We start from the raw sequence: 144,179 nt of genomic DNA, 5'->3' as shown, positions 1-144,179 counted from the left end.
CTGTTGATCTGTATCTACATGCTTTGTTGTTGTTGTGTGCTCTTGCTGTATACTTTTGTATATTTTTCAATAAAAGCTTTCATTTAAAAAAAACTAACAAGTGTGCAATAATATATCCATTAAAGGTTGGCACAGCAGTTAAACATCAATGAGAGTGAGAACGATGTTGGCAGAGCAGGTAACCAACATCAGTGGCAGAGAGTAAGTGAGGAGGATTTGGTTATAGCAGTTAAACAACAACAGGAGCAAATTAACAGACAGTTTAAGTGAAACAGTTGAAACAACAGTTAGCAGGCCTCTGGCTGTCTGGCCCACCAAAAGGAGTGGGGGACATAGACAATTTAAAGTGTCTCATCTGTTCATGCACCATGTGTGGAAAACAAACATTTAGTTTGCAGACCCTTGAAAAAGAAAGACCATACACACCCTTTAAATTCAATGAGCAACATTTAAAGGGTAGAAAGAGGGAAGGAGCTTAACACTGGCTATTCCTGAAGCCGCTCCATCCAAGACACCATCTGACCTTCCCTACGTGAAGGAAAAAGCCTTTGAACACCACCCACAACACCTTGAAAATGTCAAAGCGAGTACAGTATGCTTGAGTGGGTTACCTTGCTCGGCATAAAAAACCTTCACGCTTGGCACATGTCAGAGCAGTGGATACTAGGATAGGTAGGGGCCAGAGGAGGGCTTCAGGGAAACTCCTGGGGGAGAGATCCTGAGCGCAACAGTTTGCAGGCCTCTAGCTTTTGGGCCACCAAAATGAGAGGGGGACATAGACATTTCAAAGTGTCTCTTCTGTTCCTGCAGCATATGTGCTTGGGAAGACCGTATGGAGGCGGGAACAAAATGCGAGGTCATTAAATTTGCAGACGACACCAAACTATACAGCAGGGTTGAAACAACGGAAGACTGCGAAAATCTCCAAAAGGATCTGACGACACTGGAAGAGTGGGCCAAAAAGTGGCAAATGAGCTTTAACATAGAGAAGTATAAGGTCATGCATGTAGGAAAAAAGAACCCGATGTTCAGCTACAAAATGGGGGGATCACTGCTGGGGGTAAGTAACCTTGAAAGAGACCTGGGAGTAATGGTGGACACAACACTGAAGGCATCGGCACAATGCGCCACAGCCTCAAGGAACATTAAGAAGGGCATCACGGCCAGGATGAAGGAAGTCATCCTGCCACTTTATCGTGCAATGGTGCGCCCACATCTGGAGTACTGTGTCCAGTATTGGTCACCACACCTCAAGAAAGACATGGCAGTACTCGAGGGAGTCCAGATAAGAGCAACTAAACTGATAAAGGGTATGGAAAACCTCTCATATACTGACAGGCTAAAAAAGCTGGGGCTATTCTCCCTTGAGAAGCGGAGACTTAGAGGAGACATGATAGAAACCTTCAAGATCCTGAAGGGCATAGAAAAAATGGACAGGGACAGATTTTTCAGATTATGGGGAAGCACAAGTACAAGGGGGCACTCAGAAAAATTGAAAGGGGACAGATTTAGAACAAACGCTAGGAAGTACTTTTTCACCCAGAGGGTGGTGGATATGTGGAATGCACTTCCAGAAGCTGTGATAGGCCAGATCAAGTTACATGGCTTCAAAGAAGGTTTGGATAGGTTCCTAGAGAACAAGGGAATTGAGGGGTACAGATAAGGATTGAGGATAGGGATAGGAGTAGAGATAGGTTATAAAAATAGTCAAGGACCACTGCTCAGGCAATGGGCCTGATGGGCCGCCGCGAGAGCGGACCGCTGGGCGCGATGGACCTCTGGTCTGACTCAGCGGAGGCAACTTCTTATGTTCTTATGTATGGACATGTCAAAGCAAAGTTCATATCACTGAGTGAACACAATTGTAGCATAGCAACAGGAAAACCTGAACTTCAACAACAAACTCTAAAGTTCCAGATTATGTGCTATACCACGGAGATATTGAAAGAGAGGTCTTTGTCCATATGTTGGCAGCAGCGTTGTTAGTCTTTGCGTCACTCTCACATACGTGCTCTTACTGCTGGGTGGTGCGCGGTTACCAGCCTGGAATCGAGCAAGCAGCTGTTCTGTGTGATCTTGCTCACGCTGTATATGTTCAAGGAGTTTAAATATGGTTAAATGGTGGCATGCAACAGAGGATTGAAATGCATGGTGCCAACCTTCAACTGAATTATTGGTCCGAGGCAGTCCATCTTCCACACGGGAGCGCATATTCCACAGAGGAATAGGAAAAGGTGGGACACGTCTCCCATTTGTCTGCAATCTACCGATGTAATTGTCTTCCCAATAGTCATACACCGGGGTCAGTTCATCTGGTCGACTCTTCTCCAAGGTCTGGAAACACTCAGCAACATCATCCACAGGAACAAAACTTAATGCTAACAGCATTTTGGTGAACAATCTTACTCTCTCCTCATCTCTATAGCTGGCGGTCAGTCCCTCATGTTGAATTCTGCGCCACAATGATTGACCCAGATGGAACAGGCAGCCAGAAACTGTAGCACTGGGAAATACTGTGTGGGCAGTTTGCAGACTTTCTCTCTCAAAGTCCATCAAGATAGTCAATGGTGCCAACGTGTTTCTGGTTTCTAGCAGTTTCCTCAACACACGTTCATAGTCCTCCTCCCTTTTACTGTTCAACAACACGTACACCATGGGAAGTGCACGATTGTCTACAAATGCATGGATGGTAAACACTTGGACAAACAAATGGGGGGGGCAACTTTGAATGTCCCATCCATGAACCAATGTCCATGTTGCTCCAACACCTCAAGATTAGATTGTGTAGTGAAAATGAAAATGCGTCTTTCATCATTTTCACCTGAATCCCACAACAGTAATTGTTCACCACGTGTGCTTCTTTGGAGCGGCTCAGGAATTTGTATCTCTCTTATGCACCTGGGATTACCCATTGCTAGATGGCCTGCATTTCTCTTTCTATTAATTGTTCTCTGCATGGAGGTGTATGCAGGCAATAATGTAGCTGCTTCTAAACTTGTACCAGCTGTTGTGCCATGAATGATCTGTCGTGGCTTTTCAACCGTAGCCACAGCTCTTTCATGTATCTCTCCCATCATTCGATCAGCTTCAATTCTGGCGTTGTCAGGTGCATGCACATGCGCCGTTATCTAGACAGAAGATCCATCGACGTGCCTCTTTCTTCTTCCGACACAGTCACGGCGCACACACCTCCAGGACGTGGATCCATCTGCCATCACTCAGTCACGACGATATCGATAGCCCTCATGAACCCAGTGCTCTCTTCCACGCTGTGAAGTTATTACTTCCATGTCTATGTCAAATCACTCCTGAAACCATATAATTAATAACATTATCCTATTTTGACTTGCAATTGATATACAATTCCCTATATCATGAGTGCACTACTCAAAAGAACATCATACCTGTAAGACTGGAAGTATATCGATGAAACCCTCAGGAACTGTAGTCGACCTTCGACCCTGAACCAGTACCTGCAAGAGTTATAACATGCATGTAAACTTCATGTTCGCCCCCCACCAACCTCCAGCACACAAAAAAACCTGCAAAGGTCAAATAGGTGTTAGGCCATACATATGTAGAGTTCAGCACTATGGCACAACACCATATACCTGCAAGGGTGTGATACCTGTCAGGAAAACACTGAAGATGTCTGTCCTCTGTTGATTGTGGTCTCTTGATTGTCCTCTGTTGATTGTAGTCACCTTCAATAGTAGATTATATAAGGTTATTACATACATAAGACATACAAATCCCTATACCTCTGTACTTACCTTGCCTCCAAGATTGAACTTCTAGACAAGACTAGGGTTTCAGCAAATTCATATCCCTCAGCACATGACTGCAAGACTAAAATTTATAAGGTTAGTACATAGATATAACAAACAGGACCCACTATGTCTGTACTTACCTTTGCAATCATACCTCTAATAGTGGAAATCTGGCTTGCCAACCATCATGGATTAAGAACGTCATTATACCTAAGCGCAGACAGAAGGAAGGCAGAGAGGCCCAAAACAAGGACCCACAACAATGGTATACAATCACCCTCACTACACACCCAAGGCTAAAAGTTTACACCAATAAGCCCTACCATCAGACTACTTATCCTATCCTATTGTTCCAATTTAGCAAAACCAAAAAATGAAGCTATGCATATACCTGTAAATGTGAATATCCTCTTATGTATGATACCTGCAAAAGAAAATGGTACCCAATGCCTTTATAAAACTATAAACCATGAGCACACTCTTTTTTTTTTTTTTTTTTTAAATCTTTATTCATTTTCAAGGACACATCATGTGTACAAGAATCAAAACATTAAAATGAAATACATCACATGTCAATCTGTCTATATTATCACATAATAGATATAAGTACCTCCCTTCCCACCCCACTTCCCCACTCTTACTTTTCCCAATATGAATGATAATAGTATAATAACGACCCCCCCTCCCAACTATAAGACGGTGTATCTTTAAATAGGAAATAGTGTGTATTCATTACAGTAAGATGTTAATGGCTCCCAAATTTTATTAAAATTATTACAACTTCCCTTTTTTATTGTTACTGTTCTTTCCATTTTGATAATGTGACATGATGAATTGCACCCGAAACTATATACTTGAGTCTACTATGATCTTTCAAATTATTACTTATATGTTGAATGGTGACTCCAGTGGTGATATTTTAATTTTTTTTTCTCATGGACTTACCAAATAATATTGTATCATTAGATAATGCAACACTCAAATTAAACATATTCAGATACTAGTGTTGCTGGCATAAGAGTTTTTACCTCATGCCAACATGTTTCTTTACATCTTTATTACTTTTCAATTCTATAACTCCATCCAATTATGCTTCCAATTAATATCAATCATCACATTATACATAATCTTAATACCATAACTCAACCTTCTCGTTCTTTTAACATGCGGGAAAACTAAGCGCAAGACGGGTGCAAAACCCGCAGGTCCTTAAAAATCCGAGGTCCGCGCCACTTTTCAGGTCCCTGCCACTTTTAGTCTCTGGCTCTGACAGAGCTGTATGAAAATTTAACTCTGATGGATCCTAATGCTTTTCCTTCCCCATGCTAGGATCCGTCAGAGTTAAATTCTCATACAGCTCTGTCAGAGCCAGAGACTAAAAGTGGCAGGGACCTGAAAAGTGGCGCGGACCTCGGATTTTTAAGGACCTGCGGGTTTAGATCCGGGAGGTCCGTGTTTTACGGTTAAGGGACAAAATAGCGCGAGACAACAGCGCGCCGACAACTGAGCACGGACAACTGAGCGCAAGGTTGATGGCGCGCCGAAGAAAAGCACTATTTTAAAGGGCTCCGATGGGGGTGGGGGGACATCGCGCTGCCGTTGTGGGTGGTTTGGGGGGTTGTAACCCCCCTCATTATACTTGAAACCAAACTTTTTGCCTGTTTTTAGGGAAAAAGTTCAGTTTTAAGTATAATGTGGGGGGTTACAACCCCCCAAACCTCCCATAACGGCAGCGCGATGTCCCCCCCACCCCCATCGGAGGCCTTTAAAATAGTGCTTTTCTTCGGCGCGCCGTCAACCTTGCGCTCAGTTGTCCATGCTCAGTTGTCGGCGTGCCGTTGTCTCGCGCGATTTTGTCTATCCCTTCCCATGCAAGAATGACTATTGATGCGCGCATGCGCGATGAGCATTCCATGATATATAAACTTATCCACATAAAAATATAAACATACCCAATATAAACAATTCATAGTGAATTTGGCTGATTTTTAAACTTCTATCCTCGCTTTTGTTGCGATTGTGTAGCATGCATCTGGTATCGCTTGCAAAGGCAGCGACATTTACAAACACAGTCAGCGTGCACGTGAGAAACGGAAATGTAAATATTAACATACCCTATATAAACTTCATAATCAATTGCGCTGAGTTTTATGATCATACCCTCGCTTTTCTTGCGCGTGAACCGGAAATATAAATATCAACATACCCAATATAAACAGTTCATAGTCAGTTCATAGACAATTGCGCGCACGCAAGACACAACCCTGATTTTTATAATCATACCCTCCCTTTTCTTGCGCATGAACCGGAAATATAAACATACCTGTAAATGAAGAAACGTGGAAGTACATTCGCGAGAAAAATTTGCGCAAGACAAATATTCGTTATCGATCAAGTACTAGCAAAACCAGATCTTTACCTATAACGGACTCGTCAGGCAGCGAAAGGAAGGCGGGCTGTTCAGAGGACATATATAATGTGGAAACGTAACCATAGTAACGAAAATGCATTCACGTGACTTGTATTTAAATGCTGTTCGGAGAATATATATCATGAGATAACGTAACCATGGTAACGAAAATGCATTCACGTGACTTATATTGAAAACGCAAAGAGTCAAGGGAATCATACTGAACATGCGTTGACGTGATCACGTGACACATGACGTGTTCACGTGCTGTACGTGCGCGTGTCCTTCGATGGGCAAGCGGCCTCTAGTGGTGCGCTGAATTGTCATTGCGCTGAGTTATCTTGCGCTAAATTGTCTTGCGCTGAGTTGTCGCTGCGCTCAATTGTATTGCGCTCAAATGTCTTACCCTCGGTTGTCTTTGCGCTTACTTGTCTTAATGCTCAATTGTCTTTGCGCTGAGTTGTCTGTGCGATTTTGTCGGCGCGCGATTGTCTTGCGCGCTTTTGACCTGTCACCGTCTCAGTGCATGAGAATGAAAAACAGACACACAGAAAGTCAGGAGCCCAGGGAGAGAGACAGACAGAAAGAAAGACAGAAAGACAGGGGGGCCGAAAGAAAGACAGACAGGGGGCCAGGGAGAGAGACAGACAGAAAAAAAGACAGACAGACAGGGGGGCCATTGAGAGAGACAGACGAAAGAAAGACAGACAGCGGGCAGGAAGAGAGACAGAAAGAAAGAAAGAAAGACAGACAGGGCCAGGGAGAGAGACAGACAGAATGAAAGACAGACAGGGGGCCAGAGAGAGAGACAGACAGAAAGAAAGACAGACAAACAGCGACAGTGAGCCAGGAAGAGAGACAGACAGCGGGCAGGGAGAGAGAGACAGACAGCGGACAGAGAGAGAGACAGAAAGACAGACAGACAGAAAGATAGACAGACAGACAGCAGGAGGGAGAGAGATAGAAAGAAAGGAAGAAAGAGACAGGGAGAGAGACAGAAAGAAAGACAGACAGACAGAAAGATAGACAGACAGACAGCAGGAGGGAGAGAGATAGAAAGAAAGGAAGAAAGAGACAGGGAGAGAGACAGAAAGAAAGACAGACAGACATATATTCTAGCACCCGTTAACATAACAGGCTTAAACACTAGTCTTTAATATTTCGCTCTTGCTCATTAGTCAGACGTCTGAGATTGAATTTCATCCACCACATTTTTCAAGTTAGGTGAATATTGCATGATGATCAGTCTCAGAGAATCCTGGAGATGTTCATCTGTCATGTTGAAACATCTGTCATTTTCAGATGGGAAAACGCAGATTCACACAAATAAGTTGAACCATAACAGGAGTGTACAGCTTCACTGCATCTTCTCAAGTTGGGAAATTTGTATTTAGGCATTAGCTTCCAAAATGATTCTTGGTCAGCACGGGTCTTGGGAAAAATTTCATTTTTAAGAGTTAATATTTCATTTTCAAGAGATGGCTTGTTCAATGAGTAATTTTTACTGATAGCAGCTGCAGTTTCTTCAATGTCCATATCTACTTTGAATGGGTATGACAAGTACTCCACAACTGTTCCAATTTTTTGGAAGTCACAGAATTTATTTTCAAATTCCTGGATAACAGAACAGATTTCTGTCACATACTTCGCATTCTGAAAAACAAAATTTGGATATTGTCCCAGATGGTCCTGCGTATTATGAAAATGATCAAAAGTGTTGTTTGCAAGGTCAGTCATCATTAGCTCAAATTTGCTCTTGTAGGATGAAACTGTACTCTTCATCTCACCAATGCATTTGTTTTTACCTTGTAGTTCAAGGTTCATATCACTTAGTTTGCCTTTAAAGTCAGCAAGAAATGCCAGATCACATAACCACTCCTCATCTTCCATCTTTGCTTGGTCATCTCCCCTCTCCTTCAAAAAACTTCTTATTTCATTCAGCAAATCACAAAATCTTTGCAGAAATTTGTGCAAAATGATTTCCGCTGCCCCTTCATCAAGAGTAAGATTGAAAAGCCTTCTTTGAAGTGATCTTCCACGATTTTGAAAGTGATGTCCATGACAGTCTTTGTATTGAGTCTCTTGCTTGCCAAAACTTGATGGTGAATGATGCAGTGGTAAGAAAGGAAATCTGGGAAGTCGTTATGTTGTTTACAGAGGGCTATGAAACCCTGTCATTGCTCTTGCTCCATCAGTAGTGATGGAAACAAGTCTATGCAATGGAAGATTACACTTTGTCACAAAAGAATGGAAAGAACTGAATATTTCCTGACTGGTAGTTCTCCCTTTTAAAGAAATCATTCCAAGTAGTTCTTCTTTAACACTGAAGTATTCAAAAACCATCCGGATAAAGACTAGTAACTGGGCTATGTCTCATGTCTGTAGATTCATCCAGTTGGAGTGAGAAAGCAACACAATTTGAGACATCCTCCAACTGCCTCCTCAATATACTTCTCCTAGTACTCTTCGCTATGACCAGTCTGGTCTCTAGAATAAGCTCTGTTATTGTCTACTGTAAACTATTTGTTGTCATGACTAGTCTGTTTTCAAAACGATTGTGAATGTTTACTTGTAATCCATTCTGAGCTTCTGGAAGAATGGGATAGAAATCAAAATAAATAAATAAATAAATAGTTCAGTTGTGTCTCCGCACATCTTTTCTATTTGCCGCACAACGGTGTTTCTTGACAATTGTACATCTTGAATAGCAGCTATGATCTCTTTCTTATTTATAAATCCATCAAAAAGATTATCAGTTGCTTCAAGAAAACAATCTTCAGTGAAAGGTTTGCATTTCTTTGTGATATGGTTGCACTGACTGAATGTGACCTTGGCTTTGCTATCAACTGTTACTAAGTAGCCAATTTTGATTTAAGTTTTTGAGCTTCAGTTTACAAATTTCACTTTTGGGTAGAAAATCAGCATCATACTTATTGCTTTGCAGAGCCTTATACTGATGTTCCAGATTACCCTTTTTGGGCAAGGATACTGGGGCGTTATAAATTAGACAACAACGCTTGTCTTTCACCATGATGGAAGAAGTAGTCCATTTCGCATTCATCATGAAAGTGGTAGGTTTTACTGTTCTTTGGAACATTCATCTTCATTATACTGGGGTAGCTGGATGTAAGAAGGCCAAATCTGCTAAGTTAGTATAAACACTGGCTGAATCTGGTCCAAAACTGTCACTGTCCCAAAGTACTAAAGATCAACAGGAACTGAAGACCTCTGGATGATGTGCAATACAAAGACGGAGATGCCAAAACCAAACATGCAATTCTAAAAGTAAAAATAAGAATTCATCATACTGGCACCAATAATCAAATACCACCAAACAAGTTAAAATACCACCACATGCGATTTAATAAATTCTGCACACAGTGTAGAATCAACGCAAAGGCTAGGCAAAATGAAATTGCAGTGGCAAGCAAAAGTCACAGTGGTTTGAACCAATTTGAAGGCAAGGCATAGGCAAGTTAGAACAAAATTGGTAAAGCCCGCCAAAATCACCAAATTCTTGACATTTTGTTGTGTCTGCCCGAAAACATTTAAATGAAAGTGAACTATAAAGCGACCAGCACACAACACAACTAATACGGTAAGTGTATTCAGGTAAAGCCCAGGTGAATGGATATCGCCCAGTATATAACACACTTCTAAGGGGTGTTGGGGTGGGGGCAGGAATGGGTGATTCTGAGAGGCAGGAGACCAGGTATGATGCCGGGCCTGTGGCATATCGCGGGCGCAGGCGGCGGCCCCCTGGGGTACCCAAAAACTATTGGCATGAAAACAACAAGCGCCCCAATACACCCACAGGCAAGATTCCCGCAGGCAGGGAAAAAAGACAGGCAAAGGATCAGCAGCGGAGGCAAGACCTTGGCAGATGACCTCCTAGCACGAGCTCTCTCCTAGTGATGGGGCGAGCTGCTGGAGAGGTGGAGCCAAGTAGGGATGGCAATCTACCGCTGACCCCTCCGTGATCTATGGGTAGATTGCAATCTACCTGTTGGACATGCCTGCTATACCCAATCCTCATCCACTACATATATAAGAAATACTTATAAACACAAGCATAGGACCCAGCTTTGTGGATACTTGAGCACCCCTAATTTTGAAAAAGCTCCTTGACTTTGTCCAGGGAGAGAGAATTTCCATTAGATTTAGCACACCATCTTTTTTTTTTTTTTTTTTGTAAAGAAATATTTACAGGCAGTGGCGTACCTAGGGTATGTGGCACCCGGGGCCCATCATTTTTTGACACCCCCCCCCATGTAAAAAAATATTTTTTGTAATGACCATGAAATGGAATAAATGGTCAGAATAGAAACAGGCAGTGAAAATTTTCTTATATTCCAAACATAACATAACATAAATTATGTCTGAATTGTCATGACATCAGAAGTACATATGGAGTAGTTGCAGGTGATGCTTGGGACAGTTCTGATTGTGTTAGTTCGGTTTTATGTGTTTTTTGAATAGAAGGGTTTTTATTTCTTTTTGAAGGTTTTGCAGTCTGTGGTCGATGTCAATTGATTGTAGGGTTGGGGGTCGAGTGTTGCAGCTCGAATGGCTAGGAGGTTGTCGAACAGTTTTTTTCTTTTGACGTTTTTGATTGGAGGGTGTGTGAATGGTGCGTGAGTTCTCCTATGTCTGTTTGAAGTGGATTGAATTATTTAGCTGAAGAAATTAGTTACCCCCTCATCCCACACACATTAATTCTCTTCCATTTTTGTTCCCATTTTAAAAAACACTGATAAGTTCCCAGAAAAAAAATACATTAAAATAAGAAGTGAAAACAAAGGCCCCTACAGATGAGAACATAACATAAGAATAGCCTAACTGGGTCAGACCAATGGTCCATCATGCCCAGTAGCCCATTCTCATGGTAGCCAATCCAGGACACTAATACCTGGTCAAAACCCAAAGAGTAGCAACATTCCATGCTACCGATCCAGGGCAAGCAGACACTTCCCCCATGTCTTAATAACAGATTATGGACTTTTCCTCCAGGAATTTGTCCAAATCTTTCTTAAAACCAGCTACACTATCTGCTTTTACCATAACTTCTGGCCACTTCATTTTTAAGTTTAGATCTTTCCTTTCAAACAGAGACCTTGCTAGATGTCAAATACAGCACAAGGTAACTTCACATGGACTTAGCTGTGCAGGAAATGTGAATCTCCTCATACACCCACCATATAGTGCAAAAATGTGCAAAGGTCTGTTTTTTTCTTTCGATCACTACATAGCCTAATGCCACACAAGCAGCGCTGTTACAAACATATTATGTAGGTCAATGCTAAGGATAACAAAGTTTCCTTCCTTGGACCAGAAGGAGATACTGATAAACCACTGGAAGAGATCCCAACACAACACCCAAAGACCCACTCAGTGTGTGAACCAATTGAGTGGAGTGGACTAACTGGGGGGTGGAAATGGGCCCGGAGTTTGCTCAGCAGAATTTCCCAGACCACCTCTTCCTCTCAACACATTGACACGCTGCCACCACCACCACTAGAAACACCTCACTGGGTAGGTCAGCTATGCTATAAACTTTATAAAACACATTATTATATTTTCTTATAAAGCACATATTTTAACTGACCTCTCTGACATCCTCAGCCTTTCCATTCACAAAAATAGAAGGAAGAAAAGTTCCCATTTCCTGCTGTTTCATGTCCCCGGCCTATACAATATTTTTTTTCTGCAGACCCTTCAAAAGTCTGACCAAATCCTCGTTTCACTTGCATTATAAAGTACTGAGGATGCCATCTCTCCCCAATCCCAGGTCCTAAAGTCTAAGACAGTAGCGCAAACTAATGCTGCCAGATTCAGGAAAAAAAATTTCGATTCGATTCAGCCTATTGAATTGGTTTTTCAATTCGATTTTCCTGCCCAGTTGGGTGATTTTTTTTCAAAACTCCTGGTGGGTTTTATAGCTTTTTCACCCCCTTTGGCTTCTCCTAACCACACTGGCGCTGTGGTGTAAATAAAATAAAGAAACAAAAAGGACTTTTCCTCTCTCTGTTAAATCCTAGCTCACGTTTGCAGTCCAACACCAGCTCTGTCAGGATACACATTTCAAATGTGACATTTTATAATCACAAAACAGAAATTAAAATTAATTTTTCTACCTTTTGTTGTCTGGTTATATTTCAAATCTTGTTGGTCCAAGGCTCTGGTTTTCTTCTGATAACTTGCTTGCCAGGGTCTCCATCTTTCTTCTTTCTGCGTGCTAACCATCCATCTGCCAACTCTGTCCTCCCTTTCCATTTCCCTTCCCTCCCCAGGAAGTCTGGTATCTTTCCTTTTTTTCATCTCCCTCCACAGATCCACCTTTTCTTAACTACCCTTTCATCCGGCATCTCTCCCTCCTTCCCCACCACCCCAGAGTCCACCATCTCTTCCTTTCTTTTCCCAATTACCCTCCTATCCAGTATCTCTATTCCTCCTCCACACCATCCCTTGTGTCCAATTTCTCTCCCTTTCAGTTCCTTCCCTCCCTAAATCTCATGGTCCATCATTTCTCTCCCTCTCCTCTATTTTCAGACCCATTATTTCTTCATCCCCCCCCCAAAGTTTGGCATATGCACGTCTCTTTGAACACCCCCTTCCCTCCGTGTACTTCTAAACCAGGGTCCCCCCCAAAGGCCTGTCCCCCCTTAAAGGTCTGCCTGTCCCCCCTTGAAGGCCTGCACCCCCCTTGAAGGCCTGTCCCACCCCCTTGTAGGCCTGTCCTTCCCCCTTGTAGGCCTGTCCTTCCCCCTTGTAGGCCTGTCCCCCCACCTTGAAGACTTGCCTGCCTGTCCCCCCCTTGAAGGCCTGTCCCCCCCCCTTGAAGGTCTGCACCCCCCCCAAAGGCCTGCACCCCCCTGAAGGCCTGTCCCCCCCCTTGAAGGCCTGTCCCACCCCCTTGTAGGCCTGTCCCCCCCCTTGTAGGCCCGCCTGCCTGTCCCCCCCTTGAAGGCCTGCACCCCCCCTGAAGGCCTGCACCCCCCTGAAGGCCTGTCCCACCCCCTTGTAGGCCTGCCCACCCCCTTGTAGACCTGTCCCCCCTTGAAGGCCTGCCTGCCCCCCCTTGAAGGCCTGTCCCTTCCCCTTGAAGGTCTGCACACCCCCCCCCCGAAGGCCTGTCCCCCCCCCTTGAAGGCCTGCCTGCCTGTCACCCCCCCTCCCCCTTGAATGCCTGCCTGCCTGCCCACCCGCCCCACCCTGAAGGACCGCTCGCCCCCCTGGCCTCCCCGCACCACCTATGAAGCAGCACTACCTATGCTCCCGGCCTTGCCGTTCAGTCCCCACCACCCCCGAAGGACCGCTCGCCCCACTGACCTTCCTGCACTACCTATGAAGCAGCCGCAGCAGGATCTCGACGTCAGCTATCCCTGCGCTGCTTAGGCACTGCTTCCTGCGCCGCGTTCCCGCCCCTCCTCTGATGTCAGAGGAGGGGCGGGACCGCGGCGCAGGAAGCAGCGCCCAAGCAGCTCAGAGATAGCTGACCTCGCGATCCTGCTGCTTGCTGCTTCACAGGTGGTGTAGGAAGGTCAGTGGGGCAAGCGGTCCTTCGGGGGTGTGGGGGGACTGAACGGCAAGGCCGGGAGCACCCCTTCAGGGCTGGCACCCGGGGCGGACCGCCCCTCCCGTCCCCCCCTTGGTACGCCACTGTTTACAGGCACAGGTAAACGGATGTTTTTCGATAAAGATGTAAGGAACCAGAACTGCTGCCATTCTCAGCACAGAACGCACTGCTTTGTGCTCTTGGTACAAGCTAAAGCATACAAGATCGCTTCCCTGTGTAATAGAAGTCTGAGTTTCTTAGTAGCAGGCCGGGGCCGGGAGGCTAAGTACAGTAGTACTTTATAAAGACGGATTTTTAGAGCAGAGTGTGCGCACTGTAAGAATTATGACGATTCAATTATTTAAGACTGGACATAAGGTTGTGTGACCAAGTGATTTTTATAAGGCGCTTTATTGAAAATATTAACAGAGGCTGATTTATTTGGGGCATAAGTCTTAGAGGACAAGAGTTTGTTTTCCTTGAGAACTTCTGTCTCCTAAATTCATGTCTCAGTAAATCTGCGAGCCTCTAAAGATGGCTCCTGGACCCAGCTTTTGTGTCATTTTTTTTTTTCTTTCTTTCTTTACAACCGGCTAACACAACCGTTCCTCTGGAAATTTTAGCACCTTAGAGAGGCTATGAATTTTTCAGAAAACTACATAACGTCTTTTATTAATGTAACTTTTAGACAAATAATTCTTGTCTCCTTCATAACCACGCCTGACTGTTCAGTCACAGATTTTCAGAATTTAGATCTAAGCTTAATATTTCTTTGAATTCCAGAATGCTAAAAGTGATTCCTGCAACGGGCACACAGAGTTATTCCTAATTTGTTGAGAGAGAGATGGGTGTTGGAATGGGTCGATTGTATAGGTCTGTATGATTCTCTTACGCTGCAGTGCATCATTGTTATCCAATAAATCTCCCTTAAGCAGATTGATGTAGTAGGTTAAAGCAGTCCTTCTGTCATATGATCATTAACAAAAATACCTTTATAAAATCTATTCATGGAAATAATTACGATTTCATTTAGAAAATTCAAAGCTTGCATTATGCTACATCAGAAAAGTACAACAGAGAACATACTGTATGAAAGAACACAGATTAAGGGATAATAACATATTCCTTCTTTAGGTAAAAAAAGCCAGCTTTTAAAGACAATACAGTATTAATTTGAATATATCATTTGATCCTAAGGATTAACGGAACATTAGGGAGTTGGCAAAATCAATTTCCTTCTTCCTCATTCCTATGTATTAGCTTCCTCCAGTTTACATCAGAGCTTGCCTGGTCTTTGATAAGAACATAAGAACATAAGATTTGCCGCTGCTGGGTCAGACCAGTGGTCCATCGTGCTTGATGATTAACAAAGAAAAAAATCACCCACTTAAATAACTAACAGCACAACTTTCTCCACAGCGTGAATAAGTGCTCAGGACCAGTAATATGGTAGAAAGATCACCAGCGGGGTTGCTACTCCATAAACTGTGCCTTTCACGTTCAATCACAGCACTTTAAATCACTTGTAAGGTCAAAAACTGATCCTAAAATTCCAAAAGTGTAACAATAATTTAACTCATCTTAAAGTAGGTGTCCAAATCCTACGGGTTCTGACGCGTTTCGCCAGACCAGGCTTCCTCCATTCTTTCTACCCTATTCCTCTACTCATAACTGTCTTCCCAAACTGCTATAATGTAGAATATGTAATTCCTTATAATGTATGTTGCCCTGAACTTGTTTAGGCATAGCATCACTCAGAAATACTAGATTAGATTAGACTTTTGGATAACTATGATCAGATTTTTGTTCAGCTTCTTCATTTGTGTTGAAGGTTTGTAGATAACACCTATGAGGATAGAAGTTCCATCTTTTAGGATAATCCATATTGCTTTCTTTTTTCCCCAGGCACCCTAATTTTAGCTGCTTTAACATTGGGTTTTCACATGTAGTGCTACTCCTCCATCTTTTTGATCAACTCTGTCCAATGTAAAAAGATTATAGTTTTGGATTGGTTATAAGTAAGGTGACCATATGTCCCATTTTGAATGGGACCGTCCCATTTTTGGATCCCCTGTCTCGTTGTCCCCACACACAGCTTCGGGACGCCGAAATGTCCCGTTTTCAGAGAGAGCGTCCCGAAGCTGTGCGCAGGGACAACGGGACAGGTGATCACTTCCCCTCCCTCCCTGCTGCACCAAAGCTAGCCTCTCTCCAGCGCCTGATTCAACCCTCCCCCCCAGTCCGCCACTGCTAACCAGCCCTCCTCCAGCGCCGATTCAAATCACCCCCCCAGGTCTGCCGCCGCCGCTGCTTGCCATCCAGAAGTCGTCTTCCCGACGTCAATTCTGACGTTATAGAGGAAGTTCCAGGCCAGCCAGGCAGCGATTGGCTGGCCCGGAATTTCCTCTCCGATGTCAGAATTGACATCGGGGGTGGGGGTGGGGGCAGGCGAAGAGAAGACTTGTAGGCCTGGCGCTTGTGCAGTGTAGTCGCTGCCCACACCTTGATGTTGCTGGGTCAGGGAAGCAGTGTGCGTGGGGGCAGGGGAAGCAGGCTGGCTTGGATTGTCGGGGGCAGGGAAAGCAGGGTGGATTGGCTTGTCGGGGGGCAGGGGAAGCAGGCTGCATCGGGGAAGCAGGGTGGCTTGGCTAGGGTGCATTGGGGGGCAGGGGAAGCAGGCTGCGTCGGGAAAGCAGGGTGGCTTGGCTAGGGTGCATTGGAGGGCAAGGGAAGCAGGCTGCATCGGGGAAGCAGGGTGGCTTAGCTTGGGTGCATCGGGGAAACAGGCTGGCTTGGCTTGTCGAGAGGCAGGGGAAGCAGGCTGCATCAGGGAAGTAAGGAGGCTTGGCTTGTGGGGGGCAGGGGAAGCAGGGTGGCTTGACTTGTCGGGGGGCATGGGAAGCAGGCTGTGTCAGGGAAGCAAGGTGGCTTGGGAGGGGGGGTGGGCAGGGAGACAGAAAGAGAAAGAAATGAAAGAGAGGATGCATAATCAGAAGGAAGTGCAACCAGAGAGTCATGAAATCACCAGATAAAGGTAGGAAAAATGATTTTATTTTAAATTTAGTGATCAAAATGTGTCACTTTTGAGAATTTATATCTGCTGTCTATATTTTGCACTATATTTAATGGAATCCAGAGGATTTGGGGGTCCTGTCCCATTTTGAGGAAAAAAATAAATGGTCACGTTAGTTATGAGGGAAATTCAATTTATCTACCTCAGTAGGAAAGAAAAGAGTTTTCGAAAAACTCTTGTTTTATTTTTCAATATAGTCCCCTGCAGTGTTCCCTCTAAGCGGGCGGGTGTTGTGAGCAAACTTTTTTCACTGTGAGCTAAAAATATCGGGCGCCAGCAAGTTATGAGCCAAATAAATATGTTGCTTTCTACCACAGAACTTCCTTACGTTTGTATGGAATCTATCCCCTTTCAACTTTAGAGAGTGCCCTCTCGTTCTCCCTGCCTTAGCTACTAAGTCTATTCCCTTCAGTACCTTGAATGTTTCTATCATGTCCCCTCTCAATCTCCTCTGCTCAAGGGAGAAGAGGCCCAGTTTCTCTAATCTTTCACTGTACGGCAACTCCTCCAGCCCCTTAACCATTTTAGTTGCTCTTCTCTGGATCCTTTCGAGTAGTACCGTGTCCTTCTTAAAGTACCAGTGCTGGACGCAGTACTCCAGGTGAGGGCGTACCATGGCCCGGTACAGCAGCATGATAACCTTCTCTGTCTCTTCAGTCCAGCATCTGCCCCTTCCATTCACTGTCTGTCTTTCCCTGCCATCTCTCCTCCTGCCCCCCCCCACCCCCCAATTTGGTCTAGCATCCATCATCTTCCTTCTGTTCCCCTCATGGTCTGGCATCTCTATCCTTCCCTCCCCCCTGTGGTTTTTAGCATATCTCTCTTCTCATTTCCTCCACTCAGATCTGATCATTCTCTGCTCTCTCTTCCCTTTTCTTCTCTGGTCTTCCTTCTCTATTTTCTGCCTCCATCTAAATTAAATTCTTTCTTACTATTTAGTCCCGTTTCCCTCTTTTCACTGTGTCTACACACAGCTTGTCACCCCTTTCCCTCACCCCTCCATTATCTTACTATTTTCTTCCCCCTTTATTTATCTCCTCCTTCCATCCAGTATGTGTTCTTTCCCCACTTCCATTCAGCATCTGCTCTCCCTTCTCAACTGACATCCATCTGCCTTCTGCTCTCTCTCCCTTCTTCTCACTTCCATCATCTGTCCCCTTCTCTCTCTCTCTCATCTCCTCCATTCCATCATCTGCCCCTTCTCTCTCTCTCTCTCTCTCCCCCCCCCCATCTTCCATCATCTGCCCCCCTTCCCCTCACCTTTGTGGGTCACTTTCTTTCCCCTGAGGGTGGCTCATGTCACAGGGGAAGCTTTGGCCAAGCAGAACCGCTTGATTGACAGTGGAACTTACTTGATTGATGTCGATGCTGGGGCCCGTTGCCGTTTGAAGGAAAAAAAAAAAGGTGGAAAAAAGGAACCTGTAAAGGCGAGAGGAAGGGAAACCTCCAGGACAGCTGCTTTTTGCCCTCCTTCAGCGGCCCAAGAGTTCAGACCAGCAGCGGCAGCTCTGTATGCTTTTAACTTCGGCACAGAGCTGCCCCTAATCAATAGTTTAGCGCGGTTTCATGAGGCAGCCTCGGGGCCTTTGATAGCCGGCCCGCTTCGATGATGCGATGTGGGCCGGCCTAGCAAAGGCCCCGAGGCTGCCTTATGAAACCGCGCTAAACTATTGATTAGGGGCAGCTCTGTGCCGAAGTTAAAAGCATACACAGCTGCCGCTGCTGGTCTGGAGGTGCGGAGACAAGGCAGGAGGCAAACGCGGTGGAAGGCAGGAGTCCCGGCGAAGGCAGGAGTCCCGGCACAGCGACTGCAACAGGAAGTTGCAAGTCAGCTGACGCCGGCCTTTCGTTGCGGCGGGGACCGAATCCTTCGCGGACCGGCAAGATTTTGTTTGCGGACCGGCGGTTGAAGAACTGTGCTCTACACTGTGTGCGCTGTGACGAGAAACTTGTGCGCTGCGAGGTAATATTTTGTGCGTCAGCGCACCCCAGCGCAGCTTAGCGGGAACATAGCATACACTTCAGGTTTCCTACAATGACTTTAAACCCTTTTGAAAAGAATTCTTTTATTTGACTTTCAGACCAGGACATTACAGCTTCCTTAACATCTTCATTGCTTGAAACCTACTGTCCATGTTGAGATTTCTTCAAAACTCAGAACAGGAAATAATCTGAGGGAGCAGATCAAAACTGTAGGTTGGATGTCTCAGCTGTTGGAACCCACATTCTTCGACTGTGATTGTTGCGACATGTGCACTGGCACATTGTCTTGAAGAAGCAGCACTCCTGTTATGAGTTTTCTTTGTCTTTTCTCCTTAATTGACTCCCGCAAAGCGATCATTGTGTTGGCGTAGCTCTCCCCAATTATGGTTGTCTTGAGTGGCATGAACTCCAGAAGCAAAAGCCCTTCATCCCAGAAGACAGTTGCCATGATTTAGCCTGCAGATTTTTTTGTCTTGAACTTTTTTGGGGTGGGGGATGACTTGTGCTTCTACTGCATTGACTTCATTTTGGATTTGGATCTCTGTGATAGACTCACTTCTCATGTCCAGTCACCAAATAAAAAAATTCACTTGGTATTCACAGAACATCTCCAAGTTCTCCTGATATCACTAGAGCCTCATGACCTTCTGACATGGCATCAGCATTCTTGGACTCCATCTTGCACTAACTTTGGACATGCCCAACTTTTCATGAATTATTTTCTAAATTGTACCTGCCAAGATACCCATTTCTTCAGCTATTCAGGAAACCTTAATTCATCTGTCTGACAAAATTAAATCCTCAAACTTTTTGCACATTTCTGTGGAAGTTGCTTCCACAAGTTGTCCAATGGATTCTCTACCCCACTTAAATTGCTTGCTCCAAAATTTTACTTTGTGGGATGATGGGGCAGACTCACCATAAACTGCAGTCATGCATTCATGGATCTCCTTTGGCTTTTTCCCTTCTTTGGTAAGAAATTCTATCACTGAACGGTGCTCCAAATCTAGCAGTTTCTTACTTGATTCTCATGAGAACTCTCCTGACATCCTGTCTCTTGGAATATTAGACTCGCACTGAGCCACAACTGTTAACCTTGAGACATGTCACAACATGCACAGACTTGTTTCTACATGCTTGCTACTTTCTTTCACCACATTCAGGTGGATAAATTATTGAACACCTCTCATATGTCTCGTTCATGGGCATCTGTGATAGCAGTAATATATGTCTGTCTGTAACATCAGATCCTGACCTTTTATGCTTAGACTTTGAGTGTTTGTATTCATTGCTTTCTAGCTATATTTTATTGGCTCTCTCAGCTTCTATATAGCTTTTTGCTTGGTCTCCCTACCTACTTTGTTGCTTATAGATAAATTGCTAAGATGGTTTATTTTATTATTTTCCTCACTGCTGCCACACTTTTGCTAGAAGTGATTTATTGAACTTACCTGCTTCCATTTGCCACCCCACCCTCTACTACTACTACTATTTATCATTTCTATAGAGATGAAAGGCATGTTACAATGTAATTTGTGCAAGCCACTGGAGCCTGCGAGCTCGGTCCCTGTTCCATCGCCACAAACCATCTCGCTTCTGTGCTCCTATTTTCCCCATTTCTAATATCTCCCCTATGTATCTATTGCCCCCCCCTGTGTCCATATACCATCCCCATGGCATGTCCCCTTTATGTCTCTGTCCCTATGCCCCATGCACATAATTTTCCCTCTTTCTGTTACCTTCCTGGGTCCAGATTTCCCCTATCTTCCTCTTCCATACCAGTGTGTCTCTTCTTTTCAACTCCATCTAGCTTCTTTCCTTCTTTCTTCCCCACCCCCCTGCTTCCAGCATCTGGCTCACCTGCCTGTCCTCCCCTTTCTTTCCTTCTGTGGGTTTTTCTTTCCCTCTTCATCCCCTTGGCCCAGAATCCTTTTCCCTTTCACTCCCTCCTTCCAGTGTGAGCTGGGAACACGCGCTATCGCGCGGTCCCCGCCCGCCCGCCGATCGATAGTAGCATTTAGCCAGCTCCCTCCCTTCACCTCACCTTAATTTGCAGGCTTTCTTTTTTGGCGACCTGCACGCTTTCAAAGAGCCGCGCACGCGCGGCTGCTCAGTGTTCAATCTTCTGCTCTACTGCAACTTCCTGTTTCCGGTTGCATCAGAGCAGATGATTGAACACTGAGCAGCCGCGCGGGTCACCGAAAAAGAAAGCCTGCAAACTAAGGAGAGGTGAAGGGAGGGAGCTGGCTAAACGCTACGATCGATCGGGCGGGCAGGGGCTGCGGGGACCGCGCGATCCTTGATGCCTCACTGCGGAGACAAGACCTTTCACCGCTCCATGAGGCGGTGAATGGCCTTGTCCCCGTCCCCGCAGCGACTGCTATTTTTATTTCCCCGTTTCGGCGGGTTACCCGTGGCTAAACGTGGCTATCCGCAGGTAACCGCCACCGTGTCATTCTCTAATACAGACTAACCGAGACACTAGGTAAAAAAAAAAAGGGCAGAACTACAATTCAATATTTTTAGGGTACAGAAGAGAACCATAAATAGAAAAAACATTAGGAGGGGGAAGGTGAAAACCTGGAAGGTAATATAAAATTTTTTGAACATAATTTATAGATTGAAGGCGTCTTTAAAAAGAAAGCTTTTTAAATTACTTTTAAAATGACTCAAATTATTTTCCTTTCTCAATTGCTGAGGTAAAGTGTTCCAAAATTGTGGGGCCATCACCGAGAACATATCTTGTCGTCAAGTTCCAATAATTTTCAGGGAGTTTTGGTTAGTAGACCGAAGGGAACGCGATGTACTATAAGGAATAAGTGCTTTATTGATAAATTGGGATTCGTTAGTATCAAGGGTTTTGAATACTAATAATAAAATTTTAAAAGTGATGCGGTGATTAATGGGAAGCCAGTGAGATTTGATCAGAAAAGGAGTAACGTGATCATATTTTTTACCATTATGAATAAGTTTAACAGCGGTGTTCTGGATGATTTGTAATCGTTTCTTTTCCTTTTGTGTAATATTTATTAATAATGAGTTACAATAATCAAGCTTGGCAGTAATTAAAGAATGAATTAGTATATTTAAAGATTTTGGCTCTAGGAACTTAGAGATTGATCGGATCATTCATAATCTGTAAAAGCAAGATTTTACGATGTTACTTATATGCTCATGGTAAGAAAATTTGTTATAGATGATGACACCAAATATTTTTAAGGATGATACAAGCTCCAGGTGAGTGTTATCAAGGGTAAAGGGGGCACTCAAGTTTATTCCCTGTTTCCATGGAAATAGTAGAGCTTTTGTTTTTTGTATGTTTAGGGCTAACATGTGGGAACTAAGCCATTGTTTAACCTTCTCTAATTTTGAATTGATCTCTAGTATTTCCTCTTTATTTTCTGGATTTAGAGGGTGGGAGAGTTGAATGTCGTTGGCGTAAGTGAAGGTGTAAAGCCTATAGACTGACATAAGGTCAATAGAGGGGACAAAAAGATATTGAACAAAAGTGGAGATAGGATAGATCCTTGTGGAATACCGTAATTAAGGATATAAGGTTTAGAGCGATTAGACAGAAAAGATCTGAACCAATCATGTATTTGATCACAGATACCTATAACCTTTAGTCTGTCGAGAAGTAGAACATGATCAAATGTTGCTGACAAATCTAGAGAAAAAAGAATTACAGAGTTATGGTGATCTAGATAATAGATTATGTTTGTAGTTAGACCAATCAGCGAATACTCTGTAGAATGGTTTTCCCTAAACCCTGTCTGGTTTGGATGTAGTGCATTAGTTGATTCGACAAAATCTGATAGTTGATCAAATACAATCCTTTCAGTTAGTTTTGCTAGGAATGGAATGTTGGCTATAGGACAATAATTTGAGGGGTCCTCGAGGCTGGATTTATAGTCTTTTATGATTGGCAGAATTGTGGCAGTTTTCCATGCAGAAGGTAATAGACCAGAGTTAAGGCTATTTAATATAAGGGAATGTATGAAAGGGCCGAAACATGAAAATATTTTTTTTAAAAGAAACGGAGGGATGGACTCTGAATGAAAGCCCTTTAGATTAACTCTTTGAAAAAGGCGCTCAATGTCAGCTAATGAAGGAAGATTAAAAGTAGAGCATTTGGCAAAGGGTAGTTGGCAGTCGGTAGGGGTACTAATAGGATCACTGGATGAAGTATGATCAAATTTATTCCGTATATCACAGATCTTTTTACAAAAGTAATCTGCGAGATCTTGGGCTGTTGGGCTGCTCTTAAGATTAATGTCTTGTTTTTGAGGGATAGGAGCAATAGATTGAGGAGTTTTTTGCTTTTAGAATTTTGATAGAATAGTAGTTTCTTTTAGCACAATTAATTTTAGTCTTATAATAAGATGCATGTTCTTTATAGAATTTTAAATTAACAGGTGATTTATTTTGACTCCATTTCCTCTTAAGAGATCTTAGTTTCTGGTTGACCATATGGGTTTATGTAGTACGAAATGTGGTAGAAGATAGGAAGGCGCTAGTCCCCCAGGCCTGCTTGAAACAAATACAGGCAAACTTAAACATTATTTGCGCCTCCATTGGCAACCAGTGTAACCTTCTGTAGTAGGGGGGCTAATGTGGTCGTTTTTCCTCAATCCGAATATCAAGCGAACTGCCATGTTCTGTACTATTCTTAATTTTTGTACTGTTTTCTTTGGATACCTACATAAATGATATTACAGTAGTCCAGTATTGATAGGACCAGAGACTGCACCAGTAATCTAAAGGATGTAGAGTCAAAGTATTTTTTAATGGTCCTTAATTTCCACAGTGCACAAAAGCATTTCTTCACCACTATATTTGTGTGGTCAACCATAGTTAGTTGTGTGTCTAGTGTGATTCCCAGTATTTTTATAGTTTTAGAAATTGGGTATTCGTGGCCATTTAGATGTAGCGATGTTCTGGTAATTTTGTCCTTTGGACTTGCAAAGAAGACTTTTGTCTTTTCTGTATTTAGTTTCAGTTTGTAGTTGATTGTCCATTGTTCAATTTCGGTCATTATAGGAGAGATGTGATCTAGAATTTCATTTGTTATGCTATTTAAGGGAATTAAGATAGAAATATCATCTGCATATATATAATAATTTAAATTTAACTTTTGTAATTGATGTCCTAAGAATGAGATGTAAATGTTGAATAGTGTAGGTGATAGAGGGGAGCCCTGGGGTACCCCTGAGCAGTGGCGAACCTAGCATATGTGACGCCCGGGGCCCATCATTTTTTGACCCCCCCCATCTATATGAAAAATATGAGTTTTAGTAACAATCCACATATCGCACAACAAGAGTGTACCTAGGAAAAGGCAGCATCTTAAACACTGCAGTGAGCACTAGAACACCAACACATACATTGTAAAACTAAACAAGCCAGATCCCGCACAGTCAATTGATCCTGGAGTCAATGCCAACTGAAAACTATGTTCTTTTCATACACACAGAACAAAGATACACCCTCGCCCAATATGGAATAATCACAAACTAAAAATAGAAATATGTAGACAAAAGTTAAACTGAACCGCCAAGAAACCAGACTCTGCATACAATGCAACACCACAAAAACAGTAACACATGTCCTCTAATACTGTGCAAAATATAAAGACAGTAGATATACATTTGAAAAAACTGATACATAACAATCACCACTTTACAAATTAACAAATAAAAATAAAACAAATAATGAAAAAATAAGAAAATATCATTTTATTGGACTAATCCCCGTAAGCTCGGTCCCCATCCCCGCCACCACCTGATTCCATCCACACAAGCCTTGAATTGTTTTATATTGAACTTATTATATTAAAGTATAAAAAGAAACAATATTCTGTACAATTGTCAATTTATACATCAGCATCTTCGCCCCACTCTCTCTTCCCCATTTCCCTTCAGCGTCCTCAGCCCACTTTCTTTCCACTTTCCTTCAGCGCATGCACATAAAAACAAGCAAGTAATTTTATATAATTTTCATTCTATTCATTCATAGAAATTAAAGTCTAAATAATGCCAGTCACATAACAAAACATGATTTTACAAAAATAATTCCCTGCACAGTCAAGCCTGCAAGGATTGCTAGATGTCTTTCTCTCCCCCTTATCTTTGTGGCCAAGTCAAAATGATCTACCAACAATAAAATTTTAAAAACACAAAGCACACAATATGCAGAGAAAATGTTAATTATCATTTATATTCCACAGGTTTTCAAAGAGGTCAAGGCAGATGACTTTATGCAATGTCATCTCAGTAACAACTATACAAAAATAGACAAATATACCCCCTCCCTTTTTACTAAACTGCAATAGTGGTTTTTAGTGTAGGGAGCTGCGCTGAATGCCCCACGCTGCTCTCGATGCTCATAGGCTCCCTGAGCTAAAAAACGCTATTGCGGTTTAGTAAAAGGGAGCCATAGTGCAAAATATAGACAGCATATATAAATTCTCAAAATGGACACATTTTGATCACTAAATTGAAAATAAAATCATTTTTCCTACCTTTGTTTGGTAATTTAATCAGTCTCTGGTTGCACTTTATTCTTCTGACTGTGCATCCAATATTTCTTCCCTTCTTTCAGCCTCCTGTATGCTTCTTCTCCTCCAGATCTCATTCCCTCCCCCAACTTTTTCTTTGTTTCATCCTGTCCCCTTCTTTTTTTTCTTTTTCCATGTCCCCTTTCTTTCTGTATGTCTGTCTTTCTCTCTCTCTCTCCGTGCTCCATTTCTTTCTTTCACCCTGCCCCCTTGTTTCTTTCTCTCTCCATACCCCCTTTCTTTCTCTATGTCTGTCTTTCTCTCTCTCTGTGCCCCATTTCTTTCTTTCTTTCACCCTGCCCCTTTCTTTCTTTCTCTCTCCATGCCCTCTTTCTTTCTTTATGTCTGTCTTTCTCTCTCTCTCCGTGCCCCATTTCTTTCTTTATTTTATCCTGCCCCCCTTTATTTCTCTATGTCTGTCTTTCTCTCTCTCCGTGCCCCATTTCTTTCTTTCGCCCTACCTCCTTCTTTCTTTCTCTCTCCATACCCCCTTTCTTTCTGTATGTGTCTTTCTCTCTCTCTCCGTGCCCCATTTCTTTCTTTCACCCTGCCCCTTCTTTCTTTCTCTCTCCATGGCCCCTTTCTTTCTCTATGTCTGTCTTTCTCTCTCTCCGTGCCCCATTTTTTTCTTTTTCTTTGTTTCACCCTGCCCCCTTTCTTTCTTTCTTTCTCTCTGCCCTCCCCCATGGCATCACCATTGGGAAACATGCTGCTGCCACCGCCGCCGGGGAAAGGCTGCCACTGCCGCCATCGGGAACAGGCCAGCGCTGAGTTATCCCTCTCTCTTTTCTTCCCCGGGAGGGCCGACCAACTTTCACCGCCCAATGTCAATTCTAACATCGGAGAGGACGTTCTGGGCCAGCCAGACAGCGATCGGGCGGCGAGAATTGGTCGGCCCTGCGGGGAAGAAAAGCAGGGAGGGAGAACTTGACGCTGGCTTGTTCCCGATGGCGGCAGTGGCCGCCTATTCCCCAGTGGGTGGCCAGTTGTGCACCTCCTTGGGGCGTGCACCCGGGGTGGACTGCTCCCCCAGCCCCCTTGGTACGCCACTGCCCCCGAGGGGTTTTTCCATGGTCTAGAGTAGTTCCCATCGCTGGCCACTCGGTATGATCGTTTTGTTAGGAAGTTCTGGAACCAGTTCTTAACTTTTCACGAAAGCCCCATTGCATCTAGGCATAATAGCATTATTTTGTGGTCTTCTAGATCAAAAGCACTACTAAGATCTAGTTGAAGAATCAGAGCACTTGTGCCTCTGCTGAAAAGACCATAAAGGCAATTAAGGATAGAAGATATAACTGTCTCAGTGCTGTAACCTTTTCTAAATCCTGATTGATGTTCACCATGAATGTTAAATTTGTCTAAATAGTTCACTAGTTCTAAGTTGACCAATCCTTCCTGTAGCTTAGTGAATAGGGGGATGCTCGCTATGGGCCTGTAATTGGATATCAGGGCTATTGAGTTTTTCTGATCTTTGGGGATAGGTGTGATTAGTATGTGTTCCATTTCCTCGTTCAGTATTCCTCTAGTAAGAGTAGTTGTTAACCAAGTAAATAGCTCCTTTTTAAAGTCGGGTGGTGCAACTTTCATGATCTTGGAGGGACCTTCGTCCAGTAAGCAGTTTGACTTGGCATATTTGTTGAACAATATTAGAAATTGATGCCAGTTTGGAAACTCGAAATGGTCCCAGTGCATGTCTGCTCTGGACTCCTGTTCGTGGGGTCCAAAATGGAATTCTGTGTTGGTTTTGGGTGAAGGTATAGTTGCTCTTAGGTCAGTAATTTTATTTTTAAATAAATTGGCTAGGGTTTGGGCAGATGGAATACACTCGTTGTCTTTTTTCAGGACTCGAGTAGTATCTGTTATCGTTTTTACTAGTTTAAACAGCTCTTTACTATTTATTTTTGAAGTACCTATTTTCTGTGCATAGTGTTTTGAGCGTTTTTCTTTGATCAAAGTTTTGTATTTTTTCATTTTTAGTTTCCAGTTTGTCTTGTCTTTTTCTTTGTTTGTTTTTTTCCAGATTCTCTCCAATTTTCTTAGTTCCTGTTTGAAAACTAGTAGTTCCGAATTGAACCACTCATTTAACACTCTTTCTTTTTGTAAATTTGGTATGGTACTAACTGGTCTAATACTTCCTTACTGAACTTTCCCCATCTTGTTGGGAAGTCCTATATTTCCTCCGTTTTGGGATATAATTCGTAATGAGCCCAGAATTCGGTTGGGTTTACAATACCATGGCTGGTAATTGGTTTTGTGTTTTTGCTTCTGTATTTTGGTTGGGATGACTTCTTTTGCCAGTGTAGGTTGAAATTGCCTATATAATGGTCTGACCAAATGCATTTTTCCCAGGCCCCTATACAGTATTTAATCTTTGGGTCGGGGGTTTCCTTTTCTGAAAAAGTAACTATATCTAGTTGATGCCCCTTTTCATGTGTTACTTCTATGTCTGGCATTGTGAAACCGAGTGATGTTAAGAAGGTGTCGATTTCAATCACTTCTGGTTTTCCCATTTGCTCTAAGTGTATATTTATGTCACCCAATAGCAGGTTGTATGACCAAGGCCCCCACGATGTACAATGACGATCAAGTTTTTCACTTTCGTTTCTGTCTTGCACTGCATAGGAGCTTTCACAGTTTGTTCAGCTGTTTACCGGTAAGTTTATAGTTCTTGATTTTCCATGTCACTTTGTTTTTTAGCTTTATCACAGCTTTGTCACAGTTTTGTGGATACAATTCCTCAGATAGTACTTATTGTTCTCCTACTCTTGTAGTTTACTCACTCATTTTTTTCTTAAATACTACCACTCACTCCTCACCTCAGAGCCGATTGTTTAATTAAATTATTTGCTGTTTCAGTTTTTTACTATGCATTTTTCACTAAGCACCCTTCATTTTGGTTTTTGAGTTTTAATTGTTAATGGATTACGCAGCCATGCACAGGCTAAATCCCCAAAGAGCAGTTCGCTCTATAGCAGTGGTCTCAAACTCAAAACCTTTGCAGGGCCGCATTTTGGATTTGTAGATACTTGGAGGGCCTCAGAAAAAAATAGTTAATGTCTTATTAAAAAGATTTATAAACTATAAAGAGATTTACCTCATGCAAAATTGCCATGTCTTATTAAAAAAATGGCAATTTTGCATGAGGTAAAACTCTTTATAGTTTATAAATCTTTCCTTTTGGCTAAGTCTTAATAATAATATTGTAATTTATAGCTAAATAGACATATGATCAAGAAACTGTTTTATTTTACTTTTGTGATTATGATAAACATACCGAGGGCCTCAAAATAGTACCTGGCGGGCTGCATGTGGCCCCGGGCCGCGAGTTTGAGACCACTGCTCTATAGCCATGTTTGGTTTCCCTTAATATGCCTTTATATATGCTTTCATTCATTTTGTAGCCATTATACTCTGCCCCTTATACATCACTTTCACGTATCCGTTTATCTCCAATAGCTTCACAAAGCATTTTTCCTTTGTTTAAACTCACATTTTCTTCTATACGCTCCTGGATATGCTAATATTTCTCCATTTTTTACACCCTCTCAATCTCGTCTTCACAATACCCTCTCTACCCATATATTTTTCATCTAATTCTCATGTTTGCTGACCATGGATTCATATTATTTTATTATTTCCTTAGCTGATTCCAGTTGTTATCCATCAGGTTTTTTGTATATGATACATTATAGGTATGTATTTTTTGCTTTCAAATCCATCTACTCACTTATTCTTTTTTGTCCAAATGATTTATCTCACTTATTTCATGCCCTATGGTCATATTTTATGCACATCTCACTTACCTCAAAACTCACTTTACTTTTATGATTCACATTATTGTTTTTATGTTACACTTTGAGAATTTCGCTCATTATTGTTTCATTTTACAGATCATTTGGATCACACACTGTGAGCTCCTTTTACTAAGATACGTTAGGGCATTAACGCCTGGAATAACACACGCTGAATTGCTGCACACGCTAGATCTTAACACCAGCATATTTCTAGCTGCTTAGCACGTGGTGTAGTGCATGGTAATATCCTGCATGCGCTAAAAACGCTAGCGCACCTTAGTAAAAGGAGCCCTGTATCCTTTCACTTCCTTTCACATCATTTCTTTGCAGTCACATCTCCTATATTTACTCATCATTGCTTTACCTGGATCACACATTTATTTATTTATTTTTTTAAACATGTTTCACATTATTTCCTTGCTATCACCAATCTCACTCATGCATAATTTCATTCATACATAATTAATTGTTTATATTAGGACCTCTGAGGAAGGAGTGTTTCTTCGAAACACGGACTGTGTCGGGTCCGGGTTCATCAAACCTTTTGGATACAAACTGTTTTATGATTATATTTATATTTTATTATTGCTTATTAAAGACTTGGCATTTTGTACATCATCACTGCAGTTTTTTCTTTTGTTTTTCGACTTGATATTTCACTGCAGTTTTGTTGGATTCTTTGTTTGTTGTTGCCAAATAAATAAATATAAACATCTATCATTCATTCACCCCTTCTCTCAAGGGGTAAGTCTTCAATTTTAAATAACCCAACATACTATATATATACTCAAGCACAATGAAAAAATATTAGTAAAAATGTTCAACACATGAAAAACGCTAGATTTATCTGTGTTGAAAGGAAAGTCTGTAATTTGCCCGACAGAGCTCTGTTTCGCTGTCTTCTTCAGGAGCCGAACACCCCCTGTTTCATGTCTTCCAAAACATTGCACATTCTGAGCGATGAAAAAAATCTGTTCAAAGAAAAGCATTGGAGATGAGTTGTCAACGGATTCACTCCCTCCATAGCCTAAGAATTTCATAGCATCAATGGCGACTGAGACGTAATGATGTCATCAGCAAACTTTATTAAACAAGACTATCAAAACACAACAAAAACATTCTGTTGAACATGAAATCTATATAAAACTTATGAAGATAGAAAATACACAGCCTTCCTGCAATCATGTTAAAAAAACACCGATCCACGTTCTCATTATGTCCCATTGGAGAAAAGGCTTTAAGATGAAAGATCCAGTAATTCTCTCTTATAAATAAACGTGAAGTCTTGTCACCATTGAATGTAGTGGGAATCTGTTCTATAACACACCACTGAAGTTGGGAAAAAGTATGATTTTGAGCAACATTATGAGCAACATAGGAGCTAAAATCTTCTGAGTATTTAAACAACTATGATGTTCTATTAGTCTTTTTCTGATGTTTCTCGACCTATACACTACATAAATCTGACCACATGGACATGTGATCACATATATTACTTAGATGGATGAGCAAGATGTGTTTGATCTAAGTCTATAAGTCTTGCCCATGGAGGGATGAATCCATTGATCCTCCACAAAGGTGGTGTCATATACTGCATGAAGAAAACCAAAACTTTTGCACAGGATCAGTTATTTTCTTGCTACTTGCCATCCATGCTGTTGCACACAAGCTGATACCTGAAAGGCTTCTCTGCCGCCGCAAAGTGGCGGCACGTTCAAGACTCCGCCCCCCTCTTACCGGTACATGTTCTTTAAATTGGGGCACTTTGCGGCGCACGCTGCAAAGGCGCGCGCTTAAGGAACAGGTCTTGCTCCTTAATGTGCTCCTTTGTGCGCTACTTCTGTGCGCTATGAAAAATCTAAGGACTCTAACACTAAAGTTCTTAGAGATTCTTTCCTTCCCTAAAATACTTCCTCTACGCTCACTCTATACACTGTTTTTCTTTTACTCATTTCTATTACTTGCTCTAAGCAATTGCTTAGTTCTTGTCTCCCGGGACCCCACTAACATTTCTATCCTAATACACTTTACTCACTCTATGGACAATCTTTCTTCTTCCTCTAAGGATAATTCCTCTTCCTTTATTCCGGTTGTTTGGGGTCACCGGCCAACAAAATTATATAATCATTTAGGCGCTACACGCCACTATGAACGTCTGGAAATTCCTTTATGTCCTCATCAGGTATATTCCTCTACATTAAATTCATCTTCCCTGGATTCTTCTACTTTAAATTCATCTTCCCTGGACTTAAAGACTAGTCATCTCAATATAGTTATAATAAATGTCCGTTCCATCAAATCTAAATACCATATACTTAAAGACCTCATTATTCAACATTCTTTTGATATTGTCACAGTCCTATCCCGAAGGTGCAGCTTGTGCCAGAACAGGCTTTTGCTAAACCTGGGTTAGCCATACAGAGAGCCAACCACGGGGATAGGATTGTGACCAAACATAGAGAGAAATCTATGTTGCCCTTGTTTCCTGATGGAATTGATCTCCAGGGAATAGAGGAAGGTGAGGAGAACAGCTTAGAACAGCCTAGGAGGAATTCTCCTCCCTCTGTGAGTTCTCAGCTGAAGGGAATAATTAAAAGCCCCAGGAAAGCTAGGCAAACTGTGCAGGCTGCCCCTCCCCCTCAGAGAGCAGGGCGTGTTCATCTTGACCATTTAGAGGCTGCTCTGAGAAGGAGAAAGGCAGTCTACTCTAAGCCAGCCCAGAGAGAGGTCTCTCCTGATTGTTCTCCTGAGTTCCAGGACGTAGAAATGATTGAAGCAGACACAGACCCTGTGGCCGGCCAGCCAGTCAGCAGTGCCAGAACCCATGGACGGTTTAGAGCCTACCAGACTGCCTGAAGATATCTTCATGGAAGAGAGTTAAGTGGCAGGGCTGGGTAGTGTGAAAGAGAACAGTATCTCTTTGCTGGTATATGGTTTAGGAAAGGTGTTCTGCTGGGAACTGAAAGGGACTTGTGCTGGCTTGTTTATTTAAAGAAGAAAAAAGGAAAAAAAATAAAAAGAACGTTTTTGTTTTCTGAACTAAAGGTTCTAGGGTTGCATGGACTGTGACTGTTGTAGTGTGCAGGAGGGAAGTAATCTGTGGGGAGAATCCACTTTCCATACTGTTTGGGTTTGTGGGGCCATTTGTGGCATTCTGTACTAACAGAAAGTTTAATTGTGGATTCACTTACTCCCCTCCCCCACCAGCTGCGATTGAACTGGTTGGGACCAAGCCTGCCTACTTCTAAGGCTTGGACACAGCACAGTAGTGCTTGTTAGCATTGGCTCTTCTTACTGGACTGACTTTAAAGCAGTAGTACTTTGGAATTGACCCTTTCCTTCTGAAGTCAATAGGATTGCAGAGGGTGTTTATGATACTGTTATATAATTACCTGATGAAGGTGAGAGCTGAGTTCTGACTTTGTTTTTTTCTATCAGCTCTATTTTTGTTTCCTGGACTTATGTTTTGTTTGGGAGCTGAGACTTATTAAAAGTCAACCCTGGACATCAAATCCCAATAAAGTGATCGATATTTGAAATGTAAACTGACTCTTTTTGATTTTGTGTTTCATGCCTGAGAGTGAATTTGGACCAGCAGGACTTCCTTCTTTACGGGAAGCACGCAGAGGGAGCGCTATCGTGAGCGGGGATAAGGGCCTAACGGAGTCATAGGAACCGGCCCCGCTACAATATTCTATGTCTAACTGAAACATGGCTTATGGAAGGTGAGGAAGCATATCTTTCTTATGCATGTCCCCCTGGTTTTTATTTTATTTTTCAGCATCGTTGCCATAAAAGAGGTGGAGGCTTGGCAACCATCTTTCATGATTCCTTATTGATAAAGTTGACTCTTCCTTAAACTCTCAGATCGAATATTTACAATTTTCACTTCAAACTAGGCCTAGAACAGATGTACTGTTACTGTATATACCACCACCTATTAACACTGAAACTCTTAATCATTTGCATTCTCTTCTCTTTGATTTTGGTTCCTCTACTTTAAACCCACTAATTTTGGGAGACTTCAACATTCATTTTGATGACCCCAATAACAACTACACTAAAACTATACTATCCCAAATTAACCACTTAGATCTATACCCTCTATTAACACTGCCAACTCATCAAGCAGGTCATACAATAGACATGGCCATAATACCTAGTTCATCAATCTCAAACTATTCTATAAAATCTTGTTTGCCAGTTCGATGGTCAGACCATTTTCTAATTTCTATTACATATTCTACTCCTCATAATACGTTTCACATTGAACATCGAACGCTAAGAATTAGGGACTTTAATAATCTCTCTCTTGATTTAATTAGTTCATCATTCAAACTTGACTTTTCTGATTCAAAAAACACTAATGTGGAAGACCTATTAACTCAATGGGTCTCTTCCATAAACTCTTTACTAGATGAGCTTGCTCCATTGCAAACTAAAATTATCTCTGCTCGAAGAATTCAGAATCCATGGTATACAGCCGAACTTGCTCTTATGAAAAAACAACTTAGATTGTTAGAACGCAAATGGAGGAAAAACAAAACACAGGCAAACACTCAACTATTTAAAGATCATTCTAAATCCTATAAACTAAAAATCAACCAAACAAAAGCAAAATTTTACTCTGAAAAAATTTTGAAAGCCAAAAATCAATCAGTTCTTTATGCCTTACTAAATTCAATAACTTCTTTAAAAAAGCAACAAACACAAACTTCTAATTCATTACCCACTGCTCAGGATCTTGTGGACTATTTCATTGAATAAATTAGGAACATTAGGAAATCTTTCATAATTAAACAGCAACCTACAATTGATCATGATCAATCTATTACAAGTCTATCATATTCTACATGTGCTCAATGTAATGTACCTAGTCTTAAAGAATTAGAATCTATAATTAAGTCTATCAATATTAAGGGTACTAAGGCAGATTCAGTTCCCCCCTTTATCCTAAAAAAATACTTTGAGATCTTCGGTCCTTTCATCTTAAAATTAGTAAACGAAAGTCTAACCCAAAGTACTATGCCAAAGATCTGGAAAAAAATCCATTATTCGACCCATTATTAAAGATCATAAGACTAGTTCAGAAGAACTATCCAACTATAGACCAATAGCAAATATTCCTTTTTTGGTAAAGTTGACAGTAAAGGTTGTCTTTAATCAAATCTCTGAATTTGTTGAAAAAACTAATGTTCTACATCCGAACCAAACAGGGTTCAGACATCATTATAATACCGAACATTCACTGATTGGTATGTCTACTTCAATACATTATTTTCTAGATCATCATCAATCGGTCTTACTTATTTCTATTGACCTTTCTGCGGCCTTTGACACTATTGATCATCAACTCCTATTAGACAGACTTTATTCCATTGGTATCACTGACCAAGTCTTCTCTTGGTTTGTATCTTATTTCTCAGATCGTACTTCTACTGTTTCTTTTAATGATTCAAACTCCAAAAGTTCACTAATCTCTCATGGTATTCCTCAAGGGTCTATCCTTTCCCCGCTACTTTTCAATATTTTTCTTGCCCCCTTGATGACTGTGTGCCAATCCATAGGTTTTCATGTATTCGCATACGCTGATGACATTCAGCTCCTACATCCTTTGGATCCCAGCAATTCTTTGGATATCATAGTAATTAATAATAAACTTGAACAAATTCATCAATGGTTAGATTCTAATAGGTTAGCTCTTAATATTGAAAAAACAAAGACGATGCTTTTCCCATGGAAAGAAACTCCTAAACTTATTGCTCCTATTTCTTTAAAAAATATTCCCTTGCAATCGGTTAGCACCATTAAAATTCTAGGAGTGATTTTTGATAATAAATTAACTTTTCATGATCATATTGGTAGTATTATCAAATCATCTTTTTATAGACTTCGTCAAATTCGATCCCTTTCGCAATACCTCTGCCCTAAATCACTCAACATTCTTATCCACTCCTTGATGATTTCCAAAATCGATTATTGTAACGCCCTTTTTAAAGGAATTGCACAAAGTGAAATTAGACGATTACAAATTATACAAAATACTTCCATTAAGCTTATAACAAAAACAAAGAAATTTGATCATGTAACACCACTTCTTAAGAATGCCCATTGGCTTCCGGTATCTCATAGAATAACTTATAAATTATGCTTACTTACCTTCAAATCATTACTCTTTAAAACTCCTGCATTTATTTTTAAATTACTAATTCCTTACTCCTCGAATAGAATATTACGGTCAAATGAGCAACATTTATTGACAATTCCTTCTCTCAAGATCATCAATACCAGAGAACAATTTATTTTTTCTGTTACGGCCCCTCAAGTCTGGAACTCTCTTCCTATCTATTTGAGAGAAAAACACAATCTCGATAAATTTAAGACTAATTTAAAAACATTCCTTTTTAAAGATGCTTTTGAGTGTTAGTTTTCACTCTTGGATTTATTAGTTGTGTTGATTTTGATTATGGAATTTTATATCCCCTACCTTGTGTTTTTTTCCCTGGCTATTCTATTTATAATACTTTGTAGTTCAATTCCCTTTTTCCCCTTTTTTCTTGTCTGTGAAGTTTGTTAATAGTCTTGTTTGATTTTAATGTCTATGTTAAATATTGTGTTACTCCTTAATATTGTAATTTTTAATGTTTATTATCTATGTTCATCGCTTTGAAGTGTGATTAAGCGATTAATCAAAAACTCTAATAAATTTGAAACCACAAGGGTCATGATGGCCCATGCGGTTTGAATGAGTCCCCATACTTTCTAAATGTTGTGCCATGTCCTATAGTCTGAGATTACCAAATGATCTGACAAGGTTTTTCCCCTGAGTATAAGCTACACAAGGCTTTTCCCCGAAATGCCTGATGTAGTTGTAGGACATACCAATGTTTGTAAATGCTTTTGGCAATGTGTGACGATTGAGTAGAATGAGTCAGAACACAAACTTGACCCTTCTTATCTTTCTGTGGGCGGTCAAGCAATGGTAAGTCTCGATTGGCATAAAGGGCTCAATGATATGCTTGGCGCACTACCTTTTTTAGATAACTTCTGGAATGAAATTTTCCTTGAAGCCGACTCTTTTAGATTTTCAGCAATTTTAGTTCTTTTTGTTTCCTGCCTTTGTGGTGATACTTACCTAATATGGACATCCCCGTGTGACAACACACTCTCTGTTTCTCGAGTGACCATGTGTCTCAGTTTGCAAACAGGCCATCATTATTGCAAGATAGTCCACATGATATAACCACTTCATCATTCATTCAACAGAAAGATCAATGGATGAATCTCCAAAGGACTCTTATTAGAGTGGAGCTTCACACGATGTCTTTGATTGAATATATCAAAAAACAGATGACACACATACCATTCCTTCCTTTTACCAACCGCCAACCCCCTCTCCCACAGAGCTCAAGCCCAGTCACCCAGCCCAGACCCTATGGAGGCAACAAGCCTGCGCAGGGAAACAGGCTGACAAGCGGCGGCCTCCATCAGACATCACCCTACCCCCCTTTCTGGCTAACATAAAGCAACAACCCCACAGGACAAACCCTCACCCCCCCCCCCCGTGTCCCTGAACAAACCACCCTATCCCACGAAGAGTCCCACATTGCAGGCTAACTACATGGCCGCCAAGCAGATCAGCAAAGTACCCATGTACCCCAAGGCCACCCCTCCAACCCCTCCCAGAGAGAAGGGAATAGCACTTTGAAAAACTCAACCAGGAGGGGTCCCTCAAAAGGCATGACCGAAACTCCTGGCCCAATACCTACCTTGATTCTCCTCCCCAACTGACCCCTCATCAGCTGGAATGAATCATGTAAAAAGGAGATAGGGGGCACAAGCTGGATGGAAAGGGGAGAGGGGCATAGAAAGAAGGCAGATACCATATGGAAGGGGGAGAGGGCAGACAGTGGATGGAAGGGGTAGATGCTGGATTGAAGAGACAGAGAGGGCAGACGCTGGAATGAAGAGAGTGAAAAGAAGATGAAAGCAGAAACCAGAGACGACAAAAAGTAGAAAAAAATAATTTTATTTCTATTTTGTGATCAGAATATATGAGATTTGAAATATGCATCCTGCTAGAGCTGGTATTAGACATAACTGGGGACTTGAAAGCCCAGGCAGTGCTTCTTTAGCTTCCAGCTGGCTTAGGGCTCTTTCTGACCAGGGGGCAGTTGCCCTAGTTGCACTTCCCTAACACTATTCCTGTCGTGTGACCGCGATATTCTGTTAGTATGATATTTCTGGGTAGCATTCTGTAATAATTTGGCTTATTCAGTTTTCTTAATAGTAGAGGGGAGACAGGGTTTGTTGATCCTTGCTCTGTATTATTTGTATTTATAAAATGACAATTGTACAGAATATTGTTTCTTTCTATACTTTAATAAAATACGTTCAATATAAAATCATAACTGAGGCTTGTGCTGATGGGATTAGATGGTTTGCAGGGACCGAGCTTGTGGGCAGAAACGTTTTTTTAAATTTCAGTCTTAGTAGTTTGCCGGTCCACAAAATAATTCTTTTATTTCCACCGGTCCATAGGTATAAAAAGGTTGAAGAACACTGGTAAAGAAAATTGAATAAATAAAAATAGGTATGGTTGACTTGGGCATTGCTAGGCATCCAAGTTAGGCACCAGTAAATTAGGCCAAATAAAACTTGGCCTAATATACTAGCCATGCCTAATATACTAGCAATGCCTAAGTCTGCTTAAGTGCCAATAGGCGGGAATCTATAAGTGGCACCTAGCAGATGATTGACAACCACGCTGAGTGGCACCTACAATGTAGGAGCACTTATGTACCGCTTATAGAATCTGGCCCTAAACTCCTAGGTACATCCTTGACGCATCCATGCCTCTCCCACATTGACCATGCCTCTCCCTAGAAGTACCACACAATAGAATTTGCACATGCAACTTCTAGAATAGTGACCAAGGGCAGTTGGGCACACACTTGCTAATTGGTACAAATTAGCACCAAGCCAATCATTAGCTCTTAACTCCAATTATCAGCCAGTTATTAAATTAAGTTGCACACACAACTGACCTTATTCTATAAATTGTATGTGCAGATTCCTTCATTTGGGTGCACAAGTTTATAAAATAAGGTGGATAATGTGGTGTGTGGGGGGGGAGGCAATAAGTGACATCAAAACACTTTTTTTCCTGTGATATTTTTGAAGGAGATTAGAAATAAAAGTGCTCATTATGAATTAGGTAAATGAACCTTGTAACCGCACTGTAGCCCAGGACCAGGGCTCTACAGCACTCCAAGTGGTTACCAACAAAATAGCACTAACGTGTGACCCGAAATGGAGTCACCCTGCAGGATCGGACTGCTATTAGATAGAAACTCCAAAATGAAAGAACAAAATAAAGTCCCAACAATTGAGGCTGCTAGAAAAATAGTTCAATTTACTTATTCCTTAGTTCAGGTAAGCAGTTAATCATATAGTTGTAAAGTTTGTCAGAATAGCAATCAATAATGAAGCAACAAACTTTCAAAACAGGTAAGCAAACAAAACAGCTCAAAAAAACAAGTTCAACAAGGTAGCTGAGTTTTCCAGCTCACCCTAGAGCTAGTGCAAGCCTGCTCCCAAGCAGCTTTCTCAATTCACACAGTCATAGTTCAGGAAACTGGCTTCAGAAATGCCTCACAGTTGAAAAGGAAAAAAAAATATATACAAAATAAAGCCTCTGGCAGCATTGTACTTGTGCCAGGTAAGGAGAGTGTCACAGGTTTTGCCAAAAACAAAAACCACTGCAAGGGCCTTCAAAATCCCACCCAAGGTGACAGCAAAACCTCTCCCCACACACACTTCTAACTTTTCAAAATACAAACAACCAAAATAGTCCAAACAGCAAACAGTCCAAAAATTCACACTCACTGCAGCTAGAAGCCCAGTCCACTTGCATGGGCTCAGGGTAATCAGTTTCACACACTGCACAAGCCTCTTGAAAGTCCATGGGTTCCCCATCCAGGAATGGCAAATCTTCAGCTTGACCAGCCTCTGTTAGCTCCATAGGCATGGGTCTATTGCTCCTGTTTGGCCCAGGTGGCTCATCAGGGAGGCAAGGTCTGAACTTCCTCCCTAGCCGGCCTCTCTGACTGATTTCAACTACCAGCTTACATACTCTAGGGGCGTGCCCTATTCTGGGTGAGTCAGCAGACCTGCCTGGGGCTCTTGGGCTCCCCCGGTGGCAACTCGTGCACAGATCTCCTAACTCCTCCTCAGACAATTCAGGCTCCCCCTGCTGGTCAAAGGCATTATTAACAGAATCATGGCCCTGGGAGATCTTGGAATTTCCCTTCTGGGTTTTCCCTTTTACTTTTCTCTCTGCCCTAACTGGGACCTTGGCAGGCCTTGTGTCTGACTGGTCACATACCCCCACCCTTAGTGAGTGGTTATCCTGGTATCGTTCTGCGTTTTCAGGGATACGAGACAGGATATCCACATTAGTGTTTAGATGACCTGATCGGTGAACTACCGTGAACCTAAAAGTTTGTAGGGCCAGGTACCATCTTGTCAGTCGAGCATTGTTGTTCCTCATGGTACCTAACCATTTCAGAGCCGCATGGTCATTGACTAAAGTAAACTGTCACTCTCCTAAGTAGTGTTCTAGAGTTTGCATCGCCCATTTTGCTGCTAGGCACTCTAAATCCACTGCTGCGTAGCTTCTTTCGTTGGGGTTGTCACGACCCTAGCCCTAAAGCTGGACTCGTGCCTAGCCGTGCTAGGACTAAGGTCACCCCTAAAATACAAAACACTAGTGGAAGAGGTAGGGTAGTGAGCAGTAAGAAAGAAATTACTGACTGCCCCTTTAAGTCTGAAAAAATCCAGTTGCAGGGAGTGGAGGTTGATAAGAGGAACAGCCTGGAACAGCCTCTGAGACATACCTCTCCCTCTGCTAGTCCCCAGCTGAAGGTGATAAGCAAGAATGCAGGCAAACCTAAGCAGGCAGGACAGATAACTCCTCCCCCTCTGAGAACAGGGCGGGGAAAGTTGTGCAATTTAGAGGCTGCCCTCAGAAGGAGAAAGGCAGTCTTTCCTGGGCCAGCTGGAGGAGAAGATCCTCCTGAGGGAATACTGGAGTCCCAAGATATAGAAATGACTGAAGCTGATACTGACCTTGGGACCAGCCAGCAGACAGTACCTGAACCCATGGACTGGACACAGACAGAAGGATTGCCTGAAGATTCCTGCATGGACTTGAGTTAAGTGGCAGTTCTGTATGAACTATAAGATAGCAGTGATAAGCTAATGGGATGCTGTTCAAAGGTAAACTGCCTTGGGAAAAGAAAGAGGCTAGTACTGCTATGTTCATTTGGAACAGAGAGAAGAAAAAAAAACGTTTGTTTTGTTCCAAACTTTAAGTGACTGAATACCTGAAGTTTATGAGCTATGTTTTGGCTGGGTTAAGGTACCTGAGGGAAGTAAGTAACTTTGGGGAGAATCCACTTACCATTTGGGTGGGTTAGTGGAGCCCTTTGTGGCATTCTGTTTTGCAGAAAAGTTTAAAAGGTGGATTCACTTACTCCCCTCCCCCCACATCAGCTTAGCTGAGCTGATTGGGAACAAGCCAGCAGAACTACAAGGCTTGAATATAGCACTAATAAGAGTGCTAGCTTTATGGTTGCCAGCCTATTGGAGTTTTATGGCAGCAGCATTTTTGTGCGAACGTTATTGTGACCAGCTAACAACAATGGCTTTTGGACTATGTAATATTTTCTTTACTTACCTGAGTTAAGGTGATAATGGAGCTCTGTTTTCTTGAGCTCTATTGAACTTTGTTTAGTGGCTGGACTTTCCTTATTAACGGTGGAGTCAGGACTAGCTGTACATAGACTCCCCCATGCCACAATAAAGTGCTTTATTTTTGAACTAGGATTTGAGTTTCTTTTGTGACAATTAGGGTTCCAGTATTGTCAAAGCTGTTCCAGCAGGACTTCCTACTTGAAGGAAGCACGCGAAGGTGGAGTTGAAGTGAGCAGAGTCCGGGGAATTCTGAAGCTACAGGTACCGGCTCCGCTACAGGGTGCAACTTCCTATTTAGGTACAGAAGTGGGTGTTCTATGCCCTGTTTTTCCTGACTAAGTATGGCCCCCTAGACCACAGCCAGATGCATCTGTTTGCAATATCAATTGTTTCATATAGTCGATTGCAGCTAACACAGGTTGTCTACACAAGCTGTCTTTAAGGGCCTGAAAAGCTTCTCTGCTATCTGTCCCCCACTGTAAGAGGTCTGGGGCATCTTTCTTCAATAGGTTAGTGAGCGGGGTCGCTCTGGTAGCAAAATCAGGAATAAACTGCCTGTAGTACCCCATTAATCCCAGGAAACCCCGTAACTGTTTTTTGGAATAAGGTTGTGGGTATTCTTGAATACATTTTATTTTATCCACCAAGGGTTTAATGTGCCCCCTCCCTACTGTATATCCCAAATATTTGACTTCTCGTTGCCCTAGGAAACATTTCTTGGGGTTAACTGTAAATCCGGCTTTCCTTAAAGATATCAATATCGCAGCCACCTGTTCAAGGTGCAGAGACCAAGAAGGAGAGTATATAACTATATCATCTAAATAGGCCTCTGCATATGCCTGATGCCCCCTCAATACCTCGTTTACTGCTCTTTGACAATTAGACGCTGCCCCATGCAGTCCGAATGGCAAGCGAGTAAACTGGTATAACCCATAGGGTGTGCTAAAAGCGATTTTTGGCTTAGCATTGTTAGTCAGCGGGATTTGCCAATAACCCTTGGTCAAATAGATGGTGATAAGGTATTGAGCCTGCCCCAAGCGGTCTAATAATTCATCCACGCGTGGCATCGGAAATGCGTCAAACTGCGAAACCTCGTTAACCTGATGGAGATCTATGCAGAAATGTGATGAACCATCAGCCTTTGGGCCTATAACAATAGGGCTACACCAGAGGCTTTGTGAGGGTTCGATTACCCCTAATGTAAGCATTTCTTGCATTAACTCGGTGACTAGTTTTTTCTTGTCTTCAGACAACCTATAGGGTCGTACCCTAATCACCTTGCCTGGGTCAGTTATGATATCATGAGTAACGCCCTTGGTACGCCCTGGAATAGATGAGAAGACATCAGAAAACCTCCCAACAAGAGCCTGTACCTGTTGGATCTGAGTGGATGATAAATCCGTCCCTATATTTACCTTCTCTACCCGTTCCCAATCTGCAACCTGGGGCCCCAAATTATCCTCCTGACACCTTTGTGCCATGAGAGCTAAGGCTTCCCTATCTTGCCAGGGTTTAAGCAGATTTATGTGGTAGGTTTGTATTCGGCCCTTCTCCTCCCTGACTTTGTAACTCACTGGCCCTACTTTCCCCACTATGGTTGCAGGGCCTTTCCAATGAGCTAAAAATTTATGTGGATCAGAAGGTACCAGAATTAGAACTCTGTCACCCACCATAAACTGACGCTCTTTTGCTTTACGGTCATAATAGACTTTTTGTTTCTTTTGGGCCCATTCAAGATTTTCCTTTCCCAGTTTAGCCACTCGAGCTAGTTTATGCCTTAGTTGAGACAGATAGGAGATAACATTCATGTCAGTCTCTTCAGGAGGGTCCCAACCCTCTTTGACTATGTCCAATAATCCCCTAGGAGCACGTCCATATAGCATTTCAAAGGGCCTCACTCCCAGCGAGTCTTGAACCCTTTCGCGGGCAGCGAAGAGAGCAAATGGGATAAACAAGTCCCAATCCTTAATGTTATCTCCCAATCCTTTTCTAAGCATATGTTTTAAGGTCTGGTTGAACCGTTCTACCATCCCATTCGCCTGAGGATGATAGGCAGAGGTCCTAATGTATCTAACTCCCAGATCTTCCCAGAATCCTTTCATCTCTCTAGATAGGAAATTGCTCCCTTGATCTGATAATACTTCCCGGGGAAAACCTATGGCGCAGAACAACCCCATTAACTCCTTCATGAGGATCTTAGAGGAGGTTCTGCATAACGGAAAGGCCCAGGGAAACCTGGTGGCTACATCCATCACCACAAAGATGAAGTTATGGCCTCTAGGGGTCCGTTCTAAAGGTCCTATGATATCCATAGCCAGTCTTTTAAGAGGTTCTTTGACAACAGGAATAGGAATCAAAGGAGCATGCGCTGGCTTACTAAGGGTCAACCTCTGACAGGTCGGGCAAGTTTTGCAAAAGTCTTCTATTTCTCGTCTTTGCCCTGGCCAGAAGAACCGGCGTAGTACCTGAATTTGAGTAGCTTGCACCCCTTTGTGACTAGCTAATGGGGAATCATGAGCAGCCTGTAAAATGGCTTTTCGGAACCCCTTAGGTACTACCAACTGTTCGCTTACTCCACTCGGGTTCTCCCCTTCGTTACTTTCCTTATAAAGAAGCCCCTTTTAATTCGGTACCCACTCTGTCCTGAGTGGAGACCTGTAGCTTGACTCCATAACTCTTGCAACGAAGGGTCGGTTCTATGTTCTTTAGCAAATGTGGGAAAAGTATTAACTATCTCCTGAGGCAGTCTTGGGAACTCTTGTGTCTGACCAGCCCTCCTAAGGAACTGAGCTCTCAGTTTATGCTGCCTTCGTTTCTGAGCCCTTGAAGCTCTTGCCTGTTTCTGAGTAGGTTTCTCTACCACTCCGTCCTGAAAGAGGAACACTTTTCCCAGTTCGGCCTCAGGACCTCCCGTAGATAAATCCTGAGACCGAGTATTTATAAGACCATGCTTGGTACCCAGATATTCGCCCAACCCCGGCCAGTCTTGTCCCAGGATTAGGTCAAATGGGGCCCCGGGGACCAAAGCTACGGATACCTGATACACCCTATCTTGATGTAGAATTGTGGTAGGCCTAAGTGAATAGTGCATACTATCGCCATGTATACATTTGATTATAACTCTCCCAGCGTTGGAGGGTCCTTTCTCCCCAGGGAACACCTTTTTCCAGAATCGTACAGACATCATGGACTGATCGGCCCCCGTGTCAATCAGTGCTATAGTTTCTTGTCCGCCTACAGACACTGGCGTAGTGCATGTAGACTTCAGGCCTTGCCCTGGAATACTTATTCTGGTCTCCCTAACTTCACCCCTGTTCCTCTGGCTGGATAGGTTTACTGCCCTACAAAATGTTTGTGTGTGCCCTGGTCTCCCACCTCTATAATCTTTTCTATTGCCTCCCAGAGTGTTAGGCCTGGGTGAAGGAGTAGGTGAATCTTTGTAAGGATGTTTCCTATTCCAACTCCCACTTGTATTCCCAGGGCTCTGCCTAGGCAGGTGTCCCTGCACCACCGTACCTGGATCTCCTCCTAAAAACTCTTGGTCTTCAGTAACTTCTAGGACTGACTCTGGCATCTGGGAACAACAAAAAAAATCAGCAGGAGCGTCACTGGGCGCCCTCTCATCCCAGTTTAAATATGTCAGCGAGTTAAGTCCTATCGGAGCTGGATATGCTACGTTCGGTATCTCTTGCCTTGCTGGTTGTGCAGTAGTCTGTTGAAGTATCTGTGCAAATACTTTTGCCTGCATTTGCATGATTGTCATTAGTTCAGCATACTGCCGCGTCATAGCGTCCTGGCTAACTTGCCAACGCGCCTCGTTGATCCTCAAAATTCCTTCCAGCTCCTTGGCCTGTCTCTGGTCCTCCTCGGCCAGCGCTGCCAGTAACTGGGTCTGCTCCATAGCAAAGACCTATAAAGCAAGCAAAAAGAAAAGGAACCCAAGTGTGGCCGTATAAAGAGAGTTCCGCTCTTTATATCCTCCCCCAGTCTCCAGTCCTCCCCAACCAGCACCACCTTATCCTCACCAGCTAACCCCTAGGTACTCTTACCATAGGCACTGGTGAGTCTTCGCATTCGTGCTGATTGGGTGCACCGCCCATGCTGTCTGCGGTCTGGAACTGGTTTCCGGCCTTGGTTCTCCCTCTGGGTCTTGGGTCCTCCCTGGTCCGCTCCCGAACTGGAACACAGCTCCTGCTCGAACCACGACTGGAACTGGACTGCCGCTTCTTTATCAATCTGTCCTCCTTCCGGTCTTGACTCGCCTTGGCTCCTCCCACAGATGGGTCACAGGAACAAACAGACAGTCTCTCCGGATCCAATAAACAAACACTTGTAATTCAAGAACAGATCAGTCTTTGTCTCAACAACAAAAAACAAAAAAATAGTCCAAAAGACAAAGTTCAAAACAAACTTTTTTTTTTTTTTCAACTTGCAGTTCCACAGTGTCCTGCAGGAGGTGCTATATCCCACTTCTGACACCACGTATGTAACCACACTGTAGCCCAGGACCAGGGCTCTACAGCACTCCAAGTGGTTACCAACAAAATGCTTGTCACGCTCCATATATGGTTACAAAAAATAAATAAATAAATGTTAGTCTTGCAACTTCTTGTATGAAAGTTTTTTTCTTTTTCTTTTTTTACGTGTTCAACAAGCAAACATCACTCTATGAGCTGTAAGTATTGTAATAACTTAGCTTCATAGCGGGTTAGGGGTCTCTACGTGGCCCCGTTTCGATTGCTTCTTCAGGAGACCCGACTCATAATTGCAATAGAAATCCTTGTTTGAAACTCATACACTTTTAAACTTCGTGATGTGACAACTTCGCCGAAGAACGCTGTCAGTGTATACAAATTTTCAACTGGGACCTTGGCAGGCCTTGTGTCTGACTGGTCACAACCTCAACAGAATATTGAATCGGTTGAACTGGTGTGCAATAACAAACTTGTAAGGTGCTAGCATTGGCTATTTTAAAGATTTAGGGGCTGATATTGAGACTACGAGAGGCAGCCCCAACTACCTCCTGCAGTCAGTAGCAATCCCAGATATTCAATGCCAGGGCCGTATCTGGTCACGTGCACTGAATATCCGGGTCAAAACTTGCTGCCTTGAACAAAGCAATATTCATTGACTGGCCAGCTAAGGTTAAAGGCTAAAATAGTCCTGCTTTTTAGGTGGGTCCATCCAGTGCAATGCCTTAGCCAGTCAGCTGATGAATATCGATGGTGACTGGCTATGTCATGTGAAATAGCAAGTCACAGGGCAAGCCAGGAGCTGGATATTCAGCAGGAGATAGCTGACTATCTCCCACTGCATTTCGGGGTTTAGTATTTCAGTATTAAGGTCATTCATATAGCATGATATGTACACTGAAAGTCATCACATAGAAAAAGGAGTTTATAATTAAGCTCACTATAGTCATCAAAATTTTTTTCCACATTTTGATGAATGAAGATAGATATATTTACTTAAAGTGTGTTGAAACTGTGATTTTGAAATAGTCTTCCTATATATTTTTGTTTGAATGTTTGAATCTGGCAAATGCCAGGTATTGCCATGGTAATAGGCTGTAAATTAGAAACTTGACCATTAAATATTGTATAAAGTAAATTGGCTCTAATGAAATTGCATTTGTATTTTATTGCAGGGATAAGTACATCTCGGAATAGAAAATATCTGACTTTCATTCTTGTTTTTCTGCCCTTTGTGTTTTGGTTAAGTTGGTAAGTTGATTTCTGTTTAACTTGTTTAGGGGACCTTTTACTAAAGTGCAGTAAGTTTTGTAGCTATTGTACATTTACTGCAATATGTAATGTGTGGTAACTGTAAAGCCTGTGTGGTAAATGCAGGGGGGAGTGCCCTGCATCTGCCCTGATAGCACAGATGGCCTGCACTATTGGTTCATCCTTGTAATGCAGTGGCTGTGTGTTAAAACATTATATAGCTGCTTGCTCCACCCATTCCCAATCCTCCTGCCCCTGAGGTCAGATCTCCTTCAATGGTGTCAAGTCCTCTCCCACATACACAAGCCTGCCCCCCGATCCCGGTCAAGGTGTGACATCCTCCAGTCACAGCCCAAACACCTGGATGAAGACCTGACACCTCCCCTTACTCTATCAATCAAGGCCCCACACTTCCCTCAAATCTGCCCCCCCTCCCCCAACACAAGTTCCTATCTGCCAACTCCAGTGCTGAAACTCTGGAACCTAGCGGGGCAACAGTAGTATAATGGGTACACCTCATGTCAAAATGATTGACAGCTGTCAAAGATAAGGATCGACCAATCAGCATTCACTTCTGGGTTAAGCCACGCCCATTCTCCACCCACACCACACCTACTCTATGCCCAATCCCTGCCCACTCTCCACCCAAACCCAGCCCACACCACGCCCACTTTGTGCCTTATCCCTGCCCATGCCCCACCCACATCACGCCCCCCCTCCCATCCACTCTCTGCCTATGCCCCACCCCCTCCCATAGGAATGAATGGTGGTGGCACCACCCATGCCCTACCCCATGCCCCATCACTGGAAATGCACTTTCTGATGACATCACCGGAAATGGGGGCGTTTTTGACCCCGGAAATACACTTTCTGATGATGTCAGCAGAAATGGGAGTGCCTGCCCTACCGGAAGTGCACATTCTGATGACATAGGCGGAAACATGGTAAATGAAGCGCTGGAAATGCACTTTTCTGATGAGATGGAAATGCATTTTCTGATGATGTTAGCGGAAACAGATTTAGTCGAACTCCCGGAAATGATGTGGCCAGAAAAAAGAGTGTCTTTATTTTAACAGCCTTTTAGTTAAAAGACAGGTTATAAGATCTCATGGTTAGAGCAATGAATAAGCCGATCACAAAAGAAAAAAAAGACATATACAGCTGCTTTCCTGTTTTTTTAAAACAGACCCTAGGTTTTATGTTTAAATCTGTATTTTATTAACAAGAAAAACCACACAGCAATGAATGCAACACAGCAGACAAGAATTATGATGATACAGAACCGGGATCCCCCCAAGAAGACTGGGCTCTGATGTACTCCCAGGGTACAATGCATCCCAACCCTCAACCCCCTCCCCCAACAGACTCCCTCCCCCTATTCAAAAAGTCAGACAAGTGGGGCAGGATATAACTGCAATCTGTTCAAAATGTGATTACGACTCCGGGGAGGCAACATGTCCAAATAGGGAGACCAGACACGAACAAAGTCTCTGCTCCTGTGACGAGAGGAGTAAGCCATGGCTGCCTTCCACCTCAAAAATTCATGTAATTTATTCCTCCAATATCAAAAGGAGGGAGGAACATCAGCCAACCAGTAATTCAATATACATTTTTTTTCTCTAGGATATGACACTTACTTAAAAACAATTTCTCAGCAGAGGTATAAACAGAAAATGTAGAGAAATGAGCAAACAACATATGAAATACAGAGAGAGGGACAGGAACTCGTAACAGACCCTGAAGAAAGGAAGCCAAAGCCCCCCAAAAGCCCTGAATACTTTCACAAGTCCAAAGGCCATGATAATAAGAATTCACCTTCGTGGTACAGGTAAGACAGTATTGGGTAGCGACACAACCCATATGGTAGGCCCGACTCTGAGAGGTATACGCTCTCAACAAGGTCCTGAAGTGGCATTCTCTGAGTTCAGCACTATGCACCAAAACTGGGATACGTTTAAGAGCGCGTAGCAAAAAATCTGCCCCAAGCTCCTTCCCCAAATCCCCCTGCCAGGCCGCCAACACAAAGGAAAATTCCCAAGGGGGCCCAAGGGCACCAAGCTGTTCTTGAAAATAGGAGACTGAGATCCAAGGCTCTGAATCCTCCTCCCCCTCCAAGAAGGCATGAAAATAAAGCCCAAAATCCAAGGAAAGGAAATCCCCCAGGGAGGGAGTGCACATAATGCCGCAACTAATAAGCAGCAAAAGCAAGGCCTGGAGAGGAAAGACCACGCTGCAACAACTCATCACAGGACAGGAGCTTCCCATCATCTCTCAGAACCTGATAGAGAAACTCAACGTCCCCAGCCCGCCAGCGCCAAAAGACTGAGGGGAGCAACCCCAGCAGAAAGGAAAGGTTACCTGTCAACCGCAGCAAAACAGTGACATGAGGATCCTGTCGCCAAAGTGGAAGTAAACGCTGCCACACCTCCCAAAGCGGGCGAAATAAAACACTATGTTTACTGGGAGCTGGCACCTCTGCCAACCTAGCATGAAGAAGAGAGAGGAGATGGGCAGGATAAAAGTAATCACGTTCCATAGAGGTGTCGGTATAGAGAGCTGTACCCAAGACCCAATCCCGAACATGCCGTAAAAGACACGCCTGATTATAAAGACCAATATCTGGCACGCCGAAGCCACCTTGGTCCCAAGAGCCCACCAGCAATTGCCACCGCAACTTAGGTTTCCAGCCCCCCTTCCCCCCAATAAAACTTTGAGAACAAAGAGTAAAAGGCCTGGATGTCTTTAACCAAAAGATACAGAGGCAATGTCTGCAAAACATAAAGCCACTTTGGAAACAAGACCATCTGAAAAAGCTATATGCGCCCCATCAGGGAGAGTGGGAGATCACGCCAAGAAGCCAGGACTGAGCTAGTAGTGGTGAGCAAATGAGCTACATTCAGTCGGTAAAGCTCCCGAGCGTCCATAGATAGCTGGATTCCCAAGTAGCGAAAAGATGTGTCGGCCCACTTCAGCAAAAAGGTCCCCCCCAGGACTGCCAAAGATGTTCAGTGGAGGCCAATGCCTCCAATTTCATCAGGTTCAAAGCAAATCCAGAAAAGTCCCCAAACTCTTGAACACTCTCTAAGAGAGTAGACAAGGATCAATGTGGGTCGGTCAAGAATACTAGGAGGTCATCAGCAAAGGCCGCAACCTTAAAATGAGTGGCGCCCAGTTGAAGGTCGCAGATGTCCTCATTAGATTGCAAACAACAAGGGTGAGAGAGGGCAGCCCTGGTGAGTGCCTCGACGAATCAGAAAGAGAGATGAAATCCGCGCCACAGGGTCACTATACAAGGCCTGGATAGCATTGAAGAAAAAGGGACCCATCCCATACGCATGCAACACAGCAAAGTGGAACCCCCACCGCACCCGGTCAAAAGCCTTTTCAGCGTCAAAACTAACAAGCAGGGATACCATCCATACCAGCCCTCTCCAAAGCCAACAGGATACGGCGAAGGTTCTTAGACACTGGCTGGTCACGCACAAAACCCACCTGCTGTTCTGACACCAGTGAAGGCAGCACCCGGGCCAGGCGATTTGCCTGCACCTTAGCCATGAGTTTTGTCTCAAAATTCAGCAAGGATATAGGTCTATAGGACTCTGGCAGGGCCGGATCCCTACCCGGCTTAGGAAGAACGATAATCTGAGCTAGATTCAAATAATGTGGCAAAAAGCCCTTGGCCACGCTCAAATTAAAGATCTCAGACAGCAATGGAGCAATCTCCGTGATAAGTAGCTTGTAAAATTCACCGCGGTAGCCGTCTGGCCCCGGAGACTTGCCCAACAGGCTAGCTCAGATCACCCATTCCACTTCCTCCGCAGTGATTGAGCGCTCCAACATAGCCGAGACAGGGCAGATCCAAGCTATCCAAATAGACCCTCCCATCGAGAAGGTCCGGGCCTGGTGAGGCATACAAATCAGCGAAAAAGTCCCGCAGAATACGACTAATATCCTCGGTCTTATGATGCAGCGCTCCCCACGGGTCCCGCAAAGCTGTGACACTCGCTGTCCCGCGGTAGGGCTGAGCTAAATGGGCCAACAGCCGACTACTCTTATATGCAAACCGAAAAAGCTGAAATTTATAGTAATCCCTGGATCGCTGAGCTCACCGATGCAACAGCTCATTTAATTCTTGCTGGGCCTCCAAAAGCTGTGTCTTGAGTTCCAAGGTAGCGCGACCGGTGAAGCGCCGACGCAGAACCTGAACCCTACATTCCAACGCGAAAATGGCCTTGTGACGCGTTTTTTACTCAAAGGCCATGATTTCCCCACGTAAACCAGCCTTCACAGTCTCCCAGTACATGACTGGATCCTCTCTATGTTCCTAATTAGTATGTTTAAAATCCCCCCACTTGGCTAATAAAAAATCATGAAATCTGAATTTCCGATACAAATGACAAGGGAATTTCCACTGGGTACCACCCCCCCAGGAGGGCCCCCAAAGCCAGTGCAGACCCACGCAAGCATGATCCAAAATTTCAATGGGGCCGAGTATCGTCTCCTGAACCGCCCGAAGCAAATCCCAGGAAATGAGAAGAAGATCAATTCACGAGAGCGACCCATGGGCCCTAGAAAGATGAGAATAGTCTCGCTCCACCAGGTGCAAAACCTTCTAAACGTCCAGTAGGTCCAAAGAAGAGGCCAAAAGCAGGGCCCCAGAATAAGCCTTAAGTGCCTCCCGTTCCTCAGAAGAAGAGCGATCCAGCCGCAGATCAGGGTCCTCATTAAAGTCCTCCCCTCGAGAATCAGAGGAACACTCCCAAGTTGCAACAAGAGATTACGCAACTTACATTACATTACATTAGAGATTTCTATTCCGCCATTACCTTGCGGTTCAAGGCTGATTACAAAAGAGATGTAAAACGTTGGGTTACAATGGAAGAACATTTGTCCTTTCCAGAGAGGTAAAGAGTAGGTTATGTAGAAAAACTTGGCAGGGGGGTTATTAGGAGCATAGATATTACAGAAGAGCAAGAGCTTATTGTTAAGAGAGAAAGAGGCAATAACATATCGCCCCTCAGGATCCCAAAGAACCCTATGAATTTGCAGATGAAGGCCTTTGCGAAAGAGAATCACCACTCCGCCCTTCCCTCCCAGAGCCGGGGCCTCCAAGTGTTCACCAACCCATTAAGTACAAAGCTTAGCATGCTCTGCAGAGGATAACCGGATCTCCTGCAGAAAAGCTATAGAGTTCTCCTACGATTCAACAATTGTAAAATTTTATCTCTTAATAGGAGAGTGAATTCCACCCACGTTCCAAGAAATCAGGTTATGTTCCAGGGAAAACAAAAAAAAAGGGAAAATAGCAGATACAAAATATCCCATAGCACCTGGCCAGAGGAGTGTCCCGCCACCACTCCTCAAGCCTCAGCCAACATCCAGAAAAGCTCCCACCTGTCAAAACCAAGGAAAACCCCTCCCTCAACAAAGCCTCCCCGAACCCGCCCTACTCCCCCATCAAACTCCCCCCTGCCCCCCCAACCTGAACCATGCCCCATATCACACTCCAAAAGGTGCCACTTCCAGAAAGCAGGGTACGCCCGCTACAGGCTCCCCATGGAGCGCCCCAAGCCGAAATTGCACACCTGCCCTAACACCCCAAAAGAACTGAAATACCCCCAAGACCAGGGGATAGAAAAGAGCCAAGAAATCACAGGCCTCGAGCAAAGGTAAGACTGCCAAGGCCGCAAGGCAAGGAGGCCGCCAAACCTCAATTCCTAACATACAATCCTGAAACACACCAACCATGCAACAGCCATACCCAAAGGACCAGCCAGACCAAAAAGACCCCCCCCCAAACTCAGACATCCTTTCATACTCAGGCACACAACAAGCAGAACCCATAGCTTCCCCCACTATGCCATACGTGTGACCCCCCCCCCTTCACAGACATTATTGATGTCGGGGGAAGGCTTATGCACGCAGCTGCACGCGCCTGACCCTTTTGGAGTTGCGGCAGCAGCAGGGGTGTGTGTGTTAAATGGATTCAGCTAGCAGCAGCTGCGGGCAGCGGGTGAGTGGGGGGAGGCCGGATTGGTGGCAGGTCGGCTTGGGGGAAGGCAGGCAGGCTTTGGGGGGAGGAAGGGAGGCCATGACTGGACCTACAGCCGCACAGCATTTCTTCTGCTGCCATCAGACTGCTGCACGATTTAAAAAAAAAAAAAAGAGAGAGATCAAGTGTAGGCAGCCTGAGAGGAGAGCTGAGGGGAAGGAGGCAAGGAATGAAAAAGTACTGAATGAAGGATTGGAATGAGAAAGGAGAAAGGGAGAGAAATATAGGTTTGGAAAGAGGATAAAGAATATTTGGAGAGAGGGATGGAGTGAGCAGAGAAAAAGGTCTGGTGGGAAAAAGGGAAAGAAAGAGAACAGTGAAGAGGAGAAGTAGAGAAGCAAGAAGGGGAAAAGAAGTAAATAAGAAAATGGGTACATGCGGGAAGGGCATGGTGGGATAGCCTGGGCAGGGGGGTGCAGGCTTACAAGGGGGGCAGACCTTCAGGGATGGTGGCACAGGCCTTCAGGAGGGGCCCTGGTGTAAAATTACACGGAGGGAGGGGGGTTCAAAGAGACATGCACGTGCCAGACTTTGGGGGAAGAAATAATGGGTCTAAAAACAGAGGAGTGGGAGAGAGATGGTGGACAATGGGATTTCTTGTGGCTACAGTGTCTCTCCCCCGCATCCTTTTTGCAGGGTTAGGGAAGATTGGTCTTTTTCCTGTTTGGGTTTCTTCCCCCTTTTTTGAGTTTTTGCGATATCACATATATACACTACATAATTTCTAAGAAAGGACCTAAAGTGCCTTATGAGATGATCAAAAGAAGGCCACTATAGAGGAGAGGACATGGAGGTAACTGACTTCATATTTACATTTGTTCTAGGTACACTTATGGTGGTAACAGCTGGACTCCATCAATCCCATTTTCCTGCAGATTGTACCAGTAAGTATGCTGTCTGATCTATTTGCTTAGGGCCTGATTTTATATTTCATGCCCACAAAATGGCACAGACTAGTATAGCGCTAAAGCAAGATTCTATATAATTACATGCAAGTTATAGAATTTCATTTAGTACCAGTTATGTGTCATAGCTTTTAGGTGCACCCACAGTCTACCCCTAACCCTGTGTATCTCAAACTGTGTGCTCCTGAGATCCCAAGTGTGCCACGGAACACTGAGGACTAAGAGAGGCACTTGCCAGCTGACTTCCCTATGCAGTACAGCGCCAGCGCTGCCCGATTCGCCAAAGGCCCGTATGTTTCCCCCTTCTCTCTAGCGTCCTCCGGCTTCCCCCGGCCTCCCGGTCTCATCTTTAAAGCTAATTACAGCAGCCTGCAGAGGATTGCCGGTAGGTAAAATGATTTTATTTTCAATATAATGATTGAAATGTGTCAGTTTTGAGAATTTATATCTGCTGTGTATATTGTGTGTATATGAAAAATGACTGGAAAAAATTGCATTACAATTAATAAAGGGGATGGGATCTGGGACAAAGCTTGGGTGGGCCTAGGGAGGTCTGTGGTTGGGGTACTCAGTTGATATTTGTTAGACTTAGGGGGTACTTAGCTTGAAGTAGTTGAGAAACACTGCTGTAGGCAATCAGCTGGCGCCAGTGCCTCTCCTTTTCTCTGGCCCTCTTCCCTGCTGCTGGCACCCCCTACTGGCATCTCAGGGCCCATATGGAGAACCTCTGGCCATGGTTGAACCAGAGCATCCAGGCCCTCGGCCTGACCGTCTCTGCGATGACTGAAGAAGCGGGGTACTTTGGTGTTGACATTTGTGGCCATCAAGTCCATGAGGGGCAGACCCCAAGACTGCACTATCAACTGAAAAGCCACCTGGCTTAAACGCCACTCTCTGGGGTCTAGTACGTGATGACTTAGGAAGTCCACTTGAACATTCTCCACTCTGGCTATGTGAGATATGGATATTTCTTGAAGATGTGACTCCGCCCAGAGTCGCCTCCTGTGCCACCAAAGTGTTCCTGGTGCCCCCCCTGATGATTGACATAGGCCATCGCCGTGGCATTGTCTGACAGAACCCTGACTGACTTGCCCATCAGAAAGGACTGGAAGGCTATCAGCGCCAGATGGATGGCTCTGGTCTCCGAGACATTGATCAACCAAGAAGCCTCTTCTGTGGACCAGGTGCCCTGAGCTGAGTGACCTAGACACTGAGCTCCCCAACCAAGAAGACTGGCATCCATGAGCAGCACCGACCACTGCGGTTGGTCCAGACACGCCCCTTGTACAAGATGGGGGGGTCTGGAGCCACCAACGAGGACTGCCCCAAGCTAAGCCCGGAAGCGGAACAGGGTGATCCAGACTGTGCCTCTGAGGCGACCACCTCCAAAGAAGAGCATACTGAAGAGGACACATGTAGGCCCATGACCATCTCACATCATCAAGTAAGGCTGCCATCGACCACAAGACTTGGAGGAAATCCTGCGCCTGAAGACACCGGGACGCCATAAGCAGGCGAATCTGAGATTGCAATTTGTTTACTCAGGCCTCTGGAAGGAAGACCTTCCACAAGGAGGTATCTAACAAGACCCCTAGATATTCCAGGCGCTGAGATGGGGACAGCTGGCTCTTGGCTACCCAGCCCAGTGACTGCAGAAAGTCTGCCACTCGAGCCGTGACCCGAGTGCTCTCCTGGAACGACTTGGCATGAATCAACCAGTCGTCCAGGTAGGAATGAACAAGAATGCCCTATTTTTGCAATGCTGCCACGATGACCACCATCACCTTGGTGAACGTCCGCGAAGCCATGGCCAGACCAAAGGGAAGAGCACAGAACTGATAATGTTGCCCCAAGATCGCAAAGCATAGGAAGCGATGATGGGAGGCCTGAATAGGAATGTGCAAATAGGCCTCAGTCAGATCTAGAGAGGTCAGAAACTCCCTTGGCTGAACCGCCAGAATCACCGACTGCAGAGTTTCCATGCAAAGGACAGCATGTAAAGAGCCCTGTTGACCCCCTTCAAATCCAGGATGGGTCAAAAGGTCCCTTCTTTCTTTGGCACCACAAAGTAAATCATATACCAGCCTGTGCCCCACTCCTGCGGGGGAAGTGGAACCACCGCACGGAGATCCAACATGTGCTGAAGGGTCTGGAGAAAAGCCTGCTGCTTCCACACCATCTGCGAGGGAGAAGCGAGAAAACGGTCTGGCAAGGACCGGGTGAACTCCAGAGCATAGCTGTCCCGGATCAATTCCAGAACCCACTGATCGGATGTGATTTCTGCCCACTTTGTAGCAAAATCCCGCAGCCGGGCGCCCACCAGAACCAAGATGGGCACCTGCAAAGAGTCATTGGGCAGGATGGGCAGCAGGGGACCCAGCGGGGGTGCTACCTGCACCCCGGCGGGCCCCACGAAAGGACTGCATGCGCTGGAAAAACCTGCCTCTAGAGAATCCAGAAGATGGAACAGAGGCAGCCCCTCTACCAGAGCGGAAGCGGCAGAAATCCTGCCCACGAGCAGCGCCACCGTGAGCCAATGGCCGAGGCCTATCCTCAGGCAAACAAGGCACTTTGGAGCCAGTGAGAGTCCAAACCAGCCTGTCCAGGTCCTCACCAAATAAGAAATACCCTTTAAAAGGGAACTTTGTCAACTTAGCCTTGGATGCCGCATCCGCCCAGTAAGCACAAAGCCACAAGGTATGGTGTGCTGCCACTCCAAGAGCCAAAAACTTGGCAGAAGCTCGCAAGAGGTCATACCCGCCACAATCGCCGCCTGGACCGACAGAGCCTTCATATCAAAACTATGTTTAAGGAGGGACTCCAACTTACGTTCCTCTGGGTCCTTCAAGGCCGCACCACCCTCAACAGGCACAGTATACCTCTTAGAAATGGCCAAGACCACCGCATCCACCACGGGTGACTTCAAAGTGTCCCTGTCCCCCTCAGGAATGGGATACAGGCGGGCCATGGAGCACGCAAACCGAAAAGGAGCTTCCGGCACCTGCCACTGAGCGAGCATAACATCACAAATATTCTGATGCTTAGGAAAAGAGTGGGAAACAGAGTGAATCCCCTTATGCAAAGGGTCCACCATATGCGGGGGCTCCAACACGGGGCCCTCAAAGTGCAAAATCGAGGAGACCTGCATAATTAACTCCTGAAGCTTGTGACAAACCCACGGCCAGCTTTGTCCCTGTGATTAATAAAAGTAGAACATGGGCCTTGGCCAGGAGAGCTGACCAGGTTAAAGGTAATGATATAGAAATGGCTGATTACCCCTCAAACAGTGAAATAGAGCAGGAAGGGTATGAGCCTATGGATATTCAGCAGAATGTGCCATACCAGAATAAATGTACCAGAAAGCCTGTTAGTACTTTTACTGAGAACAGGAGACCTAGGAGAAACCAGCGTTATTTCCCTAGGGATTTTCAGCCCAACTCCCCTCCTCCTAGGAGAAAGGGGTGGGACTATGACACATGTAAAAGCATAGCTCTGAATCACAGTAGAGGAGACAGGGAGAACGGAGAGACAGAAGCAGGGGAATCAAGGCAAAGGCACCAGCAGCAGTACAAGCAGGAAGGTGAGGGGAGGAGTCTCTCTCAATCTCACAGCAGTGAGGACGTGGATATGGCTGAGAACTTGCCTAGCCAGAGCCCAGCTGCTAAGAGCCTGGAAGGAGCTGAGGCTATGGACACTGCTGAATTGCCTCTACCCCAGCTTTACCCCAGAAGGAATGGAGGTTAGCTCCTAAGCTAAAGGGAAGAAAAAGCAGTTACTTACTGTAACAGTTGTTATCCAGGGACAGCAGGCAGCTATTCTCACATGTGGGTGACGTCATCCACAGAGCCCAGATGCGGACAGCCTCGCAAGCAGACTTGCTTGGAGAAACGTAGAAGTTTCAAGTCTGCCGCACCGCACATGCGTGAGTGCCTTCCCGCCCAGCACAGGGCGAGTCTCCTCAGTTCAGATAGCTAGCAGAAAAGCCAACCAGGGGAGGTGGGTGGGTTGTGACAATAGCTGCCTGCTGTCCCTAGATAATAACTGTTACGGTAAGTAACTGTGCTTTATCCCAGGACAAGCAGGTAGCCTATTCTCACATGTGGGTGACCTCCAAGCTAACCATAATGGGATGGTGGGAGGGTTGGCAACTTAGGAGAATAAATTTTGTAATACTCTCTGGCCAAAACATCCAGGCAATAATGAGAAGTGAATGTATGAACCGAGGACCAAGTGGCAGCTTTACAAATTTCCTCAATAGGAGTGGATCTGAGGAAAGCTACTGAAGCCGCCATTGCTCTGACTTTGTGGGCTGTGACTCGACTCTGTAGATGCAGTCCAGCCTGGGCATAGCAGAAAGAGATACAAGCAGCCATCTAGTTGGAGATGGTACGCTTAGAAATTGGATGCCCCAACTTGTTTGGATCGAAGGAGACAAAAAGTTGAGGAGCAGTTCTGTGTGGTTTGGTGTATTCCAAGTAGAAGGCCAAAGCACATTTACAGTCTAGAGTATGAAGAGCTGATTCTCCAGGGTGAGAATGAGGCTTTGGAAAAAACACTGGAAGAACAATGGATTGGTTGAGATGAAATTCTGAAACCACTTTAGATAAGAATTTAGGATGAGTACAAAGGCCCACCTTGTCATGATGAAACACAGTGAAAGGTGGATCACCAACTAAAGCTTGCAGCTCACTTACTCTTCAAGCAGATGGGAGGGCAATGAGAAACACTACTTTCCAAGTGAGATATTTCAGATGAGCCATAGACATTGGTTCAAATGGAGGCTTCATTAACTGAGCAAGAACAATATTGAGATCCCAAACCACTGGAGGAGGTTTGACATTGAAAAGTCCTTTCATGAATTTGGAAACCACCGGATGATCAATATGCTGATGGAAAGCAGCAGTTGCACTGAGATGGACTCAGATAGATGTAGACTTAAGGCCAGAGGTGGATAAGTGCAAAAGATAATCCAGAACAGAAGATAAGGAGGAATGCTGAGGCTCCTTATCATGAAAGATGCACCACATAGAAAGTCTAGTCCATTTTTGGTGGTAACATTGTCTAGTGGCAGGCTTTCTAAAAGCCTCTAAAATGTCTCTTACAGGTTGAGAAAACTGAAGAGGAGTTATGTTGAAAGGTACCAAGCTGTCAGGTGAAGAGACTGCAGGTTGTGATGAAGTAGAGATCCTTGACTCTGTGTAAGCAGAGACAGAAAAACTGGTAGAAGGTATGGCTCCCTGCTGCTGAGTTGAAGTAAAAGGGAGTACCAAGGTTGTCTTGGCCAACAGAATCATGGTGGCATGATCGTTCTTCAACTTGACAAGAGTCTTGAGAATGAGAGGGAATGGAGGGAATGCATACAGGAAGTGATTCGTCCATTCAAGTAGAAAAGCATCTGCCTCGAGGCAATGAGGAGAATAGATCCTGGAGCAGAACTGAGGCAGTTTGTGGTTGTGGGGAGATGCAAAGAGATCTATCTGAGGAGTTCCCCACTGTGAAAAAATGTGATGAAGAGGCGAGGAATTGAGTGTCCATTCGTGAGGTTGCAGAAGACGACTCAATTTGTCTGCCAAACAGTTTTTCACTTCTTGGATGTAGACAGCTTTTAGGAAGATGTTGTGGAGGATTGTCCAGTCTCAAACCTTCAGAGCTTATCCCGTTCCTCCCTGTTTGTTGACATAGAACATGGCGACTTGGTTGTCCGTTCAAATGAGGACTACCTGGTCGTGAAGAAGGCCTTGAAAAGCTTTGAGAGCATTGAATATCGCTCTGAGTTCCAACGGATTGATGTGACACAGATGATCCGTACTGATCCAGTGGCCTTGAGAACGGAGACCGTTGAGGTGAGCCCCCCAAGCGTAGGTCAAGGAATCTGTCATGAGAACTATCTAATGAGGGGGTGTGTGAAACAGCAAACCTCTGGAGAGATTGGAAGAGAGCATCCAGCAGCGGAGAGACTGTCTCAACAAAGGAGTGACTGTAAATGTGTCAAGACAGTGGATTGCAAGCCTGCATCCACTGAGATGCCAGGGTCCACTGAGGAATTCTGAGGTGAATTCTGGTAAAAGGAGTCACGTATACTGTGGAGGCCATGTGACCTAGTAGTACCATCATGTGACTTGCTGAGTGAAGAGCGGGAAGACACTTTGTGACAGAGCTGAAGAAGAGCATCCAGACATATTTGAGGAAGGAATGCTCTGAGTTGATAGTGTCCAGAACAGCTCCGATGAACTGTAGATTCTGAGAGGGCTGAAGTTGGGATTTGGGAAAGTTGATTTTGAATCCCAAGCTTTGTAGGAACCATGTAGTCCGTTGGGTCACTACAATAACCCCCTGAGATGTTGAATCTTTGATAATCCAGTAGTCTAGATAGGGAAATACCTGAAGACCATGGTTCCTTAGAGCTGCTGCTACCACTACGAGGCACTTGGTGAACACTCTGGGAGATGATGCCAGGCCAAAGGGTAGCACTCTCAATTGAAAATGCAGATTCCCCACCTGAAATCTGAGGTACTGACGGGAGGCCAGATGAATGAGGATGCGAGTGTAAGCCTCCTTGAGATCTAGAGAACATAACCAGGGACAGCATACAAAATTTTTTTTTGACTAAAAATTGTTGAGAGCCCTGAGACCCAGAATGGGTCGCAGATCACCCGTCTTCTTCGGAACTAGGAAGTAACGGGAGTAAAACCCCCTACTCTATTGTTCCAAAGAAACTTCCTCGATGGCATGGAGATGAAGCAGAGCTTGAGCTTCCTGAAGAAGAAGGGCGGTCTGGGATGGATTGGAAGGATACTCTCTTGGCGGAAGCTCTGGTGGAATCTGAGAGAAATGAAGAGAGTATCCTTCCCTGATTATTGACAGCACCAAGAGGTTGGATATAATGGTCTCTCATTGGTGGTAAATATGATGGAGACGACCTCCTATGGGGGGAAGGGAGGACAGAGGCAGAACGATGGAGGTTATGCTCTGTTTGAGACAGTCAAAAAGGCTGTGCAGCCTTAGGTGCAGCAGAAGGCTGAGGTTTCTGTTGCTTCTGCTGCTGCTGTTTCTTGGGGGGTGATCGATTGTAAGGAGCCACCCTTGGAGGATAACGCCTCTGGAAGGATGGAAGAGGTCGAGAAGGTTTTGCAGGAGCTGGCTTTGGTTTTGGTCTGACAATTGAAGCAAAAGATTTCTTATGCTTAGACAATTTCTTGATGGCGGCCTCTATAGATTCATCAAAGAGGTCATTTCCCTCATAAGGAATGTTAGCCAGACGGTCCTGAAGATTAGGGTCCATATCAATGGTGCGAAGCCAGGCCAGGTGACGCATTGCTACTGCTTCTAGCCCTATTCATTCACCAGCGGCACTGCCCGTTTCCAGGCATAGGGTGAACTCTCCTCGATCTCAACCGAGACCCTCTTCCAGGCAGCATTCCAGTGACCCTGGAAGAAAGTTCAAAAGCATCGTAAAATGACTGGAGAAGATGTAAGCGGAGTTGTGCGAAGGTAGTAGAGAGCTCCAGAAACTCTACATGTCTATGCTCATCCAAGTTCTTCATAAAACTTGGAAGATGGTCAATCAAGAACTTCAAATAAGTTGTGAAGATGAAATTGTAATTGAGGACTCTAAAGGCCATCATGGAATTCTGATAAAGGCAACAGCCAAACTTGTCCATGGTCTTGCCCTCTCTTCCAGGAGGTACTGTGGCATAGACTCTGGAAGGATGGCATAGACTCTTTAATGAAGATTCCACAAGAAGGGATTGGTGAGATAACTGTGAATTCTCAAATTGCTTCTGCTGTTGCTGTTGCTTCTGCTATGGAAGATGGTCAATCAAGAACTTCAAATAAGTTGTGAAGATGAAATTGTAATTGAGGACTCTAAAGGCCATCATGGAATTCTGATAAAGGCAACAGCCAAACTTGTCCATGGTCTTGCCCTCTCTTCCAGGAGGTACTGTGGCATAGACTCTGGAAGGATGGCATAGACTCTTTAATGAAGATTCCACAAGAAGGGATTGGTGAGATAACTGTGAATTCTCAAATCCCTTGCAATTTAGTATACCTCGATTCCAATTTACTTGGAACAACTGGTATAGCATAAGGAGTCTCTAGATTTCTTTTGAAAGTTTGAGACAAAAGTCTATTAAGAGGAAGCTTGAGTGACTCTGCAGGAGGCTTAGGCAGATGCATGTCCTCTAAATACTCCTTAGAATATTTAGAACCAGCATCCAATTTAATTTCCAGGTCGTCAGCCATTTGACAAAGAAAGGAGGAAAAAGATAATTGATCTGCCAGAGCCCGGCCTCAAGAATGACTCAATGACCTCGAGGCATCTCGAATGGAGAAGGATGGCGAAGCCGCTCTAGAGTACTGGTAACCCAAAGAATATACAGACTTGGAGGAGGCATTGGAATCAACTGAGTCCTCGGGGTCTGGAAGTGGAGACCTTGATCGAGGGGTTGGAAACCTCAAAGAGCTGGAAGGTCTGGATTGAGGCCTGGATGAGGAAAGCTTTTCTGCAGAAGAAGACCTGGACGAGGAAGGCTTTTCTGCGGAAGAAGACCTGCGCCTCGATGGATCCCTCGATGAGGGCCTCGATCTATGACGAGAATGCTGCCTGGAAGAGGGTCTCGGTTGAGATCGAGGAGAGTTCACCCTATGCCTGGAAACGGGCAGTGCCGCTGGTGAATGAATAGGGCTAGAAGCTGTAGATCAAAACTCAGTAGTTTGGATCGAGGAATCTTGAAACACTCCCAAAGACTCAGCTCCTTGTATGGAGTGTGAGGATTCCTGTCGAGACACTCGCAAAGACTTGACTCCTTGCATAGTGTGTGTAGACTCAGCTCGAGGCACAGGCAGGGACTCGACCTCGCGGGAGACTGCTGATTGCCCAGGCTGGACTGCAGGAAACAAGAGTCGAGGCAGGAATGTATTTGGTCAGTAATTGAACAAATTTCTGCTCTAACATGGTCTGGAGAGAAGCCTGCAATTGTGGATCCAAGTCTGAAACTGGACCACTTGCTGAAGCTATAGGCTCCGAGGTGGCAATAGAAGCATGCTTTGACTTGGACTGATGCTTGGAGAGCTTGAGGACCACTGCAGGAACCTTCTGCTTAGGTATCTAACCTGAGGGAAGCTCAGGGGAAGATAAAGTAGGTGTACTCGAGGCCAAAGATGATCCAAATGAGGAAGGTCTGATGAGACTCGAGGTCGGAGTCGTGGAAGCAGGAGGACCCCTGGTTGAAGTCTGGACCAAATCAGGACCCGAGTCGAAGGTGTAGCTGAAGAGTCCATCCTGAACAGCTTTTCCACTTGAACCCGATGACGTTTAAGGGCTCGAGGTTGAAGAGTAGCACAGCGCAGGCATGACTTCGGACTAGAGAATGACACGGTGAAAAAATTGGTCCCCGTCACCGCCCCGTCCCCGTCTCACCATCCTCTGCACCGCCCCGTCACCGCCATTCCATTCACCGCCCCGTCACCGCCACTGCCATCCCATTCACCGCCCCGTCACCGCCACTGCAACCCCATTCACCGCCCCGTCACCGTCACCGTCGCATACATAAAAGCCTCAAACGGGTACGATTTTATATAATTTTCTTTATTTACGTTTAAAGGAAACATTCTGTAAAACTTTAAAACTTAGTTAAATATTAGTTAATAACTATACAAAAACAAAACACGCAGAGAAAAAATTAATTAATATAAATTCTCAAAACTGACACATTTTGATCACTAAATTTAAAATAGTTATTTTTCATACAATTTTTCAATCACTAATCTTCCACCACCCCTTAGGTACAATTATTCCAAGGAACCCCAATGGCCAAAATTAGAACCCATGAAGGGACACAGAGCGTAGAAGTCTGCTTGGTGTTCTCTTTAAGTCTCAACTACTGGAGTTGCCATTGAAGCATATTCTAATCTGTCTTGCCATACATGAGACACACACTGTAGAAATCTGCCTGACTTTGTTCTAATGTTCCAACTGCTGAAATTGCTGTTGAAGCCCTATCTAACACATCCTAATCTGTCTTACCACACATGGAACAAAGACCATAGAAGTCTGTTCAACACTGGCCTTACTGTAGTTCCTCACAGCCAGATAGATTCCTATTTATATAGACTGTCTCAGAAAATATATACAGAGCTGAATTCATCAGGACAAAAAGAAACCTGTTGGTTCATACTATGAAGTCTGTTCAACACTGGCCTTACTGTAGTTCCTCACAGCCAGAGTCGCTGTATAAGCAGTGCTGCAAGTCTCCCCTCCCCCCAGCGATCACGGCAGGAGGGCACCCAACCCCTCCTGTAGACCCCCCCAACGGCCCTCCCGACAATCGCAGCAGAAGGGTACCCAACCCCTCCTGCCGGTCCTCCCAATGGCCTCCCCTAAGATCGCCGGCAGGAGGGTACCCAACCCCTCCTGCTGGACCCCCCCCCAACGAACCCTCCCACCCCGGAACCCCCTTAGTCTTACTTTCCAAGTTGGACCGGACAGCTCCTCGCTCGTCTGGCCAGCAGGCCTGCCTCCGTCCAAATGAGGCGGGCCCGCCCCAACCCTGCCCAACCCACAGGATCCTAGGGCCTGATTGGTCTAGGCACCTAAAGCCACTCCCGCTATAGGAGGGGCCTTAGGTGCTTGGGCCAATCAGGCCCTAGGATCCTGTGGGTTAGGCAGGGGAGGGGAGGGGCGGGCCCGCCTCATTTGGACGGAGGCAGGCCTGCTGGCCAGACGAGCGAGGAGCTGTCCGGTCCAACTTGGAAAGTAAGACTAAGGGGGTTCCGGGGTGGGAGGGTTCGTTGGGGGGGGGTCCAGCAGGAGGGGTTGGGTACCCTCCTGCCGGCGATCTTAGGGGAGGCCATTGGGAGGACCGGCAGGAGGGGTTGGGTACCCTTCTGCTGCGATTGTCGGGAGGGGTTGATCTGACAAATGAGGAGCACGGTGAAACACAGGTAAATAGCGGTTCCTAGAAGGGGGTACATTGGCCCGCGGGGACAAACCTGTTCACCGTTTCTGCGGTCGGTGAATGGCCTTGTCCCCGTCACCGCAGCGACTTCTATTTTTCTTCCCCGTTTTCGGCGGTGACCCGCGGCTTAAATGCGGTGGCCGCGGGTAAACCGTCACCGTGTCATTCTCTACTTCGGACTATGGTCAGGTCCGAGATAACTTAAGACACCAGTGGTGTGGGTCCATGAGGGAAATCACACGCTGGCACTGGCTACACTTCTTGAAGCCCATTACTGGCCAGTACACAGAAGGGAAGATAGTCGCTGCGAAGTCGAAGCCCATAGCCTGCGGGCGAGCGCCCTGCCCCCACCAGTCAGTCGACGAAAAAAAAAAGTCTTTTTTTTTTTAAAACAGAAAATAAAGAAATTACAGCGATTCGCAAAATAGCTAACACAAACCGCGGTGAAGAGAAGGCATGAAGCAACGAAGTTTCACGAAGAGCGTCAAAGACTGACTTCTCGGCTCCACGGAAAACTGAGAACTGAGGAGACTCACCTTGTGCTGGGCAGGAAGGCACTCGCGCATGCGCGGTGCGGCATACTCGAAACTTCTACGTTTCTCCAAGCAAGTCACCCACATGTGAGAATAGGCTGCCTGCTTGTCCTGGGATAATAACCTGTCTCAACAAACTGTGTTTGTGTGCAAGCAGAGACCAAGTGACTCTAATTAAGAAGAGAAGGAAAAGCCTATCCATTTTCTCCTTGGCTGGCTTAATGTTATGTTTGAGAAGCTGTAAATTTAAACCTGTGAAGTTTCTGTGATAAAGCCTCTGCAGCTATAGTAACTTATCTAAAGCACGCTGCTGTGCTCCGTCTACAGAAAAGCTCAGCTGTTGCTGATAAGCCCTATTGAACACCAGAGCTCTGGGAGCCAGAGCTCAGAGCTGGACACTATACCTGGCAAGGTTAGCTGGGGACTTGTGGCTTTATCTCCAAAATTTTGCTACTATATTTGCCTTTCATGTTTTGGCATTTTCTTTTCTTGTATGGAATTTATTTTCATGGCATTTCTATTTACCTGAACCCTGGTGAAGAGGACAACTATGTGAACTATTTTTATTTTTGCCTGATTTATGAATATCATGATTGTGGCTGATGGTGTTTAGTCCACTTATCAAATAAAGCATAGAATTGAGAATTTAACAGTACCTGAACTGTGTCTCCCCTTTATTGGTAAACCTTTTTGTGTGGCCTGGGCAGACTAGGCAGGGGCCTAGGTCTGTTTTACCTGAAAGGCCTTCCTCTTTCCTGAGGAAGCCATGCCAACAGGTTAGAGTAAAACACGGCTATACCGCCTGCAGGCCTGAGCAGGGGATAGCTGTGTGACAAGCTCTTCCTGCTGAAAAATATGCAGACACATCTTCGCCAGCTGGGGGGTGCTCGAACCCTTCGCTGGCGGAATCCGACTCCCCAAGAGAATCCTGGAAATCTCCCCAAGGGTCCAGGTCCTCCTCAATCACATCCTGCTCCTCTGGGAAAAAAACCTCATCCCACGAGACCCTAGGGCAGTGAGACGAGAGAGGAGTAGAGGGAGCAAAACCGTCACTGTGTGAGGCCACGCCAGGGAAAACATAGAGGGAACCCCCCTGCCCCTCCCCCCCGAGGGAACCCCCCGGCCCCCCTTCCCCGAGACCCCTGGAGTGGACATGGAACCTCCTGCCCATCAGCACATAAGCCTTACAAAGTGCTATCAGAAAGTCAGGTGGAAAACCCCCGGCGGCCCCAAGGGACTCCCTGCCACAACAGGGGACCCTGCCATGCCTTGCCCCTGTAGTTCCAGAACAGGGGGAAGGTTACCTGAGGTTCTTGGGATGAAGGAGGAGGTTCCCACCAAAAACGGAGCTCCTGCGGCCTGCCGCGTCTGAAAAGCCTGGGACTTTCTTACTGCTGAGGTCGAGGAACCGACCGATATGAAAAGGGAATCCCCAGCCAGTTCAGCAGCAATGGAATCCTTTTCTCCCTGAATGTTGGGGGCTGGGGAACCCTCCGCATCGGCGATGGGGGAAGCCTGGGCTTCCCCGCGCTCCGAGTCCAACTCGCAAGGGACCTTAGGTGGGGTGCCCTGGCTGCCGGCATCCACTGCCGATGAGTCCTACCCACCGCTCTGGCCTGCATAATGATTGTACAGGCCAGCTGCGAGTATCTCGCATCTGGAGCACAATGAGCACTTTTTCCCTTTAAAAGTGCTCATTATGCCGGAAAAGCACCCTAGCTGCCCCTAGAAAAATATGGGGAGGTGGAGGAAGGTGGGGGGAGGGACCTAGCATGAGACCTGCCTGGTTTAACACCCCCGAGGTCAGACGGATCCCCAAACAGGACCCGCCCAAGCGCTATCCAGCACAAAAGGGGAACCAGGAGTCCAAACACAAAAGTCCAACAGGGCTAAGAGGGGAGCCAAAATTAGCCTTCCACTTTGCTACCAGAGATGAGGAAAACTGGATTAGTATAGGGCAGTGTTCTTCAACTGTCGGTCCGCAGAAAATTCCTGCCGGTCCGCGCAGGGCTGGCGAGATCGGATTGGGGCCATCAGCGTCTGGGCTGCAACGGCGATGGGCGACATCAGCTCCCCCAGCACTTAAGATCAGCAATGGGCTTCCCCCTCCCATGACGGCATTCAAGTTCGGCAATGGGCCTCCTCTTCACCGGGCATCAACAGCACTTCAGATCAGCAACACGGTGCTCAGCCCAAAGCTTCCCCTCTGTTTCCGCCCAGGCAGTTCAAGTCAGAGGGAAACTTTGGACTGAGCACCACGTTGCCAATCTGAAGTGCTGTTGATGCCCGGGGAAGAAGAGGCCTGTTGCCAATCTTGAGTGCCGTGGGGGGGAGGGGCATTACCAATCTTGAGTGTCATCGCTTGGAGGGGGCGGCGTTGCCTATCTTGTTGCCAAAATCGGAAAGAAAGGTGAGAGGAAGGGAGAGAGATGGGCCTGTGGTGGATGGAGAGATTGAGAGAAGGGACAGATGATGGAACTGGGAGGAAAGAGAGAGAAGGGGCAGATGATGGAAGTGCGGAGAAGGGGCAGAATGGAAGTGGGGAGAAGGGGGAGGGCAGATGATGGCAGTAGGGAGAAGAGAGAGCAAATGTTGAATGGAAGTGGAGAAAGAGAACACATACTGGATGGAAAGAGGGATAAAGAAAAAGGACATAAGCTGGATGGGGGAAGAAGATAGAGTTAGTGAGATAGTGGAGAGGTGAAGGAAAGGGGTGGCATGCTGTGGGTAGACACAGTGAACAGAGGGAAACTGAGGACTGCATAGTAAGAAAGAATGTAATATAGACGAAGGCAGAAAATAAAGAAGGAAGACCAGAGAAGAAAAGGGAAGAGAGAGAGATGCCAGGGAACGGGGAAGGAGACAGAGATATTAGATCTGAGTGGAGGAAATGAGAAGAGAGAGATGCTAAAAACCACAGGGGGGGAGGGAAAGAGAGATGAAAGGAGAAAGATGCCCATGAGGGAACAGAGGGAAGATGATGGATGCCAGACCAAAAGGGGGGTCTAGAGGAGAAATGGCAGGGGGAGACAGACAGTTTCTGGAAGGGGCAGACAGTGGATGGAATGGGCAGATGCTGGATTGAAGAGACAGGGCAGACGCTGGAAGGAAAAGAGTGAAAAGAAGATGAAAGCAGAAACCAGAGAGAACAAAAGGTAGAAAAAAATCATTTTATTTATTTTTTGTCATTAGAATATATCAGATTTGAAATATATATCCTGCTAGAGAATGACACGGGGAAAAAATCTGTCCCCGTCACCGCCCCACCATCCTCTGCACCGCCCCGTCACCGCCCCGTCACTATCACCACCATCCCTTTCACCGCCCCTGCCATCCCATTCACTGCCCCGTCACCGTCCCCGCAGCATCCATATAAGCCTTAGTACTCTAATATTTTGCTTATTCCGTTCTTATAAATCAAAGTTCCTGCTGCTGAACTAGAGAAAGAGATGTTCAGCTGGCAAGGCTTTGTTTATAAATTTTTATCAACACAACTAATATACCACCATAATGTTTCCGACAGAGGACAAGTATGCAATAAATGTATTTTGCTGTTTCAATGCCAGTGCTCAGCAGAACAACAGACACCAATATGGACATTCATCTTATGGACTGGGTGATATACATTCCAAATGTAGTACTTTTTTTAATATATAAAAATAGGCAAAATTAGTTGCTGTTTTATCATTATATTTTCTTGCCATTGATGCCACACATGATTTTAAAATGATAAACCAGTTCTGCTAAAGAGGGGAGAATACCCACAACGAAACAGTAAAGTCAAAAGAGGTACGGGGTAGGGATGGGGTGTTCACGCATGCAGCAGGGGTGGGGTGGATAAGAGGGCGGAGGAGGGACATCACCAATCCGGGCATCTCTCACCCTCGCTACGCCACTGCTTGGAAGGGTAGTGGGGGAATCAGTCGGTAGGTGGGTGGGAGAGAGGTGTCAGAGAGAGAGAGAGAGAGAGAGAGAGAGAGAGAGAGAGGAATTGGTGTTTGCTCTGTTGGTTCAGCTAATCGCAGCAAGGGAATCCCCAATCACTTGAGCTGGCAGGATTTCCCAAAGCCACGGTTTTGGGGAATCCTGCTGGCTCAGCTGATCAGGGATTCCTCTGCCATGATCTGCTGATTGCAGACTGTGGACTGTTGTAGGCAAAGATAGGTGCCAGAAATGTAGGCCAGAGGTTTCTGGACCTACCGTATATTTCTGGCGCCTTTCTTTGTGTGAATTGTGTCTATGTAGGCACTTGAGATGCTATTCTCTAACTGGCACTATTGTGTGATTGACACACGATCTGCAGCTGCTTTTAAGGCAGCTGCCAACATGGGTGCTGGTTAGAGAATCTAGGGGTTAATGTGTAATTAAACTCTGGAATTCATTGCCAATGAATGTGGTGAAAGCAGTTAGCTTAACAGGGTTTAAAATAGTGTGGATAATTTCCTTAAAAAAGTCCATAAACCAATATTTAGATGGACTTTGGGAAATCCACTGCTTATTACTAGGATAAACAGCATACAATCTACTTTACTCTTTTGGGATCTATTTTACTCTTTTGGGACCTGAGGTAGCCACTGTTGGAAACAGGATACTGGGCTTGATGGACCTGTTCCGTATGGCAACTCATGTTATTTTACCATTAACTATTTTAGCACAGGTCTCATTTTATGCAATGTGACCTAGTTTCCAATGACTGGGGTTAATAGTTAAATAAAGTGTAGTTACTTACCTGTAACGTAGGTTCTCCGTGGACAGCAGGATAGTCAGCCACATGTGGGTGTTGTCCCAACAGCTCCCAAATTGCGGATAAGCTCTCCAATAGCTCAGAGAGATTTTTTTTTTTTTTTTTTTCTCTAAGCACGTGCAGTGCCCGGGCCCCACTGAGCATGCCCGAGCCCTACCCATTTCCCCCTGCTTCCCACTAATCCCCAGGATGTTCCTAGCTGTGGCAGGGTTGGCCGTATGGGGAGGCGGGTGGGTTGTGTGGCTGACTATCCTGCTGTCCACGGAGAACCTACGTTACAGGTAAGTAACTACACTTTCTCCTAGGACAAGCAGGATGAGTCAGCCATATGTGGGTGACTCCCTAGCCGAGGGATGTACCGACTGGACCTGCGCCTTAGCGCTCTGTGCATCCCTCGCCTGGCTGTGGAGGCCGAGCTGGGCAGGGTAATCAGGCGAAGCAGGTGAAGTTGTGGAAACAAGGTTTTAGATAAAGTGCTGTGTTAACTGAGCAATAATACTCACAGAACAGTGAACTGGTCAATGACAATCAATGAACAGTGGGAAACCAACTGGTCAACAGTGACAATTCGTACTTGCATATGAGAATTCATACTTGCCTATTCCACATTCAGTCTAGACAGGAGTGCTGGAAGACCTACTTAACTCACAGAACAGCGAAACTGGTCAATGACAATCAATGAACAGTGAGAAACCAACTGGTCAACAGTGACAATTCGTACTTGCATGTGAGAATTCATACTTGCCTATTCCACGTTCAGTCTAGGCAGGAGTGCTGGAAGACCTACTTAATCAATATCTATAACACCCTACTTGATCAGTGTTTGTCGATATTTATAACACCCTACTTGATCAGTGTTTGTCAAGGCTGTGCTAGTGGTTGCTGTCCCTCCCGGGAGGGAAGAGCCACTTCCAAGACTGCTCGGCCGAATGCATTTGGAGCGTGGAATGCTATGTCGAGGCAGTAGTGCTTGGTGAAGGTGTGCATGGAGGACCAAGAGGCTGCATCGCAGATGTCCCCTATTGGTGTGTGGTGCAGATGAGCCGTTGTGGTGGCTATGGCTCTGCGCTGGTGGGCGTGGGCTCCCCCTGCAGTTGACGCTGCGCTTTTCTATAGGGGAAGGGGATGCACTTTTATATCCAGCGCGAGTGCCTGCGTTTGTGGCCGGAAGTCCTGGTCTGTTTTGGTCGTAGGAGACGAACAATTGAGGCTTGTCTAATCTGCTGCATAGTCAGGGCCCACACACAGTCCAGGAGGTGTTGCTGAGGTGGCAGTGTGCCTCCCTGTGGGAAGATGTAGAGTGCCGGGAGGCACGCTGAGCCACCTTCGGCAAGAATCGGGGGTGGGTTCTGGGTACCACCCTGTTCTCATGGAGGAGTGTGTCGGCCGACACGATGGTCAGGGTTTTCCGGGCCAGGAATACGCGATCTGCCTCCCCCAAGGGTTTGAAAGGGTCAAGGTGAGCTGATGCGGCACCAAGTTGAGGTCCCATCCGGGCGGTGGTGGTCTGACCGGTGGGTGCCGATTGGACAGTCCCTTCATGAAATTTTGTGATTACTGGATGCCTTGACACTGGTTTGTTGTCTAGGCCAGCGTGGTATGCCGCGATTGCACTTAGGTGGACCTTGATGGAAGTGGGTTTTAGGTCCCACTGAGATAAGCTCAGTATGTACTGCAGGATGTCCGGTATGGGGCAGTTGTAGGGGTCTCGCTGCGTGTCTGTGCACCGGTAGCGGAACCTTCTCCCTTTCAACCCATAGCGTTTTCTGGTTGAAGGTCTTCTGGCTGCCATAAGTGTGTGCTCCACGTCTTGTGGTAGGTTCATCCTCTCATCATCCATGCGGTCAGGGCTAAGGAACGCAGGTCATGGTGGAGGGTAAGGTTCCTGCATTGTGTTATGAGAACTGCACTGATCGGGAGAGGGGGGGAGGTGGGTGAACCGCTATCCCTTGCTGGAACGGGAACCATGGTTGCAGGGGCCCGGACAGGGCAATCATGATCACCGTTGCCCTGTCCTGAAGGATCTTCTGCAGGACTTAGGGTATGGCGGGTAGGCGTATAAGAGTCCGTGGTTCCAACTCACAGACAGACCGTCGGGGCTGAGACGGTGATGGGTTGATCTCTTTGCGCAGAAGGTCAAGTATTTTGAGTTCGGTTCGGTTGCAAACAGGTCGATGCTCGGTGTGCCCCAGGTGCTGAAGATCTTCTTCGTCGCCGCTGGGTTGAGACACCACTTATCGGGATCCAGCTGGTGGCTGAGGCTTTCTGCCAGGTCGTTCTGCTCCCCCCAGGAGGTAAGTTGCCTGGATGGGGCATTGAATGGAGTTGGTGAACTCCCACATGTGGCAAGCTTCCTTGCATAGTGAGGCTGACCCTGTCCCTCCCTGCTTGTTGATATTGTGCATGGCCACCTGGTTTTCTGTTTGGGTGAGGACTGCCCTGCCTGTCACCCATTGTTTGAAGGTTTTGAGGGCATTCCCTATGGCCCTGAGCTCCAGTAGGTAGATATGGAGTGAGGAGCGAGAAGGTGTGTCTCCCCTCCATGTTTGGAGGCATCCATGGTGGCCACCAGCTGGTGAGGTGGTGGTCTGGTTTCCCTTTCGCTAAGTTATCTCGGGCTGTTCACCAGTGAAGCGTCTTGTGTATGGGCTGGCGAATGGGTATCTGGGTGGTCAGAGGTTGGGTACACTGGTCCCAGTGACGTCTGAGGTGCCCTTTCAGGGATCTCATGTGTAGTCTGGTGTGCTGGACAACAAAGACCGCAGCCGAAACACAGGGGGGAGTGTGCTGACGATGAGCTGCTGGCAGGAATGCACTGGGCCAGGGATGTCAAGGCGTCGATCTGGTAGTCCCTTAGGACGGCCTTGGTCTGTGTGGTGTCGATGACTGCCCAGGTGAACGATATCTCCTGGGTGGGTATCAGGTGGGATTTCATGTAGTTGATGAGGAACCCCAATTCTTGGAGGAGGGTTATGGTGGTTGTCGGGGCTGCCAGCTGTCGAGATAAGATAGGACGCGCACCCCTTGAAGGCGAGGATGTGCCACTGCCACGCACTTTGTGAACGCTCTTGGAGCCGTTGAGAGTCCAAGGGGTAGGACCTTGTACTGGAGACGTCTGTCTTGGCTTTAGAAGCAACGATGCCTCCTGAGGGCTGGGTGCATGGCACGTGAGTGTATGCACCATGTAAGTCCAGGGATACTAGCCAATACTCTGGCTGTAACCGGGCCAAGACTGTACCCAGAGAGTGCATCTGGACCTTGTGTATGCACCTGTTGAGCTTGCAGAGATCCAGGATCGAGCGTTGTCCTTGTCCATGGTGACGCGGGGGTTCCTGGAGTAGAAAACCCCTTAGTGATCTCCTCTGTTCGTCATCGCCTCTATTGATTCTGCTGAAGCAGGTCCTCTCCTTGCTGCAGGAAAATTGGGTCATCAGTAGTCCATGTCGATAACATTCCCCCTGGACTAGAACAAGCATGAAAAGACTGTATCAACTGCATAAGAAAACAGTCTGGCACTGCATAACAATTAGCTTATATATGTATTGGAGAAAGTAGAGAACCTTGTTTGGGTTATCAGAGCCTTTTAGCCTTTCAAAACTTTGTCCTTAGAGCATTATAGTATTCTTCATTGATCATTTTTCCTTTTAAATTCAAAACAAATTCAACCTATCTTGTGTCCCAGCATGAATTCATGTTTCACTCAATTGGCTGTTTCAAGGGAATTAACCCTCCAACTTCCATTTGCAAAAATATCCAATGTTGTTTCTTCTATGAGCAATATTTATATTATGAGGAACAACATTGGGTATTTTTGCTGAATTGTGTGACACCATTTGGGCTGAACATGAAGATTGAAAATGCCTGGTTAGCCCTAGACAGATGATTTGAACAGCCAGGAGCTTGTCCTGGCCATTTAAATCATTTTGAATATCTAGTCCAATGATAACAGAATTAGGGTGATTATAGAAACATAGAACTTTGTTGATCACTAAAAACAGAGGAACCAAAGAAGTGATACACTAGGTGAGACTAAGGGTCTATCAAGCCCAGCATCCTGTCTTTGACATTGGCCAGTCTTGGTCTTTGGAACTGCTCATTGTGTCAGAAGCAATAGGGATTAAGTGACTTGCCCAGGGTCACAAGGAGTGTAGCTCTAACCACTGGATTTAGAAGTTGGCTTCTTTTGGGATCTTTAACTCATCGTCGCTAGGACTCGAATCTGAGTCCGTGGCACCTAACACACAATGGAATTAGTATGGCAAGGTAATGAAGTATTTATGCATTACAGATCTATGAAAGGTCCAGCCGCCCCCACCCTCCCTCCACCTCACCTTATATTCCGAGTTTGCCGGCTTCCTTTTTCCTGAGCCGCACGCGTTCAAAAAGCCGTGCACGCGCAGCTGCGCGAGTCAATCAAACTTCTCCTCTCCTGCAACTTCCTGTTTCCGGTTGCGTCAGAGGAGAAGATTGATTGACTCGCGCAGCCGCGCGTGCACGGCTTTTTTGAACGCGTGCGGCTCGGGAAAAAGGAAGCCGGCAAACTCGAAATATAAGGTGAGGTGGAGGGAGGGAGCTGGCTAAACGCTATGGGCGGGCGGGCGGTGGCTGCGGGGACCGCGCGATCCTTGATACCTCACTGCGGAGACAAGACCATTCACCGTTCCACAGGGTGGTGAATGGCCTTGTCCCTGTCCCCGCAGCGACTGCTATTTTTCTTTCCCCGTTCCGGCGGGTTACCCACGGCTAAACGCAGGAGCCGTGGGTAAACCGCCACCGTGTCATTCTCTATATCCTGCTAGAGACATAACGGGACTGCAAAGCCCAGGCAGTGCTTTTTTAGCTTCCAGCTGGCTTAGGGCTCTCTCTGACAAGGGAGCACTCCCCGAACACTATTCCTGTCATGTGTGACTTCAGTATACTTTTAGAATGATATTTCTATGTAGCATTCTGTAATAATTTGGCTTGTTCAGTTTTCTTGAAAGTAGAGGGGATATATGTGAAGGGGAGGGAAGACAGAGGTTTTGTTGGTCCTTGCTCTGTATATTTGTATTTATAGAATGACAATTGTACAGAATATTGTTTCTTTTTATACTTTAATAAAATACGTTAAATATAAAATCATAACTGAGGCTTGTGCGGATGGGATCAGATGGTTTGCGGGGACCGAGCTTGCGGAGACAGGGCAGAAATGGGTTTTTTAAATTGAAGTCTTAGTAGTTTGCCAGTCCACAAAATAATTATTTTATTTCTGCCGGTCCACAGGTGTAAAAAAGAACACTGGTATAGGGGATGCCGTTCTTATATATAAGTTTGATCTCGGTCTCCATCTGCTGGTAGCAGTGAGGTATATAACCCATCCGTAAGGAACTATACCGGTCTATCAAGCGATACAGAAATGGGTTTTGGGGAAGTTGACTAGATGCAGATTTTTTGCCCATAACATATTTTCCATGATTTCAAATAGAGTATGAATAATATGTGAGTCCTTAATAGTTGACAAAGTAACTGCTTATAAAATTGTAATTTGAGATTCAGTTGTTACAACAGGTTTCTCCAAAACTTTCAAAGTTTTTAATTTATATACTACTTCTTTAGAAAACTTCACGTTCTGAGTCACCACAGACTTCAATAACCCCTCCACTCTAGTATTAATCATCCACAAATCTTTGAGGGAAATATCCTGTGCAACTAAAACCTCCTGAAAGTATAAGGTTTTGGCATCTCCTCAAAAACTAATAGAGGAGATGCATGTTGGCACAGGAGACCCAGACGGAGGAGTAATGGATCCATTTATCAGATCCCGACCTTGGGATATATTTGGAGGTGGAGGTGGAGTACGCTCTAAAGGGCTGAGTGATGCCCTTGATAAAGCATCTACGCTCACAATTTGTCCAGAGACACTAGATGGTAGAAGGTGCCTGTCCATGGGGCCAGCTGATACAGGCTTCAAAACTTTGACCTTCACTTTTCTTTTCCCCATTAAAAGAGGTAAAATCTTCACTTATCTTAAGTATAATGACTCTCCGTATCTCCTGTGTCTCCAAGGGGCTGCGGGCCACGTCCAGTAGCCGTGTGCCACAGTGGCGGCTTTCTTTTCACCCTCAGGTAAAAGTCCCCGATGACGTAGGGGCATCTGTCTCAGTAGGTGCCTGCAGAGAATCGGCACCCTCTGTAGATGTTATGCAGAGCACTGAACTTCTCAGCAGGTAAGAAACAGCTCCTCACAATGCACCTCACTCAGGTAACTCACCGCTGATAGACAGTGGCGGCTTGCTTTTCATCCTCAGGTGAAAGTCCCCAATGACGTAGGGGCGTCTGTCTCCATGGGTGCCCGAAGAGAATCAGCACCCGAAATCGCCTCCTCTGTAGATGTTATGCAGAGCACTGAACTTCTCAGCGGGTAAGAAACAGCCCCTCACAATGCACCTCACTCAGGTAACTCTCCCTCAAGGCTTCTGCTGTTAAGGCAGAGCTTGCAGGAATGGGGCAGGGACAGAACTCATGGGGATATGACAGGGAAATTGAGATCCCACGGGGACAGGGACAATTTTGTACCCGTGTCATTCTTTAAAGTACCTCGGCCCTTTCCTTACAGTTGTCAAAGGTTTCCCTAATTAAACTTTGCCTGTCTCCTAATCACTGCAGGTTAATCCTTGGTAATGGGTCACAGATAATAGTTCTATGAATCTCACTCCTTGGTGTTAATCTTAAACAAAGTCTGGAACTCCATCTCAGGAATCTCTGGATAGGGATTTTGTTTTTTTTTCTGGCACAAAGACCAGAACCCAGGTGTGGGGTTTATACCTCCATCTCCCATAAGTAATCAATTTATAAAGTGGATTTTATACAATATAATTCTTGTGTTAATCAGACTGGCATTTTGATCTATGAAATTTTGTCTGTCCGTTTTTGTTGATGACGTATGTGTGGCTCTAGAATAGACTGTCAGAAAATGTGCTATAGAGAAGGGGGGGCAGAAAAGGAAAGGGGATGGGACTTGTATACTACTTTTTTGTGGATACACATTCAAAGCAGTTTACGTATATACAGGTACTCATTTTGTAGGAGGGAAAATCTACATGTTTTCTCTGCTTGAGGGGGTGGGATTGTGCAGTGTGCTTTCTCATGTTTTGGTGCTCGGCCTATTTGCATACTTTTGCTTGCAGCACTGGGGAGCAAACTTTTTGTATTTGCACATGACTCTAATGTAAGATAACTGCATCAGCCTCCTGATATGAATATGGGCATACTCCCAATTTTGTGCACAATTTAATTGAATGAGAAAATTGGCACCAATAAGTAGGATCTTAACAATCAATTATGGCCACTAATTGGAATTAATTAAAATGTATGTGTGTAGTTTTAGGCACGGTTCCAAACAATGGAGCGTGGCTATGGGAGAGTCATGGGCGTGCCTGTAATTTATGTGCACGGATGTAGAATAAGTGTGTGTGTGTGTGGGGATTCCTGCCTAATTTAGGTGCAAGGATTTACACCACATTTCACACTGTGGTACAAGCGTTAATTTTGAGTAGGGTAGACTACTGTAATGCATTGTACCTGGGGGTTGCAAAAGTGAAGATGAGGGTGTTGCAGCTGCTTATTAACTCTGCAGCAAGGTTAATTACTGGTTTGCCCAGAATGGCATGCATAACACTAGTTTTAAAGCAGCTACACTGGTTGCCAAGAGAACAATATAAAATTTTGTCGACAGTACACCAGATACTGTACCTACCATTTTGCAAGGATTTTTCAAAATTTAAGTTTCAAGAAACTGTTGAAAACGCAATTATAATAATAATAATAACAGTTTATATACCGCAGGACCGTGAAGTTTTATGCGGTTTACAATGATTAAAAAGTGTTACAAATTGAGTAGAGTTAACAAAGTTAAAAGCTAGTGATTAACAGCTCTAGAAATCAGTTATGGTGGAATAAGATTGTACAGATCAGTTACTTCAGGAACAGATATATTTTTAGGTGTCTCTTAAATCCCCATAAGTATTAGTGAGCATAAGTAATTGTTCCAGATCTTTACCCCATAATGCTGCCTGACATGAGAAAAGATTTTGATGATGTTTTTAAAATTTACATTCATAAATGCTTTCATGTGAGGAGATAATGTGGAATTTTAAATACCTGCAAATGTTTTAATGTGATAAATATTTTGAATTGTGTGAGGTGGCTTTGAAGAGCTAAGTGTTTTTTTCTTCTTTTCATTGAACATGTAACGTTCAATTTTTATGTATGCTTTTTATGTAAAAGAACAAAAAAGGATCCAACTGGGACTGCAGTGGAAGCAGAACAACACACGAAAACTGCAGACAAAATGTACAAGATGCAGGCTATGTACAAGATGCAGGCTATGTTTATTATCCAGTTTTATCGCACGCACTGGATTAGCGCGCTAGCCGGAAATCTATCGCCTGCTCAAAAGGAGACGGTAGCGGCTAGCACGTATGGCAAGTTAGCACACGCTATTCCTAGCGCGGCTTTGTAAAAGGAGCCCTAAATGTGGTTAATAATACCACCTTACAACAAACCAAAGGACCCGACACGGTCCGTGTTTCAGTTAACACGCCTTCTTCCAGGGTCCAGGGTTGATAAGGTTTCGAATTAAACCGCAATTCAAATAGATAATAAGCATAAACCTGTACAAACCTGGGGTACCATATTTTCACGCATATAACGCGCGCGTTATACACGATTTTACAAACCGTGCATAACCTTGCGTGAGTGCGTTTTACAACTTTTTTTTTACATAGTTCCCCCCCCCGATGTCCGATTCACCCCCCCCCCCCGCAGGGCCGCTTGCACCCCCACCCCGAAAGACCGCTCGCACGCACTCCCACCCGCACCTGCACCCCCACCCTGAAGGACCGCTCGTACCCCCACAGCCTCCCGACCCCCCCCCTCCATCATGTAGAAGCTCCTACCGGTGTCCTGCTGCTTCCTCTTGGCGGTCCCGGCCCTTCTGTGAGCCCTGCGCCTGCGTTGCTTCGTCTTCCAGCGGTCCCACCCTTTCTCTGACGTCAGAGAAAGGGCGGGACTGCCGGAAGAGGAAGCAGCGCAGGCGCAGGGCTCACAGAAGGGCCAGGACCGCCAAGAGGAAGCAGCAGGACACCGGTAGGAGCTTCTACATGATGGGGGGGGTCGGGAGGCTGTGGGGGTGCGAGCGGTCCTTCAGGGTGGGGGTGCGGGTGCGGGTGGGAGTGCGTGCGAGCGATCCTTCGGGGTGGGGGTGCGGGTGCGTGCGAGCGGTCCTTCGGGGTGGGGGTGCGAGCGATCCTGCGGGGGGGGGGTGAATCGGACGTTGGGGGGGGCATCAGGCTTTCAGGGTGGGGAGAGGAGAGTCGGGGCTGGCGCAAGGAGAGTCGGGGTGGCCAGAGGAGAGTCGGGGCGGACGAAAGGAGAATCGGGCGGCGACGGGAGAGTCGGGGCAGCATGCGCGGTATACGGGTGTGCGCGGTATAAAAAATTTTTTTTACATATATTTTGGTTTCCCGCGCGCTATATCCGTGTGCGCGTTTTACAAGGGTGCGCGTTATCTACGTGAAAATACGGTAATCGCTAGCTGGTGATCTCAGCATAAACTTGCAACAGAGCAAGTTTATGCTGAAGAAGGCGTATTAACCGAAACACGGACTATGTCGGGTCCTTTGGTTTGTTCTAAGGTGGTATTATTAACCGCATTTAATATTTGATATACTAAACATAGCCTGCATCTTGTACATTTTGTCTGCAGTTTTCTCTTGTTTTTTTGTGCTTTTTATGTAAACCATGAAGGTATTATACGGTATATAAATTTTTAAAATAAAGTTAGGCAAAATTCCCAATGCCAAGAGCTATTCTATAAACGACACCTAATTGTGAGCACCATTTATAGAATAACACTAAGCACAATTTTTTTGGGCACTGATTTTTTAGAATCTAGTCCTTGATCTCAGAGTTATTTAGTTTCAGCAAGCCCATCACAACTCAGTGCTTGTTCAGCATGGAGAAAAGCAGTACTTCTGACAGTGAGGGCATGTTATCCTCATGGAAGGGGAGACCAGATATTTAAAATTTGTCTTTACAAGGCTAAATACCTGCATAGCCATAGAAATACATATGATATAAAGTAACATACTAACATTGTGGGATAGGATCCTGGCTAGGCCTAGTTGCTTTGCTGAATCCCAGTCCCAAAGTTTAAATAAAGGTAGTGGAACACAGTTCTCAGTGCCTCCCAAGAATTGCACACTGAGATTTCCTGGTTGATCAAAACAAAACACTTTAATGAAAAACAAAACTCCAAACACAATTTCAGAATTGGCACGAGCAAAAAGGACAGGCTTCCAGGAATTCAATTAATTCCTCTTAGGAAGCAAAATAAATCCCACTTTAGCACAAGCCGTGCTTTCAAAGTCAGTGCAGTCCATCAACAAAAAAGGTCCTTAACTTTTTCTTCTGGCCTTACTCATGGCCATTTTTATCTATGGACACAGATGTTGTGCCCTGGGAGGGGCCTTAGGCATCTGAGTCAATCAGGACCTTAGGCCCCTCCCCGTGCATCCCAGGATGCACAGGGAAGGGGAAGGCCCACCATTTTGCAGTGGCAGGCCTGAGGAGAAGGAGGGACAGGGCATTCCTCCTGCTATCATGCAAATTTACAGGTACCTGGAAGTGGGGGTTTGTGGTGGTGGTGGTGGGGGGGGGGGGGTTTCAGGGGGAATCTGGTGGCAGGAGGGAGTGGGCATCCCTCCTGCCAAATTTATTTTGTAGAAAGGAGAGCGGGCGAAGGGAGGAGGTCAGTTCGGGAGGGGGGGTTGTGGTGTGCAGGAGGGAGTGGGTATTCTTCCTGCCAATTTTGTTTGGTGTGTGTGTGTGTGGTGGGGGGATTTCCACATTGGCAGGATGGAGTGGGCATCCCTCCTGCCTCCATTCTGTTTCCGGAATGGGTAATCGGGCGGGAGGGGGGGGGGCATGGGCATGTTTAATGTGGCAGATATTATGCATGTGTAACACACACATACCATCTGTGCCATTAAAAAAGAAAAAAGCCCTAACAGCTGAGTGGCAGGAGGCTGCTTTGGGGCTTCCCCTGCCACTCAGCTGTTCAGGCATCCCCAAACTTCTTAGATCCCATAGAACATCCCCCATCTCAAGGATCTGTTAAATACATACTTTAGAGAATCTGCCAGAACCTCTCAGAAGTTTCTCAATATCCTAGAATGTAACTTATCCAGATTCATGCCTTTGTCCACCTTCTTATGGGCCTGTTTTACAAAGTCGCACTAGCGGCTGCTGCATGGCAACAGCCACGAAGCCCTTTAAATCTCTATGGGCTTTGGGGCCATTACCACGCAGAAGCCACTAGTGCGGCTTTGTAAAACAGGCCCTATATGTGCCTTTGTCAATCTTTTGCTGACTTTCTTTTTTTCTTTTTAATCTTTATTCATTTTAAAGCCAAAAATAAGTGCAACATATTATACAGACATTTTACACTTAAATTCAATCAAAATTATATTCTATGGCAAATACATATATCATCCCCCCCCCCTTTCCTACATATCCAACAATTGCACTCAAATTAAAAGTATCTTCCCACCCCACTCCCTGGACATGTATGATCAAAGGGCAAAATCAACAGTCACTCCTTACAGAATTTTGTCAATGGCTCCCAAATATCCATAAACTTTCTATAATGTCCCCGCTGTATAGCAATCATAAGTTCCATTTTAAACATGTGGCATAGAGATTCCCACCAGAAAGTATAATTTAACCGATCCCAACTTTTCCAGTTTCTCATAATAAGTTGTATGGCAACCCCTGTCATAATAAAGAGAAGTTTATTATTCTGGGAAGATATTTGGCTTTTAGTCCTCATTAACATGCCAAATAGCACGGTTTTGTATGGACAATGCCACTGGATTTTCCAACATTTTAATCACTTGCTTCAACTGCAACCACCTATAATTTTGAGACTTAGCAATATCAAATGTTTGTTGCAGTCATGAAAAGTCAAGCAGCTTTCCATCTGATACTGCATCATACAGAGTACGTATTCCTGCCTTCATCCAATGCTTTCAGAGGATCTTAAACCCACCAATTTGAATCTTGGCGTTCAGCCAAACAGACTGACAGGTGGATTTTTAAATCGGAATAGGTGTTAAATTATTAATAAATTTTAATGTCTGCCATGTGTCTAATAAAATTATATTGTCTTTATACAGCTTAGGTAATTTGATACTTGAGATGTGACCCATCTCAATGGAGACAGGAGTTGCCATTCCAACCATAATCAATCTAGAAGATTTTCTATGAGCTCGGGGAGGATCCAATACATACCTTGACGCATTATATAGGCTTGATGGTACCTATAAAAATTGGGAAAATTTACCCCACCCCCCACCCCCACCGCAATTGGTTTTTGTAAATATACTAAAACAATTCTCGCAGCTTTCCCCAGCCAAACAAAATTAGTGAGAATACTATTTAACTTCTTGTAAAAGGACCCCTGAAAAAACACTGGCAACATACCCATTTGGTAGCAAACCACAGACAAAATCATCATCTTAACCATTTGTACTCTCCCCCATCAAGACAGATGTAAAAGGTTCCATTGCTCACACATTTCTGTGACCTTTAGCAATAAAAATTTTTCATTTATTTTCATTGTCTCTTCCAGCGTTTTATGAATCCAAATACCTAAATATTTTATATCCTCTTTCTTCCAAAGGAAGGGGAATGAATCAAATAATCCTTTTGGACAATGTACATTTAGCGGAAGAACCTCCGATTTACTCCAATTTATTTTATACCCTGAAAATTTCTCAAATCTATCAATCAAATCCAGTAAATGTGGAATGGTAGTTTCAGGATTCCTCAAATGAAGCAAAATATCATCTGCATACGCAGAGAATTTATATTCCCAACCTGCATAAGGAATACCCTGAATCTCTTTTGCCTGTTGAATAGCTAATAGCAAGGGTTCCAAAACAATATCAAACAGTAAAGGAGATAATGGACACCCTTGTCTAACTCCCATGTCCAGAAAGAAACGTTCAGAAAAAGTATTAGCTACTATAATAAAACTCTATGAGTGCATGCGCACTCTTACCTACGTGATCCGTGATCCCTGATCCGTGATCTGTAGGTCCATGGCTGGCAGGAGTGCGCATGTGTGCTTACAACTACCCCACACTTGCGGACCTCCAGATATTTCCTCCACATATTTATTGTTAAAAAAGATACATTGGAGCCGGAGGGAAGCGCGGACCTCCAGATATATACATCAGAGCCGGAGGGAAGGGGGGGAGGCAAAAAGCTCAGCAGCAGAGATGCCATCATTACATTACATTACATTAGTGATTTCTATTCCGCTTGTGCCTTGCGGTTCTAAGCGGATTACAAATTAGAAGATATCTGGACATTACCGAGAGAATTATATAACAGTGATTCTTGTACATTACATAATATAGTTGAGAAGTTACATATAAAGATTCAAGTAGTTATAGGATACAGTGGAGAAAAACAATATGTTCGGGCAATAGAAGAAGATTACCTAGCATTGATTTTTTTTTTTTTGGAAGGTGAGGTTTGAGGGAATGACTGATGTGCTATTCGCAGGGGAGAAAGCATATACGAGTGGGAGGAGATTAGTGAGTGAGGACGTGTGTTTTGAATAGGACTGTTTTGATTTCTTTTCGAAACACTTTGATGTCTGTTGTTTTGATCATCAGTTTGGTGATGGTGGGGTCAATTTTCGCTGCCTGTGTTGCCAGAAGGCTGTTGTAAAGTTTCTTACGTCTGGTACCATTATGAGGGGGAAAGGTGAATAGGTTCTGAGTTCTCCTTGGTTAGGGTGAGCGGTAGCGGTGAAGGCGGTTGCTTAGGTAGCTGGGGGCAGTGCCATGAGTTACTTTAAATAGTAGACAATAGAATTTGAATTGAGTTCTTGCTTTTATTGGAAGCCAGTGAGAGTCAACATCACCTCTTTATTTACAGCTCTGAGCCAGTGAAGACTCTCCCCAAAGCCCTGGTGGAGAGTCGGGCGCTGCCCCCGCACAGGACTGGCGAGCTGAAGGTGTTCCGGGCGGCGGGCGGCGGGGGCTAGAACCTGCGCAAGCAAAAATCCCTCTCCAACTTCTCCTTCCTCAACAACCCTGAAAAGATGCCCCGCCGCACCTCTGTGGTCCTTGACCCGGCCCCGCTCTCGCGCTCCCTTTCGCACTCTATTAAATTTATATCAGGCTTAACTGACTAAAGGTTGTATTACAGGTACTATGGCAGAATCTTTAACTATAGTTTTGCCAAAGCCAAATAAAGATCCTACGTTGGTTTCAAATTACAGGCCTATTTCTGTGATTAATGTAGATGGAAAACTTCTGGCTAAGTTTTTGGCTTTATGCTTGGCCAAAGCTCTCCCTTATAATATTGGTATGCACCAAACGTTGTTCGTTGCTCAATGACATTCTTCAAACAGCACCAGACTGGCTTTCCACATGTTAAATTTAACAAAAGCCATGGAAGATCAGGCCTTCTCTGTATCCTTGGATGCAGAGAAGGCCTATGATCATGTGGAGTGGACCTTCATGTATTATTGAGTATTTTGTGAATGCTACCTGTTTTCCCCTTATTTTTCTAGCCATTTCTTTGGAGAGCAATATACAGTATTTCCTTTTCCTCTTACTTTTATTTACTTTCCTTACCTAAAAATCTGTTGTTCTTTTTTAAAGCCCTTTTCAGTTTAGTTCACAGTTTTCGACTTCCCTTATCTCCCAATTTGCAAGTTCCTCTTCAGGTACTCCTCCATTTTGCTGAAATCAGCATGCTTGCAGCCTAGGACTTTGAATTAAGTGTGATTGGATTGGATTCTGCCTTAGCTTGTATATCAAACCACACCATGCAATGATCACTGCTGCCCAAGAAGGCACCCATCCAGACATTAGACACATTTTCACCATCCATGAGTACTAGATTCAGCACTGATGCCTCCCTAATGAGTTCTGCCACTATTGTCCTAAGCAAAGTCCTTGGTAAGGCATCTGCACTCTCATTCTCTCTAAATTTGCAGATTGGATATTCCAATGCACTTCCGGGACCTAAGGCTTTCCTCTTCCAGAAACAGTGTCTTTCACTGCATCGGCCCTAGGGAGTGGAACAGCCTTCCAGGATACATTCGCTAACAGCAAAATTTACAGAACTTTAGGAAAATGCTGAAAAGACACCTGTTCTGTAAGATGAAATATAGGGTCTGAGTTAGGCTGAGGGGGAAGGAGTGATGCCTTGTGCGCTGAGTGCTGGTCATAGAGGTGTTTGACGATCCGGTCTCTTTTATCTGGCATAATGATGTCTGTCATTGAGGCATCTTGTATGCCTTATGTAATTTTATATTCTGATGTATGTTAGGGTTTCGCCAGTTTTTGCCTTAAATGATATTCGTTGTTGATGCGACGTGTATGTCAGATGTAATTTGATTTTATATGTAAGTATGGAATTTGTTATAGTGTGTAAAAATCTCCTCCCAGGCTGACTCTATTGGTTAATGTTATTGATAAATTATCTCTTGGATAATGGTTATTTTTCTGTGAGTATGGGACACATAGCTCTTACCCCTTTATTGAAAGGCACTGACTTGAATCCAACAGAACCGTCAAATTACTGATATTCCATTATTAACAAAGATGATTGAGAGTATTATTTCCAAAGAACTATCCAACTAATTAGATAAATTCTCCATTCTTTTACCATCTCAACATGGTTTTTGTCCCAATTTCAGAACTGAAACTCTACTAGTTTCTCTGATTTCTAGATTCAAACAATTTTTATTGAGGCATACAATATCAAAAATCAATATAAGAGTATCACATTATGTATAATACAATAACAATGCATCAAATAATATAAAATAAGAAGCATAAATACCCTCCACCTCCCCACCCAAAACCCTCCCTCCCCCCCAATGGTATTCTCTAATTCACCTCACTAGGACACATCAATACACTCTAGGAAACCCATCTTAAGACTGCACTATGGCCCTTAGCATGTAAGGTTTGTAAGTAAGGTTCCCATATATTCATAAACATCAACTTTCGCTTCGCAGGCCTTCCAGCATCTCAAAGTTTACTATCTCAGAATTGTTATGCCATTTTACTACAATTTGACCTTTTTGCTGCTTTTGATGTGGTTAGCCATGATATCTTAACATAAGAACATAAGAACATAAGCAGTGCCTCTGCCGGGTCAGACCACAGGTCCATCCTGCCCAGCAGTCCGCTCCCGCGGTGGCCAAAAACAGGTCAAGGCCTGTCTGAATCATCAGAAGGGGCTCCCCTGCTACCTTGGTTTCCCATTTAAGTTCTGCCCTCCTATCGAAGTCATAGCCCTCCGGTCTTGCACATGCACGACCAGGTTGGTTTACTCAGTACCCCACGATCCCTCTATCCCTCAGGAATCCATCCAATCCCTGCTTGAATCCCTGTACCGTACTCTGCCTGATCACTTCCTCCGGTAGCACATTCCAAGTGTCCACTACCCTTTGGGTGAAAAAGAACTTCCTTGCATTTGTTTTGAACCTCTCTCCCTTCAGTTTCTCAGAATGCCCCCTCGTATTTGCAGTCCCCTTCAGTCTGAAGAATCTGTCCCTATCCACCCTCTCTATCATCTTGATTCAATTACTCTAAATATAGGATTAGAAGAAAAAGTTCTAAGCTGGTTTAAAGGATTTCTAACATTACGCTCTTATGTGGTAAACTTTGAAGGAAAGACATCTGCTGCATGGTGTCCAGCAGATGCAGTCCAGCAGACGCAGTCATCACAAGACCTAACTGCACTTCAGTACGGTTGCCGACTCTCCTCCGGAAGAAGTATAGCACTGATGTACAGGTTCCATTGTAGAGTAGGGCGGGAGGTTCTGGAACTGGCTGGCTGTGCACCTGGGATGATCCGCTTCCCCCCTTCCTGGTACGCCACTGCCTCCAGCAGTGATGGCAGCAGCACTATTGGAGGGAGGTTTGTTGGTCGGGGGCCCGGGGTGACGATGCTGCTGCTGGTGAATCCAGCGAGGGTAAGCCGAAACGGCCCTAAAGCACTGCACTGGTGGGCCCCCCTGACCATTTCAGGCCCTTGGCTCGTGCCTACTGGGCCTATCCTTTATTCCAGCCCTGACAATATGGTCTATTTTACCCTGCTCTTATGCGAGTGAGTTTTCGAACTAGAACAACAAATTTCACAAATCCCACAGTGTTACAAGACTTTTTACACAACCACTTTGGCAATATGACTGTGAACTGATTATCGATTGGCTAATTGTTTTGGGCTTATTTTTGCCTAATGACTGTTAAGATATGTGTTTATCAAATACGGGCTTCTTATGAGTATTTATAATACGCACATTTTAAAGGGTTTTTTCTTATGGCTGTCTTCTACAGTTTGTGTCCCAAAAAATGGCAAAGATGGATCAGGATGAATCATGTATATTTTATGCCACATTTATATTGTATGCTATGAGTGCGGGTGCTCTGTTTCTCAGTGGAAGAGGGGAAGACATCTTAAAGTTGAGTTTAGCAAGTAAAATATTGCTAGTTAGAAATACTGTTGGATTGTTGGTTTAATTGTGAATTGGTATAAATGAGACTATTGGGCAAATTGGATAAACTGTGCAGGTCTTTATCTGGGAAGGAGAAGTGGCCTAGTGGTTAGAGCTAGAGCCTCAGCACCCTGTGGCTGTGGATTCAAGCCCAGCACTACTCCCTTTGACACTGGGCAAGTCATTCAATCCTTCATTGCCCCAGGTACATTAGGTAGGCTGTGAGCCCTCCAGGACACATAGGGAAAATGCTTGAGTACCTGAACGTAAGAAACTGCTTAGACAATCTCTATTGATAGGCAGTATATAAATAAATAATAATAATAATCATTTACTAAGGTATTATGAATTGATTATTGTGGTTTTGCTGAGGATTTGCAGTCATTTCTACATAACCTGATTATCAACATGTATTTTTTGTCCACAGTCACCAGGTTAGGAAAGATGGCAATTACCTGGATCACCTACTGGAGATAAGACTCCCAAGGTAGAAGATATCTAACTAATCATGAGACATTCTGGAGTCAGTCTGTGAATTACTATTTTCTTGTTTCTGATCAATAGTTTATCGGTTGTATCTCTAGACATAAATATTTAAATGAGCAAAATGGAGGCTAGTTAGATATAGAGGGAGGTCTCCAAGAAAATCTAGTGTGTCCTCAAAGGGCATAGTTAAAAAGTATATGATATTTGACAATTAAGTTCATTAACTTGCCACGTGCGCTTACATTGGCAGCACGCCAGTGACTCACAGCTATGTGTGTGTCGATGTGTGGTGGTGTCTTGCTGGGTGGCATTCATTATTGTTGCTGCATGTTTTTGTGTGCCGTCACAAAATGGTGGAGCTTCAATTAGAGCAATGAACAAACGTTAAATTTCCTGTTAAACTTGACAAGAGTGGAAGTGAAATCAGGGACATGTTAGTTCAACTTTATGGGGATAATGCCATGAAGAAAATGTCAGTGTACAAATGGATTAAACGTTTTTCTGAGGGGGGAGAAAGGATCATTGATAAAGAGGTCATCAGGGCAGCCAGTAACGAGCAGAACCGACGAAGACATAGCAGACATTTGTCCAATTGTGCGCCAAAATCGTTGGCTGACTGTGAGAAGCATAGCAGATCAAGTAAACATTGGTAGAGAAACAGTTAGGAAAATCTTAACTGAAATTCTTGGCATGAGAAAGCTGTGTGCAAAAATGGTCCTTCATGGCTCTTGCATCAAGACAATGCACCACTGTCAGAGACAGGATGCTGGGTTTAATGGATCTTGGTCCGATTCAGCATAACTAAACTTATGTATGTTCTTAGGTTTTATTCAAGCAGCCCTCTCCCAATTTCCCTCCTTAACTTATCAGGTCTGGTGATGGATGGAACCTATACTCAAATCTTTAGGTTCTTTTGTCAGTCAGTCATTATTATTATTATTTAATGTTATTTTGTAAACTGCTTACTGGTAATATAATATATAAGATTTAAAATAATTTATAGAATTAGTTTGGCAATTGTACAGTGGTCTAAATCAGGCTACAGATGTATCATGTGCATTCTTTCACATTGAAACAACATATTTTCTCAACCAGCTGCTTTTCAGAAATTATTTCCATCTAATTGCCTTTCTCCTTTTCAGAATGAATTATTCCCAGCCACAGACCATGAACCCACTGTAAGTAACATAAAGCTTTGGGCTCCTTTCACGAAGGTGCGCTAGTGTTTTTAGTGCACGCTGCATTGTTGCTAACCCCACGCTACGCGCCAAAAACTAACACCAGCATTAGCGTCTAGTGCACGCTAAGTGCACGCTAAAACCGCTAGCACAGCTTAGTACAAGGAGCCCTTTATTTCTATCTCGCAAACACCTTACACTTCTATGCAGTTCACATAAGAGAAAACTGTGCATTTACAGAGAAGTACATTCAGTATTTAAATAATACAGGTTAACATTCGATCAATCATTCCCCCAAAACTGTCTATACAAAAAGGTTTTCAAGTTTCCTATAATGTTGAGAAGCCTAGGAAACAAGTATCAGGGGGGGCAAGCTTTCCTTCCAACTTTGAGCCTGATAAGATAACATTTTTTCCATATATTTCATTTTCAAACAGTCAACCCTTTATTGTAGGAAATACAAAAAAAAAGTGGGATTTTGGGAAGAACGTGTTAAAACATTAAAAGAAAATTGTTCAGTCAAATAGCTAGATAATAAACTATTAGGTGCTTTATAATAAAAACAACCGAATTTAAAAATTGTCTTGGCTTTTATAGAAGCCAGTGCAATTTTAAAAGATAAGATGTGACATGATCAGTTTTGTTTTGGGTTTTTTTTTTTGTTTAAAAATTAATCGAAAAAAACCCAAATAAACATTCCCCCAAGCCCGACTCAAACCCATGCTCACCAAGCACACACATAACAACAGGCGCACCCCCCTGTCTCGGCACTGCCTTGTGGCGGGGACTTTCCTTGTATTTCTTGTTCATGGATCCTTCTCGAATCCCTAATGTCTCAGGTTTAGTTTGCATTTACCAGCTGTTTATGTATCCCTTGTGTTATCTGCTTGTAGATTATGGCACTGTTGCCGCCTGAGTGTGTGTGCTGCTTCACTGTTAATAAACATATGTTTAAAAAAAATAAAAAAACACAAAAAACTCAAAAAGCATCTTGAAAACCACAAAAAAAAAAAAAAAAAAATTAATCGAACTGCTGCATTCTGGATTAACTGCAATGTTTAAAAGTACTTTTGAACCATTAAAATAAACAATATTACAGTAGTCTAATATAGGAAAAACCAAAGATTGAACTAACGATTGAAAAGCATAATCATGGAGCCAAGCCCTTAATGAGTGCCACTTCTACAGTATATAAAAAATCTTCTTGACTAAAACATGAACCTGTGTTTTCTTAGTCTAATTTCTGTCTACATGGACTCCTAGTATTTCTATAGTAGAAAGAATAGGATAATGTAGACCTAATAATAATACATTTTCCTCTTTATGTTTAGTTGGAGTAGCAAAAAAAGACTTGTTTTTTTCTTATTTAGCTTCAAAAATTCTTTCATCCGTTCTACAACTGCCAAAATCACATTGGTGATTTCTGCACACTGTCTAGATCAGGGGTGCCAAACTCAATCACATTAAGGGGCTGAAATCCGAAACACATGCTAAGTTGTGGGCCAGACCCCACCCAATCTCCGCCCCAGACCCCACCCCCATAATAATACTAATTATAATCCATTTTTTTCCATTAATTTTTCATATATACACAAACCATATAATCTTATTAACACATAATGGTAATGGTTAACCACAAAATTAAACTACTTTTACTAAGGTGCACTAGCGTTTTTAGCGCACGCTAACCCTGCGCTAAGCGCCAAAAACTAACGCAGCTCAATGCTGGCATTAGCACCTAGCGCGTGCAGCAATTTAAAACACCCTAAGATTCAAAATTCTACATGCAGTACAACCCCCAGAGAAAAAGAAACAAATGTATTTCTTCCTGAACAGTGCAAAAGATAGACAGCAGATTAAAATGCTCAAAATGGACACAATTCAAACACTAACTTGAAAATCAAATCATTCCCCCAATCTTTGTTGTCTCCCTCCCTCCATGCTGTGTCTCCCTCTGGCGGGTGTCTAACCTTCTGGCCAGCTCCAACCTGTCCGTTTTATGCAGCCCGCAGCCCCCCAGTGTTACATTGTGGTACCGTTAACACAGGTTATTTTATTGGTATCTGGAAGTTTCATCCCCCACTTTTCTCCCCCAACATTCATTGCTGTACTAAATTGCACTATCACTGACCCATTACTAACCCAGCATTGATCTCTCATTTTGCAAATGTTTGTTCATCTGAACATGCCATTTTGACCCATTCATAATAAGGCCACAATGACATTTTATTTTTTTATCAAAAAGTAAAAACTATATAGTAAACACAAACCAAGTAAAACAACACACAAATTAAAATGAGCCAGCACTAAAAAAAATCATAAGTCAAAAATATATAGTAAAAATTAAAATAAAAATCAAAGAAAACACCAGAAAGCATGTCACAACAAACTAAACATGACGCTAAAGGATAATTCCCTTGGCTCTTTCCTCCCTATCCACAGTGTGAGCAAGAGCTTACTCGATTCACATAAATGAACTGCTGCTAGATGCCATTGATATTGATCTCCTGGAACTCCTGGAGGACAACAAGTTCATCAATGGTTTGAGGCATCCTTGGCATGCTCCCAAGTCATCTTGCTGATCGAATCATTCTCTTGAATGAATCTTCTCTTGGTAGAAGCACTCCAACATTGGCATGGGCACCTGAAACAACTTTTGTATCTTCTGTGGTGTCTCCTGTGTTGTCTTTACCCTGGTGGTTACTTCATTGATGAGTCGAGCTGCTTCGGGTCTTGCTGCCTATGTTACATGGATGTGGGGATTGACGACATTCACAACGTTGCCATCGATTCCTCTGATCCAAACACGCCCCAATAGCATATTCAAATGAAGATTCACTTTCAAATGGGAGGTTAATGCTGGGTCAAGTGCATAAACCTCCCATTTGAAAGTGAATCTTCATTCGATTATACCAGTGTAGTCTGTGAACAAAGATTTATGATTTTTTTTAGTGTTGGCTCATTTTGATTTGTGCGCTTCTCTTGTTGTTTTGACTTTTTACTTGATTGTTTTTTGTTAACTATGTATTTTTTTACTTTTACAGGTTTTTTTTTACTTGATTTTAGACTTTTTGATTGAAAATAAAATTTCATTGTGGCTTTATTATGAATGGGTCAAATTTGCTGCAATATAGCAAAAGATTTGAAATGCATACAATGAAAAAAAGCTGTGTAGTCATAAAAATTTACTTGAGTGGCATATTCAAATGAGCAAGGACAACAAAAGTGGTAATGATAATGCTTAATGATTATGATATTGTAGTTTAGTACTGCAGTGAATGTTGGGGGGGGGGGGTGAAAGATCCCGGGAGCGAAATGGGGGGGGGGGTGAAAATTCCAGGGCAAGTCATGAAATCTTTCGCAGTTATGAGAAATTTAAGACAAGTACGAAAATTCTTCGAAAGACCACAATTCCAGCTCATAGTTCAAACCTTTATACTAGGCCTACTGAATTACTGCAATATCCTTTACCTCCCCTACCCTGCAACAATGACTAAACAACTACAAACAATCCAAAATATAGTTCTGAGACTCATCTATTCACTGAAGAAACATGACCATATTACAGAGGCATACATCGACTTACACTGGCTACCAATTCAAGAAAGAATACTATTTAAATTCTACTGCATGCTATTTAAATCTTTAAACGGAGACAGCCCAATCTACCTAAACAACCACCTCTACCAAACAACGTCACCCAGACATAGAAAAACACACACCCTCCAATCAAAGAAGTCAAACGGAAAAAATTGTATGACGGCCTTCTAGCAACACAAGCAGCAAAACTAGATAACCAAATCTCCAACCTACTGATAGCCACCCCCGAATACAAGATATTCAGAAAAGAAATAAAAATGATACTCTTCAAGAAATCACTGAAACACTCTTAACATCTCAATTACCTTCCATCCTCCCGTCTTCACCCCGCCCCACAGATACTACCTGTTCTTCTCCTCAACTTCTCTTGAATTCACCAATGATCTTCTATTGTAACCCACCATTTATAACTCTTTTATAATCCGCCTTCAACCGCAAGGTAATGGCGGAATAGAAATCTCTAATGTAATGTAATGTTATTTTAGCACAAGAGGATCTCACTGCATAAAATAACCCATCTTAAAGGTAGGCCATGTTGATAACTCCCCTCACGAATCACTTTAAAATAATTTTGTTATTCTCTACAGTGTAATTTTATATATACTATAAAGGGATCATTGCTGTTGTTTAATAATAAGTAATTGCTGTACTACAATGAGGCTGAAGATTAAATATCTCTGTGCCTCCAGGAGAACAGATGTTCTTGTCATGACACCATGGTTTGCGCCAATAGTTTGGGATGGAACATTCAACATTAATCTCTTGAACCAGCAATTCAAGCTAAGAGATGTCAAAATTGGACTGACAGTATTTGCCATTAAAAAGTAAGTCCTCCAGAAAATCAAAATATATACCAGCACTGTTAGTTCTGTGTGGCATGGACGGAACAATGGGAGTCAGCAACACAAGAGAAAGTTGAAGAGACCAGAGTAAGAGGATCCAAAGGGAACAAAAAAGATGGATCCTTTACCAACAGGTTCTGCCTTTTCTGTTCCATCTTTGGCACATTGCACTCCATTGTATTCTTATGTTTGCAGTTCTTTGTGGCAGTCTAAGGGCAAATTTTGCAATGAGGGTCATGTGGCATGCAGTGATAGCTCTGGCCTCATCTGAAAATCTGAGGTTTCAGAGTCCCTTTGTCATTCTCAGTTGTAAACAGAAAATAAGTAGCTGTAGATGTGAAAATTAATTATAGAAAAGCATCTAGATTGTGAATGTGTATTGTCGATAATACTATACTCCTGGCCAAGGTATCAGAAGTATCACAGAAATAAATGCAGTCAAAGTTACTGTAGTTCTTAATTTATCTAAACAAGTGCAAACCTTTGCTGTCTATTCTGTACAGCAACTGGATGAGAACCCCTGAATCTAGGGTTCAAATCTAGCTGATATACCTTGTGACTGTGGACAACTCATTCACTCATCTTCCATTGCTGCAGGTACAAACTGGGCCAATGCTATAAAGTAAATAATGCTAAACCTGCACAAAGCCTGAGCCCTAGCACACAATTTTGTGGGCAAAAAAGCATATTTCAAACAGTTGTAATAAGGCTAGTTTACTGTGTTGTGAGAGAGGAAGGGAATGGAGACTTGTATACCGCTTTTTTGTGGCTTTAGCATTTCAAAGCTGACATTTAAAGCACTGGGCACTGGAGGATTAAGGGCCAGATTCTCAAAACTTTAACGCGGTCACTAAACTGGTTTCCAGACAATTTAGCCTTCATGCATTTTAGCAGCAGATTATCCAAAACAGCTTATCCAGGCTTTCTAGCAGTCTCCAACACTACCGTGCAAAAGGGCTCTTTAATATTGAAATGAGTACTATGGTGGATTCTTAAAAATTGCCAAGCCATTCTCCAAGAGCGGCGTCGGCTTATGGTGACAAAAATCAGTGACTGGTCCAGGGGTGCTGGTACAGTGATGGCACTGTTTTAAAAAAAACCCACAGCAGTGGTAGAGATGCCCACTCTCTCCTGCAACCAAGTAACCCCCCCATTCTCTCCCGCTACCAAGCAACACCCCCCCCCGTGCTTCCGATAACGGCACCCTCTTCCCCTTACCTTGATTTAGATGGCTGACCAGAGGGATGCCTACTCCCTCCGGTCAACAGGCCCGCCTTTTTAAAATGGGCCTTCCCCTCCCTGGTGCATCCTGGGATGCACTGAAGAGGGGCCTGAGGCTCTGATTGGCCGAGGCTGTCTGGGCCAATCACAATCTTTGGTCCCTCCCCAAATGCATTGATGAGGAGCCTAAGGCTCTGATTGGCCTAGACCAGGGGTGTCAAAGTCCCTCCTCAAGGTCCGCAATCCGGTCAGGTTTTCAGCATTTCCCCAATGAATATTGTGAAAAATTTAGCTCTCCTCCTAGCTTCATCACAGGATTAACTAGGAAGAGCAGTAAGCCCCTATGCAGGAGAGCTGACAAGGTTGGCTCTGCTGAGTATGATAGCGCTGACCTCCCTTGCACTGATGGCGCCAACAGCACCGAGATTGATGAGACAGACATTGACTGCCAGGGAGAGTTCAGGCCAGCTGCAGGTCACTCTTCCAAACCTGCCGTTAGATCACATAAGACCTCAGGAGGCAGGAAACTACATCTCCCAGAAGGACAGAGAACTAGCAGGAAGCTGTCATGTGAGCAGACACAGCTGCAGAGGGAGCTTTCTCCCTTCCCCCTCTTCAGAGCAGGGAGGGGTGGCTTGGAGCCTGTTAAAATGAGGCAGCTGAGACCCAGAGGGGGGGGAGGAGCAGAAAGGCTGGGAACGTGAGCCTGAGAGGCAGCACAACACAGCTCCCCAGCTGAATGCTGAAGAGCTGGGACGAGACTGTGAGATGGTGGACATGTCAGAGCTGTCTGAACCCACCAGTGAGAAACAGTTGGAAATCTGGGAACCCATGGATATTGGTATGCCAAGTATTCCTAATGAGAGATTGGAAGCTATGGACACAAGCTGGAAGTGTTATGATATTTTTGGTTCTTACCTGTTTTGTGAAAGCTTTGGGACTGAATTTATTTTGTGAGCAGAATTGTCTAACTTTCAAGAGCTAGGCTCTGAAGAATTCTTTCACACTGTGTGTTGCCTTAAACTGCTTGAACATTTGCAAACTACGGAGCCTTTTGCTCTCCTCTCTCCACACAGATGGAGGCTAATTATCTGGTGATAAGCTACTGCAGGGAACATCAGCCATGGAGGAGCTCTGTTTGGTATAAGTTCCCTAGCTGCAGTCAATCTGTATCAGAGTTCCAACTTTAGCAGTTTACTTTTGGATTTTGAAGAGTTTTATTTTCATGCAACAAGAACCTTGTGTATTTTTCTCTACTGCTCCTTCATATGAAGAGTATTGCTGAACTTGTCTTTACCCTTTTAAAGCTGGTGAAGAGGACTGAATTGCAGAGACTGAAGTCCAGCCACAATTCTGGTTTTGTGTTTTTTTTTTCTCTTTTGATTTTTGAAATAAGAACCATTCTAATGTTTGTGAAGCCAGTGTGGCCAGGTTGGCCCAGCATTGTATGTTTTGGTTTCTGAAAGAATGTGGGAAAGTATTACAGCATACTGATAATATCAGAGCAACCTGACTCAGGGTCAGGAATAAAAGTTTATCCTTATTTTTGACCTTTCTGGATGTGTGTGATTTTCCTTGCCTGCTTTTACTGTGGTCATTTACCTGATGTTTTCACCCTAGGCCGGTGCCTAGGGAGCCTGAAGGATTCCCTAGTTGGAGGGAACGCGCTGGGAGAAGTATTAGTCGCTGTGAGCCAGGCTCGCTGCGCTTGTCAGGAGCCCGGGTTGCGACAATATGCATGAGATCTATTTGCATGCACTGCTTTCATTGTATGCTAATAGATCTCATGCATATTCATTGGGGAAATCCTGAAAACCCAACTGGATTGCGGCCCTCGAGGAGGGACTTTGACACCCTGGCCTAGACGAAACAACCTGGGCCAGAGCCTCAGGCTCCTCCCCAGTGCATCCCAGGATGCACAAGGGAGGGGAAGGCCCATTTTGAAGATGCGGGCCAGCTGGACGGATGGAGTAGGCATCTCTCCAGTCAGCCATCTAAATCAAGGTAAGGGGGAGCAGGAGAAAATGGGCATCACTCCTGCTGCTGGGGGAAAGGGGGCGCTTGGCGGCAGGAGAGAGTGGACATCTCTCCTGTTGCAGGTGTGTGTGTTTGCGGTGGGAGAGAATGGGCATCTCTCCTGCTGCAAGGGGGGATATTGGTTGGCAGCGGGAGAGATTGGACATCTCTCCCCGCTGTTGTTGTGTTCTTGGTTTTGTTCTTTTATTCTGTGCATGTGCCCATCGCTATCACCAGCGATGGGCATATGCAAATTTAGCAAATCTTCGCTAGTCTCTGCCAACCTCATTTGCATGAGTAACTTTTTTGAGAAGACTCGCTCTTTTAATATCACTACCAGAACAGTTGTGATAGCAGCCCGTTGTTTTTTTAACTTGGTTTTTTGAGAACCTATGCTAAGTGACTTGCCCAGAGTCATAAGGAACAGCACTGGGATTTGATCTCCCAACCTCTGGGTGCAGAGGTAGCAACTCTACCAGTGAGCCACCTCAATGGGAATTGAACAGTGATCTGGAAACAGTTTCTATGTTATTTTGATTGTATTTTCACTTATATTGTTTTTATGTGTAATTATGTAAGTTTATTTTGGGAAAAGCAGAACATATGCAAATAGCCCATAACCAATAATTAACTGTTCAGTGCAGATGCAAAGAAGTGTACAGAAGAGTGAAAAGCTGAACACAACACTGGGACCCTAATATCAAATCAGAGGAGAAGTAGAAGACCTGCAATTTTTTTCTGGCTTTGGGACAGAGGTTGATCTGAGGTCAAGTGCTGCACTTCACCTTAGATCACTAATTCCCACTGAAGGCTGAAGATCTACCCGATCCCTGACTCCACAAGTGACTCCCACTGAGCCCCCCCCCAATACCTAAAACAAAAATTTAATGGTGATCTAGTGGACCTGTTCTCTCCACCAACCCTAGATCCCCCCTACCCCCCTACACTCTAAATAAAATCCACAGATGCATTACATGAGTCTATCAAACAAAGGAAATTTAGTCTTATTTGCACATTTGTCAAATATGGCAAAAATTCCCTTATTTGGCAGACTGACCCTGTGTCCTGCATTTTAGGATGCATTGCACAGGCTCAAGTGCAGCCATTTTGCAAGGCTGAGGTGCATAGGCAGGAGTGAGTAGACATCGTTACCCCTTTCCACCTTCAAAGTGCATGAGAGGAGTCTGGGGGAGTTGGGATTCACTAGGCAATGAAGATAACTCACTAATGAAGTCCCTAATTGGCTGAGGTGCCTCAGGCCCTCCTAAGGGAGGAGCCCAAGGTGCCTGAGCCAATCAGGGCCTTAGGCCTTGCCCTGTGCATCACATAATGCACCAGGGCGGGGCCTAATGCCTCAGAATCGTCACGGGAGGCATTTTAGCAGGAGGGATTAAGCACCCCTCCTGCTCTGTTTAAAGTACCGGGGGAGTGAAACGGGGAGGAGGCATCCAGTGGGTGGCAGGAAGGAGTCAGCATCCATCCTGCCATTTGTATTTTGGAGGGTGGGTGGGGGAGTCGGAAGACATTGGAGCAGGAAAGATTGAGCACCCTTCCTGCTCCATTAAAGGTACGGGGAGGGGGGGACCGGGGGGGGAAGGGGCATCCCTTGGGTGGAAGGAGGGAGTCGGCATCCCTCCTGCCATAGGCGGCAATGGCAGCGGGCATCAGTACGTGGGGAGATGCATTGGCACGCGGATTAAAACCACAGGCTGGCAATATGGTTTTTGCAGAATATATAAAAAAGGAAGAATTCCTTTTTTATATATTCTGCAAAAGCACATTGCCAGCCCGTGGTTTTAAAGGGCAGAAGAGGGCAGGAGAGTCGGTAAGGAAGTGAAGCAACTGGTCCTCAGCAATCGCTTCATTTCGGATCAGCCAGCACAATCAGTGTTCCTTCTTGTGTTTAGTGAATTGCGTCCTTTCTACTTTGCATGCCATTTCCCCTCATTTGCATGCGTGAATCGGATCGGGTCGAGGTTGATCGGCCAGGAGGTTAGTGAATCAGGTCGGAGGAAAATCTGGTTGCAAAGTGGTCGGGACACGATCAGTGTCCTTAGTAAATCTAGCCCATTAATCCCCTCATTGCCCCAGGAACACTAGATAGAGCCCACCAGGACAGATAGGGAAATATGATAAAGTATCTGAATATAAACCACTTAGGAAAAAAATGGTATATAAATAAAATTAAATAAAGAAATATCTCATCAAAGGATAGACATCAATGTGAAAAGTCCCCCAAAAATGCCTACTTTATAAGAGCAACTTAGGCCCCTATGTGCTCTTCTACAATGGCCTCCAGTGATGCAGAAAAAGTGGAAATTTACACCTGCTCTGAGTAAATCTTTGCAGTACACATGTATTTTGTAAAACATGCACATATGTCACAACACCATCTATACTAGATTGCTATAAGTGCCAATGTATGGAATCTGTATAAATACACAGAGGGGCAAAATCAAAAAAAGCGTCTAAGTCCCCTTTTGGCCTAAGTCCCTAAACGTTCAACCCAGAAGCAGGGAAAGTGTCCATAACCAAAACAAATGTCCATGTTTTGATTATGGCCTTCCTCTGCCTAAACGCCCAATCTCCACTACGTCTAAAAGTACCCCCACAGCACGTCTACACTTTTTAGCCATAATGAAACAAAAAACGCCTAAGCCAAAAACGTCCAACAGAAGGGCTTTTAGGCAAAGGAGAAGCCAGTCCTTTGCCAAAAAGCTGGATTCTATAACCGGTGTCTGTCAAAAACAATACCGGTTACAGAATCCCCCCCCCCCACAACAGGCAGGAGGGTGTCCAAGCCCTCCTACCATGTCAAACTGCGACCCCCCCCCCCTCCTGACAACATCGGGGCAAGAGGGAGCCCAAGCCCTCTTGCCCCGCCGACTCCCCGACTCCATCGGGGCAAGAGGGAGCCCAAGCACTCTTGCCCCAGCCAACCGCAGCACCCCCGACATATCGGGGCAAGAGGGAGCCCAAGCCCTCTTGCCCCGCCGATCCTGCCCCCCCCCGACTCGTTTGGCCCAGAAGGGAGCCCAAGCCCTCCTGACCCAGCCGATCTTGCCCCCCGACTCGTTTGGGCCAGGAGGGAGCCCAAGCCCTCCTGGCCCAGCCAATCCTCTACCCCCACCCCCCACTACATTACGGGCAGGAGGGATCCCAGGCCCTCCTGCCCTCGACGAACCCCCTTCCCCCCAACGTCCGCCCCCCCAGAACCTCCGATCGGCCCCCCTCCCAGCTGACCCGCGACCCCCCCGGCCGACCCCATGACCCCGCCACCCCCCACCCCCCTTCCCCGTATCTTTAGGTAAGTTGGCCGGACAGACGGGTGCCAAACCCGTCCGTCCGTCCGGCAGTCCTCCGACGAATGGGGCCGGATTGGCCCAGCCTAACCAAAGCCCCGCCTACTGGTGGGGCCTAAGGCGCCTGGGCCAATCAGAATAGGCCCGGGAGCCTTAGGTCCCTCCTGTGGGCGGGGCCTTAGGCACATGGCCAGGGTTGGGCCCGATATGTCGGGAGTGCCGTGGTTGGCTGGGGCAAGAGGGCTTGAGCTCCCTCTTGCCCCGAAGTTGTGTGTGTGTGGGGGGAGAGTGATGCATTGCAGCAGGAGAGATGCCTCATCTCCACAACCGCGATGCCATCTCTCTTCGGGTCACGGCAGTTCGGGTAGAAGAGTGATGGCATCACAGTAGGGGAGATGAGGCATCTCTCCTGCCGCGATGGTTAGGTTGCTGGGCCGCTGAACTGATGGCGCCAACAGCCATCAGCTCAGCGGCCCGTTTTTCGGCACTTAGACCTGGTTTTATTTTGTCTAAGTGAAAAAGGTCTAAGTGCCGACTAAACTGTATTGGTTATACCTGTTGTACGCCTAGGTGTAGGTCGGCCCACTGCCCGCCCTTTCCCCTCCTCTAAACACACCTCTTTTCTCTCTGTGCGTTTAGAGGCAGGGGAAAGGCCTAAGTTGGTTTTAGATACATCTAAAAACCAGCTTTGGTTATGGGTACTTGGACGATCAGGCTTTTTGATCGTCCAAGTAGCCACTTAGGACACTTTTTAGACGGTTTTTTAAAATTATTATTACCCCCATTGTCTTTTCATTGCATGTACTTATAAAATTGCACAACTGAATACACATCTAAGAGCTCTCTTCCATGTATAAAACCTACTTTCCATATGCTTGTTATCCATCTCTCACTAGCTATTGCTTGGATACCATGAGACACACAGCTTTTACATTCAATACTCCATAATGCTAAAACTCACATCAATTAAGAGAAAAACTGAACTGTGTTTGTTTTAAGGCAGTTTTAAACCTTGGATTAAGCCTGTATCACTACTCTTTCGCTATCCTTTTTTGTATTGTAATTTATTTTACTTTTCTTATCAGTTTTTAGTTGTAAGCCAGTTTGGCATGTCCTGCTGGAGGTTGAAAGATAGTAAGTATATCAAGAGCTCAAATAAACTAAATTTTAAAATTATCCCCTAAATGTTCATTTTAACTCTATTTATTTCAGAGCTTTTTTTTTTCAGCAAGCACCTTTTTCCTGCATTTCAAAAATGTCCTATCTACTCCATTACATTTTTCATTCAAAATCTCCCATAAAAGGGCAAAACTTTTCCTTCTAACTCTTCAACAATGTTGCTCACAAATATAGGGGTCCTTTTACTAAGGTGTGCTAACAAATTTAGTGCGCGCTAAATGCTAAGGCACCCATTACATTCTATGGGCACCTTAGCATTTGGCACGCGCTAATCTTTAGCGCGTGCTAAATCGATCAGTGCACGCTAAATCAGTTAGCGCGCCTTAGTATAAGGACTCCATATTGAATAGAAAATGGGCCCCAGCACCAATCCTTGAAGCACTCCACTATTCACCTTTCTTTTTTCTGAGTAAACTCCATTAACCACCACCCTCCGATGACTGTCAGTCAACCAGTTTCTAATCCAGTTCACCACTTTGGGTCCTAACTTCAGCCTGTCAAGTTATTCAAGATCCTCCTATGAGAAACTATGTCCAATGTGTTGGTAAAAGTGCTCTACTACAAAGAAATCAATCATAGTCATTTGGCTTAATTTACTTTTGGTAAAACCAGGTTGTCTAGTATCTTTTAACCCATTGAATTACAGGATCCTACAGCAGTGCTTCCATTACTTTCCCAATCATTGAAGTAAGGCTTACTGGCCTGTAGTTTCCCACTTCTGTGAAGAGGGACTTTGGCCTAGATTCACTAATCTTACCGATCATGTCCCGACCATTTTGCGACCTCGACCCGATTCACTAACCTTCCTCCCGATCCGATTCGCACACTATCCGAGGGGAAATGGCATGCAAAAGTAGGAAGGCAGCGATTCACAAAAAAAAAATCAGAAATACCGACTTGGCTGGCCTATCAAAAAAGAAGCAACTGCTGGGAACCAGTCGCTCACATACTTTCCGACTGTCCTACTCTCTTCCACCTTTCGAGCCCATATAATATATTCATAGTTATTTAACGACCAATATGGAATAGGAAGGAGAAAGATAACGAGAAATCTCCACCACCAACAACCCAAAGCAAGGACAGCCTGGAAGAAACGATAAGGAAAAGCCTTACGAGCCTGTGGTTTTAACCAGCAGTTTTAACCCGAGGGTTAAAAGTATTTTAAGGGAAACATTTTTATTCTTTATTTTACTTTGCGAGGGCAACTGGAGGACAGGTAATAAAAAGGCGTGTTTTTGCAGGCGGGAACCAGGCAGGGCTGTTTGGGTCTCAGAAGGGGCTCACGCAGAGAAAGGGCACAAGAGCAAGTCCTTGGGCGTGTTCTGTCCCAAAGCAACCCCTCCCTTCCTTTGTCGCTTGAGCAGCCTCGGGACTGTGCAGTGAGCAAGCGCATACGAAGACCATCTGCAGTTGCTGTGGGACATGCCTCCGATTGCTTTAAATTGCATAAAGAGGCTTGGTGAATCAGTCGCCCGGGAAGACTCGGCCACGGATTGGCTGCGGATCAGATTGCTAAGGTAAGTTTAGTGAATCTAGGACTATGTCTGCTCTTCTCCAATCCCAAAGAACCTTCTCCAAAGGTTTATTAAACAAATTTTTAAGAGGATCCTGTAAGGATTAGCCCCCCCAATGTAAGGTTTTGCAGGGGTAATGTTGAAGCAAATAACCCCCAATGACATAATGTGGCAGCCTTACACTCCACTTGGTCCCAGATTCGATACCCTCACAGAAGATTCAGTGGAAAGTGAAATTACTGATAATGACAGCTAAGAGTGATTGCATAAAGAATATATATTGTGCAGATATAGGCTTAATATTACAGAAAGGCAATGTTACAGAGTTACCAACTGACTCTGAACAAACCAAACTAATAACATTGGGACTCATACATGAGCCTTTCAAAATACATTCACTTCTCAATAATAAATCATAACATCGTTTAGTTGGGCAAATATTGGCCGCAGCTTTATTTCATATTATTGCAAACATTAATTTTCAAAACTTTTATAAACATAACCAAACTCCACATTTAACCATTTAAGATTTACTTCCAAGAGCAGCTCGGTATCGACACTAGCTCCACTAATCCAAACTTTCGTTTAACTCCCGGTGACTTACGGTGTCGTCAAGCCACTTCAACTTGTGTCGGTGTCGCCCACAAGGACATATTTACAATTCACCAACATAGGTCTTCCAATTCAATTTGCCTCTAATAAAGGCTCTACCCTTAGGCCCCCCCCAAGCTTACTAGGTGCGACCGACACCCCCCCTCACCCATCTTTACCCCTTTCGCATTCCATCCCAGCGGTGGGAGGGAGGGAAACTCAAATCCCTATACTCTCCTCCCTTGCTCTGTTATCCGTGACTCTTATTCTTTGCCCGCCAATTTCTTTCTTTCCTTCTCTATCGAAACTCCACCCCTTTTCCTTTCTTTCCCCAATCCCCTAACACTTCTCACCCTCCAATCAATTAATTCCCTTGTTACTAACCCCTTAACTCCTTATACCTTTCCCCCACTCCCAAAGTTCAAACCCTCTTTGCTACTTTACATTGCAGGCTTTGATGTCGCCCACTGTTAGAGTGGCCACCCAGATTAACTGCGTGGCCTTTTAACATTGGGACTCATACATCGGCCTTTCAAAATACATTCACTTCTTAATAATAAATCATAACATCGTTTAGTTGGGCAAATATTGGCCGCAGCTTTATTTCATATTATTGCAAACATTAATTTTCAAAACTTTTATAAGCATAACCAAACTCCACATTTAACCATTTAAGATTTACTTCCAAGAGCAGCTCGGTATCGACACTAGCTCCCTTATCCAAACTTTTGTTTAACTCCCGGTGACTTACAGTGTCATCAAGCCACCTCAACTCGTGGCGGTGTCGCCCACGAGGACATATTTCCAATTCACCATCATAGGTCTTCCAATTCAATTTGCCTCTAATAATGGCTCAACCCTTAGGCCACTAGCAGTGACAGAACTTCTTGTCACTGCTCCCCCATGACTGCAGCCAACTAGCCCACTAAACAATGTTGTAACAGATCCTGAATCTCGCTGAGAAAAATATTAACCCCAATTAAAGATAAATGCACCCCATTCGGGCGAAATAAGCCCGGGCAATCCACAGAAATGAGGTCATGGACCAGACCCCCCATCATAGCTACAAATTTAGAAACTTCTGCATTCACTCGCCTGCGAAGATGCTCAATCGCAGCAGGCTTCCATGCTCCCTTCCAGCAATGACGAGGAAGAATGTGCGACCAAACAATACACACTGCTGGGAAGGAGCATGCAACAGTCAGTAAATCTTGTTTTATCTGCCGAATTAATGCCCCTCCAGTTTAGGAGCATAAATCGTTACCCCCTGAGCAAGGGACATTGACGCCATTTGTGAAAGCTTCAGGTTTGAAAATAATTCTACATGCAAAATGACACCAGCGCAAGGTTTTAAAATTATAACCAAGATTTATTGAATTATTGGTTCTATTTTTCCATTATTAGATCAAAAGAACAGCATAATTGCTTACGTTGCGCTCATGGGAGATCATCATCGTGGCCAAAGGCTGGCCTTCTCACAATGGTCTCGTTTTTCTATCTCATTACATTCTATTATATAACTTTTGGTTTAGTGACATCATCAAGTTTGACGACCAATAACATTTCTATGGGTGGTCTTAAAGTTTAGACAAAGAAACATTCCTCCATGTTTAAAAGTTATACAAAGTTTTCAGAAAATTACTTTTGATTTCTGAATTAACATTATAACATTCAAGAGAATCTATAATTATTAACATGGTGCTGAGAAATTCTCAGCCCTAAAGGAAAAAACTCTTCCTAAGCTGACAGGTTCAAATTGCACAGCCTTACACAGAAACCTTACTCTGGAGGAAGGGGGGGTAAATCCCCCTCTCCTCTCCCTGAAGCGTGGGCTTCCAATGCCCCCCTTCTTCCTATTCTTGAGACTGACTCTAATTACTTCCAGATGTTGCCTCAGGATTTTCCTTAGTGTTTCTTCAGGTTTAAACTATATAAAATATTGGAAATTAAGTACACACCATTTTTTCACGTATCTTTCATACATCATTCATTCGTTCGGGGCCCCTTTCACACACAACACAATATATTACATTCATACTTAATACACGTTATATCTCAGTTTGGAATATGGAATCTAATATGCTCTTCCTAACTGGCCTAAGCACATCTGTAATCAATTAGAACCACGAGGCTAAAGGCGGGAAGCTGAACAAAGAACCAGAGAGGACAAAGAACAGCAGGGAACCAAGATGGAGTTCTTAATATCTCTATGCATGTATGTTACGCTTTACCTAATTTCCTCTATGATCTGGCTCAATAGCAAAGTACATAAAGAGAATATTATTATTCTTTTTCTTAATATTTATCTATAGTGTGTTTTTCTGGCCTTGGCTACATCTATATTCAGATTTTTATTCACCTGTTTTTCCGTACGCTTCTATTTGGGCGCGGTCCTTAACTAACACAGATGTTTGTCTAACTAGAATTACCCAGAATCATACGAAAAACTGGCCTTTTGTAGAAAAACTTCACAAAAATACTGCACTATCATGCTCCTGACATCCATTCCAATATCGTCCCATAAACAGCACGCTGGCCACGAGCCACGAGCCACGACTCACCCCCAAATGCACTAATATAAGCACTGGAGACGAGAAACGATGAGCTTAATGCAAGGTAGGCAACAGCTGCTCCCAAATCATTCCTCAAATTGTAAGCCAGCGAATTCGGATGCCAGCCTCTGCCAAGCCCAGATTTTAGCCCCATCTGGATTCACGAGCATGCTTATGGGCCCAAAACACGTGAGAGTGTCCACAAAGCCATATGCATATATCTTTAGACAAAGGTAGAATTGGTCGAGGATCTGCAAAAAACAAACTAAAAAACATCAGATTCTATTATGATTCCCTAAGTGGTATGTGTACATCGCCCTGCATTAAATTTAAAACATGCTGGTGGCAAATTTCCCCCTTTGCCACTAACACCTCTCCCTGCTCCAACTTCTGCCCCGACACCTGCCGCTGGCGGAGCCCAACGAGCACCTCCAATTCCCGTCCCCCCGTGAATGTTTCCACCCCCAAACTGTCCCCCCAAAGATCCAGGGGCCTGAAAGGACACCCCCCCGGGAAGGGATCATCTCTGCCAACCACAGATCCACATCACACACTCCCCAACAATCCGCTTTATCACGCACCATACTATTCCGAAACTGCTCATCATAATTAAGCCAAAACCATCCCCCATACGTCCTATAAGCCCGCAATATGAGATCTGCATAGCGCAATAACCCTGAATACAATTCCGGACGAGCATCACCTAAAACACTAGCAAAAACATTAAATCCAAGTAACCAATTAAATATAATCTTTGCTACCCGTCCCCCTTTTTTTTTCCGTCTTCTTTACTACTATCTTTATTCTGCATCCCTGTATTCTCGCATGCTAAAAGAATAAAGAAATCAATAAACTTGCCCCGAAAAATCTTGCGTTTCCACTTTGGAGAAATATGACAATCCAAAGGGGCAATAGCACACAATGTATGACCCTTCCTAGATAATCCCGGCGCACCACCCTCACTCGGACGACACCCACCGACACTCCTCTGCACAGGACTAATTAACACTTCCGAAGAAGAAGAGGAAGAAGACTGTGAGGACCCCAACGAGTCAGTAGACTCCCATACCGACAACGGATCCATCCCAACCAAACGCCAATGACGCTTCTCAGAATCTATGCGTTTAACAATATGTCTCAAGCGTTTCAAAAATTTTTTATCCTGTAAACTTTTTCGGAGTGCCTTTTTCTCGGAATGTGGTAAACCCAAGGACTGTTCCTCTCTTGATGATTCCCCCTCCTCACCTTCCCGAACCTCCCCTAAGGGAGTAAGTAATGAATGCACCAACTCACCAGAAGTCCGCGGTATCGCTGCAGCACTGGTACCGGCCACTTCACCTCCTGTATTCCCCAAACTGACATTGGAGGGTCCTGGAACTGGAGCCACAACACACATCGGAGTTTCAGCCACCTGCCCCCCGGTAGCCACTGCCGCCAGGATATCCTTCCGGACTGCTTGCCTGGCTGGTCCTGTGCCTTGACCACCAACCTTGTGTCTGTTGCTTCCTAGGAGCCTGCTGTTGCCTATGAGGCTGCTGCTTACCGGCGCTCAATGTAACCTTGCTACCAGCCCCTGCCTTATCCTTTTTTCCCCCTTTCATGCTCTGCTTACCCTAGCACCAGTGTTCCATGCCCCCCCTATACCTCCCCCCCACAGAACTAATTATCTCAATAGCCCCTAAACCACCACACACCCCCACTGGAAGCTACTCCACACTCACACTGCCGTTCAAACAAAACTGCCTCTCAATTCCCTAACAAACTCACAATATCCCCAACACACACCTCTCACCCTGCCACTGCAAACCCCACTAACGCTGCTACCAAGGACCTGCCCCCTCCCCTCAGGAAACCACATGCCACAGCGTAATGCCCGCTTCACCGCCCTACCCGATGAAAAACTCACCCCCAACTCTCACAAACCACAATCCCCACCACCTAGTCCATTTGTTGTTGGGTTTTTGTTTTTTATTTATTTATTTTTTTTAACACACACACAACTTGCCTAAATTCTCCACTGTCTTACTCCTGCAGTCCCATATCCGAAAGCCACTGGACTTCGCTTTGCCACCACAAAGGTGTCTACGAAGCAGCACCACAGACCACAGCTTATGTTTTATTTCGGGGTTTTTTTTTTTAAACTTCCATCGTCCCAAACTGAACTAGCGTCATCGACGCCGACAAGGAAGCCGATGCTCAGCCCTCACAGCTCACTCGCCGGACACCCAGTTACTAGCGGCCCCGAGAATTACCTCAAGCCGCCTGCTATACAACAGACTCGAGATGCTGGCAAGTAAAAAGGGACCATAAAAGATCGACACACCACTCCAATTGCGCCCCGACCACTTACCCTACTGGGCCCAACCGTCACAGAAGAGTAAATTGCAATAGCTGCACCAAGACTGCCGCTGCCAACCGCACCTACCTATCAAGTAAGGCCCGAAACCGAAGGAAAACCCCCAATTAAATAATGTCCCCAACCCACCCGAATACTGATAAATTTTTCTTTAATTAAGCAAACTCAAATTCCTATACTCTCCTCCCTTGCTCTGTTACCCGTGACTCTTATTCTTTGCCCACCAATTTCTTTCTTTCCTTCTCTATCGAAACTCCACCCCTTTTCCTTTCTTTCCCCAATCCCCTAACTCCTCTCACCCTCCAATCAATTCATTCCCTTGTTACTAACCCCTTAACTCCTTATACCTTTCCCCCATCCCCAAAGTTCAAACCCTCTTTGCTAATTTACATTGCAGGCTTTGATGTCGCCCACTGTTAGTGGCCACCCAGATTAACTGCGTGGCCTTTTTATACTCAAGACCTCAAACACCCAAAACATTACTTCTGTTGTTTTTCGTGTTCTTGCTGGGGTGACGTGTTCATCATCGGTCTTGTGCAAGGTTTTCTAGTTAATAAACTAAATATTTTTATATACTTAATTGTGGTGGAAAATTCTTATACAGAAGAGCACTTAATTTAAAGCCTGACGGCTAACCAGCCGTTTCACTAGTAAGTTTTCTCAGGGGCTATTGCTCTGCTCCAACATTCTTTTGTCCTGCATTAAAAATTAACTATTTTAGTAATTTATAAGAAGTGACCATCCCAACCACCCTAATGTACAATATTGCCACTTTTAAACAATCTTTTTCTGCAATCGAAATCGATCATTCTTCTTTTTATCTTAAAAATTATACAGAGGAAATTCCATCTGATCGCTTTTGGCATACATTTCGTCAGTCTCTGAATCTCAAGTTTCAAGATTATGTTAAAGGATGAGTAAATGTAAATGCCTGCTAGACCCTTTTCCATCTTATCTATTCATTAACATATCCTCTCAAGCTATTAAGTGGTTGACTGCCTTACTTAATTTCTCTTTAGAAACAGGTCACTTTTCACATTCTATGGGCCAAATAACACTTTCCCCGCTTCTAAAAAAAGAAGATCTAGATCCTACTGCCTCTTCCAATTATCATCCAATTGCTAATATACCCCTACTGACAAAAATATTAGAATCTATTGTAGCTAGTCAACTTACCAATTATCTTGACAAATTGCCCCTTCAGCCATTTCAACATGGCTTCCGCTCCAATTTTAGTACTGAAACTTTGCTGATTTCTCTTCTCTCTAAAATTCAACAAATCCAATCCCAAAATAAATATTCCATCCTACTTCAGTTTGACTTATCTGCCGCATTTGATGTTCGTCATCATGATATTCTTCTTTAGTTGCTTTCTGACATTGGTCTTCACCAAATCGTTTTCGATTGGTTTTCTAAATTTGTTAGATACCGTTCCTATCCAATACATTTTAAAGGTAATACATCTACCTCCTGGCAATCTTCCTGTGGAGTCCCTCAGGGCTCCCCACTTTCACCAATATTATTTAATCTCTACATAGTTACTCTTAATAGCTTCGAACTGTCCATACATGAAACTTTACTTACATATACAGATGACATCTTTATTTTGATAGAGATAGAGCCGGATATTACTGACTTAGCCTCTAAAGTAAATCTTAGCATTTCCAAAATTCAAATGTGGGCCCAATCCGTTCAGATGAAACTTAATGCGTCTATAACAAAATTACTGTGGCTAGGCCCTAAACTTGATTGTCTTCCTAGCATTGATATCTGGTTCTCTCCTGCAAATTGAGTTTTCGGCTAAGATCCTGGGAATTCTTTTTGACTCCTCGCTTTCTTTTCAGGACCAGGATCAGCTCTGTGATTAAGAAATGTTTTTTCAATCTACGCATGTTGAGAAAAGTTAGACATCTTTTTCATCAACGCCACTTTTCCATTTTGGTTCAATCTATTATTCTATCTCATCTCGATTATTGTAATGCCCTTTACCTCTTGTAGCGTGGCCGGTCCTCAAGGCTCGCAGTAACCGGCCCACGCTTACAATATTCTCCCCAGCGTGCTTCCCCAAGATGGAGGAAGTCCCTGTTGTGCAAAACTTATCCTATGTGTATAACAGAATGGCCTCACACAGATAAGTAAGGAATAACAAAAAATCAAATTTATTGTTCAACTCACAAGAAAAATGCATCAAAAGAAAATGTATTCCAAAAGGTCTTTGGCAAAAACATACAACATAATATGATAGTAACCAGCCTGGTCTGGATATCTGTCTCAAAGTTCTTTATCAATGTCCCAGGTGTAACAGAATCTCTTGATAGTACTTGACTCTCCCAGAGTCTTATTGGAAAATAGGCAAATTATGTATGGTACACTGCACTGTGCAGCGATGCCTCATTAAATGCAGTAACAAAAGATTGGCAGATTTGTCAAAGGGTTCCTTGTTATCAAAGGAAAAGAAACCTGCAAACTATTCACCATGGTACTGTGTAAATCTTGTACCAAGCTTCCAGGATATTCACACCTTCTGAAAGGAACTTGCTGAAGTTCTTTTCCAATAGCAGCCCTCTTGGTAAGCAAGGCAAAAAAAAACTTCTCATACAAGAAAACCCTTGGCTAGCATACATTTCATTAGGTAGCAGACTTCAGGAAAATCCTTATGCTCAATAGAAATGGAAACATCCAAAAAAAAAAAACCTAACACAAAAAGCAATTCCAAACTAATTGGTTTCCATTTCTTCAAATAGTCCCACCTCTGGTAAAGTGCTACAATCCATAGCTTCACCTTCAGGATTTATCAGGGTTGTATCATCTGGTTCTGTGTCCAGCATTTCAATGTCCCTTGTCTCAGGGGGACTTGGAGGCTCCTTCCACCTGAGAGCTTCTCCTCTGTCTTCCTTCCTCTTGGTCAGCCAGCTCTCTAAATGCTGCCAAGCTGCTGTACCACGCCCAGCCCTACTCCGGGGCTGAACTTCCTTCAGCTGTGGTTGCCTTTTCCCCTGCTTAGCCAGCTTTCCACAAAATGGAGGATTTAAAGGGGCCCTACCAGTTTTCACCAGGCTGTGTTCTGCATTAGGTTTAAACACAGCCTGTGCTTCCTGTTCTTGTTCTTGCCTAACAGGGACAACATGGTTAGCCCGGACTAGTTTCAGGGGGTGTTTTTTATCATTCTTCCCTGGCACAAGGCCGGCATTGGACTCGGGCTTGTGACACTCTGTATCACAAAAACCTGTCTCTCCAGACTACAATTGGTCCAGAATACTGCTGCCAGGCTGATTTTTGGGAAGTGTAACTTTGATCATGTGATTACACTGCTCTTCAATCTTCACTGGCTCCTGGTGTATTTTAGAGTCCAGTTCAAGTGTGCCTGTGTTGTTTTTAAAAATTCTTTTTGGTATTCCCTTAGTCCCTTTATCTTGGAATCTTTATAGATTCTCTTTTGCAAGAAGTGATCAACAACTCAAGCTTTCCTGCCCATCTAGTAAAGGTATAAAAATCTCCAAGATTTTTGGCCTCTCTCTGTCCTTCAAGTTCACACAACTTTGGAATGATCTTCCACTTTTCCTGAGAAGTTCTGGTTCCCTTTCTTCTTTTCATAAGGCTTTGAAAACTATTCTGTTTATTAAACACTTTGGTAATTAATCCTGTTTGAGATCCATTCACTTAATCTAACCATTGGAAACCGAGTCAAGCTCTCTTAGATTGAAGTCTTGGTATACAAAACCAAGTATTAGATTAGATTAGATTAGTACTAAATTAATGTTAATATGTTACCATGTATTTCTTATATGATTAAAAAAACCACTACTAATTGTGACACTAATCTAATTTAACTACTATTAATTAATATACATTAAATTCATAGGTATGTTATAATTATACAGTCTTATTCTACAAGAATTAATTCTTGTTACATTGAATACAGGTAAGAAAATCTCAACACAATAATACTTTTACAACAATCATCATACTGATAAACCCCTTCTTAGACCACAATAATAGGGGGTGGCCAAAACATAAATTAGAGAGAAATTTAGAGGAATACTACAAAGAAGAAAGGCATAATGTATCAAGCGCCCATTACTATTATCATCCCTTAATCCTTGATGATATGCTTAACATCTAGAAATTCCTTCAGATGGTTAGGAGAGAAAAAAACATATTTAACATCTAAGTACCTAACCATGCATTTGCAGGGATACACCAATAAAAATGTTGCTCCAATATTTATAGTCTGTTGTCGCATTGAAAGAAATTATTTCCTCCGTTCTTGTGTAGTCTTAGCTACATCAGGATATATCCATATTTTCCGTCCCCCAAATAATTTTTGGGATTTTTTGAAAAACAATTTCATAATCATATTCACATCCTGTTCAAAGACAAATGATACTAGTAGCGTTGCTCTGTCCATTTCAGATGTTATCGTTTGTTCCAATAAAGCCGTCACATTTGCGAAATCTATCACATTTGTCTCTCCTTCTCTTACTTTCCCAATCTCATTTCCAGTTACCTTTCCATTTTCATTAGGCATCTTTTTATTTGGTAGGTAATAAATTTTGTTAATTGGAGGAATACAGTTAGAAGAAATTTCCAAATTCTCAATGAAGTATCTTTTCAACAAGTCAATAGGTAACACGCCTGAAGTTTGAGGAAAATTTAGAAAGCGGAGGTTCAAATGCCTATTAAAATTTTCTAATTGTTCTAATTTCTTATGAATAGTGGAGCTATCTTTAATTGAAGCCAATTTAAATTGTTGCAAATGTTGTATATCCACCTGCATTTGCTTGACTTGGCCTGTATACTCTAACTTCATAGATTCAACTGACCCAGTCAATGATTCCAGTTTTTCATTTAATTTTGTTACCTCTTCAGTTGATTTTTCAATTTTCCCTTCCATCCGCTGCAGCAATTGCCAGATGCTATTCATGGAGACCTCCGTCTGGGAGAGAGAAAGATCCCCTCTCTCTGCTGTTGTTTCCATCTGCCGTTCTGCCGACAACGCTGTGCCCTCGCCGGGAGACCCCACGCTTTCACTTCCGGGAGCGTGTGTCTCTCGCCACAGCGTTTCGGCTGTTGCCGGACACGGAGGCGTCATGGGAGCCGAAGGAGACAACGATATTTCAGTGCCCGGTGTGAGCGCCGGAGAAGGCGCGAAGAAACGATCCATCGTCTGCTGAATTGGGGTGGACGTCAGGGCCGACGAGGCAGAGACCCTAAGCACCCCTTTCCTCTTAGAATGAGGCATCAGTATAAGGTATGAGTGAGAATGCAGGCTAGGAGCTTGTTAACAGCGTCTCTCGCAGCTTCTCTACATCGCCGCCATCTTGCCACCCCCCCTCAATTAAATTCATAGGTATGTTAATACTCACATTCATGTGAGCCCTCATTGATTAGCTATCTCAATGAATTTATATGATCAAATCGATAACCAATGAGACTATCTGTTATAAATACGAATAATAAAAAAAATTTAAATATTAAAATTAATTAATATTCACATTCATATGGTGACCTCATTAATTAACTATCTACCAATGACCTAAAATTTTTTTCTCTAATATTGAAATAAATTTGTATTCACTTTCACATGATGACCTCATTCATGTACTGATGATAAATTGATTTCATACTAGTCAGTTGTATTTTCAATGTTTAAAAAAGAACCTATGGTATAACCAATGGTTTCTGGAGTTATTTAATTGATAGTTCATTGGTAGATTTTAAATATTCATTTGAATTAACTGTCTGTGACATCAGACATTTACTCTGTTTAATGACAACAACAACTTGTGCCATGGTTGACATGATTCATTTGTCAAGACTGACTTGGGAAATTGTTCTTCTTTAAGACTAGCTTAATAAGATATTAATTACTTAGGGCTCCTTTTACGAAGGCGCGATAGGGCCTTAACGTGCAAAATAGTGCATGCTAAAATGTTGTGCGCACTAGCCGCTACCGCCTCTTCTTGAGCAGGCAGTAGTTTTTCAGCTAGCATGCGCTATAGCATGTGCTAATCCGGTGCGTGTGCTAAAAATGCTAGCACACCTTCATAAAAGGAACCCTTAGTAAAACTCAAAGTATGCCAAATGCAAATTATATATCAATTTGGCGTTAGAGGAAGTCATATGAGTTTTTACACGCTAACAGCGGAACCCAATAACATTCCGTTTTAAAACAACCATTGACAATAACATTCAAAATCATGAAAAGTAATGAAAAACAGCGGGACTTGGGGCTCCATTTACGAAGCTGCGTTAGCAGTTTAACACGCGTAATAGTGTGTGCTAATTCGCTGGCCGCACTAGCCACTACCACCTCTTGAGCAGGTGGTAGTTTTTCAGCTAGCGCGGGGGTTAGGGCGAGCTAAAAAGGTGCGTGCGATAAAGCCGCTAACACGGCTTCATAAAAGGAGCTCTTGGTGTCTTACTACTTAGAGCTCCTTTTACTAAGGTGCGCTAGCGTTTTTAGCGCATGCTAACCACGTGCTAAATGAAAAATACTACCGCAAGCTCTATGGAGGTGTTAGCGTTTAGCTAAAACCACTAGAATACCTTAGTAAAAGGAGCCCTTAGACGTTAGAAATGCTCGTGTGCTCCTCTCACATCATTGCAACTGCGAGCTAACATCAGAGCCCAAAATGGCGTCCTGTTATCAACAGGACGCTGACGTTAATCAATCAATGGAAAATAGCAAGGCTTGAGGTTTTGATGCAAAGACCCAATGGTAAAAATTGACAGCACACCCCATGGTACGTAAAGGGGGGCCAATGAAAACCCACTATTAAAAGAAAACACTGGGGAATACTAGCTGACAAATGTGATCAAATCATTCCATTTGAAACGTAGACTGACATGCAAAACAGCCAATAAACTGGTTAGTTTGACGGGTTCTTAGATAATAGATCATCTTGATTTGTCGCTGGACAATATGCACGTATAATGAAATATAGAAGTATTTACCGTGGTTACTCTCACTTTTTTTTATAGATTTCAAGCTCTTCTTCTACTTCAACCTGATTGCTTTTCTTGCAAGACTTTTTTCAGACTCTAGTTCAGCATCTGGGGAGGGGCCTAAGGCTCTGATTGACTCAGATGCATAAGGCCCCACCCATAGGAAGGCCCTTAAACAATCAGAGCCTCAGACTCCTCCCAAGTGCATCCCAGGATGCACCAAAGAGGGGAAGACCTGCCATTTTGAAGTGGTGGGCCAGCAGGCCAGAGGCAGTAGGCATCCCTCCAGCCAGCCATCTGAAAATAAGGTAAGAGGGAGAGGGAGAGGGAGAGGGTGGGGGTTGTCGGAGGCGTGGGTAGGGGTTATGTGGTGCAGGAAAATGTGGGTAACTCTCCTGCTGCCAAGGAAAGTTGGGGGGTGTTAGTTGGTGGAAGGAGAGATTGGGCATCTCTCCCGCTGCTGAGGGGAGTTGGGGGTGTTGGTTGGTGGTGGGAGACACTGGGCATCTCTCACACTATTGGGGGGGTGTCGGTTGGGCAGGAAAGATAGGGCATCTCTTCCGCTGCTGGGGTGGTGTGTCAGTTGGCAGCAGGAGACATCAGGCATCTCTCCTACTGCCAAAGGGGGCTATAATACCTGTGCTCAAGAAGCGTGCTTTTACTACTACCACTAAAAAATAAAATAGATGACAGTTTATGATTCTTCATGTAATTTATAATTTTTTTCATTAGCCACAGTCAAAACAAACGCCACAAGATGCATTTTTAACAGTGCTGTCACTGTACTGGCACCCCCGGACCAGTAGCTGATTTTTGTCGCCAAAAGCAGACGCCACTTTTGGAGAATGGCTCGGTGAATTTTAGGAATCCACTGGAGTGCTCATTTCATTATTGAAGAGCCCATTTCCATGGCAGTGTCAGAGACTGCTAGAAAGCTTGCTAAAGACCGAGATAAGCCATTTTGAAAATCTGCCGCTAAAATGCTAGTAGGCTAAACTGTCTGGAAACCGGTTTAGCAACCTCGTTAAACTTTTAAGAATCTGGGTCTAAGGGATTTTAAAATAAAGATTAGCAAATGTTATCTGCAGCAGGTCTCCTAGGAATATAATGGGTCCTGTGGCAGATAGCGTAAGCTAACCTTTAGTAAAAGACTCCCTAAATGAGCACATGACTAAAGGAATTATTTCCTTGACAGCTGATTAACCAATCTTAAAAATGTATTTGATTAAGTAACCATTACTGGTAGATATCTATATTAAGAATTGGAGAGATGGTGCAAGGCCAAATTCGTTGCATTTGTGAATAAATTGAGAAGTAATCTTGATGGAAGAAACAACTCATCCTCCAGGACCTCTCTGCTGCCTTCAACGCCATCACAGTATTTTTTTTTAGAATTACTGGGAGATATCAGTGTTGTATGTATAACACACAGTTGGTTTTGGAGACCATAAAGGATCAAGGGTTGGTGAGGTGTTTTCTAGAGACTGGATATAGGAATCAGGTGAACAAAAGGTATGCTATTATCTCCATTGTTTTACTCTTTATATCTAACTGTTAGCTATGTTAATTAGGTATTTGGGGCTGGATTTCTGTTTATATACAGATGAGATTGAGATTTATTGTATTTTGGGTACTCATTGCCTAGTAAATTTAAAGAAAACCAACTGCTTCAGGTGATCAGTGATTGGTTATGTTGTAACATATTAAAACTGAATGTATGTAAGGCAGACGTTCTGTGGTTTTGGAAAAAAAAACTTTGCCTGCACCTGAACAGGGCTTGCCTTACCACTAAGAGAGCTAGGCAACTGACTAGGGTACCACAAGTTTAGATGAGGCAGCTGAGGTACCCAAAAAGCACATCAATTCATGCAGTGCAGTGTAGCAGTGAAGAAGCCAGAAAACAAGTATGTCTCAGCAGGGCAGGCTGCACCATGTCATCCCCCCCTCCTGCAGTTATGATCCTCTCTTGAGCTGTGTTTTACTTCTATCTCAATTTCTCACTCAGTAGCCCCCCTTCCCTCTAAGCTTGTCCTGCCTACCTGCTACACAGGCCTCCACCTATAGCCTCCCTGTACCCATCCACCATATTTTATTGTAATGCAAAAGGAAAGACAATTTCCAGCAAATTTACACTAACTTGAATTTTATCATTGTACATTATTCTTCATTGTAGGTTTCTAATGCTATAAACCTGTTTTATTTCAGGTATGTAGTCTTCCTCCAACTCTTTCTAGAAACAGCTGAAAGGTACTTTATGGTTGGACATAAAGTAAACTACTATATCATGACAGACCGACCTGAGGCTGTCCCCAAAGTGACACTTGGAGAAGGAAGAAGCATTGTAGTGCTCAAGATCCAGAACTATTCCAGATGGCAAGATGTCTCTTTGAGACGCATGGAAATGATTAGCCTGTTTGCTAAAGAGCAGTTCATTCAGGAAGTTGATTATCTTGTCTGTGTGGATGTAGATATGAAGTTTAGTGACTGTGTTGGAGTGGAGATCTTGAGTAACATCTTTGGAACGCTACACCCTGGTTTTTTCAGAACGCAGCGCCAGCATTTCACCTATGAACGCAGGCTTGAATCTCAAGCCTACATTGCTCACGATGAGGGTGACTTTTACTATGCAGGAGGCTTTTTTGGGGGCACAGTAGAGGAGGTTTATAAGTTAACAAACCAGTGTCATAATGCAATCATGACAGATAAAGCAAATAGCATTGAAGCATTGTGGCATGATGAAAGCCATTTAAACAAATACTTTCTAAATCACAAGCCAACCAAAATTCTCTCACCAGAGTATCTGTGGGACAACAGCATGGGAGTGCCAATAGTCCTCAGAAAAAGGAGGTTTGTTGCTGTTCCAAAGAACCATGCTCAGATCAGAAACAAGTGAGAATTGGTTTTTTTTCCAATTCTTTATTCATTTTTCCATCTTCCATCAAGTATACAATATTACATCAATTGAATCATACACATCACTTGAAATTCTATCTATTATCATCTTAAATACATAAATTTACCTACCCACCCTTTTCACAGATATTATAATCAAAATTTAACATACATATGCTATATTTATAAATATTGATTATACCTATATTATAACTATACTAGTTTTTTAGTCCGTTACATTAACGGGTGCTAGAATAGATGTGTAGACTTAGGCATTTCTTTCTTTCTTTCTGTCTCTCTCCCTGCCCCGTTTCTTTCTTTCTTTCTGTCTCTTTCCCTGGCCCCCTGTCTGTCTTTCTTTCTGTTGCTCTCCCTTCCCCCTGTCTGTCTTTCTTTCTTTCTGTCCTCTCATTCTGAAAGCTGTAAGGAATATTCCTCCCATCCTCTCCTCTTCTGAAAGGAAGACTCGCCTCCCCCTCCTTTCTGTCCTGTTACAAATCTGAACTATCAGTACTCAAGAACTTCAAAGCCCCTCAGCCTCTCTCTTCAGGGTTGATTTACTTCACAATCTCCCTGAGGACATTTGGAGCACATTCCAGTCCTGTCTGTCAGCCCCTCCTCCACAAAGTTTCTTCTCTTACCCAGAAATCTTCAGCACTGTGAAACTTCATCCCTTTCTTCAGCACATCAATAGAGGAACCTCCGCTTTACATGCCGAGGACTAATGGCCTCGCCTCCCACCCCTGGACAGCCACAACGCCCGCCCACTTAACAGTGTCGCGCTCCCAGCCGGGAGCCCCAGCCAATCGTCGGCCGCCTTGATCTGGGCCGCTCCACGGCGTATCAGGTAAGCTGATCAGGGATAGTCTTCAGCGGCTCGGAGCCCTCCTCCCGGCAGCCACCACCAACGCCGCAAGAGGGAGCGGGGCCTAGGCAGATGAGAGGAGCCGCTGCAGCGTCTAAAGAAACTTCAGCCAGTAGGGCCGTATTGTGTGAGGTGGAGAGCAGGGAGGCTTGTCTGGTGTGCCACATCCCGACAAATCAGGGATCAGGGAACATGTGGCGTGAGTGCACATGCACGCTTAGCGTTTTATTATTATAGATACCCCCTCCCATAATTATAAATATACTTTCAATGTAAAAAGGTGTCTAATTATTACAATAAGTTGTCAATGGCCCCCAAATTTTTTAAAAATTATTATAATTCCCTTTTTGTAAGGCAATTATTCTCTCCATCTTATATATATATGGCATAATGAATTCCACCAGAAGGTGTAATTAAGTCTTGTGTAATTTTTCCAATTTCTGGTGATGTGTTGAATGGCGACTCCTGTCATTATTAATAAAAGTTTATTATTATTTGATGAAATTTGACTCTTTTTTCTTATTGACGTTCCAAATAAGATTGTATCATATGATAGAGCTACATGGTTTTCTAATAAAGAATTAATTTGTGACCAAATTGATTTCCAGAAAGCCATGATACAGGGACAAAAGTATAATAAATGATCCAAAGTCCCTGCTTCCAGATTACAATGCCAGCATCTATTAGACTTAGAGCTATCCAACTTTTGTAATCTAACTGGGGTCCAAAAAGCGAGAGAGGAGACATGATCGAGACGTTTAAGTATATTACCGGCCGTATTGAGATGGAAGAAGAGATTCTCTTTCTCAAAGGACCCTCAGCCACAAGAGGGCATCCGCTCAAACTCAGGGGCGGGAAATTTCATGGCGACACCAGGAAATATTTCTTCACCGAGAGAGTGGTTGATCCTTGGAACGAGCTCCCGGTGCAGGTGATCGAGGCAAACAGCGTGCAAGAATTTAAGAGCAAATGGGAAGCCCAGTGGGATCCCTTATAGGGTTAAGCCAAGGGAACCTGTCACCAGGAGTGGGATCCCTAGGATAGTAGACTTGGGGGTGGATCAGTAGAGTGGGCAGACCTGATGGGCTATGGCCCTTATCTGCCATCATCTTCTATGTTTCTATGTAACAAAAAGAACCAAGTTTGTCTCATAGATGCAGACACTGTACATTTCTTTCTCCGAGACCAAATTCGTGGCCATTGAGATGCAGAAATTTGATGCTTAATCTCAATGCTGCAAATGTCTCTAAGACCAGTTTTTGTTTTTTTATTCATAAATCCAGATATCAATTTATACCACTGTGTGGCCTGGTGTCCCAAGAAATCCGCTTGAAAGCATAAGAATTCCAGACTTTATTGACTGTTAAGATTTTTCCATTTAGGGAACCCCTCCTGAATAGCCTGCTTCAGCTTAATCATTTAAAACTTTGTGATTTGTTTAGACCATATTTATGTTGCAGCTGTGAAAAATCAAGCAGTTTACCATTTAAAATAACATCACCTAGAGTCCGTATACCTGCAATAATCCAATGCTTCTATACGATTTTAAAACCACCAATTTGAATCTTGGAGTTTAGCCATAAAGATTGGTATGTTGATTTATGTATTGGGTTTGGACTTAAATTGCTGATATAACGCAAAGTTTTCCATGTATCTATCAATATTCTATTCTCTTTATATTTCCTAGGCATTTTAATACTAAGAACATGAGATAAGTTTATAGGAAACATGAGTCGCCATTCCAAATACAACCAATCTGGGATATTTTCCATGAGCTCTGGGAGGACCCAATACATACCCTGTCGTAAAATATAGGCTTGATGATACCCATAAAAGTTTGGAAAATTTACCCCTCCCTCTGCAATTGATTTTTGTAAAAATACTAAGGCAATTCTAGGCATTTTACCCAGCCAAACAAATTTTATAATACCATTTAACTTTTTATAAAAGGACCCCTGGAAAAAAACTGGTATCATACTCATTTGATAACAAACCACAGGCAATATCATCATTTTAATAGTTTGGACTCTCCCCCACCAAGAAAGATGTAAAGGATTCCATTGCTCACACATTTCTGTTACTTTTTTAAATAAAATTTTCTCATTCTCTTTCATTGTGTCTTCTAGTGTGATTTTTATTCTAATACCTAAATACTTTATTCCATCTTCTTTCCATACAAATGAGAATGAATCAAATAAATCTTTATTTCTGACTTACTCCAATTTATCTTATATCCTGAAAATTTTCCAAATTTCTCTATCAACTCAAGCAAGCATGGAATGGTAATCTCTGGATTTCTCAAATAAAGCAGTATATCCTCTGCATATGCAGAGATTTTATATTCCCGATCTGTACGAGGAATACCTTGTATCCCCTTCGCTTGTTGAATGGCTAATAACAAGGGTTCTAAAACAATATCAAAAAGCAAAGGAGATAAGGGACATCCTTGCCTAACCCCCCTTTGCAAATTAAAACGCTCTGAAAAATTATTATTAATATATAATCTTGCAGCAGGGGAACTATATAACGTCTGAATCATTTGTATAAATCCTGAACCTATACCAAACCAATCTAATGCTTGATACATGAAAGTCCATTCGACTCGATCAAAGGCTTTTTCCGCATCTAAAGAGACAGAGAAAGCCGGATCATTCATTGCTTTTGTTAAATTTAACATACGAAAAGCCAATCTAGTATTATTAGAAGAATGTCTCTTAGCAACAAATCCTGTTTGGTGCATATCAATAATAAAAGGGAGAGCCTTAGCCAATTGTAAAGCCAATATCTTAGCTAAAAGTTTTCCATCAACAGATAGGCCTGTAGTTTGAAACCAAAGTGGGATCTTTGTTTGGCTTTGGCAAAACAATTGTTAATGATTCTACCATAGTACCTGTAATACAACCTTTAGTCAGTTGAAACTGATATAAATTTAGTAGATAAGGTAATAGGGTACTTTGAAATGATTTATAAAACTCTACTGTGAAACCATCACCACCTGGAGCGGATCCAACTCTAAGAGACTTTAATGCTGTTTCTAATTCTTTTAGTGATATAGGCTCTTCTAAACTTCTTTTTATATGTTCAGGAATCTTCGGTCCAATGATTAAATTCAAAAATTCTAAACCATCTTTTTCCCTATCTCCATAAGGCTCAGAAGAATATAGGTCTTTATAAAAATTTAGAAATTGACTTAAAATATTTTCAATTTTAGTATGTGTCTCTCCATTTTCATCCTTTATTGCTATAATTTTTATTCTTCTTTTCTTTGCTTTAAGATAATTTGCCAATAATCTTCCCACCTTATTTGAGTTACCATAATACTGAGTTTGTTGGGAAAACAAATCTTTCCTTACGAACTTAGAAGATATCTCATTATATTTACCTTTTGCTTTTAATAAAGCCTGTAAGGTATTATGCTCCCATTTGTCAACTAATTTATTTTCTAAATGTTTAATTTCTTTTTCCAAATTATAAAATTGCTTTAAGTTGCTTTCTAATATAAGCCGAATATGAAATAAAATTACCTCTCATGGTAGCCTTAAATGCATCCTATAACGTTTCTATGTTAATATCTTCTGAACTATTAAGTTGAAAAAATTCAATCATTTTTAATTTAAATTCGTCAAGGAAATTTGAATCCGCAATCAAAATATTATCAAATCTCTAAACAGACTTACTCATCTCCCTGAAATTCAATCCATACTTCACCATGATCAGATAAAATAATAGGATCTATGATGGCTTTTGTCACTCGCTGAACTATTTGATTCGAGACAAAAATATAATCTATTCTTGAAAAAGAATTATGAACCTGTGAACAAAAGGAAAATTCCCGATCATTAAAATGATGTATATGCCATTTATCTATTAAATTACAAGATTGTGCCAAATTATCTAACCCTAGTGACTTCATAATTTTACTTGTTTTTTTTATCCATTAATGGATCCATTACAGCATTGAAATCTCCAGCCACTATTAAATTAGAAGTAGCCAGTGGGAGTAGTAATTGTTATAGATTCTTAAAAAATTCCATTTGATTCGTATTTGGGGCATACACATTGAACAATTCCAGGGTAGTATTTCCCATGCTCATTTTTACATGTACCCACCTACCCAAAGGATCTAAATCAATCATCTGAAAATTAGCTGTACATTTTTTATTTATTAATATGGCAACCCCAGCTTTCTTGCCAACTGCAGGGGCAAAAAATTTTGGCAAACCCAACCCCCTTCCAGTTTTCTTGATTCCATCATTGATAGATGCGTCTCTTGAATAAAATACAAATCAGCATTTTGCTGTTTTAGGAAAGCTAACATTTTTTTCCTTTTTATTTGATGATTAAAGCCATTGACATTCAGTGAAAATATCTTAATCTCCATCTATTTTCAATGATACTTAAATTTACTTAATTTAATATATTAGACACCATTACACATATAATAATCAATGAAAAATTAAATTGATCCTCTTCAATCCCATCATTCCCTATCTTCCCATCCCTAATTTTGAAAAACCCTTCCCTTTTCCCTCCCTCACCCCCCACATAAATTGATTGTCTTGGAACACACATAGGATTAGTAATCACAATACCCCCCAAGCAACATTCCATCACATCTTTCCTCTTACAATATTTAAAAATAATAGATTTATTCATTAATGCATTATGAAACAAGTAATCTCACAATAATTCCCTTTGCAATAATGTAGTCATAATAATTATAATAAAGAAGTTTTTCATAAAACCCATTTTAAAAATTTCTAATTAAATCAGGTTTACCAATTTATATCTTATCATTACTATATAATTTTAACTACCCAATCTATTCTTAAACTTGCATCATAAAAACTATTTCATGTTTTGCACGCCTATCAAATTAACATTGACATTAAATCAATTACTTTTACCATTTAGTAAAACCTTACTCAGTATAACTCAATCAAAATTTATAGAACCTTTGAAGTCAAAGATATAAATTATCTTTCTTAATACACAATTCATATTTCCATAAATATAGCATTTAAACCTCTTTTATTTATTTTTATTTTTTAGCCCCTTTTTACTCCCTTTCCCTTTCTTTACCCTTACCCTTTCCTTTCCCCCCTTCTCTTCTCTTTCCCTTTCTTCCTTCTTCTCTTCTCCCTTTTCTCTTGTTTGTTATTTCTTTTCTTTTCCCTTCCCTTTCCCTTCTCATCTTTCTCCCTTTCTTTTTCCTCCTTTTCTTCCCTTTACCTTACTTTCTTCCCCTCTAATATCTTATAAGTGGAAATTAAAATTAATCATTCCTATAGAACAAATTCATATAACAGAATTCAATTTCTATTAAATAATTCATATTTTCTGTCATGTATATCTTTTTAAATTATACTATGACCATCCAAAAATGTAGAAATATTGACAACTTTTTCCCTTTGACTAATCCATTAACTTTTCAACATACATTATTAGACCATCTTTTCATTTAATAAAATATTCATAAAACAACAAATATTGCTCAATTAAAAATTGCTAAAGTCCATTTCATCATAGATTCTTCCTTTGCTTTTATCATTAAGCATGTCTAATGAATTTAAAATAAATTTTTCTAACTAAAGCTGATATTTCAGAAGATTAATATCTTTTCATTAAGGAGCGAACTAGAAATATTGCTGAATAGGTCTCTTTCTTTTTCCTTCCCTTCTTCTTTTTTTTTTCTCCATACCTTTTTTTTCCACATCTTTAGATTATAATTATATTCAACCATTTTTCCCAGTCTTATTATAGATGCTGATCCTTTTCTTTCTCTACTAGTATTTTAGCCTGTTACATTAATGGGTGCTAGAATATATGTCTATCTGTCTTTATTTCTGTCTCTCTCTTCCTCCCGCTGTCTTTCTTTCTGTCTCTCTCTGTCCCTGGCCCCCTTTGTCTGTCTGTCTTTCTGTGTATCTCCTTGCCCCTGTGTCTTTCTTCTTTTCTTTCTGTCTCCCTTCCTCCCTCTGTCTGTCTGTCTGTCCAAAGCAGCATTCCCTCCCCCCACACCACTTCCCTGTGCAGCAGCATTAGCGTTTTCTCTACCCCCCTTTCCCTTCCCGTGGTCCCAACTACGAACCTGGCGATTCCAGCGTGTGCAGCAGTCTTCACACGCTGCTTCGGGCCCTTCTACTGCCCTGATTTACTCTGGCATGTCCCTGATGACATCATCAGAGACGTGGCAGAGCAAATCAGGGCAGTAGAAGGGCCCGAAGCAGCGTGTGAAGACTGCTGCACACGCTGTAATCACCAGGTTCGTAGTCGGGTCCGTGGGAAGGGAAGGGTGGGGCGGTAAAGAACTTGGGACCCGGGTGGCAGGGTCATCGCACGAGCCGGTTCGGAAAGTTTCTGGACTCCTCTCTGCTCCGTTTTTCGGTTTGTCCTGGGGGGGGCAGGAGGCGCTCTTTGTGCCCCAGTCCCGGCTTGTGGAGGCGATCGTCGGCTGGCTGGGAGCGGGCTTGTGGAGGCGATCATCGGCTGGTGACGTACAATGCGCATGCGCAGTCTCGCCTAGCGTGACAGATCAGATCTCAGGGAACACGCAGCGAGAGTGCGCATGCGCAGCTAGCATTTTATTATTATAGATAGTCTCTCCTCTTCTTAAGTTAATTTGTCTAAAAACTTCAAAAAAATATTTTAAAGACTAGGTTTTATACTTAAAACCATTTAAATAGACATTGGCTCAGAATTTGTCAAGAAGTCCTTTAACTTTTCCGGATCTTCAAAATATAAGGATTTATTTCCACTTGTCACCCTCATTTTTGCAGGATAGTACAAGCCATATTTAAGACCCTTTTCTTTCATTTGAGGTCTTAACTGGAGAAATTGTTTTCGTATGTTTGCAGTATTTTTTGTGAAATCCGGCAAAAAGAGCAACTTTGAACAAGTGAGAATTGTTAAAAATAATGGTACACTGACACCAATAAAAAGAAACCAAAAGAAACTCTGTGGAATGATGATGTTCCTTAAATGGACTTTATTTGAAAAATGTCAAAGTTCCAAAGGTGCAATAAATCATCCACATAAAATCATCCACATAAAAGTAAAATAATCCATATGAAAATCTTAAAGGACCCTAGTCCACTAGGGATGCAGGACCCAACATGGTCGCGTTTCGACAGAGTCTTCTTCAGGGGTCCCTGAGGGTCCTATAATGGTGAATACGTGGAGATGCTACTATGTGGTGAACCGCAAGTATGATGCTGCTTGCATCCAGTGAATAGGGAGATATAATTGTGAGGATGGGTGGGGGCTGAATAGATTCCATTGGGGGTGGGTGAAATTTTTGTCACCTTGCAACTCTTTACTCTAGAGCAGTGTCCCATTCAGCACAGGTATTTGGTGCCTTCACAATTTAATTATTTATTTATTTAAAAACATATACCCTGCTTAAACCTAAGTGATTCACAAGATACATACATGCATTAGACCCTAGGCATTAGCCTGTTCTTAAATCTAGACCTACTTGCTATACTTTCTAATATCAAGCTTGTGTCACTCACAACTTGCTGTTCACTTATTCTGGCATTTAGACATACTTATCTTTTTCAGATCCAAGCTCAAAGGTGAATTACATATTCAGGTATTATTGATAAGTCCCTTCCTGAAGCAATAGAGGGAGCCATTTCTGGTCACTTTTAGAAAGATGGTACCCCACTAGTTACCATGCATTGAGATACTTGTTTATTAAAAAGTAGCACTAATGGTTCAGAGCTGGTGCAGTTCATTAGCTTTCAGCCTTGTATATCTGCATATTGCTGTATATTGTCAACATAGGGATTTATATTCCACTATTACCTTCACAGTTCTAAACAGATCTCAAACTGAAAGAGACCAGAGCCTGGGATTTATATAATAAAAATCACAATAATATAGTAATTTACTGTAGTAAAATAAAAAGCAAACAAACTTTATTTATAGACCACTAAAGCCATGAAATTCTAAGTGGTTTACAATATGAGAACTAGTGCATTAACTGGGACATTACATTAATAGAGGTATAACTTTAGAACGATGGAGAGATACAATTAGATGAAAAGCAATATGGAGAGTGACAATTAGGTGAGAGAGAGTTATTAGATTACATGTTGTTCAATATTACTTTTGTAAAAGAGAATAGTTTTATTCATCTTCCTCATATACTGACAAACTAAAAAAGTTGGGGCTGTTCTCCCTGAAGAAGCAGAGACTTAAGTCCAGTGTTCCCGCTAAGGTGCGCTGGCCTGCGCGCGCGCACAAAATATTACATCGCAGCGCAAAGTTTCTCTTCACAGCGCACACACGCGTCGCAAAGGTAAGGGGAGGTAAGGTAAGGGGACGCATTGGGGGGATTGCACTTCCCCACAATTGCCATGCTTCGGTTCCTCTTCTTCCTTCCTTCCTCCCCCCCCCCCCCCCGCGGGACCCTGCGGCACCATCAACTCTTACTCCCTCTAATGTCGGCCCTGCAGCTCCAGACTTCCTCGCACCTTCTCCCCTCCCCCTTTGGATCGCTATTATTTTAAATGTTATAGCCGCGGAGCTGTATCCATCAGTGGAGATGTCTAACCTCGGCCTGCCCCGGAACTCTTACTGCAACAGTGACTTCCTGTTCCTGCCTAGACGGGCGGCTGCTGCAGTAAGAGTTCCGGGGCAGGCCGAGGTTAGACATCTCCACTGATGGATACAGCTCCGCGGCTATAACATTTAAAATAATAGCGATCCAAAGGGGGAGGGGAGAAGGTGCGAGGAAGTCTGGAGCTGCAGGGCCGACATTAGAGGGAGTAAGAGTTGATGGTGCCGCAGGGTCCCGCGGGGGGGGGGGGGGAGGAAGGAAGGAAGAAGAGGAACCGAAGCATGGCAATTGTGGGGAAGTGCAGAGCTGCAGGGAAGAGTGTTGCGGTACCCAGCTGGAGGGAGAAGGAAGATGAGGGAGGGAATTAAAGGAGATGCCAGGGCTTGGAGCATAGGAGGAAGGTATGCCAGTCTAAGGGAAAAGGAAGGGGGAGATGTGAGAGCATGGAGGGGGAACGAAAGATGGAAGAAAAGGAAAGGAGAGAGATGCCAGAGAATCAGGGAAGGGGAGATACCAGACTATGAGGAGAGGTGTGGGAGAGGGAAGGCGAGGAGAGAGATGCCAGACCAATGGGGTGAAAGGAGAGATGGAAGGGGGAGGCATACAGTTTCTGGAAGGGGCATAGAAGGAGAGAAGATGCCATATAGGGGAAGAGAGACGGCAGACAGTGGATGGAAGGAAGAGAGTTACAAGAAGATGAGGAAAGGAGAAACCACAGAAGACAAAGGTAGAAAAAAATTTCTATTTATTTATTGCTTTAGGAGACATGTGTCACTGTTTCTGTGAAGCATTGTATGCAGAGTCCAGCTTCTTGCTGGTTCAATTTAACCTTTGTCTATGTATTTTTATTTTATCCCCCCTTTTACAAAACTGTGAAGCGTTTTTAGCACCAGCCTTGGTGGTAGCAGCTCTGATGCTCAGAATTTTATGAGCATCAGAGCTGTTACCTCCGTAGCTAAAATCCACACTACAGTTTTGTAAAAGAGGGAGGGGTTAGTTTGTGATTACATATTCCTTACTAGGCGAAGGTGTTTTCTGTGTTCTGTGTGTTCGAAAGACATGGTTTTCTGTTAGGATTGACGGTGTAGGATTGATCTGTGCTGGTCTGGCTTGTTTAGTTTTACAATGGGTGTATTGATGTACTGCTCACTGCAATATGTAAGATGCTGCCTTTTCCTAGGTACTCATGTGTGACGTGTGGTTTGTTACTAAAAATCATGTTTTTCTTACAGATGGGGGGGGGGTGCCAAAAAATGATGGGCCCCGGATGTTACATATGCTAGGTACGCCACTGTATGTAAAGATACCAGAAAGCTGGCGTAGCAAAAACTTCTAAGTTTTGAGTATTTAACCCTCCCACAATCTCACGGGCACTCGTTTCAAGTTTATTGAGATTTTGATTTAAACGCAATATCAAATATTTTCAATGCGTATAACAAAAATAAATTTGGGGAAATAAATAAAACCATTTGAACCAGTGTTCCCGCTAAGCTGCGCTGGCGTGCGCTGGCGCACAAAATATTACATCGCAGTGCACACGTTTCTCGTCACAGCGCACGATCGGAAGAGGCGTACGGCAGATGGCAGGGCGGCGAGAGGAGAATCGGGCGAGTTGGCTCATAACTTGCTGGCGCCCGATATTTTTGGCTCACGGTGAAAAAAGTTTGCTCACAACACCCGCCCGCTTAGAGGGAACACTGGAGGAGACATGATAGAAACCTTCAAGATCCTGAAGGGCATAGAAAAAGTAGACAGGGACAGATTTTTCAAATTATGGGGAACCACAAGTACAAGGGGGCACTCGGAGAAATTGAAAGGGGACAGGTTTAGAACAAACGCTAGGAAGTTCTTTTTCACTCAGAGGGTGGTGGATACATGGAATGCGCTTCCGGAGGCTGTGGTAGGTAGGAGCACGTTACAGGGCTTCAAAGAAGGTTTGGATAGGTTCCTAGAGGACAAAGGGATTGAGGGGTACAGATAGGAGTAGAGGTAGGTTATAGGGATAGGAGTAGAGGTAGGTTATAGAAATAGTCAGGGACCACTGCTCAGGCAATAGGCCTGATGGGCCGCCGCGGGAGCGAACCGCTGGGCGAGATGGACCTCTGGTCTGCCTTAGTGGAGGCAACTTCTTATGTTCTTATGTTCCTAAAACTAAATAGCTATAAGAAATTCATAAGGCAAAGTTGCTTACCTGTAACAGGTGTTCTCCCTAGACAGCAGGGGGAATGCAGCCACACTTGTTGGTGAAAGTCCATTGACTGAGCTTGTGTGTCGGTGCTCTCCCCTAGCTATAATAAGCTTTAAGCTTACTGAGCATGTACAGGATGCCCTACTCCTCGAGCCACCTCCCCTCCCCTCCTCCCATCAGTTTTGTCTCTAGCAATAGAAGAGGAGCAGAGAGAATGGTGGGCAGTCAAGTGTGGCTACATTCCCCTGCTGTCTACGGAGAACACCTGTTACAGTAAGCAACTTTGCTTTCTCCGGAGACAAGCAAGGGATATGCAGGCATACTGTTGGTGAGTCCCAAGCTGAAAAAGCAGATGGGTGATGGATATAAATCACAATGCAAATAAATTACATAAGACTGATTGTCCAAAATGTCTTGTGCTAAGTTTTGGTCTAAACAATAGTGCTTTTTTTTTTTTTTTAGTTTAAATTAACTTTATTTATAAATCTTTATTGAAAAGCTATTAAAAAGTTACCGACTTATGGCAAATATACTGTCTTCTGGGAACAACATTACAAATTGGTTCTTCGCTTGTATATCTCTCCTAAACGAGCACACCTATCGGGGCTTTGCCCTACGGCTACTTGTCAGTGTTGTAATGCCCCAGAAGCAAGATTGTGCCACATGTTCTGGACGTGTCCTTTTGTGCAATCCTTTTGGGACTCTATTTTCCTTTTTGTGGACAGTACTTGGAACATAACTGTTCAGCGCTCATCTCTTGTGTTGTTTGGTGCTTCTCCACATTTTCATCCTCATCGACCGGGGGCAGCAGCTTTTTTACGATGGACTGTCTTGATTGCAATAAAGTGTATCCTGATTAAGTGGACGGATGTGGAGGCCCCTGACTATTACCTCTGGCATTGTCGCCTGATCAAACTCATGTCGTGGGAACGCAGAGGAGTGCAAGATATCTCTTCTCTGCCTGGTCGGGCCTTTCAACGTACTTGGGAACATTTCTGGACCACGATGACACCGGCTGCTCGTAGCCGCTTATTGAACTGTTAGACTTGTCAACTGTGTAGCATTGGCTTGTTCATTGATTCATTGTCTATGTCAGGTTCTTTCTTTTTGGGGTATTCAAGTTTCAAGTTTAATAGAGATTTGATTAATCGTTTAATCATAATTCTAAGCGATGTACATAATAATAAAATTACAAAATGTGGGGAACAATACAATAAATAACAAAAATCAGGTCTGACAAGACTATTGACAAACGTAACAAAACTAAGAACATAAGGGAAGAGAGGGATAAGAACTACAAATTATTTAAAAGTTAAAGAGACATATAAGGGAGATACAGAAGGAAAGGGAAGTTAAAAATTACTTCAATAAAATTAGAGAGAAAAAGTAAAATTGGTTGGAAGACTAAATGGTTAATTTTCAAAGGCGTCTTTAAAAAGAAAGCTCTTTAGTTTACTTTTGAATTTTTCTAAGTTGTGTTCTTCCCTCAAGTGAATAGGAAGTGAGTTCCAAGTTTGGGGGGCTGTAACAGAAAAAATAAATTGCCGTCTAGTATTAATAATTCTAAGAGAAGGAATCGTGTGGGTGTGCGGGAGGACGGGGGGGAGGGGGGGACTTGGGGGTGGGGTAGGGTTGCTTCTGGGTGAACTTTTGAGCCAGTTTTATTGTATTTTTGTGCCATTGTTATTGGATGCTTATGTTGTGCTCAATAAATATATTTGACAATAAATCTTCATTGATTTTCAAGTAGTAACAGTGCAATACATATGTTATACATACGTATAACAAATCAAGAAAAGCACTTTGAACTTAGAAATATTTGAAAGTAATCTTTTCCCCCCACCCCCTTTACTTAATCAATAATTTAAATGCAATTATCCTTCCAATAACCCACTCTTATTTAAAGTAGTAATACATTCCCACCCTGGATGTGTAAGGAAATCAGACAAAATTAAAGAGAAATGACAACTATATAGAAGCAATAAAAGATGCCAATGGGCCCCACACCAAATTAAATACATTACTATGCCCCATGATTTCAGCATTAATTTTTTCATATTTGTAGCTGGAGCATAAGTTCGCTCACCAGAAAGGAAAGTTAAGTCGATCATAGTTCTTTCAATTGCATGTTATCATCTGCATGGCTATTCCCGTCATAATTAAGAAAAGCTGGCATTTGAAGGGATGCATTTCTGAATCAGGGCACGACGATCTGCTCACAAGCCAGGTTAGCACACTGATTTAAGGCCTTATGTTTAGATCTGAGGCCTTGTGAAGGAAGTATGAATCCTTTCTTATTCCCTGCCACATCGACATTCTATTAGCAAGGAAAATAATAATAATAATAATAACTTTATTTTTGTATACCGCAATACCACAAACAGTTCAGAGCGGTTTACAATGTAAGAGACTGTACAAACACAGTGAAGATACAATGCAAGGGAATGTACTATGCAGTTGGGAGCAGTTTACAATGCAGGGGACTGTATATATTCAGTATAAGTGTTTATACAGCGAAGAACAATGCAGATTTACAATGCAAAAGATTGTACATATACAGCAGAGGTATTTATACAGTGAAAATACAGTGCGAGAGACTTATAGAGCAAGATACAATGCAAGGGACAGTATAATGCGGTTGAAGCGGTTTACTATGCAATGAAAGTTACATATATAGTGAGGATACAGGGTGATGAATGACAGGAAAAAATGCAACCAGTATCAATTACAGGAGGGTGCCAAGATGGGGAGGGGTTAGTGAGAAGGATGGAAGTATTAGATTGAGGGGTAGAATTTGGTTATTTGGTGAGGGGGGGTTCGAGAAATTTGTCATAGAGGAAAGATTTGAGAGATTTCCTGAAGGATGAGTAAGATGGGGCAAATGAGATGAGGGTGGTCAGGCAGTCTGTTCATCTGCTAGCTTGGAACAAGAGAGTTCTGTTGAGGCATCTTTTGTAGGAGCATCCCTTTGGGGAAGGGTAAGTAAACAGATAGGCATTACGCGTGCGAGTGGTTCCAGGGAACACAAAGTGGTGAGACAGATATATCGGGGACAAGCCAGTTAAGGTTTTGAAGCAGAGGCAGGCGAATTTGAAGATGACTCTCGCTTCTATTGGCAACCAGTGAAGTTTTCAGTAGTAAGGGCTGATATGGTCTGACTTTTTGAGGCCATAGATTAGGCGGACAGCAGTGTTTTGGATGAGTCTCAGACGTTTGATGGTTTTCTTGTAGGAGCCCAAATATATGATATTACAGTAATCCTAGCACCTTGTGACGAATTCTGAGGCATTCTCTCCTCCCCTCTCTTAAACTCCTGTCACATATTAACCTGACACAGGTTTACCATTATCTTATCACTTATCTTGTTTAGTATTCCTTATATGGGCAGCAATCAGACCCTGCCTAGTGCAAAAGCAGGCCCTAAGTTTAAGGCTAATCCCGAGAGGCTTAAGAAGCATGCATTATAACCTTTGGACTGTCACGTGCTATAATAAGATTTTAGACATATCAGAAGTGTACACAAAGGAAATCACTTTATTGTAACTATTATGAAGTATTCTTATGTCACATGAGATAGTAGCTTTGAGAAGCACGTGAAATATGTAAACAAATGAGTTACCTTGATATAATCCTCACTGTAAATGCATGATGAAATTATAACCTTGTAGAGCATTAGCTAAGTAATTAATGGAGCTAAGATTCTCAATAAATCCCGACTTTAAGACTGCGTGTGTGTGTTTCCTGTGTGACATCCCTACAAGTGGCGCCTGAACGTGGGACCTTTCACCCTGCTTGCTCCTTCTGGCAATAAGACTTGGTGCACCTCATCCTCCGGGATCCCTTCGAGCAAGTATGGGCAATTCCCTGTCAGATTTACAGTGTGCTCATGTGACAGAATTGAAGAATATTCTGAGACATACAGATAGAGAGGCCTCTGCTTCACAGTTAAACTGTTTAGTACAAGAGATAGGAGAGCAGGGATTATTAAAATTAGAAGATTGGCTTAGAGTTGGGAAAGTTTTGTATGCTGAGCCTCTGGCCTTAGCAGCCATATGGGTATGGCATCAGTGCGAGTGTGCCTTGGAGATGGTGGATACAGAGGCACCTTCCAAGGTGGCAATAGTTTCATTAACCGTTCCCCCTCCCCCCCCACCCCCGACTATTGAAGTCAGAACACATAACCAAAAATCATACCTACAGCACAGGTATCCCCAGCTCCTTTACAGGAAAAAACGGCAGAAACATTAGCGCAACCTTCAAGCGCGTTTCAAACAATGATACAAAAGACCAAAGAGGAAGGGCAATTAGCAGCAGAGGACATGAAAGATTTAATTCAAGCCTATCCAGTAACATATGCCCCAAATCCTAATGGTCCAGGACAGATAGCTACTTATCAACCATTATCCTTTGCAATGTTGCGAGAAATTTGTAAATATATTTCGGAGACAGGTTTAAAAAGTAATTTCACAGCCGAGTTATTTGAATCCATGGCTGGAGCGCATACTTTAATACTACAAGATTGGAAAGACATTATGCGCATGGTATTGACTACAGGTCAATATGTTATGTGGGATAGTGAAAATAATAAGGTGGCTCGACGGAGAGCTTTACAGTCTGGAGGGCTTTATACCCAAGATCAGTTAGCCTCAGGAACACCAGTTAAAAGTTACACAATAGAATTGATAAACAGGCTACAGGAGGCAATACAAAGACAAGTAGATAATAAGGAGGCTCAAAGTGATTTAATGATAAAATTAGCCAAAGACAATGCCAATTTAGATTGTCATAAGGTATTGTAAGGCTTAGGCAACAAGGCAGATGTTACCTTAGCCGATATGCGCGCTTGCGCTGACATTGGCACGCAAACATACCAAATGAGCCTTCTAGCAGCTGCAGTACAGAAAAATTCCACTCCAAAAGGCCTTCGTTATGGCTGTGGCAAGCCAGGACACTTCAAACGAAACTGCACGGCAAATAGTAATAAACTGCCTAAATTGAACAGAGGGCGCCCACCTGATACTTGTCTAAAATGTAAAAGAAAAAAAACGAGATGAGGTTAGAGATTTGTAGGTGCAGGATTTAGAGGCTGCGTCTGTGTGTGAGAAAGCCTGTGGGTGGGAAAGACAGGACTGTTTGCCTGCTTGAATGTGGGTTTTTTTTGTTAACTTTCTAGATTCTCTCCCTAGGTCCTTTGTTTGCAACTCTTCAGTACTGATAACTTTGATGTTATCTAGGTACATGTCCTTCTATAGCATTTGCTCCCTCTGGTTCAGCCAATCATTAACTGGATGGCAGGGCTCACTCAGAAGTTAATTTAAACTTTTTTGACAGGTAATCTCTTTAAGATAGGAGCCTTCTACGGTGATATTAATGTTTACATATAATGGAACTTGCAATTTAAGAATCGTTGTCTCTCACGTCTTTTATTTGTGAAAAGAAATATGTTTTTCAGAACAAGTGGGTAAGGGATTCAATGTCACTGCATGAACTGTGTATAGATATGGAATGCCTTCCAAGATAATTACAATTAAGGTGAGCTATTTCGGAATCATGTTATTATAAGAATTAATAGACTCCTCCTTGCTTGGGCATAACTTAAGGTTTGTATATTAATAGTATTTTGGTAATTTGTTGCAAACAACCTGCAGATTTGATCTATATAATACCAGACATTCAAAAAGTGATAGCGATTATTAACCAGCATTTATTAACACAATGGGTTGACAAGATTCAGGATAATATAGCACTTTCCTTATTAATCCTCCTGCAGAAACGCCAACCTATTGCAGTTTTAGGCCAGCTAACCCCAGATAATCGTTTACATATAGTGGAATGGATCTATTTACCACCTATGCCCCCTCAGAATATCAGTTCTCCTCAATACATGTAAAGTTCTCTAATTTGTAAGGCAAGAAATAAAGCCTTAAACATTATGGGATCAGACTTGCTATCTATCACCGTTCCCATTTCACAAGAGCAATGGGAATTTCTTTTTAAATCTAATGAGGAATTGCAAATTGAATTAACAAATTACATTGGCATTGTAGATTTTCATTCTGCACTAACACCTATAATTGATGATCTCACTGTCTATACAGACGGCCGCAGGACATGCAGAGTCATGCACTTGGCCCAAGAAAATGCTTCTTGGGTCTTATTCACTCCCCCACAACAATCCGCTCAGCACTCAGAAGTAGTCGCTGTTATTCTTGCACTGCAAACCTCTTCACACTGTCCATTGCACCCAATCACAGACAGTCTGTACTTTGTAATTTCATTTACCAGCTTCCTGGTGCCTATGTCACCCTGTCAATTGATGACAACTTACTATCATTGTTTCTTGAATTACGCTCGTTATTGTCAACACGTAAACACTCTCTTAGTGTGTTTCACATTCATAGCCATCAAAATCTTCCTGGAGTCATTTCTACAGGAGATAATATTGAAGACGCTGCACAATTTACCACTCCCATAGACAGTCATGCATTCTTCCACCAAAATGCCAAAGCCCTGGTGCAAATATTTAACATTCCCTTAAATCAAGCTACAACTATAGTTCAATCTTGCCCACAAATGCTCACTGTTGCATTCGGCTGCTGAGTATGGGGTGAACCCCAGGGGACTTGCAGTAAATCAAGTGTGGAAAATGGATGTCACACAATTTCCCCCTTTCAGGAAATGGAAATATCTGCACGTTACTATTGACACCTATTCTGGTTATCTCTGGGTAACATCACAAACAGTAGAAACAACGAATCAAGTAATTAATCATATGTTACAATGCATTGCAGTTATGGGAAAGCCGAAAACTTTAAAACCATACAATGGTGCTGCATATTCTTCCAATGCTTTTTATGAGTTTTGCTTACAATGGGATATCTAGCTGATTCACGGTTTGCCTTATAATTCTAAGGACAAGCCACGGTAGAACATGATTCACGGTTTGCTTATAATTCTACAGGACAATCCATATTTAGCACAGCACACTGTACATTCACATCTTATGTATTAAAACAGAAACCAGTGAAATATGCCGTTCCTAATTTGATAATAGAAAACTAGCTAAGACAGGTCTTAAAGCATTTAGTGAATATAAATGTTCAGGCTATCAGACCTCAGAAGTACCATACTGTATGTCTATAGGCTTTAAAGATCATACAGATTCAATTGGCACCCATAATTGTCATAGGCCTCTATAACACTTTGTTTTGTTTTTATATATATAAATATAAGTATTTTAGATATCAAAATGTACTCATCTTTCATCTACGCGGGTGGGGGTAGGCACTCCGACATAGACTATGTTTCACCCAAATGGGCTGTATCAAGGAAAATCCCCCTGCAATAGTGAAATAGTAGAATAATTTATCATCCTTAAACCAATTCTAATCAAACTAAACAGATAGACAAAGAAAACTTTCAGCAATACCTTACATCCAACGGCTCATGCTTCCCGCGATAGATTTTTAATCCAGGAAACATGGCCGCGGCGTTCAAGGCTATAAATAGCCACAGCATAATTTGAAAAAACGTGATGACATCAAACTTAATGTGAGACATACCCTTTATCTGATTGGCCAACCAAAAGCCCATTTAAATTAAAGTAAACCACTCGATTTTAGCATTCAAACCCAGAGGTGTAACAGTATTTAGCATATATATCCATTTTTGTTCTTTGAAATTTAACTTTTCTTTAATATCTCCACCCTCCCACCTATCAATAACCTGATCTATGACCCGCCATTTCAGATCCATAATTTTATGCTTTTTCTCCCTCCAATGTTGCACAAGGGGAGCCTCTAAATTCCCCGTATTAATTCTAGATTTATGTTCAGTTAGGCGAACATTAATTTTTCTGCTCGTCCGCCCTATATAGAGCAGTTGGCAAGGACATTGGATCATGTAGATGACAGAAGAGCTCTGACAGGACGTATTCGAACAAGCTCGATAGATCTTATTGGTCCACGAGTTACACCATGTGGGACCTTGCATAGTTAGTTCGCACCATTGGCATTGAGTGCAAGCTTGATGGCTAAATACAGTCCTATCATTTCTTTTTTTGATCTCAAAACGATGAGTAGATAGAAATTCCCCCACAGTCCTCCCTCTCTTATAAGAAGCAATCGGATAGTTCTGAAATTGAGAGCTCAGCTGGAGAATCTGCCAGTGTTTTTTAATAACAGCAAAAAAAGCAGTGCTAAGAGGTGTAAAAGGAAGTACCGCTATCAAATGGTCATCCTGTGTTTCTTCAATGGTGCGAACTAACTATGCAAGGTCCCACATGGTGTAACCCGTGGACCAATAAGATCTATCGAGCTCCTACACCATTAACATAAACGGTACCTCATCCCCTTCCTGGAAGCCGATATGTGGAGTCCCGCAAGGCTCACCCCTCTCTCCTATCCTTTTCAATATTTACATGTCCTCTTTGAAACTCCTTCTTCTATCCCCCCTGGAAACTCTCTACACCTATGCTGACGATATCCTCATCCTCCCTGAGACCGACTCGAACCTCACTAACCTCGCTGAGAACATATCCACATGTATAATGAACCTTCAATCCTGGGCACATTCTGTATAAATGAAATTGAACGAGTCAAAAACAAAACTACTTTGGCTCAGCCCAATATTAGGTCATTTACCCACCTCCATCCCATTATCTTCCGGCTCTACTCTTCAGCTTGAGTTTTCAAGCAAAGTTCTTGGCATCATCATAGACTCCTCTCTCTCCTTCAATGACCACCTCAACTTCTTGGTAAAAAAATGCTTCTTTAATCTTCATATGCTGAGGAAAGTGAGATCGTACTTTCATCATTCTCACTTCGTCGTCCTTGTTCAATCCACCATCCTCTCTAGACTGGATTATTGCAACTCCATCTATTTAAGCCTAACTAAAAAAAAACTCCATTGACTTCAGCTAATCCAGAACGCTGCGGCCAAGCATATTTTCGCTAAAGGCAAGTTCGACCACGTCTCCCCACTCCTGTCCAAACTTCACTGGCTCCCAGTTCACTCCAGAGTCCTCTTTAAATGTGCCTGTTTAGCTTTCAAGATCCTACATGGCATTCTCCCTCCCATTATCCCACTCTTCTGGAACTCCTCTAACCCTAATTCCACTAGATCCTCCCAAAAACTGAAACTATCATTCCCCTCTGCAAAAGGTATATCCCGCGTAGGAAAACTAGGAACATCCCTCCCCTTTAGAACCACAGAACTCTGGAACAACCTCACATCCCCGCTCAGAATTTCAAGCTCCCTCCAATCCTTCCGCAAACACCTGAAAACTTGGCTCTTTTCAAAAATCTAACACCTCCCGCTCTTTGGTACCCTGACCTTCTTTATCTTCCTAGCTCCTTTCCTTATAACCCTTCATTGTAGCTCCTTTTCAACCTAACCCTGTAAACCGTGCCGAGCTCTACGCTTGTGGAGATGGTGCGGTATACAAACCTAAGGTTTAGTTTAGTTTAAGTTTAGACACATTAAAAGTTTCCATTCTCACCTTGAAAAAGACTGATAATTTTCACATTAGGTGTTGTCACAACCCTAGCCCTAAAGCTAAGTTTGTGCCAGGGAAGACTGCTGATAACCCTAGCATTACTCTAAAGAGGGCCAACCAATGTGACAGGGCAAACTCTAATTCCCAGCTACGATCAGAGTTTGTATTGAGACACCAAGTTCCTGAGCCCTGGGGAGGGCAGGAAGCATATGAGAATAGCCCAGAGCAGCAGGAGGGGTGTCACCCAAGGGAACAGCCTAGGAAACAAACTCCTAGGGCAGGCAGTACTCAGCTGCCATCAATGATTAAAACCCCAAGGAAAGTGCAGTGCAAGCAGCAAGCTGCCCTTTCCCCTTGCAGGTTAGGGCGTGGTCAGCTGCATGCATTAGAGGCTGCCCTGAGGAGAGGTAAGTCAGTCTATCCTGACTCTGACCAGAGAGGACCCTCCCAGGACCAAGCTCCTGACTCACCTATAGGACAGGACATTGAAATGCCTGAGGCAGCTCCTGTCCCTGAAGCCAGCCAGCTCTTCAATCCTGAACCCATGGAATGTATGGAGTCTGCCATGGAATATGGAGATACAAGGATGGATGAAAGCTAAGTTCAATAACTTCATTGGTTTTTTTTCTATATTGGAAAAGTTGGGGATTTTTGGTGGTTTTGGAGTACCTGATAAATCCCAGTGCACAGCTAAGTGAGCAGTGCTGAGCCCACTGCTACAAGTGTGCCTGTTTGTGTGGGACTTTGAAACAAGATTGCGGTTATTGGACTATTTTTGAGTTTTTGCCTTTTTGCAATTTGTTTGTGATTTGTTGTGCTAATTGAGTGAAAGGCAGTAGCGGGGAGAATCCACCAACCATCCTAGGGTTGGGTTTGTGGGGCCAATTTGTGGCAAGCTGTTGAAAAGCTATTTTCAGGTGGATTCAGCTACTCCCTTCCCCCCACCAGTGTGCATTAGTTGGTTGGGGCAGACCGGTTGCATACCAGGTCTCTGCAGTGTTGCTCAATCCAGGGAGCAACCTTTTTGGAAAGACTCATTTAGGGCTGAGCAATTAAGATAGCTGTATGTGGGTTTTTTTCCTGCTCAGTTATTGGGACTATTGCAGCTAAGCTATCAGGTATTGTCTGTGATACGTACCTATTTGCACCTGACAAGAAAGTGAGGGCTATATTATTTAAAGCCCTGAGTTATTTTTTCAAATTGTTTGGAACTGTAGCAGTTACCCTGCATGAAGTGTTTCAAGGCCAATAAATTGAGACACTATTTGGAAAAGAACTTTATTCATTCTGACCATTTTGTTGTGTTTCTTATTATTAAGCCAGCAGGACCTTTAACTTGTTTTGAAGGCACGTGGAAATCGACCGTGGCAAAGCGGTGAACGGGACCTAAGTCGAATCCCGGCACCGGCCTCGCCACAGTGTGCACCTGTTGTGCTTTGTCTTTTTTTATTTAACAAACCTGTATGCTTTATTGCATAATCTAATAAGTCCATTATGATATTTTGTTAGCTGTTGTATTTTCTTTATTATTGTCTCATGCATTGTTCTCAGAAAAGAACTCTTTGTTTATCCCATATTTTTATGTACTGTAACACCTGTCGCAGGTAATAGGCCTGTCCCACAGGTGGCAGTGATTTACATTTTTGCTTATTTGCTGACCCATCACAAGTTCTTTTAACGATTTAAATTTAATTTGAGAACTTGGCCCTTGTACCACACTTTAAGAAGACAAAATCTGTCTTGTGTGTATTCCTTGCTTGTATCATCTTCACATGAGTTAACTGTACATATTATGCATATATTTGGGCTTGCTGCAAGCAGAACTGACTTTACTGATTGTGAGAGAGGAAGGTTGGTTAGGAGTGAACTCTCAATTTCCAAGCTGTGAGACTGAGACTGCGGAGATTGGGATGCAGTACTTGGCTGTTCTGCTGAGAGAGAAGAGAAGGATGGTCCCCTAAGGGAATTGGAAGAGCATCCAGAAGATCTAGGAGCAGTGGATACCATATCTGTCTGGGCCACCAGGGTGCAATAAGTATAAGTTGCGCCTTGTCTGCGGTAACTTTCTGAAGAACCCTGGAAATGAGAGAAAACGGTGGGAAAGCATAGAAAATATTGTGCTCCCAAAGAAACGCATCTCTTGCTATTGAGATGGCAGGCATTGAGAGGTCTGAGATCGAGGATCGGGCGGAGACCTTGCATCTTCTTGGGAATTAGGAAAAATTTTGAATAAAACCTCCATGACTTTCTGTGAGGGACGTGCCACTAAAGTTGCCACTGGAAGAGAGGCAGTATCACCCCTCTGGATAGGCTTCTTTTTGTATCCTGTCGCAACTGCTGGTTTTTTCTTCTCTGCCGGTGTTGGTGGCACTGACTGGTAAGTTTTAATATTTATAAGCTCTATGAAGAAAGTAAAAACTTTTTCAAGAAAAGGACAAAACACAATTGTATGTTACAGCTTCTTTTCTGTGTTATACAGGGAGACCCTTGATAAAGCACCTTTTCATGCAAAACATGTCGGGTCTGACTCCCGGGTTTGGCTGAGATAAGTATTTAAATACATTTTACACCTATTTATTGAAGAAATACTAAATAAACTACATTTAAACATTATAAAATGAAAAACTATTGAAAAAAAGATATCAAATCGACAGCCAATGATGAAGCACCACAACATGCTTCCCACGGTATAAAATTATTACAGTGGAGGAGTGGTGGGGCTGAGGCATCTTTTTGAATTTACAAGAGATGCACTAACATTCAATTAATCCAGTATCTTTGATATTGTACACAACTAATTTAGAAGCAGCCAGTGGTAACAACAAATGTTGTAAAGATTTAAAAAATTCAATCTGGTTCGAATTAGGTGCTTCGGGGGAGGGGGGTGGGACAAAAGCTGGAAGGCAGTGAGGGGGGACATAGGAAGAAGAGAGGGAGGGAGGAAGGAAGAAAGGAGAGAAAGAGGCAGAGAAAGGGGGGGGGTGTAAGCAGAAGAAAGACTAGAGAGAAAGGCCTGGACCAAAGAGGAAAGACAGGAGGCAAATGAAGGACTACGGGAAGTGCAGACAGAGGGGGAGAGACCCTGAGGAAGAGCAGAGAGAGAAAAGATCATAACAGAGGAGGGAGAGAGAGAGAGACCTGGAACAAAAGATAAAGGAAAACTGACACTGGATCTGGGGGCACTAAGGACATAGGAAGGAGGCACTGGGGACATCAAGGACATGGGAAGGGGCACTAAGGACATAGCAAGGAGGTACTGAGGGCACTAAGGACATAGGAAGGAGGCACTGGGGGCACTAAGGACATAGGAAGGAAGGAGGGAGGGAACAGAAAGGGACAATTGTTGGGCCTAAGTGCAGAAAGAAATGAAAGAAAGGATGCACTCAGAAGGAAACGCAACCAGACTCATGCAATCACCAGACAGCAAAGGTAGGAAAAAAAGATTTTATTTTCAATTTAGTGATCAAAATGTGTCTGTTTTGAGAATTTATATCTGCTGTCTATATTTTGCACTATATTTGTCTATTTTTCTATAGTTACTGAAGTGACATTGCATATTTTAAAGTCATCTGCCTTGACATCTTTGAAAACCCCTCAAATATAAATGATAATTAACATTTTCTCTGCGTATAGTGCTTTGTGTTTTTTTTTAAAATTTCATGGTTACCATTATGAATTAATAAGATATTCAGGAGGATCCAAGATGGCGGCGCGATAGTGTTGGCGTCTCTTAACTGTCTCCACTGAGCTAGCAATTTTGATTTTCCCTCTCACAACAATGCCTCATACTAAACGCAAAGGAACTCTGAAACCGGTTCCCTCCAAGTCTATGAGCTCAATGCCAGTTCAGCAGTCTTTAGAGTGGTATTTGACTCAATTCTCTAACCTTTCACCGAGAGAAGAGGGACCTGCAATAAGCTTGGACGATGGAGCGTTCAATCTTCTGGGGCACGAAGTATCTCTGTCCCCTCTGGATTTCAGTGCACCACCGTGTCAGGTGATGACACGGGTTCTACTGGTGGTGAGCCCAGGGGCGGAAGTCGCAGGACTGGGCTCAAGCCAGGAGGGAGGTACATCTGAGGAAAGCAATCTCTGGAGCAGCAGCGAGTATTTCACAGCTTTCAATTCCTCCGGTGGTGACCCTAGAAAGTATTTGGCAGATCTTGAAAAGGCTGGATGGAATGATGACTAAATCGACTCAAGAGGTACTTAACTTATCTGATAAAGTAGATAATCTTTCTAAAAATTTTGAGAAATCCCAACAGGAGTCTACAGAGCAAATGCTGCAGGTTAAATCTGATATAAAAGATTTAAAAGACACAACAACAATTTTGATTAAAGACAAGATTATGATTCATCAAAAGATAGAACAACTTGAAAATTACAACAGAAGATTAAGGGCTCCCCCAAAGCCACAAAAGCGGCTTTAGCATGTGCGAATTTTAATCATGCGCTACCCCCGCGCTAGATGAAAAACTACCACCTGCTCAAGAGGGGGTAGCGGTTAGCGCGGCCAGCAGTTTAGCGCACGTTAAACCGCAAATGTGCCTTTGTAAAAGAAGCCCTAAATATCCGAGTACTGAATTTCCCTAAATCACCATCTTTAAATTGTTATTTCTTCAAAAAATATTTAATGGATGTACTTAAGTTTCCCCAGCAAGCAATTCCACCAATAAATAAAATATATTACATTCCAACATTTTCTACTAAGGTGGGTGAGGAAGGAAATTTGTTGCAGGAAAGAAATTTGTTGCAGGAAAAAATTGAAAAAGGTGAATTATCAGCTATCTTGGAAGATTCCCTTTCTGAAGTAAAAGAAAGGGTAACATTATTAGTATCTTTTGTATTTGAACAAGACTTGAACTCTGTGATGAAGTTTTACTTCCGAAACGCACAAGTGACATTTGCTGGGGAAAGAATTTGGATTTATCCAGATATTTCAAAAACTACACTAGATTGCAGGAAAGAATTTCTTATTATGCAAGATGAAGCTACAAAATTG

At 43.5% G+C, this 144,179-nt stretch overlaps 1 protein-coding gene across 1 annotated transcript; it reads left to right on the top strand.

Moving 5' to 3' along the window:
* Window positions 1-46,572: 46,572 nt before the first annotated feature.
* On the top strand, window positions 46,573-119,071 carry LOC117368381 (histo-blood group ABO system transferase 1-like). Its single transcript, XM_033961980.1, has 6 exons — window positions 46,573-46,621; window positions 53,498-53,557; window positions 87,813-87,872; window positions 89,014-89,049; window positions 93,339-93,473; window positions 117,376-119,071. The coding sequence occupies exons 4-6, from the start codon at window positions 89,015-89,017 to the stop codon at window positions 118,061-118,063; spliced, it is 858 nt and encodes a 285-aa protein (XP_033817871.1). The 5' UTR covers window positions 46,573-46,621; window positions 53,498-53,557; window positions 87,813-87,872; window position 89,014; the 3' UTR covers window positions 118,064-119,071.
* Window positions 119,072-144,179: the final 25,108 nt, after the last annotated feature.

Source organism: Geotrypetes seraphini, chromosome 10, assembly GCF_902459505.1.
Source record: "Geotrypetes seraphini chromosome 10, aGeoSer1.1, whole genome shotgun sequence".
Classification (NCBI taxonomy): Eukaryota; Metazoa; Chordata; class Amphibia; order Gymnophiona; family Dermophiidae; genus Geotrypetes; species Geotrypetes seraphini.
Note: the sequence above shows the minus strand (reverse complement) of the source record. Positions and strands in the feature narration are given on the sequence as shown.

Excerpts from the sequence above, each read along its gene's own strand:
- LOC117368381 (XM_033961980.1), top strand. The coding sequence starts at position 89,015 with ATGAATTATTCCCAGCCACAGACCATGAACCCACT. Across the intron at positions 89,050-93,338 it reads CCACAGACCATGAACCCACT|GAGAACAGATGTTCTTGTCA; the intron begins GTAAGTAACATA and ends CTGTGCCTCCAG. Across the intron at positions 93,474-117,375 it reads ACAGTATTTGCCATTAAAAA|GTATGTAGTCTTCCTCCAAC; the intron begins GTAAGTCCTCCA and ends GTTTTATTTCAG.